General features: G+C 51.5%; 1 protein-coding gene and 1 pseudogene across 4 annotated transcripts; one reads left to right on the top strand and one right to left on the bottom strand.

The window, feature by feature from the left end:
• Positions 1 to 28,549: 28,549 nt before the first annotated feature.
• ESRRB (estrogen related receptor beta) lies at positions 28,550 to 132,003 on the bottom strand (the record flags this gene model as incomplete). 3 transcript variants are annotated; one of them, XM_079768664.1, is made up of 7 exons in its annotated part: positions 28,550 to 28,794; positions 34,933 to 35,202; positions 43,524 to 43,685; positions 44,204 to 44,314; positions 66,812 to 66,928; positions 83,235 to 83,644; positions 131,921 to 132,003. In XM_079768664.1, the coding sequence occupies 7 exons, from the start codon at positions 131,968 to 131,970 to the stop codon at positions 28,550 to 28,552; spliced, it is 1,365 nt and encodes a 454-aa protein (XP_079624790.1). The 3 variants fall into 3 exon arrangements, with proteins under 3 accessions (XP_079624790.1, XP_079624789.1, XP_079624788.1); XM_079768663.1 differs by lacking the exon at positions 131,921 to 132,003 and having other exon boundaries at positions 43,524 to 43,715; XM_079768662.1 differs by lacking the exons at positions 66,812 to 66,928; positions 131,921 to 132,003 and having other exon boundaries at positions 83,235 to 83,631.
• LOC307097568 (large ribosomal subunit protein uL11-like) lies at positions 76,262 to 79,508 on the top strand (annotated as a pseudogene). The gene is made up of 3 exons: positions 76,262 to 76,288; positions 76,721 to 77,160; positions 79,399 to 79,508. The product of its transcript is annotated as a large ribosomal subunit protein uL11-like (transcript).
• Positions 132,004 to 143,462: the final 11,459 nt, after the last annotated feature.

Raw genomic sequence — 143,462 nt, 5'->3', positions numbered from 1 at the left:
GCAGGGTCAGGAACTCAGTCCCACCTGCCAGTTGGCTTTTGCTTGCTGGCCTTGCATCACCACAAGCCATCTGTTTTGATCGGGTTTGAAACTACAGATTTCTATAGTTTGAAAACCCCCAAAGCGGGTTTCCAGCCAGTTTCATGATGGTCATTTAAATACAATTGTGTATGGGGTGTGGCTATATCAAAAGTCACCCAGAAGCCCAGGGTGGGGCAAGGGTGCTGCAAGCAGAGTATCTACAGGGCAACATTTAAAGAGGTCCTTCCTCTCAGGCCCAGACCTGCACTTGCACAATCCTGAGAGTGAGGGCCTCCTTAAATGCTGCCCCCCTGCCCATCCTGTTTGCCTCCCTCTGGGCCTGGCTCTGTAGAAGCCAGTGTTGTGTCTAAATCCTTGCAAGGCAGGGCGAAGTCAAGAGAAAGGACCAAAAGTTAACCGAACATCCAAGGGGAAAGGTACTATACCAGGTGTGTCCACACACATCATATCCTCTAGTTTCACAGAAGCCACAGTGGAGACATCATTAATTTCATTTTACACCCGAGGACTTCCAGGCCTGGCGAGGTTAAGGAACCTGCCCGATGAAAAGAAGGGAAGGAAGGAACTGGTGGATCTGGAATCTGAGCTCAGGACCATCGATGTTCTTTCTATTAAAGTGACTTCCTCTTTCTCACCAAGAGTTAGTTAAAATGGAATTGACTCCACACCACAGATGAGGCCAGCAAGACCCAGAGCCCTCATATTTTCTATGCATTTAGAAACCATGCATTGCCCAGATGACTTCAGTTCACTCGTATTCATTTGGAGCCCTCACTTCCATGCCCCCGTCAAACATGGCTGGGGAGGCATCCCCTCTGACACAGCAGAGAATCGCAGGCCTTCTTCTGGGGATCTTAGAAGCCAGTGGGGAGACCAAATGAGCTAGTGGTCATGAATGAGACTGAGGTAAGTAAAGAAAGGAGTGTCTCGTGTGTAATCAAGGGGAGAGTCACTTATATCAGTCACTTATATCAGTCACTTATATCAAGGGGAGAGTCACTTATAAAGAGGATTGTCAAAATTTCATAGAATTTAGCCCCGAACTTCCCTGGTAAATATGGCAGCTACTTCTAATCAATAAAAAGCACCCCCTAAAAAAAAAACACCCCTAAACTCTAAGCATAATTTATTGCTGAGAATCTTTTTAAGAGAGGCCCTGACAGCAGCAGAGCCAAGAATAATAATATAGTAGTAACAATAAAAATAATATCTACCACCCTGGCTCAGTTGGTTGGAGTGTCATCCTGTACATTGAAAGGGTTCAGGCTCCATCTGCATCATGGCGAATACTGAAAGGCAACTGATAGATGTTTTCCTCACCTCTGTGTTTCTCTCTCTCTCTCTTTCTCTCTACCTCTCTCTCTCTCTTTTTTTCTCTCTCTCTCCCTCCCTCCCTCCCTCTCTCCCATCCTTCCCCTCTCTTAAAATCAATAAGCATGTCCTCTGGTGAGGATTAAAAATAATAATAATAATAATAATAGCTACCATTTATTAAGTAGGCACTTTCAAATGTTACTTAACCCAGTCCTCACAATGATACCATGAAGCAAGTATTATTATAACCCTCCCTTTTCAGAGTGGAAAACCGAGACATCAGGCAACTTGGTCACAATCCTGAGGTGCCAAGGGCGGGTCTGATCAGGAGCAGGTTTCCCTAAGTGGTTTCTGTCCCCCCGCTGCTCCATCTGTAAGACCACAGCTGCTGGCCACAGGGCGAAATCACCTCTCACTACTGAAGGGACATTAAATAAGTGACACAGACGTTCAAGTTAATTAACTATCTTGCCCTCTGCCCTTTCATTTCATAATCGACCCTGTTGATCTGAGGCCAAATTTCCTAATGTTTCCTATTTTATTAAAGTCCTCTCTTCCTGCATGAACAAGGGGGGTGACACAGTAGAGAGAGACAGAGTATCGGGTGCCATCTGCATGATTGGGTGAGATGAGGGAGGCTGTCTAGAGCAGCGGTTCTCAAAGTGTGGTCCAGCAGCAGCAGCAGCTGGGAGCTTATTATCTAACTAGAGGCCCGGTGCACCCGTGAGGTCCCTTGGCCTGGCCTGCGCCCTCTCACAATCCAGGACCCCTTGGGGGATGTCAGGCTGCTGGTTTCGGCCCGATCCCCGAAGGCCAGGCCAAGGGACCCCAAGGGTGCATGAATCCGTGCACTGAGGCTCTAGTATGCATATAAGATCTTTGGTTAATCTCTTCCCGCCCTCCCCCCAACCCCATTCCCTCTAAGATTCATCAGTCTGTTCCATGTTTCCATGCCTGTGCATTAAGCGTCTGCCCCCTGGTGGTCAGTGCATGTCATAGCTACCGGTCCAACAGTCCAATGGTCTAATGGTCCAATGGTCCAATGGTCGCTTAGGATTTTATATATAGAGATAAGTAATTATCTAATAATGTAATTCCTTTTTTTTAAATATTTTTTATTGATTTTTTTTTTTTTTTTTTTTTTTTTTTTTTTTACAGAGAGGACGGGAGAGGGACAGAGAGTTAGAAACATCGATGAGAGAGAAATATCAATCAGCTGCCTCCTGCATACTCCCTACTGGGGATGTGCCCACAACCAAGGTACATGCCCTTGTCTGGAATCGAACCCGGGACCCTTCAGTCCGCAGGCCGACACTCTATCCACTGAGCCAAACCTGTCAGGGCTAATAATGTAATTCTTGGGCCTCATCCCAGACCTACTGAATTGGAAACTGGGGTGGGCCCAGCAGTTTGAGTGATTCTGACACCCACCAAGGCTTGGGGGCCACAGTTTAAGCCAGTAGTTTCTGACTATTGGGTGCACATTGTGTCACCCTGGAAGCTGTAAGAATGCCTGGGTCCTACCCAGCGAGATTCTGATTTAATGGGTCAGGAGGCTGAGTCCTTTATACGAGACCACGTACTAGGGAAAGTCAGACCGCTGACATCTTCCCAGTGCTTAGTGGGAGGAGGGAGAGCAGAGAAATATTAGGTGACACTTGTTACACACTCTCTTGCCCCCTTCTGTCCATTTTCAGGTCTGATGTCTAAGTTCAGGCTCTCATCACTTCTTGAATGAACTGTTCAATAGCCTTTATGGGTATCATCTCTCTGTTATATATTTACGAGTTCACCACAAGCCTAGTTTTATTCTACTGGCTTTACGTGTATTAACTCACTTAATCCTTACAGTTTTCCTTGAGGAATAAGTACTGTTATTATGCCTATATTATAGATGAGGAAACGGAGGCACAGAGAGATTAAATAACTTGCCTAGGATTTCAGACCTGGGCAAAGCAGAGATTCAAATTAGACTGTCTGGCTTTGGAGCTTAATTTTTTTTTTTTTAAGAAAGTTGTGGGTTTTTTTAAAAATATATTTTTATTGATTTCAGACAGGAAGGGAGAGGGAGATAGAAACATTAATTATGGGAGAGAATCATTGATTGGCTGCTTCCTATACGCCCTCTACTGGGGATTGAGCCCGCAACCTGGGCATGTGCCCTGACCAGGAATTGAACCGTGACCTCCTGGTCCATATAGGTCGATGCTCAACCACTGAGCCATGCCAGCAGAGTGGAGCTTAATTTTTAACCATTCTACCCAATCTCCTTCAACCAGCCTTTCATTTTCCCCACAGGCAACTTCCTGCAACACGCTTGGAATGGGGTGTGGCAGTCACTGAGAGCTGTCCACCTGGCATCTAGTCTCCATTTCTTCCTGGCTAATAGAATCCTGATTTCACTTAGGACTGCAACTTATTCCATTAAAAGGACTCATTTCCCCAGACTCCTTTGCAGCTAGAGTGGCCTGTTTCTGAGTAACGAGAAACAAACGACAAGATAGGGCTCCAGGAAGACTGTCTGTACCTGGAAGACTTCCAACAAGAGTCAGCTGGCACAAGCCTTTGCCCCTGGCTCTTTCCTCATTCTTTATGCCTGGAGCATGGAAGAGGACCATGCAATAGTATTCAGGTCTGTAACCATCCCCAAAGAGGCTCAGTGCTATGAACATAGAAGTTGCACAGAAAATAATGAATTACATGAGAACACCCCCAAAGCAAGTGTTTCCTGAGCACTTGCTATGTGCCAGGACCTCGTCCGCTTGCACCGTCTTGCTGAGTCCCACCAGGAGGTTTCAGCGCAGGCTCCACCATCTTCCTCCCACAGACGAGGAAACTGAGGCACAAGCAGTTGAAGTGACATCATGCCACTAAGTAGTGGTGCCGGCAGGACTTGAACCAGAGCCCACACATTTCCCCTGGCATCTACCTGCCTGTCAAGTGTCAACTCCAGACCTGTCAGGTCAGGGATAAAGAAATATTAGCGACAAAGGTAGATCCATATCTGAATGACTAGGAGGTGAGTGAAATTAATCAGGGTCCTTAAGTGGCTGAGAAATGAACTACCTGTTAAAACCTAAGAAAAATAAAGTTAGGAAATGGGTGCTAATAAAAAAACAGGTAAACGGTCACTTAGAAAAATTAAATGCTGGGGAGATACATAAATCAGGGGGTCCTGCCGCATCAAACTGACGGTCTGGCCAGAATTAGCTAATGAACTTAAGGAACTCTTGACATGTACTTTCAAAAAGTGAGGGTGAACTGCGGGAGATGGCATAGGGAGAAAAAAAACAACAACAACGTGGGTCTAAATTTGAGAAACAGGAAGAAACCGATTCCAGCAATTTCCCCCCAGGGAAGCCACGCGTCCCGTTTTGTAGGCAAGCCATAGAACAAATTTTATGATGAAAAATTTACGATAAATTTTACGAGTAGAAAATCCAGTAAGCAGCTGGAGGGCAACAGGGGCCTGAGCCATAAACCGAACTGGCAGGTTTACGCAGAAGTCATGTCGGGAAGCCGTAAGGCTTTTTTATTCTGACTAATTTGTAATATTAGTGGGAAGAGGGTCCACGGAAGATTTAGTGCTTTTTGATTTTCAGAAAAGCCTTTGATTCAGTGTCTCATGAAACCTGACTGGCAAAATTAATTTAAATTGGCATGGACAGGGACCATCCAGGGATGGGGCGCCGCTGCAAGGCTATAAACAAAGGTGTGATGAATGAGAGCCACAAACTGGAGGGGCGAGGGGGCGGGCCTGGGCCGCGGCTCTCAAGGGTGAGTTGAGCAGAAGCGGGTGCCTGATCACACTGACGGGCTCCATGAAGGTGAGGTTAATGACTGATCAATTAAATCTGCATGTATAATTTAGCCAGAGTGACACAGACAAGGGAGGGTAGGAAGCCTGAGAGACATAAAAAGGACAGAATTGCTCCCAGGGAGCAGTTTGTGCCGTGTGGCAGGTGCCTGAGAGCTGAAGAACCAAGGTCCCCCTGGCAGGAGAAATCTGAGTCCAGGTAAGTGTCTAGCAAAATCCTCAAGGGACAGGACATACACAGGTAGTCACAGCTGCAAGGGGGTGCAAGGAACAGAAAACCTGCCTCAAGCAACAGAGCAACTTATCTCACATACGGGCATTACAGAGGTAGGGTTCACTTCAGGAGCAGAATGATCAGGGGTGTGGCTTCACTGCTCTGCCACTTACTGGCTCCGCCCTCTCCCCCTTGTTAGTGTTGTCCTCCGGCTGGCTCTTTTCAAGATTGCAAGATGGGTATAGTGGGGGGAATGGTGGCTCCACAAGATATCCAGGCCCCGGAAACTGTGAATAGGATCTTATTTGGATAAAGGGTCTTTCGATGTAATTAAGTTAAGGATCTTGAGAAGAGATCATCCTGGACTGGCTCTGGGGGCTCTAAAGCCAATGACAAGTGTCCTTATACGAATCATAAGAGAAGACATAGAGGAGAAGGCCATGTGAAGACAGAGGCAGAGGTAGGAGCCATGAGGCCTCAAGCTGAGGGGTGCCTGGAGCCACCAGGAGCTGGAAGGAGCAAGCAAGGGTTCTCCCTAGAGCCTGCAGGGACAGCAGAGCCCTGCCAACACCTTGATGTTGGACTGTGGGCCTCCACACCATCAGAGAATAGGTATCTGTTCTTCTAAGCGACCCGTCTGTGGTGATTAGTTACCGAAGTCTCAGGGAACGGACGCAGTGCCTGTTAGGGAGCTGCGTGCTTCCTTGCTCTCCAGCAGATTAGCTTTGCGTGGCTCTCTGGTGAGAGTGAAGAAGTTACTTTCCCATCAGCCCCAAGCGAGCCTCTCTTCACATCCCATTGGCTAACATTAGTCCAGCCTTCCCTATCCCTGAACCAGTCCTGGGCAAGGCAGCTGAGACTATACTGCATGGCTTCCACTCATCACCTAGGTGACAACCACTGGCTACCTTCTAGGTCAGGGGTGGGGAACCTTTTTTCTGTCAAGGGCCATTTGGATATTAATGTCATCATTTGAGGGTTATAAAAATTATCAACTTAACAATTAGCCTGCTCTATTTGGTCAAACATTGAATTAACTCACCCCTAATGCCTTGGCAGGGCCAGACCAGATGATTTCTTGGGCCTTCTAGGCCCTGCAGGCTGGACATTCCCCAGCCCTGTTCTAGGTATTGGAGCCTTACAGCCTTCATCTCCTGTGAGGGTGGGCTGGAGCAGAGATGATCAGCCTCCATGATGAACATGTAACATGCGTGAGAAAGGACCCTTTCCTCTGTACCACTGAGGTCTGGGGCTATTTGTTACTGAGACCTACCTGACTAATACAGATAGGAAGATCATTGACATCATTTGGAAGGACTGGCAGGATTTTGACAGGAAGATATAGTCCAGACAGGCTGAATGCATGAGCAGGAGATGCAGGGACAATGTGTTCAGGGCAGTGGCTGTGAATGAAGAAACAAATGCTAAAAAGGAAGAGTAGGGTCCAGTCAGGGAGGGACAGAGGCTCCCCTGTACAGAGTTGGGATGTGAGGAAGAGGGATACAGGTGACAAGATAAATTTAGGAAGCTGCTGCCCAAATCCAAGCAAGAATGATGAGGACCTGACCCAAAGAGGAGTAATGAAAAGAATGATCATAGTAGCAGTACTAGTAAGTGACAGTATAGCTACCCTTTATTACAGCCTCATATGAGCCGGGGACTGCACTGAGCACTCTATCTTCATATCCTGTGGAAAGCAGGGTTAGGGCTAAGTCAGAAGGGCCAATGAAGGTCCAACACGGGTTAGCACCAAAAAGGCAGCCCAGTGCCCTGGCCTGGAGCACCTCTGCTTCGCCTCCGTAGCGCTCCCCTGCAAGCCCTGGCCTGCGGAGGAGAATTGCCCTGAACTCTGCTGAGCACGTTCCCTAGGCTGGTGACCCAGGATCACAATCCAGGGAGGTCAGCCCTGACCAGAGATGGACTGCTCAGAGGTGATGATGAAGGGCACGCTTCTCTCACAAGGGGGCTGAAGAGCCTGTCATGGTTTTGTGTACAGAGCCACCTTGGAAGTGGCAGACCTGGTGAGATAGCATGGGAAGCTCCTAGGTGTCCTTCAGAGAACATTATTTCCGTTGGGGTTTGAATGTATGGTTCCAATGAGAGGCACAACGTTATAAGCCAGCTAAGGGCTTTATTGGTTCATGTTACTGAGAGGTCCATGAGTAGGTGTGGCTTCAGGCTGAGCTGGAGTCTGGGTGCTTTGGGGATGTCAGGGATCTAGGGATAACCTGATAAAACCGAAGGTGTCATCCCTCCCAAAAGATTCAGACTAATAAAGGATGATGATAGAGCCAAGCAAGTACATCACTAATGGTAGAGTTTCAGGCTCCACAAGAGTTGTTCACAGGGGAGAGATTCTTGGGAAGAGGGAGTCATCCACTATGACTAATTAGATATAAGATGATGGGACTATAGCTAATAATAATCATTACTAATCTTGCTTGATCTTTCAATAATCTGTGAGGCAGGAAGAATAAACATCATCCCACTTTAGAGAAGAGAACACTGAGTCTCAAAGCGGTCACAGCTGAGCCAGACTCAAACCTGGCTTATCTGACTCCAATCAGAGTCCCCTGCTGCTGTCCTACCTGTGACACTGGCCGGAAAGTTCTTGCTTGTGAGATGTTGTCCCCTGAAACCAGGAGCACATTCCTTACAGACTTGCCCCATGGCCCCAAGCCTTCCCCAAATCCAGACCCTACACAGGGGCTGCTGTCTGCACGGCAAGGGGCAGAGTGGAAGGAAAGCATGGGGACCCCAGGAGCCAAGAGCAGAAGACTCCAAGAACACTATGTAATAATCATGGCAACCCAGTCACTAGGCAGGCAGGACAATGTCTCACGGAGTCTCTAAAAGTGTCCACGTATTGATTTTGTACTCACTTGATTGAGCACCTCTGCCCTATCTGTGCCCTCTTATAGATGCACAAGGCGGAGTTCCCACCTGTCCCAGAAAACAGGGCCTTTCTTGGTAACAGCTGCACCTCTGGGCCCTCATGGAAGAAAACTGTGCCCCGCCCTCAAACCTAAACAGCCCAATCAGTTCTCCAGCGTTGGTATTCAGAGAACAGACCACCTCAGTTAGAGAAAAGAAACACCCCCAGTCGTCTCATGTGCCTGTGGGTGTTGTAATGAGATCAGTGAACGTGGCTCCGTGGCCAGACTGTTTGAGCGTGAATCCTGGCCCAGGCGCTTCCAAAGTTTACAATCTTGTGCCTCTGTCTTCTCATCTGTAAAAAGCAGATAATAACAGTACCTACCTCTTGGACAGTTTTGAGGATTAAATGAATGAAAACATACAAAGTGCTTAAAACTGGCACCTGGGTATTCAGGAGATGCTAGCTATTTGGATTATCAATGAGTGACTATGTGAAAGTGGCCCCAAAAAGCATCATTAGACGAGAAGAGAGCTGCTATTCGCCGGAAGGGGGTCCCTTGAGGGTTTCTTCAGACGTCAGTTGTTTTTATTCCTGCACCATCAACATCTCGTCAGCTGACTGCAATGAAAGATCGTTTCCTTGCCGTTTTCCTGCCCCAGCTGTGGCTGAGAGACGCAGGCTGTGGAGTGCGCGTCTCGTGTAGAGAAGTTTTAGATCTGCTTAAACCTCACTGTTAAACGGAAGGAGGGTGGGCAGCCTCCTCTAGATCAGCTGGGTCATCAGGCAGAAAACAAGACAGCTGCTCCCTCACCTCCAAGAACTCAGTAAGAGGAAACGGCCCTGGGCGGAGGGCAGGACCTAGGTCAGCTATTGGATCAGGCACGTGTCCGGCTCTCCTTCCCTGAGAGTCTGGAAGATGAGCACGGAGGCCGCCTACCTGCCCGGGATTCAGCCAGCGACACCGCTGGGACTACCGCCCCTCCTGACCCTGCGCATCCTCCTCAATCCTGCTCGGCCTGTGTCCTTCCGGGGCAGAAGACGGATCTCACTGTTTTATTTGCTCCTCACACTGACCCTCATGAGGTAGGTACTCTTTTATCTCTTTTCTAGAGTTAAAGAAGCGAAAGCACCAAGAGGTTGAGTAACTTGCCCGAGGTCACACAGCGATTAAGTGGACAAGTCAGGCTGCAAACCCAGGGCTGAGCCCCGGGTTCCAGGGCCTCTGCTCTCAACTACTGCTAACCACGGCGAAGGGAGAACATCAGTGGCTCCCTCTCGGCCTTCAGTGGTCTGCGCAAGAGCCGTCAGGACGTGCGCAGCCTCGTTTAGATGCCGAACTCTTGGCCCTGCTGATTCTGCCCTCCCATCGATTGCTGTGCCACGCGCAATGCCCCGGGAGAGCGGAGCTCCGAGGTTCCTGAGTTTTGTTAATGAGAGAAGAGGTCTAGAGGTGGCCCAGAGCATTAGCAGGTGGGTGGCCCAGAGATGGTGGTGATGCCGTGGACGGGGGAATCAAAGGCAGGACGGGGAGGCCGAGCAAGAGAAGCAAACTTCCCACCAATTCTCAGTTTGCCAAAGACAGGCTCTCCCTGTCTGGCAAGTTCCTTCCCAGGTCCCCTTCCAGCCGCCCCAGCCCCCAGCCCCTGATCAGGATGCAGCATCACAATGGGCTGTTTTTAATCCTTGCTGGATCTCTTTTATTTTTTTTTTTCCTCCTTTGCTGGGCTTCCTGGGCTGTAATTTTTCCCTCTGTGTCATCCATCACAGACACAACGTGGCTTGTGCAAATTAAAATGCACCTCAGAATAATAAAAAAGGGGCCTTCTTTCCCCCCCCCCCCCCCCTCCCTTTCCTTCCCAGCAGCAACTCAACACAAAACATTCTTCTCTGGCCAAGAGCAGGAGCGTTAACCCAGTGTGTGCCATCATCAGGCCCATATCGCCCCCAAAGCCACGTGTGGCCTGTGAGCAGGGCCGGGGCGGCTGGACAACGGCAGAGAAATGAGCCTGGGACTCTCGACCTGACCTTGTGCTGATCCGTGCCAGACACTGCTCATGCCTTGGCTCTTCGGTCCTCTCTGCACCCTCATGGGGCAGGAGCTCTTATTGTCTTCATTCTACACATGCAGAACCTGAGTGGGGGGTGGGTAAGTGACTTGCCCAGCTAGTTGGTGCCTGAGCTGGGATTTGAACACTGTCTAAAGTCTGACTTTGCTACTCAAAGTGTGGTGCACGGGCCAGTAGCATCATGGGCATCACCTGGGAGCTTGTTGGACCTACAGAATCAGAACAAGATGCCCAGGTGATTCGTATGCACATTAAAGTTTAAGAAATGCTGCTCTAAACCACCACACTATGGCCACTCTCTCCTGCTCGCCACCTTGGTGTCCCTACCTAGACCTGCCGAAAAGGGCCTTTTCTGGGGGTGGGTTAGGAGCTCCAGCGGACTCAGCTCAAGCATCTCCTTCATGAAGCCAGGCCCAGGAGGGTCTGACCAGGCCTTCTTACTGGGCCCATTTCTGTCACAGCAAGTGTGACAAATAAGTATAATTGCTCTGATTTACCTGTGTGCCTGCTTCACCTCTCCACAAGATCCTCGAGGCTGGAGTTGTGCCTAAATGTGTTCTGTCCCTGCAGCCCCAGTACAGTGCCTGGCACCTAACCAAAGGCTGACACTGAGACACGATGTGCCTGTATCTAATGCTCCCCAAAACTCTCTCTCCCTCCCTCCCTCCCTCCCTTCTCTCTCTCCCTCTTTCTCTCTCTCTCTCTCCCTCACACACACACACACACACACACACACACACACACACACACACCTTTTTCTAATTATGAAAGGTATATAGTAGGACTTCTGTTTCTGGGAAGATGGAATAGACATACATTTCCCTATTACTTCCACTAAGTATAACTAGAGACCCTGGATATTACATATAAAACAATTGAAAAGTGGAGAGAAGTTTGGCTTAGTGGATAGAGCATCGGCCTGGGCACTGAAGGGTCCCGGGTTCGATTCCGCTCAAGGGCACATGCCTGGGTTGTAGGTTTGGTTCCCAGTAGGAAGCTTGCAGGGGGCAGCCAATCAATGATTCTCATCATTGATGTTTCTATCTCTCTCTCCCTCTTCCTTCCTCTCTGAAACCAATATATATACATTTAAGGTGGAGAGAAGAAGGCAGGCCAAATAGGAATGTTGAGACCCCCAAAATGACATAATGATGAGTTCAGCATGTTTTCTTTTTGCTTCATATCCCCCAGCCTTGAAGCTGAAGCAGTCAGCAACCTATAAATATCAATAAGCACAGATTTATTTTATTTTATTTTATATTATTAATCCTCACCTGAGGATATTTTTCCATTGATTTTTAGAGAGAGTGGAGGGGAAGAGACAGAGAAAGAGAAACTTCAATGTGAGAGTGGCACATCGATTGGTTGCCTCCCACAAAGGCAACCGAGACATGTGCCCCCCGACCGAAATCAAACCCAGGACCCTTCAGTCCATGGGCCGACACTCTATCTACTGAACCAAACCAGCCAGGGCAATAAGCACAGATTTTAAAAAGCCCAAAGTAATAGGGTTTTGGCATATGAATTTGGGTGTGGGGGACACAAACATTCAGTCCATAACAGCAACTATATACCATCTATAAGAAATTCACTTACATACTGTGAATATAGGGAGTTAGAAGTAAAAAGTTGGAAAAAGTATGTCTTGCAAATACCAATCTGGAGAAAACAGAAGTGTCTATATTAATGTAAGATAAAGTAATTTCAGAGCAAAGTAAATTGCCAGACACAAAGAGATACATTACGTCGTGATAAAAGGGTTAATCCATCAAGAAGACATAACAATCCTAAATGTGTACGCACCAAACAGCAAAGCTGTAATGTGTATAAAGCCGAGGCTGATGAAACTGAAAGGAGGAACAGGGAAATCCATAATTATGGTTGGAGACTTCAATGCCCTCCTCTCAATAATTAATAGAACTAAACAGAAAGCCAACAAGGATATAGAAGAACTCAACACCATAAACGAACAGAATATAATCAATATTTATGGAACACTCCACTCACATAGCAGAATACACATTCTTTTCAAGTGCCTATGGAACATATGCCAAGACAGATCATATCCTGGGTCATAAAATAAATCTCAACAAACTGAAAAGCGTTGGACCCATTCAGAGGGTGTGATCTGACAACAGTGAAATCAAACTAGAAATCAATAACAGAAACAGAAAATCTCCAACTATTTGAAAACAAAATAATACATTTTTATATAATCCATGGGTCAAAGGAGAAAGTCTTAAGGGAAACAAAAATAAATGAAATTGGATGAAAATGAAAGTAGAGCATATTAAAATTTGTGGTTTTGTAGTTAAAGACATGTTGAAAGGGAAATATGTAGCATTAAATGCTTATGCTAGAAAAGAGGAAAAGTCTTAAAACAACACTCTAAGTTCTCACCTCAAGATTTTAGAAACATAAAATTAAAAGAAATGCAAAGCACATAGAAGAAATAAGATTTAAAAAATCAGTGAAATTAATAACAGAAAAAAAATTAAATCAATGGGGGAAATAGTTGGTTCTTTGAAAAATATCAATAAAATAGACAAATCTCTAGCAAGACAAAGTAAAAAAGAAAAATGCAAATTACCAATATCAGGATGAAACAGGATATGACTATAGATGCTGCAAATATCAAAAGAATAATAAGAGAATACTACAAACAATTCTACACACATAATTTGACAACTTAGATTAAATGAACCCATTCCTCAAAAAACACCAATTAACTCACCCAATAAAAATAGGTAATTTGAATAGCTCTATATCTTTTGAGGAAATTAAATTTGTAACTTTAAAACTCCTCAAATGGAAATCTCCAGGCCCAAATAGTTTAATTGGAGAATTCCACCAAATGTTTAAGAAAGAACTAGCACCAATTCTAAAGTAATCAAAACTATAGAATTGGCAGATGAATAGACACTTAGATCAATAGAACAGAATAATAACAAAACAAACAGAAATAGACCTCCCACCAATATGCCCAACCATAATTCCCCATTGTTATGTAACCTAACATGTTCCAGGCTTCAAGAATTAGGACATGAATTACTATTCTGCCTACCACAAATATATCTAAAGAAATAAAAGTTTAAAAATAAGAGCAAGGAGCATGAGTATAAAGAACAACAAAAAGACGGAAATAAAACAAATGGAACATATAGAAATGGGAAACAATAAAGTCTCAATGGAAGGATTAAACAGAAAATTAGACACAACTGGAGAGAAAAATACTAATAATATGAAAAATAGATTCAAACATTTTCCAGAATTTAGTTCAAAGAGACAAATACATGGAAAATATGAAAGCGATGTTAAAGAGGCATGGCAGATAGAGTGAGAAAATCTTTTTAAAAAGCCTAATTAGAGTCCCAAAAGAAGAGAAGGAGAATGGAGAAGAACCAATATTTGAAGAGATTATTCCTTAGGATTTCCCAGAGTTGTTGATAGGCATCAGTACTCATATCCTGGATGTAATAACTTAAAAGAAATTCATTCCAAATACATCACAGAAAAATGACAAAACATCAAAGAAAAAGAGAGTTTTAAAACAACCCAAGAGAAAAGACAGATCACTTAAAAAACAATAGCAACAAAACCCTCCCAAAAAACTAAAGAGCAATTGGGTGATGGCTCACTCATCAATAGTAATAACAGAAACTAGAAGACAGTAATGATATTATCTTAAATATGCCAGCCTCAAATCTATACCCAGCAAAAGTATCTTTTAAGTTCTAAAGATTAGTAATACATAAATAAAGACTGAGTTTAGCCTGGCTGGCATGGCTTAGTGGTGGAACACCGACCTATGAAGCAGGAGGCCATGGTTCCAGGTTGCGGGCTTGATCCCCAGTAGGAGGTGTGCAGGAGGCAACTGATCAACGATTCTCTCTCATCATGATGTTTCTATATCTTTCTCTCTTTCCCTTTCTCTCTAAAAAAAAAAATAAAAATATATATATATATATATATATATATATATATATTCCTATTAATATTTTATTAAGTGTCTACTATATGCTAGGTACTCTATATGAACAATCACAGTCTGATGAGGTAAGCATGGTAATTCCCATTTTATATATAGAAAACTGAGGCTCAAAGAGGCTAAGAGACTTATCCAGATCCTTCTGATCCCAGAGTCCGTGCTTTTCACCCTACACCAAGGAGATGCATCTTAGATTGACAGTGGACTTTCCAGGATTCTTCTATTTCAAAGCTAGATTCAGGATGGATATTTTGAACATGGGAGGCTACCTATTTGAGGAGAGGGAGTTTCACACTCCCAGGTCTCAAGAGTTTACCACTTCCACCCAGCAAATGTGGATAGGACTGTGCAAACAAGAAGTCAGAGCTTGGGAGGGAGAGCTTTCTGTGTGGGATGATATCCATGTGATGCCGGGGAGTGGAGGTGGGGCTCTGAGAAGTACAGTCAAGTTTTATTCTTCTTCTCCTTTTCTCTCCTTTGCTTTGCCCTCTCATACCCACCTTGCAGGTCCGATATTCTCTAGCTTGGGCAGTCCTTCCATGATAGTTATTATATCATTTACCTTGCATGGTTGTCATGGAAACTAAGTGAGCAAATATCCAACAGAGCTCCCCACAATGTGTGTACCCCATCGAGATTATCCTCTTCCTCTCTATCCTGTCCCATCCCCATTGGCAACATTTGATACCATGTTCTGCAACTGGCACTGAGAATCCAGTGACAAAATGGCAAAATGGAATGACCATCATGGTCATCATTCAGCCAGCATCTTTCAAGTTCCAAGTGGAAGGAATACAATTAAGCAAAACAAACAAAAAACCATAAAGAAGCCAACATGTAGCTTTTCTGCAGGAGTGGAGAAAAAGGAGGTGGTGGGAAAGAGGGGAAAAGAAGTAGAAATCACCATTATTCTTAATCACACATGGCGCATTAGAATAATATGACTATTCGGTGGCATTCTAATTAGGCGTAATGAAGAGTAATGGGTGTGAGAGAAAGCCTGGAATATATATAGTTTTATATAATGTACTAGAGGCCCGGTGCATGAAATTCGTGCACAGGAGGGGGGGTCCCCTCAGCCCAGCCTACACCCTCTCCAATCCAGGACACCTCAGGGGATGTCTAACTGCCGGTTTTGGGCCGAAACTGGCAGTCGGACATCCCTCTCACAATCCTGAACTGCTGGCTCCTAATCGCTCACCTGCCTGCCTTCCTGGTCGCCCCCAACTGCCTCCCCCTGCCAGCCTGGTCGCCCCTCATGGGCCCCCCGCTGGCCTGGTTGCCCCACGCAGCCTGCTTGTTCAGTCGTTTGGTCGTCCCTCACTAACCCCCCTGCCGGTCTGGTCATAGGCAGCCATATTGTGAGGGCATGCAGGTTCATTTGCATATTACCTCTTTATTATATAGAATTTACTTTCCCCCTGGCATGGAAGCATAGGACCCCATATCAGCACCCTAGGGCTTGGAGGCTAGAATAAGATGCAACCTGGTGTCCAACCATAACTCTTGACAGATATGGTTGATAGGATTGGTATCTGGAGGACCAGGTTTACTCAGTGTGTTAAAGAACAGATAGCCTTTGGCAGGTGAAGGGTGGGGACAGGCAGAGGGATATTTTGTGAGCTGTGAGTGTTATGGACTCTTATTGTGGAAAGCAATCTCGGAGTTGCTGAGGTTATGTGATCCACCTGCTCAAGCATTATTCAGGTTACAGGTGTACCCATGCCTTGGCACAGGCCTGAGGAATCACTTGGTATGAAATGCAAAGCAACATTGATGTATATGCCATGCTCACAGGGGGATCCCCAGTTGCTCAGGAAGCAGACAGTGAAGCTCAACCAGGTCATTCCCTGTTTCTCTATTAAAAGTCTCCTCAGCTGGGAGGCAGCTTCATTGATAAGTAGACCTGTGTCATCTACAGTCACTTTCGGATTCAGGATTCTAACAGGGAATCATCAAGGTCATGAAGGGTAAGCACCTTGCATTAACCCTGAAGAAAAGGGGATTTTATTGGAGCAACACCGGAGAGTTTGCAGAACTAAGGAGGAGATGGACAGTCCAGCACAGGAAGGGCAGGAGCCTAGGCAGCTGGGTCGTGGAACCACAGCAGGTTTCTTCCGGAGCTGCCATCCTATAAGTTAGTCTCAGAGTCTGATGGGACAAACTCAGACCCTGGCCCCTCACCTCACTGAGGAGGACAGTATAATTGAAGCCTCACCAGGACCACATGGAAAGGGAAGAGAGAAGAGGGGGGCTGTTATCACAGAGAAAGGGATGGCAAGCTTGAGAGAACCAGGTGTCCACTGCCGAGTTGCACAGGAATAACAGAAGGAGGAAATGGGATGGTAACAGAGTTCATGTATTCCACCCAGCAAGTTAGGGACTAGGAGATCAAGACCCAGAGAGGTTAATTAACTTGCTTGGGGTCCCTAGCTCTTCTGTGGCAATGTGGGGTCCCCACTCCAGACAGGGTCCCTGAGTCTCGGGCAGGGCTCCTTCCACCTCACAGCTATCCATGGGCAAAGGAAGACAATGTGTGGCAGTTAAGTCTGTGGGATCTTCCCATCACCCCCCCCCCCCCCAAGCAGGTATGTTCCCATTTGCTTATTCTTAGAGCATCTTTACTTTGGAATTTTATGGAGCAGGATGAAGCTCCTAAAAGAGGATTGGGGTGGGGTGGGGGGGGAATCCCCACAACACAAATGGGAGCCAACACCATCTGGCTGACCCCAGACATGAAAGGGACCTGAGGGCCACAGGAGACCACTAGGAAGGGGACAGTGAGGAGGACAGCTGGCTCAGGTTGACTTTCCCCCATCTCACCAACCCCTGGATACCCATCTCCCCCCAGTTTCAGAAGACCCCCCAGGGAAGATGGATTGGGCTGCTGACTCTGAGCAGAAGGGGACTGAGAGCACATGCCTCTATTGAGCGCAAGGCACTGCCTGGTGCCCCGTCTTGGAGTGTGCCGGCTTCATCGCTCTGACAGCATGAAGGATGCTTGGTTTTGTTCCCAGCACTGTTATCATTTATCATCCCCTTGTAGGAGCTGGCACCCTCCTGTTCCCCCTTCTTCTCACTCTCCCAACCTCCACCTCCTATCCAACCTCCCCATCCTGTCTGTCCTCCTGCCACTGAGGGGAGCCCTCTCGTATTTACCCCAGATGAAGCTCTCCCATATTGGTTTCCAGCACCCCAAGAGACACCCCTATTGAATGACACATTTGCTCAGCAAGTCCTCAGCAGAGTAATGTGCTTGGGACTTTGGATGGTAAAACGTAAGTAAGACACGTCCCTGACTTCAAGGACCTTGTATTCTAGCAAGGAAATAACTACAAAGTCCTAGGCAGCAAAACACTTGCTCAGAGAGCAAGGTAGAAGCAGCTCATGTCTGGAAAGTCTGGGAAAGGCAGCGCTGATGGTCTTTGAAAGAACAGAGGCGGTTAGGTGTCGGATGGTGGGAGACAGAAGGCTTGGATAAATAGTGAGTGGTGAGGGAGACAATGAGAACATCAAATATCTTAGGCGGGGGGGGGGGGGGGGGGGAGGGAGGCCAAGAACACTAAGAAAGAGATGAAGTCATAGCTGGAAGAGAAGCCATCCTATTTAAGCTGGTTTGAAGATGAAAGAGGAGGAGCCAGTGGGATGGGAAGGTTGAAGGTAGAAGAGAGGAAATACTTGCTGGAAAAAGGCACAAAGGGGGCTGGTGAGGCAGTCAAGGCTGGGAAGGTCTGGCTGTGGAGGGAAGTCAGACATCTAATTTCAAGAACAAAGGCAAGAAAGAAATGGGTGTATGACTATGGGGGCGAACTTGGTGATAAAAGGAAGCTGTGTTGGCTTCATCTTCTTAGTGAGTCAGGAGGTGAGGTCACCTGCTAAAGATTGGAATTGGCTTGGGACCTTAAGAATACTGGAATTTGGAATATCCACTGAGGATAAAATAAAGGTATAAATTAAAATATAAAATAAAATTTCTGAGACATAAAAGAGCTGTCTAACATTAAGGCCCTGCTGAGATTCAGTTTCACCCAGGACCTTTGCTCATGTCAATTCCTCTATTTGCAGGGTTAGCATTTTCTCATCTTTCAGAACTTGGCTTAAATGTCACTTCTTCAGAGTGGCTCTCCCCAGAAATCCCAGCTACAGTAGGTTCCCTCCGCATCCCATGATTCCCCATCTCAGCTTCTTTATTCCTCACTTCTAATTACTTTATTAGTTGCTTCCTTTAAAAAAATATCTGTCTAGCCTGGCCAGAGTGGCTTAGTGGTTGAGTGTTGACCTATGAACCAGGAGGTCACAGTTCAATTCCCAGTCAGGGCACATGCCCAGGTTGTGGGCTTGACACTGGAGCATACAGGATGCAGCCAATCAATGATTCTGTCTTATCATTAAGGATTCTCTCCCACTTCCTTCCTCTCTGAAATCAATAAAAATATATATTAAAAAATACTAATAAATAAAATTAAAAAATAAAATAAATCTGTCTAAACCAACTAATATGTAAGCTCCAAGGGACCAAAGACCACACCTGTCTTTTTTTTAAATTTTTATTTATTTTTTTCTTTAAAAAAAATCTTTATTGTTGAGAGTATTACAGATGTCCCCCTCCCCCCCCTAATTGCCCCCCTCTACCTAGTTCCCACCCTGCCCCAGGCCTCTACCCCACTACTGTCTGTGTCCATAAGTAAGATCTTTGGTTAATCTCTTCCCCCTTCCCCTCCTCCCATCCCCTTCCCTCTGAGATTCATCAGTCTGTTTCAGGTTTCCATGCCTCTGATTCTATTTTATTCACCAGTTTATTTTGTTCATTAGATTTTTTAATTTTGATTTTTAGATTCAATTGTTGATATATATGTGTTTGTTGCCATTTTTTGTTCATATTTTTAATTTCTTCTTCTTCTTCCTCTGCCTATTCCACTTCCTCTTCCCCTACCTCTTCCTCTTCTTAAAGAATACCCTTCAACATTTCATGTAATACTGGTTTGGTGCTGATTAACTCTTTCAGCTTTTTCTTTTTTGTGAAGCTCTTTATCTGACCCTCAATTCTAAATCAGAGCTTTTCTGGGTAGAGTAATCTTGGTTATAGGTTTACTTTTCATCACTTTGAATATTTCTTGCCACTCCCTTCTAGCCTGCAAAGTTTCTGTTGAGAAATCAGCTGATAGTTGTATAGGCGCTTTCTTGTAGGTAACTAACTGCTTTTCTCTTGCTGCTTTTAAGATTCTCTCTTTGTCTTTAACCCTTGGCATTTTAATTATGATGTGTCTTGGTGTGGGCTTCTTTGGGTTCCTCTTGTTTGGGACTCTCTGTGCTTCCTGGACTTTTATGTCTAGTTCTTTCACCAGGTAGGGGAAGTTTTTTGTCATTATTTCTTCAAATAGGTTTTCAATATCTTTCTCTCTCTCATTTCCTTCTGGCACCCCCATAATGAGAATGTTGGTACACTTGAAGTTATCCCAGAGGCTCCTTATGCTCCCTTCATATTTTTTATTCTTTTTTCTTTTTGCTGTTCTGTTTGGGTGTTTTTTGCTTCCTCAAAAATCATTGATTTGATTCTTGGAATCTTCAACTCTACTGTTGAATCCCTGAAATTATTCTTTATTTCACTTAGTATATGCTTAATTTCTGACTGATCCTTTTTCATGTCTTTGACATTCTCACTAAAATCCTTGACAGTCTCACTAAATCCCTTGAAGCTCTCATGAAGATCCTTGAGTAACTTTATAAAGTTATAAAGTTATAACTTTATAACCCTGCAGAGGCTAAGATTGAATTGGGAGTGGGAGAATTTATTGGTGGTGGGAGGTAGGGGGTGACCTGTGAAAGGTAAGGAAGGAAGCAAAATCGTGGCCCAGAGGCAAAGCTAGGATAGAGGTGGGGTGGATAAAACTGGAAGGAAGACAGAGGTGGGCTCAATCCACAACAAAGTGATTAGATGTGTGAAAAAAAAAAAAAAAAAAAAAAAGGAATGGACTGCCCAGAGTGTAGGGTTGCCAGATTTAGCAAATAGGATTACAGGACACCAGTTAACTTTGAATTTCAGATAAATAACAACCCCCTACAATAGTTGGCACATGCTTATACTAATTATTCCTTGTTTATCTGAAATTCATATTTAACTGGGCATCTTGGATTTTATCTGGAAATCCTACCAAGATGTTAAGTTTTTGTTACTGAATGTATACAGGTTGAGTCTGGAACACCACCCTGAGGGCTATGGGATGGCGACTGACTGAGGTATCAGATGGAGGGCTTCAGTTTAAGAGCCCCACCCCACCTCCAACCAGGCTTTTGTTCTTGTTGTTGTTGTTTTGTTATCCTCACCTGAGGATTTTTCTCATTGATTTTTAGAGAGTGGAAGGGAGAAGGAGATACAGAACAGAGAGAAACATCCATGTGAGAGAGACACATCGATTGGTTGCCTCCTGCACACACCCTAACCAGGGCCAAAGAACCTGCATCCAAGGTATGTGCCCTTGACTGGAATCAAACCTGGGACCCTTTAGTCCATGGGTCGATGCTCTATCCACTGAGCCAAACCAGGTAGGGCCCAACCAGGCTTTCAATTTCCCATTTCCCTGGGGCAAGGGGCATCCTGCCTGCTCCCCAGGATTTAATTCACTGTCTGGAGCCAACAGCTGTGGTTCCTTGTTTAGAGCTCTGTCCCTCAGTGGCCTGCAGCAGCCACATCCCAGAGAAGCTAGCCTGTGTGTGTGTGGCGGGGTGCGGGGGTATAAGGGGTTAGTGCCAGGAGCTGAGTTCATCCCTACCTGGAGCAGATAGGGACCCAACAACCCAACCACCCAGGGCTGGGCTCCCTCCCCCACCAGCTTATCAAGCCCCTCTCCTGGGTGGCGAGCTGTCACCACCCAGGCGCTGTTCCCTTGGCTTGCCATCACACACACACTCGATTAGGGGGATCCATGTGACTTACAGGGGCTGCTCTTCCCCAGGGTCGGCATTTGCATAGGGTGATGGATGCTGAGATGTCATCTAAACACATCTGCACTTTGCATTTTAAACAAAGCAATTTCCAGAGGAACCTGGGGGAGCTTTGTCTCCTTTCAGGAACATTTCCTCTGAGTCAAATCCTCTCTCCTTTTGGCACTCCTCCCCGCCCCTTCCCCCCATCTGTCCCCATCCCTCTACTGGCCTCCTGCTCACTCCCCACCCCCATCCCACCGCCATGGTAGTGACCCCAGTTCGACCAAGGCCAGGCAGGGGTCAACCAGCCCCCTCCCCATGCTCACCCAGCAGGAGACCTGTGACTAGAGGGGAAGGTTAGCCAGAACCTGCCCCCTATGAGACATGGTTTGAGGGACACAGAAAACCTGCTTCAGACATCCCTGGCCCCTCCCCCTCCCAAGATATAAGCCAGGGGTCCCCTAGATCCTCAGCTTTGTCTGGGACATAGGAGTCTCCCAAGCTCTGACCTCTGATATCATAGAGCTGAGACCTTCCTCTTCATGAGTCTAAGAACCTGCCCCCAAGGGACCTCTAAGATGATAATAAAAATGTCACCATAATATTGGCTCATAATCTTAGGCTGATGTTTTTTTCTCTCCAAAGACAAGTAGGAAGGAATGAGGTAGGCAGTCCCTGAAATTTGGTTCCCAGTAGTGTGGTCTGAAGGCCAGTTGTGTTATCCCAGCTCAGATACTTGCAAGGGGCATGACTTTGGTTCAAGTCACTTCACCACCAAACCGGCCTAGCCAGCCCTCGCTTAGTGGATAGAGCGTAGGCCTGCAGGCTGAAGGATCCTGGGTCTGATTCTGGTCAAGGGCACATGCCCGGGTTGCAGGCTCCATCCCCAGTAGGGGGTGTGCAGGAAGCCAGTCAATGATTCTCTCTCATTATTAATGTTTCTATCTCCCTCTCCCTTCCTCTCTGAAATCAATAAAAATCCTATGTATAAATTGAATTTATACACTGGGGCCTCTAGTAGATTTTAAAAAACAACCAGCCAGGCAGATGGTCTTCTTCCAGCTTCTCGAGCAAGCCCAGAGCACATCAGCCTCGCTGTCTCTCCCTCTCTATTCCTCAGCAGCTCTCCCTCTCTCCCTCTCTCTCTCTCTCTCTCTCTCTCTCTCTCTCTCTCTCTCTGCCTGAGATTCCGCCCCCCGCCTCACCTGGCTTCTCCTCTCCTCCAGGTCGCAGCCTCCACCTGCTTCCTCAGGATGGTTTCCTTGTACAACCTTCCCTTGTATTAGCCTTAATACAAGGCTAATATGCAAATTGTTCCCTCGACCTGGAGTTTGACCGGGAGTTCGATCAGGGGGCTGGGCTGGCCGGCCAACTGCCTGTGGCCTCTTCCGCTGGCCGGCCCACCCGATTGGGCTGGCTGGACCCCACCTGTGCACGAATTTATACACTGGGGCCTCTAGTAGATTTTAAAAAACAACAACAACAACAACAACAAAAAAATTGGCCTAGTCGTGTATCCCCTCCAGAGGCCCCATTGCGACAGTGCATGTCAACTGCACTCTCACACGCTGTTCATGTTCCCTCCTCCTCCTGTCCAGCTGGAAATGCTATGAGCTGCTGGGATGGGCAACAAGCTGCCCCTGGCAGGGGTGAGGGCAGACGTCTGTGGCTGGGGTGGCGCCTGGGAGGCCATGTGGTTCTTGCAGTGGGAATAGGGTGGGGAAAGGAATGGACATTGTTAAGTGCCTGCCATGAGTCTGGCCCTGCAGCTGGCTAGTCGATACTGTGGCATGGCAGATAAGAGACTTTAATTGAATTCCTACAGATGTGGACTCAAATCTGGGCTCTGTGACCTTAAGCATGTTGATTAACCTTTCTGAGCTTTAGTCTTCCATAAAATGAAGGCAGTAGCATTTACATCAAACATACATTGTGAGGAATGAATGGAATAATATGGGTAGAATGTCTAGGATGTAGCCAGCAGCCCATGGATAGATCCTGTTAGCATCTTTTCCGGGTGTGGTCAGCTTCATGGTGCAGATGGGGAGGAAGGCGTCGGGCCCTTGGCCACACCGCCGGTGAGGCCAGAGCAGGGGTTTCTGAGCCTCAGCCAGGCTGGATCCAAAGCTCATGCCTCACCTTGGTTGCTGATCCACAGAGGACTGAAAGCTTGACCCGCTGTGTCTAAGTGGGAGAGGCAGATCTGACCATGTCCCTCCCCTGCTTAAAGCTCTGTCAGGGTTTCCCACTCGTCCTAGGATAGGCAACTGACCAAGCCCTGTACCATCTGGCCTCTCTGCTTTCCAGCCTCCTCGTCCTCCCCTCTGCCACCAACCAGCCAGGCAGGTGGTCTTCTTCCAGCTTCTCGAGCAAGCCCAGAGCACATCAGCCTCGCTGTCTCTCACTCTATTCCTCAGCAGCTCGCGCTCTCTCTCTCTCTCTCTCTCTCTCTCTCTCTCTCTCTCGCTCTCGCTCTCGCTCTCTCTCTGCCTGAGATGCCGACCCCAGCCTCACCTGGCTTCTCCTTTCCTCCAGGTTGCAGCCTCCACCTGCTTCCTCAGGATGGTTTCCTTGTACAACCTTCCCACCCAAAGGCCAGACTGGTTCCCCTTCCACACTCCCGTATGCTGCTGAAAGTCTCCTGTTTCAGATGCCCTCATAAACTGCTCTCTCTATCTTCTCTGCTCAACTGGGAGCCACCACCATGCCCCCAAATCTAGCCCCGTGCCAGGTGATGAGAGTCAAGAGGAACTGGTGTCAGCCAGGAAAACGAGGGCTGAGGCGCGAGAGCACACCCTGGGAAGAAAAGCTCTGCTTTTCTGGGTGTTTTCTAAAATAAGACTCAACTGCCCGCCTTTGAGGCTGGAGGTGGGTGCCTGGGAGGGTGCGTCCTGGATACAGTCCTTTGCACAACCAAGTGTCAAGGCCAGGTAAGGGACAGCTGTCTGGGATTCCAGGTGGTGGCTGTTCTTCGGGGGCAAGGTAAATTTGCAACAGAGGCAAAATGAAATATCTGAGGTGGTGAGGTTTGCTCCACCACCCCCACCCCACAGCCTTCGCTAGAGAAGGATTTGTTTACTGGATCAGCTTCTGACTCTAGCTTGTGTGGAAAGGTGGAAAGAAGCGAAGAGGCTGATCTGATCTAGATCAGCGGTCGCCAACCTTTCGGACCTCACGGACCACCAGTGGTCTGCGCACCACCGGTTGGCGACCGCTGACCTAGATAACAAAGGGCTGAATCCGGGCGCCCATGGAGGCCGAGTTAGGGAGAGCGGGGAGCATGTGGAGATGCCCAAGGGGTTTTCAGGAGCAACTGCTGTGAGGGAGAGAGGTTGTGAAGAAAGGTTTCTGGTGAAGTTTGGCTGCGCATTAACTGAACATCCCACTGGTGATGTTGACAACGCTCAGGGTAAAGACTTGGGTCACTTTAGTTTTGTGGTTTGCTGGACCGTTTCTTTGGAGTGAGTGGCTGGGCATTGAGCGTGGCCTTGGGGCTCTCGCAGGGGCACGCATTGAGTGAGGGGCTTTGAACATGGGGACAGGGTGCAAGCGCAATCAGGTGGCCTCACCATTAGCACTGAAAGTCTACAAAGCAGTAGACCTGGACCAGACTTCTCCACTTGCACCCCTGAGGTGGCTGCTGAACACACTTGACTGCCCAGAGAATTGAGGCTGAGCTGGCTCTCTCGCGGCCTCTCCTGGCATCAGCCTGAGACCCGAGAGCTGTGCCGTCCAGGAAACGGCAGCCCAAACATAAGGTGAAGAAATTTCCAATAGGCCGTTCCTTATTTATTAGATTCCAGATACACGGGGCCAGGACTGGAAGAATCCTAGGGGGTTGCATGTACAGAGGCGTCTTGGGGATAACACATACAGAGGAAATACCACAGGTGCCGATGCGATGAGGGATGCCATTTAAAAATATATATACATCTTAAGCCATTCCAGCCACATTAGCATTATTAGAAAATAAAATCATCTTTCCACATAGTGCTTTTCTTTGGTGCTGTCCCCTGGGCATGGGCCCCTCTGCTTGTCACCGGTTTGTCACCACTCCCCCGGCTCCCCCCTCCCCCCTCCCCCCTCTGCACAGGAGCTGGGGAGAGTGTGGAGAGGAGGGTGGCCCTGGCGTAGGGCTGCGTGCAGATTCAGCTCCTCTGAGGCCTTGCCACGGCCTCCCAGACCACACCCCACTCTGGTTCTGAGACCCGCCCACTGGGAAATAACTGGTTTAATGCATGCATAACCTGGGGTCACCATCCAGGGTCACGTATAACAAGACCAGCCAGAGGCTTTAGGAAGGGTGGGGACACGGGGACCAAACAAAACCCAGCCAATACCACCTTCTCCATGGTTGGATTTTTCCATTTTATTTCTTGTTCACGTCGATGACCTGAATCATGAGAATACAACTGAGAAGGGCTAGTTCCGCTTTACAGGGTTCCCAGGAACAGCAGGTTTGGGGTAAACTTGAATTCTGTCCTGTTTGGGGGCCTGGGTGTCCCTAAACGCTCCTCAACGCACCATCCCCCACTAAGACAGGGCCACCCCTTCCCAGGGAGGTCGGCTTCCCACCTAGAAGCCGCCCTAAAAGTGTGCTCTGAAGGCCCGTGGCTCCATCACGTGCACGCAGGGCCGCCCCTCTGAGCGGACTTCTGTTGCCCTAAGAGTTTGTGTTGAGAGCATCAGCAGCGGCACCTCATTGACACCCAGGGCCGCCACCCCGCTCTGCTGGAAAGGGGCGAGGGAGTTGCCCCGGGTACAGAACACTGCCCACTCCAAGCCAGTTGTGGTGCCCTTAGAGAGGCTTTTCCCAGGAGGGGGAGTGCAGATGCCAGCGGGACACAAGCCCCCCAGGCTGGCAGCACGGTCCTCACGCTCGAGCAGGAAGTGATACCGCATAGAGGTGGGAGCCCAGGTGAGGCGATGCCACCCTCCGCCCCACCTCCTCCAGCACTCGGCACAGTGAGGGGCACGCTCTCGCACCGGGAGTTCTCCAGTTCAGACCTCAGGGCACGACGGCTAATGGTTAAGTTAGACGTGGGCTTTGGTCCCTGTTCCTTGATACTGAGGAGGTGTCTGTGCGTCCATCCAGACCAGGGACAGCGGGGACCCACACAGAGCTAGGGAGGGAGTATAATCCAATGCGGACTGTCAAGTGGCCTTGGATTCCCCACAGCCACAGGGGAGGGGAGGGGCGCGTGTCCCTGGTCTGAGTCCCTTGGAACCCTTCATCTTTCCTATGGGGGCGGGGGGACATCAGCCAGCCCCCATGCCGCGGTGACTGGGTCCAGCCAGCCCTCCTGCCTGGGAAACGGGTCTGTGTGGAGAGATGGAGGGGAACCAGCAGCCGCGGTTGGCTGGTTTGCTTTAGAAAGACCACGAGGCTGTGGAAGAGGGCGCCTGGCCTCCTGGCCTCCTGGCCTCAGGTGGGTGGGGTCTGCCTGCCTCTCCAGGTGCCCGGAGGTTGGGTTAGAACGGGTGTGGATTCCCCAGAAAAGTGTCCCAGGTGGGGTGGCTCTGATGCCTGCGTCACAAGGCAGTCACAAGGCCTGGAAGGGCATTGTCCATCCTCGGGGCCCCTAAGCTGCCCTCAGCCACCTGTCATACCGTCCTGCCCCAAGGGGGCTACCACAGATTTTCGTGACCACTCGGGGGACCAACTGTCCCCATTTTCCCAGACGGAGGGATTTCCTGGGACACAGGTCTTTCGGTGTTCAAACCAGGAACATCCTGGGCAAGCTGGGGTGCTTGGTCACCTCTCACAGTAGCGTGGGGGCTGGGCCCTCCCAGTGCACCACACCTGCTTAGTCAGAGGGCGGCTGGAGCCACCCCCCACCCCATGGCACCTTCTCCCAGCCCTTGGGAATGCAGGCAGCGAGGGGTGACCTGGGGTCCACTGCCCAGAACCAGGACTATCAGAGAGGCTGGTGGCCTCCACTGACTCCCCGTCTTCAGGCTTCCCCTCCTATCTCTGCTTTGGGGCTTTTCTGTGCTCAGCAAACGTTGGTTTGGGCCTCTCTCCATCCTGCCTGGATCCTACCAGGACTGCCAGCCTAGAATCGGGGTGCCAAGGGCCCCAGGACTGCCAGCCTAGAATAGGGGTGCCCAGGGTCCCAGAACTGCCAGCCTTGACTCGGGGTGCCCAGGGCCCCAGGACTGCCAGCCTAGACTTGGGGTGCCGAGGATCTCAGGACTGCCAGCCTAGAATCGGGGTGCCCACGGTTCTAGGACGGCCAGCTTAGATTCGGGGTGCCCAGGATCCCAAGACAAAATCAGGGTGCCCAGGGCCCCAGGACTGCCAGCCTTGACTCAGGGTGCCCAGGGCCCCAGCACGACATCCTAGAATTGGAGTGCCCAGGGTCCCAGGACTGCCATCCTAGAATTGGGGTGCCCAGGGTCCCAGGACTGCCATCCTAGAATCGAGGTGCCCTAGGATGGGGCCAGGGTGCTGCACATCCCCCACTTCCCGCAGACCACCTGGTCTGGACTGCCCTGAAGGTTGGCCGAGGGAGGGTAAAGGCAAGGAGAAAGGGGGAGCTCTTCTGTGAGCCAGCACTGTTCCAGCTGTGGGCCCCCTTGGCTGGCTGAAGCAGGGCTCAGTGAGCTCTGAGGTAGGGGCAGGAGGCAGCAGGGGCTCCTGGGGGAGAAGAGGAGGAAGAGGATAGGCAGGTCCGGGGAGGCAGGACACCGAGGGCTGGAGCGCCCAGTCTAGCAGCTGCTCTCCTGATGGCGAGTCCCTGTGGGAGCTGGTGTGTGCGGAGCTGAGGGGAAGTGTGGAGGGAGGGGCCCGCTGGCCTGTGGGAGGCGGAGGGCCCCTTGAGGGACCTCTGGAACCCCAGAGTAGGAAGGGCCTCCGGGACGAGCACCTGCCCTCTGAGAAAAGAACTGCTCTAGGTGGTACCCACGTGAGTGTGCCAGAGTCCTGGGTGCTAGCACTGCCCACCAGGCCAGGGGGGAGGGGGTTGGGTGGGGCCGGGAAATGTCTGAGCTGCCTCTGGGTGGTTTGGTGGGGAGAGGGCCCTCCTCGGTGGTCTCCAGTCTCAGCACTGCCCATGGAGAAGGAAAAACATACCAAAGAAAAAGCCAGTTACAGATGAGCCCCACGCCCTGCCCTCCCATCCCCGTTCCCCGCCCCCCAGCACCCAGGACTCTGCACGCAGCTGGAGGCACGTAACCCCTTCTTCTGGGACTGCTCGTGGCCATGACACAGGCTTGCAGGTCGAGGCTGGTGGCTAAGGAGGTCTCTGCATCCGGCCGGCCGTTTGTCTGTCCACAGGCAGGAGTCCGTCCGAGTGCCGGGCCGTCAGACCTTGGCCTCCAGCATCTCCAGGAAGAGTTTGTGCATGGGCACCTTGCCCTGCAGTTTGACGCTGTAGAAGTGTTGCACGGCCTTGGCGGCCGTCTGCCGCAGCAGGGGCAGCGTCAGCAGCAGCTGGCCCGTCCTCCGCGGCTCCGCGTGGCGCTGGCTCAGCTCGTAGTCCTGCAGAGCCTCGTGCAGCAGATCCTGCAGCTTCTGGACCGCCTCCAGGTCCTCAATGTACATGGAATCTGTGGGCACAAGGGAGAGCGTCAGGGGCCCTGGGTGGAGAGCACCGTCATGGGGGATGGAGGCCTGCTTTGGAGCCACCCGAGTCCTCATTTTAGGGAGAGGAAAACCAAGGCTCAGAGAGGCTGGCTGCCAGTCTGAGGTCACAGAGGCCAATGGCAGAGCGAGGGTTGGACCCAGCAAGAGATCCTATCTATGGAGAACATTTCGAGAGACAGAAGCGGAGACCCCGAAGGACTTGAACTTGAACAGACCTGTAACTGCCTTGAGGAGCCGGGTGGACTCTGGAGCCAGACTGGTGGGGGTGGCACCCTGCGTCCCTCACTTGCTACCTGTGTGACTCTAGGCAAATTATTTAACTTCTCGGTGCCCCATTTTCTTCATTTGTGAAATGAGATAACAGCCATACCTACCTCAAGAGGTTAAATATGTTAATACAGGTCAAGGGCTTAAAACAGTACAAAGTAAGTGCCCAGCTAGTGGTATCACCACCACCACCACCATCACCGTCATCACCACCACCATCATCATCATCATCATCACACCCACCATCATCATTACCCTCACCACCATTACAACCACCACCACCACCATCATCATCATCGCTACCATTACACCATCATCACACCCACCACCATCATCACCCTCACCACCATTACAACCACCACCACCACCACCATCATCATCATCGCTATCATCACACCATCATCACACCCACCATCATCATCACCATCACCACCATTACAACCACCACCACCACCATTATCACTACCATCACACCATCATCACAACCACCACCACCATCATCATCATCATCGCTACCATCTCACCATCATCACACCCACCATCATCATCACCATCACCACCACCACCACCACCACCATCGTTATCATCATCGCTACCATCACACCGACCATCATCACCATCACCACCATTACAACCACCACCACCACCACCACTGCCACCACCATCATCATTGCTATCATCACACCATCATCACACCCACCATCATCATTACCATCACCACCATTACAACTACCACCACCACCACCATTATCGCTACCATCACACCATCATCACAACCACCACCACCATCATCATCACCATCATCACCAGCACTATCACCATCACCATCATCATAACCACTGCCATCATCACCACTATTACCACTATTACCATCATTACCACCATCACCATCAGCACCATCATTTCTGTTGCTGCTGCTGATACCAGACACTAGCTCAAGCCTTCAGTGCAATCGCTAACCTTACAAAATGCCGATTACAGAATACAGACACAGCTGAAGAGGCTACGCTCTGTCGGGGTGCCCTGTGGTAGGGAACATGGCGGGTACTGAGACACAAGGCTGGACACATGAGGCACAGTGATGAAGGTAGCTGTTGGGAGGGGCCCTTGCAATCTAAAACCCTGGGGAGTGTTTTGGTCTCAGGCCATGAATTGGGGGTTCAAACAAAATGTACCTCAATCTCAGCAGAGCAGGAGGTGCCTGCTGATAGTTGGGCTACAGTCAGGTCTGAGCTGAAGCAAAGGAAATCTCCTGGAACCCATTCCCTGACCCAGAGAAAATAACAGCCTTCTTCTGACGTTCCTTAAAGACCCAGAGCCGCCACCCTGAACTGCAGCGCCCAGGGCCTGCCCAAGGTGGGAGGGGAAGGGAGCATGTGCATCAGTGAGCTTGAAGCTCTGAGTGGGTATCCAGGAAGACTGGGCAAGTCTCCTGAACTACTCAAAAGAGCGGGCAATTCCCTTGCATGTTGGGTTGGTTTAGATACCAGACTGCCAAGGGCAGCTGCACCAGCCAGCTGACACCAGTGACCACCCCCTGACCTTCTGGGTCCACACTCAGCCTGTGCCTTCAAGGGTCCTGCCTCTTCCTCTTGGGAGGATGGCAGTAGGATGAGCTAGACAAGACTCCGGAGTCTTAGATGCTGCGTGGCTTTGGCCAAGTTACTTGGGCTCTCTGAGACTGTTTCCTGGTCTGTAAAATGGAGCACATAAGAGTGCATACCTCACAGAGTGGTGCTGAGGGTTAAATGAAATAGCATGTTACCAGGCACTTAGTAAGCACCTAGTACATGATACTAATCTCATTACTAGAGGCCCGGTGCACAAGATTTGTGCTCTGGGGGGTGGGGAGTGGGCGGGGAATTCCTCAGCCCAGCCTGCACTCTCTTGTAGTCCAGGAGCCCTCAAGGGATGTCCAACTGATGACTTAGGCCCAGGCGAGCCTAAGCCATCAGTCAAACATCCTTAGTGCTACTGCAGAGGCGGGAGAGGCTCCTGCCACCACCACTGTGCTCGCCAGCCATGAGCCTGGCTTCTGGCTGAGCAGCGCTCCCTCTGTGGGAGTGCACTGAACACCAGGGGGCAGCTCCTGCGTTGAGCATCTGCCCCCTGGTGGTCAGTGTGCATCATAGCGACCCGTCGTTCTGCCGTTCAGTCGATTTACATATTAGCCTTTTATTATATAGGACGGTGAGGACTCGAACAGGATGAGTGCCCTAGCAGAGCTGGGATGTCACTGCCCCCATACCCAAGGCCCCTCCACACTTCCTGCTCCTGATGCCAAGGCGGCGAGGACTCCTTTGCCGGTTGCAGAGGCAGCAGCGCTCCCCTCCTACCCTCCCAGCTGTTTACAGAGTGTGCCCTTCAGAAGCGCTAGGCCCTGTAGGCTGGGACCTGGCCCTCCAGACTCCCTGCCCCTGCCAGCCTCCCCTCCCCACCCCCACCTCCCCAAGGAGGCCAAAATTGGCAGCTGCCTTCGACCAAAAATGAAATAAAATAACATTGCAGGATTAATTTCTTTGCAATCCATCAGCACGTCTGTATCGATGGCATTGATAAACTGTTAATTACAAAATCAATGGCGATGATTTTTTTTCCTGCTGTCAGGGAGGCTTGGAGAGGCCGGGACACGGGGTGAACGTCGGCCAGCAGGCTCCCGAGGGACCCCGGTTTGGGGCTCAGCCTGTCTCTGATGTGCTTCGCCCTCCTGCCTAGTGTCAGCCGTCTGAGCCACTGAGAGGCCCTGTCCCGTCCACTCTACCTGAGCAGTGGCTCCCACAGTGGCCCGTGGGGCTGCCACCAGGATGACCTCCCGCCCAGGTCTCTCCTCCAGCTAACACACTCTGTCAGCCTGGGTGACTTGCCTACCTTGCTGCTGGGGACAGGCCAGTTCCTCTTCCCCTCCATCTTTCATGGCTCCCAGTCCCTTCACAGCTGGGAGCCTCTATGACCCCAAACTGCTTTCCTAGCCTAACCCCCCAAACGGCCTGTTCTTCCCCCGTTTCTGCCTGAAGCTGATTGCTCCACTGTGCAGCCAGGGCCTTGAGCATCACCAACTCCTTCTCTTCCGCCTTAGGCTTCCTGTCCCGGCACAGAAGCAGCAGGATAGCCCGATGGATGCCACCTGGGCAAGAAGTCCAGGCTCCTGGAACTTCGTCTCACATGACCCCGTGTGTATTTAGGCAAAGCTTGGTGCTCGCGGAAGCTCCCGATGGGCTCATGGCACTAAACCTCAGGTGGTGTGTGCATATCCGTGTGAGTGTATGTATATACTTGTGTGTGCATGTGTGAATATCTATAAGTGTGTGTGCGTGTCTGTATGTGTTGAGATCAAGGCGAGAGCCACTGGCCGGGCTAAAGAGCCTCCTGACAGTCCTTGCAGCGTGGTGTTGAGGCGGGGGGGGGCGGGGGCGCGGGAGAATGAAGGTGACAGTTGAGTGGCCTCCCCGCTTCTCTCTCTCCTCCCAGCTGGGATAAGCTTGAGCTCAGGTCTGCTGTGAAATGGTCAGGAGACTCCAAAATCGCCCTCCAAGGCCTGCCAGCCTGGCTGTCTCACTGTGGTGGCTCTGTGCCCTCTGATTTCACTGTGTCCCCTCCCTTCCTGTGCCCATCCACACGCCCAGCCCCTCCGCAGCGCTGCCTAAGAGCAGGTGGGCACAGGGGGTGGTGAGGGTGGTGACGCTACTCTGTAGGACATGTAAGGATTGAGATCTGTCCTTGTACATTTGTCAAAACCTCTAGACCTATACAACGCAGAGTGAAGACCATGGCAACTATGGACTTTAGTTAATAATAACGTATCAATATTGGCTCATTCATTGTAACAAGTTAGCACACCAATGCACGATGTTCCTAGTTGGGGGAAGTGTACAGGGGTATATGGAACTTACATACCACCCGCTTATCCTGTCAATGTAAAGTCACTAAAAACCCCCAACAGCACTGGCATTCTCCAACAAAACACACACTACAATAGGGGACTCTTAAGGCATAAATAGTCTCTATAGAAGCATGCAAATTTTAAATTATTATTTTGTATTGGTTTACTAATAAAAGGGATTTGAACTAAAAAAAAATAAAAAATGCTTCCCTCTTTGGATTAGGTCCGGTTCCCTAGAAGCAGGGGCTGAGAGAGGGGTTCAGACGCATGGGGTTCATAGAGGGCATGCTCTCAGGAGAAAGGAAGAGAGGGGCAGGGGGATGGGACAGGGCAGGAGCCTGCAAGGTAAGGACGCGGCCTTGGTTTAGCCTGACCCCACCCTGCCAGGAGTTCAACCTTTGGTTCCCCTGTGTGGGCCCACCATTGGCTGAAGGTGCCAAGGGGTGGGTGGGGTAGGTACCCCTCCTGGCAAGGCAGGTGAGGGTGAGTCTCTGACGAAGCGGGGGACTGTGAGCATCAGCAGCGAAACTCAGCAGCTGGGCCCACGTGCAGGGACCCAGGGAAGGGGGTCAGATGGGGCATCAGCAGTGTCCTCTGTGTTCTCTATGGAGCCATCTGTGAGGGGGACCCACTGACCCGGTTAGCCCGGGACTGAGGCTTCCTGGGATGTGGGACTTTCAGGAAAAGCACAACAATAGCAAGCAAACCAGTGGGTTGCCCTGTGTGTACTGTCTCCATCTGAGCCAGCTCTCCCTCTCCCGCATGCTGATAACGCTCTGTGTCCTCTAATATTAATAATAATGATAATAATTAATATTTATTGAACATTTCCTCCAGGCCAGGCACTGGGCTAAGTGCTTTATCTTCCGTCGAACATTTCATACACAAGTGCTTGGAGGAGGTACTGGGATATCCCCGGACACACAAGGACAGAGCTAGGAAGATTGCCAACGTGTCCAAGGTCACACTGCTACCAAGGAGCAGAGCTGGAATCTGAACTTGGGTCCATGTGACCCAGACTTGAGCAGGTAATTCAACGCACCATCCTGCAGCAGAATGACGCGTGCGCATGCTGACACTGTCTTTAGGACAGGGACCTCGCCTTTCCCTCCCTTCTGCATCCACATGGAACCCTGCACAGGTGGGTGCCACGTGCAGACACAGACTAGAATACGTTTAAGCTCATTCCCCTGTGTCAGCCCTTTTCCCCAGGAGCTGGTGGGAGTGAAGAAATAGAACGAGGCCTCCTTTGAACACCAGATTCAACAACACAGTTGGGAAGTTTTTTCTCTCTTAGACCCGAGCAATTTGATTGAGAGATTCAAAGAATGGGCATGAGCTCAGGTTGGTTTTGGAATCATAGGACCTTGGTTTGACTCCTAGCTCTGTATGACCCTGGACAATTTGTTTCACCTTTCTGAGCCTCAGTTTCCACATCTGTAAAATGGGGTTAAAATTAGAACTTTGCTCCCAGGGTTGTTTGTAAGCATGAAGTAAGTCCACAGCTAATTTATTTAACAGGGTGAGCACTTATTATGGGCCAGCTATGTTGTCAGTATAATTTTAATGACATACAAATAAATCATTTCCACAGTCTTGTGGGGTAGGGACTGCCTACTGTTCCCATTTTACTGATGAACAGGCGGAGGCACAGCGTAAAGCAGCCTGCCCAAGTGAAAGAAGCAAGACTTGCCTCTGAGTCACCTGGCTCTGAAATCTGTGTCCTTGACCAGTGTGCTGGCCTGGAGGTCAAGGGCCCAGCATAGTGTGCTGCAAGTCAGGGCTCAGGAAACACTCAGCCAATGCTGGCCTTCGTCGCCACCTTTTAACCCCAGACCGCCCCTTGCACAATCTTTGGGGGACAAGAACCTCCAGTATCTTCACAGCCACCCCCCTCACAGGCCTCAGAGGGGTGCTCCCCAGGCCTGAGAAGACGTCCCACACTCCCCGTTACCTGAATTGGCCAGGGCCAGGGCCTTGAGGGTGACAAACTCCTCCTTCTCCACCTTGAGCTTCTTGTACCTGCGCACGAGCTGCAGGATGGCCCGGTAGAGCTCCAGCAGCCCCGCCAGGCGGGAGTGCTCCTCGTCCATGATGTAGTCCTCGGCGTACGCCAGCTTGTCGTCATAGGGCAGCGAGCGGTACACGATGCCCAGGATGAGGATCTCCATCCAGGCGCTCTGCAGCAGGCTCATCTGGTCCCCCAGGGAGAGGTTCGAGAAGCCTGTGGGGAGAGGACGAAAGGAGGGCAGCCATGGTCAGGTGTGCGGGCCAGGGCCTCCCTGAGGCTGGCTGGAGGAGGGCCGGATGGGGCAGGGGTCCAGGCACTTCCGGATCCTGCCATTCCCCCATACCTTTGGGACTCATCGTCCTTTTGTTGGTGAATGAGTCAGACATGGATTTCATGGAAAAGACTTACCTAACGAGCTCAGTCAGCGTTGACACTTGTTATTATCATCATTACCGCTAGTTCTATGGTATTTTTCAAATGTCTGGAGAGGCTTTTTGATTAATGAAATGCATTTGTAATTTAAGGAGTTCGTGAATTCATAGAATTAGGGGGCGGCAGGACAGGGTCCCCGCGAGTCTGGGCAGTTTCCAGGCTCCCCAGTCTGCTCGAGCCCGGGAAGGCTTCAATGTGCTGAAGTGGTGCCTGCCCCTCAGTGCAGAGTCCCAGCTGCGCAGGACCCAGCTGTTCCTGGCCAGTGACCTCCGGTGACCTCCAGCCTGGGGCTACAAAATGCTCAGGGGCCCCCAGGGTCAGGGGGCACTTTGTCACAGGGCAGCCTGTCCTCCCAGGGGTCAGAACCCTGCTGCCCCGGCCATTCCTCTCCCTTTAACGATGACGCAGCGGTCCTGTGTCCTGTGAGCCTGGGCATAGGGATGGCTCCAGAATTGTGCCACTGTCTTGTCCAATGTGTTCTCAAGATTGCCTGAGCTTGCATCCCGACTCCCCATTTACTAGCTGTAGGCTGACCTCGGGAAAGCTGCGCAGCTTCTCCACGCCTCAGTTTCCTCATCTGTGAAATGGGTGTAACAGTAGTGCCCGCTGAAGAGCGCCGCTGTGAGGGCTAAGTGAGCCGATGGTTACAGAACACACAGCACAGTTGCGGGGCTTTTGCTATTATTATGAATGACAAGATGAAATTCGTCAGCAAAATGAGAATAATGTACTGGAATCACATTATATGGGCTTAACTGTGCAAAGTCAATTACCATCTTGATACACAAGACAGAGAGGTAGGAAGAAAGGAAACTGATTTTCAAACAGCTGGTCACTAAACACGGTGGTGGCTTCCGTGACTGGTTCCAACACGGACCACGCCCCAGATGTGCTGAAGAAAGCAGCAGTATCCACAAAGCCGCTGGCGCCAGGTGTCACGGCAACGGAAAGTCAGGGACTCCCAGGGGTAATTTGCTGGTGTAGGACTCCTCACTTCATTAGCAGACCTAGAACCTGACCCTGCCTGGATGCGCGGGCTGGGAGGATGAAGACGGTGAGTGGAAGCACCGAGCATCGCCCTGCACACAGTGGGTGCTTGTAAACCTGAGCTGAAGGGAGGGATGGCTATCATTGTTGCTACGAGTACCAATGTTGTTAGCGTGCTAATGGCATGACTCTCTTCTCCCATTGGACTGGAGGCCTGGGGTGGCCCCAAGCTTCTGGATTGACCCCTCGCTCTGGGCTTCCGTGGTATCTGTCCCACCCTCCTCTGTCTCTAAAAAACACTGTCCTCCCACTTTTCCAACCTGAGCATGTGTGTTCCTCTGTAGGGGGCACCCCTGGGGCTGGAGCCCCCTTACCTGGCAGGCTGCCCTCTCCCCGTGAGCTCCCTCTTAGTCTATCATCACGGTTCTCAGGCCTGATCTGCACAACCCAGGCCCTGGGTGAGCACCTGGCTGCTGGCATCCGGAGTGACCGACAAAAGAGCCGGATCAATTACCTCAATTACCCTGCCGACTCGGGCGAGCCGGGATTGACGCGCCTTCTCAGGGGACGGGCTGCGGCACAGAGGGTCAGGGGCATTTGTGTTGTCCAGATCCCAGGGTGGGAGCCGGTGTGTGGCTCCCCATGGTGGCGGGGAGAGCCGGGAGGTAATAAAAGATAGATAGAAATGGACATCCAATTTCCCTTATCGGGCTTCTGAGCAAGAGAGGCCTTGGGCGACATTAATTAACAGATACCAATCAGCCAGCCCATGAGGGTGTGTGTGTGTAGGGAAGTGGGGGACGGCGCTGGGGTGGGGGCATCTGACAGCAGACAGAATGGGAGGAAAGAGGTAGGAGGTGGATGGGGAGAAATTAATAGACAGTTGAATTGGAAGGTGGCAGAGAGGGAGGGTGAGGTAAGATCTAGGCTCCTGGAAACGAAGGAGAAAAGCCCCCTGTGAGGCTAATCACGCAGGTGCGATCACGAGAAGAACGTGAATAGCATGCTTCTGCCCCTTCATTCATCCAACGAGCATTTATTGAACACCTACTAAGTGCCAGGCCCTGGGGACAGGATGGCCAGCTCAAACCGGAACTGGCACTGGCCCAGCCTTCAAGAGCTCGCAGTAAGGAGGGAAGGACACGCCGAGTACCGCATGTCACCGTGAAGTCATGACAGGAAGAAGAGCTATGAGGAGATGGAGGGCTCTGAGAACACACAGTGGGGGAGTGGCCCCAAGGAGAGCCTGGGAGGCTTCCCGGAGGAGGAGACTTGGGGGCTGAGCCCTGAAGGGTGACGAGGAGCTCTGACAGCACACACCTCGGTGTCTGTGTGCCCCATGCCCTGAGCTTCCTGTCATCTTCCCACCCACACCGCCAAGCTCCCATCCTGGTGCCAAGAAGGTGCCCAGCAAGTGTTCACGTCGGAGGAGAGAACGGACAAAGGTCACTGGGCCTTGACTCCCAGGTGATAAGAGATTGTGCCAAAAGGACGTGGTGAGCCCCTCTTAGCCCTTCAGACGTGAGGGGGGATGTAGCTGCCTTTGAGTCAGAGACAGGCCTGCCCTGTGGGGAGGGGGGCCGAGAGGCCGGGGAGGGAGGGAAACAGCTCCTGGGAGAGCCGTGTGCCCCCACTGGAGGATATGCCCCCGAGGCCCGTGGCCAGACCGCCCTGCTCGGCTGATCTGAGTGGACTCGGCCCCTGACTTCTCCCTTCCTCCTTGAGCCTCTTCAAAAGGAGCTGGATTCGCTTTGAAAATCCAAATGCCAAGTGCCGGGCACGCACACAGGCTTTTGTGCAAGGAAGGGGGAAATATCTGACCTTCTCTAATATTTGAGAAAAGAAACACTAGGAGGGAAAATGAAAAATAAAAACTGTTACCTCTAGGAGGAAGAAGGAGGAGGGGACAGGGATGGAGACCGGTTCTGTGAATACGTTTTTGCCTATTTGGGGCGTTGGAACCTGTCCCTGTTTAAGGTGTCCAAGGATAAAATTAAATCAAGTGCAAAAGGAAAGGTATGCTCCCGCTAACCCAGCGATTCCACAGCTGGGAACTCCTCCCAGAAAGAAAAGCATGCGTAAATACACCCAGCCACATGTGCAGAGGAGTTTGCTGGGTCCGTCTGAAATGGCCCAAAGCAGGAAACAACCCAGATAATACGTGCAATTATTACACAAATGTGCTTATTCGTTAAATGAACGGCACACACTAGAAGCCACTAGAAGAATGAGGTAGAATGTGTGTGGGTTCGGAAGATACTCAAGAGCATAAGGGAGGGGAAAGGGTGAAGGGCAGAGGCCAGAGCCGGAACGTGTATTAAAAGCCCAGCTGTGCTGACCACCGGCTGTCTAGCTCTCTGTGCCTCAGTTTCTTCATTAGTAAAGCAGGAATAATAACAGTCCTGACCTCAGGGGGCTGTTTGAATTAAATGAGCTAAGGTGCAGGACATTTAGAACACTGCTCAGCATATGGCAGGTGCTATACTACTGTTTATAATTAAATGGAAGAAGCAGGTACAGCAAGTTATAGTATGATCCGTGGAGGGGAGGAGAACACATGTGAGCGCGCGCACACACACACACACACGCACATGCACACACACACGCACACACACATGCACATGCACACAGTGGGTGTACGCTGGGTGGGTGTTCGGGTACAGGAAACTCCCAGAGGGATGCATTTGGAACTCCACCCCTCTGTCACATCCCCAACTTTACCAGAAGCACATATTCCTTCTTTTATTTAAACCCAAACAAAGGGGCTGAGCCATTCCTCCTTGCCCTTCAGCAAAGCACCCTCCATTTCCGCTTTTCTGCCTGGGCTCCTCTGCTCCTCCAAGTAATTAGCAATTCTGGGGCCCAGGGGGCCGCTGGAGAGGCTGGGTGTGGCCGTGCCCCAGGAGTGCAGCCGTCCCTGTGCCTGGCTGACCCCGAGGGCACTGGCCCCTTCGGGTTCTGCCCCAGCTGGCGGCCCGTGGGCCCTCTCTCCCGGGGTCTCCCACCTTGAGCTCTGCTGTCCCCAGAAAGTTGCTTTATCTGCACCAACTGATCTAATAATGTCAGGTTCTCCCCCATCCCCCATCCCCTTGTGACTTGACAGCAGGAGCTCCTAGAATTTAAAAAAAAAAAAAGAGAGAGAGAGCACATAATTTGTGGCAAGTGGAGTTCATAATCTGTTAATTTATTATCGTTTCTGTCGACCTGGAGGGCCATTAGCAGAGGTAATAAAGGGAGATGTAATTATAGGCTCTGAGGCCACTCCAGACACAGCTGCTGTCACTCGGCAGCCCATATTTCATCGGCCGCTGGCATCCTGCTCCCCGTGCGGGCCAGACGGTGGCTACCTGGGAGCAGGGCCGCTGAGGGGCCCTCTGTGGGGACGCCTCTGGGGTCCCCTGCAGAGGCCACCACATGTCAGCGGGCAGGGCTGGTGGGGACTCCCCGGGGGGCTGGCAGGAGAAAGTTCCGGCTGGGGCGGCCTCGAGGCTGCCTGGGCTTAAGAGAACCGGTTAATCACACCTGGAGGCTGCAATTCGTCAAGTTGTGCCCACCCCCTGGGAAAGGCCGGGGCTCTGCTTCTAACCTCTCGCTCACCGGGAGCAAGAGGTGGACACTCTGAAGGCTCGGGCTTGTCCCCTGGGCAGCCCAACACTTGGAAAGTCAGCATCTGGAGAAGGGAGACTTCGGCCTGACTCACACAAAAGAGCGGCTGTTACTCTGAGCAAATCCCAATCAGGCACGAGTTCCCCAGAGCCCACCCTGTGTGTTCAACACCGTGGTAAAGGAGGCGGGTGCTGGGAACGAGTTTGTGCTGAAACCAGCCTTCCTCTGGCTAAGCAGGTGGCTCAGTGCCGCGTGAGCACCAGCTTCTGTGTGCTGCGTGACTGTTCACAGCGTCTCATGCCCTTTTGGACTTTTCCTCCGTGGCCTCTGCCCAATCAAGTCTGAAGGCCTAACTCCGGTTCAGTGGCTAGAGCGTTGGCCTGCAGACCGAAGGATCCTGGGTTCGATTCCAGTTAAGGGCATGTACCTTGGTTGCAGGCTCCTCCCCAGCCTGGGCCCTGGTTGGGGCTCATGCAGGAGGCAAACCAATAGATGTGATGTGTTTCTCTCACATCGATGTTTCTCTTTGTCTTTCCCTCTCTCTCCCACTAAGGAAGGAAGGAAGGAAGGAAGGAAGGGAGGGAGAGAGGGAGGGAGGGAGGGAGGGAGGGAGGGAGGGGAAGCGAAAGAAAAGAAAAGAGAAAAGAAAAGAAAAGAAAAGAAAAGGCACCAAAAAGAGAGCAGGCCTAGTAGGAAGGATGCAGGCCTGGGCCCACCTGGGTGGTGGTGTCTGCTCCTGTCCATCTTGGTTCCTGGAGAGACCGGACTGGCTCCTTACGACCACTCAGGAATAGAGCGTTGAGGGGGAGCCGGGGCCTCTGTCCTTCACAAAGGGAACCACATCTCATGCCTCGGTATCCTCCAGCCTCCAGTCCAGAGCCCAGCACCCAGGGGTGCTGCATAGCTGCCTTTGCATGCATTTATTGAGCACTGACTGTATGTAGTAAGATCTCTTGCTAGGATTTGTGGCTGATACAAAGAATTAGATTAATTCCTGTCCCAAGGATCTCATTTGGGAATAAGAGGGATAATTTTTGTTGTTTGTTTTGTTAGTCCTCACCCAATAACATTTTCCCATTGATTCTTTAGAGAGAGTGGAAGGGAGGGGGGAGAGGGGGGAGAGGGAGGGAGGGAGGGAGGGAGGGAGGGGGAGAGAGAGAGAGAGAGAGAAACATCGACGTGAGAGACACACATTGATTGGTTGCCTCCTGCATGTGCCTTGACTGGGGCTGGGGATTGAGACTGCAACCAAGGTGAACACCCTTGACTGTAATCGAATCTGGGACCCTTCAGTCGATTGGCCAAAGAATGCAGATCCTTTAAATGTATCAGGCACTTGATGTGTCATCACCCTTAATATGAGGTTTGCATGCAGTGGCAGGAGGCTCTATTAATTAATTTTACCTTACTAGTAAACACTAGAAGGTCAGGCCCAAATAATTCAGCATGCAGATTTATGCAAAATAGGCAAATTAGCGTTTGAGGCAGATAAGTGAGCCCCTGTGTTTATTTTATTTTTTAATAAAAAAGAATTCAGCTGTGGACAAAGAGAAATGATGATGCGAAAGAGGGCTTTTAACACTATCAGCAATAATGTACTAGCAACAACGATGGCCGTGGTCTCTGCGGTGTGCGGGCCTGGGCCAAGTGTGCCATATCCTCCTAGCACCTGGGAAAGGGGCTCTATTCCGAGTCCCAGTTCACAGGAGAGGACACTGATGCTCAGGAAAAAATGAAATCTCTTGTAATACCAGAAAGGGCAGCTGGGCTCAGCACCCAGGTCTGCCTGAATCCAGGGTCTGTATCCCCAGGAACCACTCTGCTCTGACCACTGCCCTCTGGGTTGGGCACAGACAGGAGACGGAGCTGGGATGATAGGACGGACAGGGATGACCGGGTGCAGGGGAGACGGTGCTTCCGAGCTCCACCCTACCCTCTGGGAGGTGGTGCAGGGCTGGGTGGTAGGAAGGGGAAGCAATGGACCGGAGGACCACCAGGAGCCACTCCTGAGCCATCGCGTGGGTACTATATCTGCTCAACCCAGAGGAGGAGTGAGTGATGGGGAGGGGTGCAGGGGAGCTGTGCCCGATTTGGCCCTGGGTTAGTGGAGCAATCCAGGCTGAGGTGTCTTAAGCAGTGGCCTGACCCCACATCTGTGCTGAACCAGCACAGGGCAGATTCAAAACCACCGAGTGTGTAATCCCAAGAGGCTGAGCTGCTTAGTGAGGGCGCTCCAGTCCAGATCCCCAGCGCGCCCACCCCCGAGTCAAAATACCTCGGGCCACAGGGAGTCCCGAAGCGGGGATTCTAGGCATCCTGCCAGCTAAGTGGCACCGGCATCCCCTCTGAGCCGCACGGCTCCCCACCAGCCCCCGCCTGCGGGGAGGGACCTCCCTGTAAGCTGTGCACACGACTCACGAGAAGACCTTTCCACTCGCACCATCAACCGTGGGTCTTGGCATCTCAAGGACAGGACACCTTTGCTACATAAGCATGGAAGCCGTATTCATCATTCAGAGCTCGTGACAGGCAAACAGAAAAAGGACCTCAGACAAGACGCGGGGTCCCGTGCCGCATGGCGAGTGAGAATCCCAGTCCAGGAGAGCCAGTGCCAGAGGACAATGGGCTGTCCCCACTGCACTACGAGCCGAATGTGTTAGAACCTGAAAGGGATACGCTGCACAGACTTCAGCAAGGTCCCCGCTGTGTGGGTCATACAAAATATGTGGGTGCCAGTGTCTACAGAAACAAAATAAAAAATCAGCTCCCGCCGTTTATCCAGAGCAAGAAAAGCTAAACGAGGGGTCGGGGGCCGCACGCAATGAAGAAAAGTCTGTATTGTATGAAACATGTTTGTTACACGTACTTCCCATGCCAAAAACGATCGCAAAATCACAGAACCCAGACAAGGAGACAGGCCTCCCTGCTGGCAACAGTGAGCGTGCAGCTGACGTTAGCACGTGCCTCGTGCGCACATGCATGGCCACATGTCAGGCTCAAGGCACAGCCCACGAAGGAGGTAAGTCCCACAGAGAGAAGGGTGGAGCCGCCCAGGGTTACTCAGCTAGTAAGCTGCAGGCCCAGAATTTGAATCCCAATCTGAGTCCCAAGCCATGTTCTTAACCGTTCCACTCCACCGGCCCCTAACAGGGAGCTGGAGAGCGGATCCCTCTCCTGCATTGTTTTCCAGCATGTTTCCAACAGGGTCTACATGGATTCAAAGAACTTGCCCTTTGAACATCACCTCTTGTAGATGCGATCATAACCTCTTTAGAATGATAACCAGTTGTGAGGAGCCCCCAGAAGTTTAGGGACATTACGGAACCTTCCAAACACATGCTCACCTCCACTCCCACAGGGAGAGAAAAAGAAACCAGAGACAAACAGGCTTGCCACGGTGTCATGGGGCTCCTGAGGCCAGGCCCCCAGGCATCAGAACCGCGGCCGGCCCTGGGGAGAGCGGCCGGAGGCCCCTGCGAGCACTCTCTCCTTGGTTCTGTGAGACTCACCTGGGATGTGCTTGGCCCAGCCGATGATGACCACGAGCTCTTGGTCTGCCAGGTCACAGAGAGTGGTCAGGGCCTTGATGTCGCTCTCAGGCATGCCGGGGGGAGGCCTGGCATAGAGCTTGTTTGGCTCAGCCACCAGCAGGTAGGAGACGATCTTGGTCACTGCGGAGACCAAAGGAGGGAAGTAAATGGCTGGAATGAGGAACGGGGCTGGGGTGGAGGCCGGGATGGGTCGGGAAGGCAAGTCAGGTACTGAGGAGCCCAGGAAGGTCAAACTTGGCTGTAATCGTCCCTCTCTCCCTTCCTGACTCCACAGGGTTGCTGGCAGTGGCGATTCAGGTTGCCGAGAAATAGCCTCCAACAGAAGCTGCCAGGTGAATTCTCCCAAGAAGAACCCGCTGCGTGTGGGTGGCTAGAGGGGCATGTTCTGGATGCTGGAGCCCAGGCCTCTCGGGACCACACTGCATTTGGAACCACACTCTGGGGCATCCCATAGGGAAAGGCCTTCTGAATACAGGATCATCCTGAAGCACCTTATACCAATGCCAGGCACTGATGCCTCCTCCCCCAGATCCACATTATCCCATAACCCAGCACTGGGAAGACGGCATGTCCCCAAGGGATGTCAGATGTCCCAGTACAGAAGCTGGCAGAAGGGGCATGGACTGCCCTGCACTCACATGGCTTTTTAGCAGGCGGGGAAATCTGTAAGCTCAGGTACGGGCTGTTCTCCGCGTCCAGCCGTCGCTTGTATTTCTGGCGGCCTCCGCGCACTCGGTCAAGACGGACACCTGTTGGGAGGAAAGGCAGGGAGGCTCAGGAGCCGTTCGACATCCCCAGGGCTGTCGGCGCTGACTGGGATTTCAGCCCTGGCTGAGTCCCTCAGGGCCACACCCCGATGGCCTCTGACAGCTGCTGATGGCCAGCCTCAGGCCAGGTGGTTGGACCATCCCTAAACAATTTTCTACAGTAATGGCCCATTCCAGTTGCCCGGGCCAGGTCCTGCCTCTACGGGTTCAGCATCCTCTTGAAATCCACCCCAAGCAACCTTCAGCTCCTGAGTCTCTGTTTCTGAAAGGGAACGAGCAACAAAAGCACTCCTCCTCGTGCTGGGGAAAGAAGACGTGCCGTTTCAGGTCTGCTGTGAATCCGGAAAGGGGTGAGTCAGCTTGCCAAGCGAGGAAAGGGGTACCTGTCACTGGCAAGTACCTCTGAAGAGTTAAGACAAGGATTTTCAAACTTTTCACCTAAGCAGCATCGGGGTGGACCCTCCTTGCAGAAGTCAATTTCCGGGTCCCACCCTCAGAGATTCTAGGCCAGAGGTCTAGAGTCCGTCATCTACACAAAGTGCCCGCAGGATGCGGACGCAGGTGGCCCCGGCCACATCTGGAAAATCAGTGCCTCGAGCTATCTCAGCAGCAGGTGCAAAAGCAGCGTGGCCACTCACACGGGCACGCATTTCCAGGAGTGAGGCCCCATCCCGGAGAGATCGTGTTGTCACTGGGTCCCTGGTTTTTAGAAGAAACCCGCCCCTCCCCCAGCTCCTGCTGTCTAGACAGACACCTTGTACCATCTGACACCCTCACCAGCGAGCAGAGTGGGCAGGACCTGGAGAGGGCACCTCATCCAAGGGCACACAGCTCTGACTGGCCACCCCCCTGCGTGACGACCCACCACGTTAGCTCCAAGGTAGAAACGAACGCAGAAAACAGAAGGGCTGTCCTTCCCTTACCATGAAATGGGCCTTGACTAAAACACATGAGAAGTCGGGGGCCAGAGTCCTGAGAGGAAGAGAGCTCAGTGGCCTCCCCGCCTCTGATTTGACCCCCTAAGTTCAACTTTCCGTTCTTTCCCCAAAGGTCAAGCTTCACCCTCCCAGAGCCCCAGTCAGTCCAGATCTTCAGAGCCCTGTCCTCTCTCCCCCAGCACTTCCTCCATGGGTCCTGGCCCCTTCCATCCTCCCAGCCTGCAGTACCCGCAGGTCCTACCAGCCCAGGCCTCCCCTGGGGTGGGTGGGTGGCGGGGAGGGAAGAGGAAGGCAGGAATAATCCCAATTTAACAGAATGGAAATTTAGATCCCATTCAAGCTAGGGGTGATTTTCTGGCTGTTTCTTCTGTTGGGATGTACAGGAGAGGAAGTTTCCCAGAGCTTGAGAACAATTGAGAGTAACATTACTGTTTACCTAACGGGCAGGGGCCACCTCTTGAAATGCTAATGGCCCTAAAGGAACTTCCAGGCAGGACTGCCCATCCCACTGCTTCCAGTTAAGGGCTCTGAACACATCCACCTCCTGGAGGGCGAGGAGGCTGCCTTGAGCTCATTGAGCCTAGCAGACTGCCCCAGGAGACGTGTCTTTGGGGGCAGGGGGAAAGTTTGCGGGGGGGGGGCGGGTGGGCAGCAGGCAGTCACTGCTCAGCATTTTCATCAGTTGCCTCCTTTTCACCCTACAGCCCGGCAACTCAGCATCCCACCCTGCTTCCTGTATAAAGGAGGCAATCAATCCCCCGATTGTGGGTCTAGTCGGGGGGGGGGGGGGGGGGCCTGTGCCCACCCCCACTGTGGATATCAAAGTGGTCCTCTGGAGGTGGAAGCATGGATGGTGACACAGGCAGAGCCAATTGGCTTTGAATCAGGACCAAATGACACAAAGACAGAGGGGGCAGAGGTGTGGGCAGCCCTGGGCCAGACCCTCCTGGTCACTGGGTCCCCGGAATCTGGGCTCTCCGGGCTTCCCCGAGTCCTCAGCTGGTTTGGGGTGTGGTCCTTGAGCCTCCTGATAGGTTCCCAATGAACTCCCCTTTTGCTTCAGGGGCCAGAGTGGGTTGCAGCTGACCACCTCTGTAGGGGGTTCCCCAGGAGCAGACCTGAGACAAGGATGCACGCGCAGGCAGGCAGCTTATTTGGGGGGCCTGTCGGGAAGACAGGCAACAATGAGTGTGCTATCCTGGGGGCTACTGAGGACCCTGGGAGACCGCGTGGAACACGTTTCACCTACCCTGATGCAGAGAAGGGGCCGGGCATTGAGCCCCCTCTCACACAGTCAGTGGGCTTCCTAGGTCCAGGCTGAGCCGGCTCTGGTCGCCAGAGAAAGCCCTGGGCAGAGCTGCAGTCCCAAGGTGGCAGGTCAGCGCACCAGCAAGCGATAGTTGGCTGAGTACATGTGGCGGGGGCCGCCAAGGGCTGCCTTCCTTCCAAGTGTGGTCCAGGGCCAGCGGCATCAGCAGCATCCAGGAGCTCGTTAGAAATGCAAAAATCTCAGGCCTGGCCCCCAAGGAGTCCGAGTCAGCATTTTAACAAGGTGATTCACAGCACGCGAGAGTTTGGGAAGTGCCGCACTCCAGCATCCTAGCAGGTCTGCTGTCAATCAACTCCCATCCGTCCCTGGGACCTTGAAGGGACAGCTGAATCTTCTCTGGCACAAAACCTAGACACCTGTGCTGCTACTACTTCGGCCCACATTTGCTCCCTCCCCGCTCCCAGCCCCTTCAGAGAGGGCAGAAGGAGCAGGCGCACAAACACAGGAAGGACGGTTCTTCCCTTGAAGATTTTTGGGGAAAGTCCTCTGGCAGAGTTTTCCTGGCCCCATCCTGTGACACAGCCACACAGCAGCCCCCGCCTGCCTCCTACACCCAAGGGGCGTCAACCCTCCACCGGCTTGGCTTCCCCTCGGAGAGCGGGTAAGACCAGGTGTGAAAATGCCAAGCTTCATTCATGAAGGACGCGAGGACCCCCATTTCCTGGGCTCCTACTATGTGCCAGGGTCTGACATGGAGTCCAGGAGGAGCCCTTCCCCACATCACTGACTTTCTCTCTTTGAAGGTCGCCTCCTGAGCTCTCCCCTCCCACCCAGCCTGCCTGGCCCCAGACAGCTGTCAACAAGGGTGGACACTTCTCAACAAAAAGTAAAAAGTGGGACCTATCCCTTAGCAAGACAGGGGGAGGGGCAGTCGCCGCCACGTCTATCGCTGCCTCCATCTGGAATGTTCTCTGTCCTGGTACAGGACCTGACCCTTAGTGAGTGTTCAAGAAAGTCTTGATGAGTACAGAAATGGGGGTGCCTCCTTTCTCCCCACCCCACCCAGGCCGGGGGCCTCTTCCAGGAATCCAAAACAAACTGGGCCTCCCCCACCAACTAGGTGCCCCTTATGCCCAGAGAGACTCAATCCTACTGCAGGGTCTGCCATGGCACCCCATACGAGTGGATGCTTAAGAAACTGTAACTATTACCATCATCATCATCATCACCATCATCATCATTGTTTTTCTCACCCAGCACTGTGTACATCTCTCTGGAAAATCACATTAATAGTGATCATGTGAACAGCCTAATTTACAAAGGACTTTATGTATTGCCCTACTTAATTCACAGCATACAAAGCAGGTGCTATTATGCCTATTTTATTTCCTCCCCACTTTTTTCCCCCCAGAGATTTAGTAGTTTTCCCAATAAAAAAAAGCCAGCATCCAAGCTCTTTGCCATTCCAGGGTATGACCTCCCGGGGCACAAACGTGTAAACTCTCCTTTAAATTTTCTCCTCCAGATCTTTACAGCACAGTGGTCAATGTCTTCAATCAATAAATGTATCAATTACCAGGTCATTTTGTTGTATTTTTTTTAAATACCCTGTTGGTTTTGATTATGCACAAACCGACCCATGGTGAGATGCGTTTGCTCCCCTGCTTCCTGCCTGCTTCCCCTGTAATCGCCTCAGCCCAGGGGATCCGATGATCAAGGTCCCAGGCCCGTCTCTGCAGCCTTGGTTTCCTCATCACATACAGGGGAGGAGGCAATAGTAACACCAGCTCCATTCACTGAATATGGCTTTTGTGACGATCAAATGACATACTAATGGGGAAATGCTCGGTAAGTTGGGAAGTGGTTCCAGCAGGCAGGGGAGGCTGTCACCCCAGCGTCCTGTGCTTCAGCATTCACCTGGCACTTCTCCTGCCCCCCTCCTGCTTGCTTCCCTCTAGTCCCATCAGCTCTTCAAGTCAATGGGCTCTCTCTCAGAGGACGGTCGGCAGCATTTGCTGAGCACCCTGCCCCCACACCCTGCCCCACAGGCACGGTTTGCTAGCGATCATTTCCAGTAGAAGGGTCCTAGGGCAGAAACATGTGCTTCTCAGCCCAGGGACGCCTTCCCGTAGGCGGGGGTTGGGCAGAAGGGCACCCCTTTAGGGAAGTGCCCTTATCCCACCTGCCCACACTCTTCCCAAAGGCAATTCACATCCTGCATGTCTGAAGGCCCAGTTCAAGCATTCTCTCTCCTGACTCTCTTCCTGGGCTCCCTTTGCTCATCCTCTCTAACAGTCACTGCGGTTAAAACAACTCTTCACAATTCACCGCACACCCCTCTCCCGGGTGGACTGTGGGCACCTCCTGGGCAAGGACTTCCGTTCGTCTTTGTTGCTCGATCCAGTGTCCGAGTAAAATGGTGTGCCCCGCTGAAATGAAGCCCCCCAGACTTAGGAAGCAGAAGAATCTCAGAGTCTGATCTTTTCTCCAGTTTCCATTTGTCCCTCCAGAAATCCACTCCCTCAAGACGGGCCATTCATTCCTCAGGAAATTTCCTCCTTGTGTTGAGCTACATTCTGTCTCTGAATCAGTTCCTACCCTTCACCCCATCCAATCCAACAAGACGATACCCGTCCACAAGGCAACCCTTTATGGACTTGAACGTCCCTGGGCACCCTCCTTCCATGGCCAAGCACTCTTTATTTTCTATACTAGAGGCCTGGTGCATGAAATTCATGCACGGGGGTGGTGTCCCTCAGCCCAGCCTGCACCCTCTCCAATCTGGGACCCCTTGAGGGATGTCCGACCACCCGTTTAGGCCCGATCCCAACACCCTCTCACAATCCAGGACTGCTGGCTCCCAACCGCTCACCTGCCTCTGCCTGATTGCCCCTAACCACTTCTGCCTGCCAGCTTGATCACCCCCTAACCACTCCCCTGCCAACCTGATCGATGCCTTACTGCTCCCCGGCCAGCCCAATTGCCCCTAACTGCCCTCCCCTGCTGTCCTGGTCATCCCTAACTGCCCTCCCCTGCCAGTCTGGTCACCCCTAACTGTCCTCCCCTACAGGCCTGGATCCCCCCCCCAACTGTCCTCCCCTGCAGGCCTGGTTCCCTACCCCCAACTGCTCTCCCCTGCAGGCCTGGTCCCCACAACTGTCCTCCACTGCAGGCCTAGTTTCCCCCCCCCCCCCCAACTTTCCCCCCACTGCAGGCCTGGTCCCCCACCCCCCAACTCCCATCCCCTGCAGGCCTGGTCCCCCCAACTGCTCTCCCCTGCAGGCCTGCCCCTCCCAACTGCCCTCCCCTGCAGTACTGGTCTCCCCCCAACTGCCCTCCTCTGCTGGCCTGGTCACTCCTAACTGCCCTCCCTGCTTGCCTGATCACCCAGAACTGCCCTCCCCTGCAGGCCTGGGTCCCCCCCCAACTGCCCTCCCTTGCTGGCCTGGTCTCCCCCAACTGCCCTCCTCTGCTGGCCTGGTCACCCCTAACTGCCCACAACTGCCCTCCCCTGCAGGCCATCTTATGGCGGCCATCTTGTGTTCACATGGGGCAGCCATCTTTGACCACATGGGGGCATCCATCTTGTGTCTTGGAGTGATGGTCAATTTGCATATTACTCTTTTATTAGATAGGATGTCCCCATATCCTACCCCTTTTGCCCATCTCTACCCAGTCCCAACTCCCTTCCCTTCAGCCATCACCACACTTGTTTGTGTCTATGGGTTATGTATATACTAGAGGCCTGGTGCAATGGGTAGGGTCCCTAGGCCTGGCTGGTGATCAGGGCCAATTGGGGCCTTCCGGCTGCCGGCTGGGGCCTTCCTTCATTCTGCACCGCCCCCTGATGGTCAGTGCATGTCATAGTGAGCAATCGGTCTCCCGGTCTAACTTCCGTGGGGACAATATGCATATCAGTCTTTTATATATATAGATTTGTACAGTGTTTGCAGGCCAATCCCCTCCCTGCCTCGTATGCATGTGTCTTTATTGATGCAATCTGCTCTGCACTGCGAAGGGTCAGCTCCACAAGGGCACAGAGGTCTGAATTCCTCTGCATTCTACCTAAACGGACATTGCTCAACGGTGCTTAGACTTTTATCAGCCAGTGTGTTTATCCTTCATAATAAAAAGGCAATATGCAAATAACCATCACTCCGCTACGCCCACGATTGGGCGGTGGGAGGCTGGGGGGCAGGACTCGGGGTGGCATATCCGGCCATTGAGAGGCGGGGGACTCCCGCGCCCCCCCCCCCCCCCGCCTCTCAACGGCTGGATTGGCGGCCGCTGAGGGGGGCTGCCTCGGACACCCTGGACACCCAGCTCCGCTGCCATCGGAGGCGGGGAGCCGGTTGTCCGCACCCGGATCCCCTGCCGTGCTCCCCTTCGTCAGCGCCTCAAGCCCCAGCGGCAGCGGCAGCGGCAGCGGCTGAGGATGAGCTGGTGATCCCAACAGCCTGGCAGCTCAGTGGCGGCGGCGGAGGCAGCATTGGGCCTGGGGACTGGCGAACAGGCAGAAGATGGCCCTGATCGCAGGAGGCTAGGCCTAGGGACCCTACCCGCACGATTGAATCGTGCACTGGGCCTCTAGTATATATATATTTTTTTAGTTTGCCACTCATAATTTTAGTAAACAAGAAGCCCCTCCTCCAGAGGTATGGACGGGGTTTTCATCCTGAGAGCAAGATGTCGGATCGTGAAACCTTGAGAAGCAGATCACCCACTTCTCACAGCTGGGCCTGGCAGACATCACTAGCTGTCTACCCAGTTTTCATCCCATTTCCCCCTCTTCCGTACTAACAGAACCGGGGTTTTGTTTGTGAAGACAACGTGCCCTAGTCCCAACCATCCCGTTCCCCACTTTCCCAGTTAACAAGGGCTGGACATATGACTTGGTTCTGGCCAATGGGATAGAAGGGACATTCCATGCTGGGGGCTTTCTGGGAATGGTTTTGCCTTTCTGATAAGAGAGTCACACAAGCTGATGCAGCTACTGTTGCCTTTCTCCTACCCGGACCTGGAAGGTGAAGCCCAGAGCTGTGACAGCCACCTTGCAACCGAGAGGCCGCCATGTGAGGACAGCAAAGAGCCCGAAGAAAGAGCCTGAGCACTTGATGCTGTGTCTGAGCAGCCTGTGCAAGGCAGCAACCGCCCGACCCCACGCTTCCTGTTAGAGGGGAAACCCGTCTCCTTTGTCAGTGCTGAAGCCAGCAGTCAAGTTCTCCGCAACTTGCAGCAGAGAGCAATTTCCACCGACACGATGGGCAGTTACTTTTCAATTAGGATGTTGAAGTCTAACAAACACCAAACTGAAAAAAAAGGAGACTTGAGCTTGAAATGGGAGTTGCCTTATTGTTTGTGTCCTTATCTTTAACAAAATAGCTAAAAAGTAGGCTCAGGGAGCATATCAAAATACTAATTAATTCACAATTCCTGCCTGGGATTATTAGATTGATTGTATCGTCTTATTGGTACTTTCTGAATTTAAACAAGCATTAATAATACTCATGTGGCCTAGCCCCGCGGTTGGCAAACTGCGGCTCGTGAGCCACATGTGGCTCTTTGGCCCCTTGAGTGTGACTCTTCCACAAAATACCACGGCCTGGGTGAGTCTATTTTGAAGAAGTGGCGTTAGAAGAAGTTTAAGTTTAAAAAATTTGGCTCTCAAAAGAAATTCCAATCGTTGTACTGTTGATATTTGGCTCTGTTGACTAATGAGTTTGCCGACCACTGCCCTAGCCAGTTTGGCTCAGTGGATAGAGCATCGGCCAGTGGACTCAAAGGTCCTGGGTTCGATTCTGGTCAAGGGCACATGCCTCGGTTGCGGGCTCAAACCCCAGTAGGGGGCATGCAGGAGGCAGCCAGTCAATTATTCTCTCTCATCATTGATGTTTCCATCTCTCTCTCCCTCTCCCTTCCTCCCTGAAATCAATTTAAAAAATGTATTTCAAATAATAATAATAATAATAATAATACTCATGTGTAGAGTGTACCAGATCTCCAAGTACTGTAATAAACATGTCCTTGGTTTTAACCACTGTTCATCACGGTTTAATCTCTTCACACATGCAGGCCAAAATTTAAGTTTGTAAGTGCCACGAACACAAAAAAAGAGTGATAATCACTAAATACATGCACCTGTGCAGACCGACTCCTTTAGTTGAGCCCAAAACCAGATAAGGAATTGTCACCCTTCTTGGCAACAGGACAACCCCCCTAAATCTTGTGGACACAAGTATAAGCAGAAGCTCACATCTACTGACCAGTTGCTACCAGGTGTGGCCTGTGCTCTGAGCATCGTGTGGGTTTCACTCAGGAATCGCAGCAATCCTATGAGGGAACCGCTATTACTCTCCCATTTTACAGATGGGGAAAGCGAGGCTAAGAGGGGAGGAGTAACTTGCCAAGGCCACACAGGTAGGACTGGAGTCTGACTCCAGAGCCCAGGCTCTAACCTCTCTGGCACCCGGCATCTCTCAACGGGCCAAGGGTCTTCATGTTAGAAGACAAGCAGCAGAGAGACCCTGCCAGGACCACGTCGCACAGCTCCCGGGGCACCATTCACCTAGAATTCAGTCTGAATGGCACCCCCTGAGATGCCACAGAGCACGTGGAAGCCTGTGTGGCCTCAGCTGAGGACAGCCTCCCGCATCGCTGGTGGGCCGATCCTGCCCAGAGGCCGTACCACAGCGTATAATCCACAGAAGACCCGACTGTGGCATCCACGCTGTCAGAGGCAGAGGCGGCTCCCCCTGAGCTGGGTTTCCTTTGCTCCTCCAGTTCCACACTCTCCTCTCCTCCGCCCTGCTGTCTCCTGGGATCCCCTGTCCTCTGACTTCCTACCAGGTGTGCTTCCTGGAGGCGCCACAGGAGACGAGGGAATGGGGACCTTGGGGTGTTTATCCCCGACTCCCAACACTTCTGTCCCTTTCTGTTGGGCCAGGGTGGGGCCTAGACTTAGACCTCGAAATGCCACCCCAGTTCTCACATCTGCTCAGGCCCAACCCTGACCAAGACAGCAGGGAGGTGGGATGGACTTGGTCACCCTGGCAAGGAACAGGGGGCAGACAAGGTGAACAGAAGGAGTAACCTAGTCCATGCTGAGATGCTTCATCATCACACCTGGATGCAAGCGCCCAGTGGCCTTCCCTCTGTGGCTTCCTACGCCTACCTGGTGACTGTGTTTACTTTGAGAGCAGCAACTGTGTGGAGGCCTCTGGCGCAGAAGAAAAAAGCACTAGGCTCATGGTCAGCCCTGACGCTATCCCTTACTACTTCTTCACTTCTCTGTGCCTCAATTTCTGCACCTGTAAAATGGGGCTAATAATAGTACTTACCTTGTAGGATTGTTGTGAGGATTATGTGAGTTAACATATGTAAGGCACTGAAAATATTATAGATGGCACATAGGAAGTGCTAAAGAAATGTTAGCTACTATTATTAATATTAAAAATACTTCACCCTTGAAAATGTCCTATATCTTGGTTGATATAGTCAAGTCAATTGTCTGCTGAGATATTGTCCTATTGTTTTACAAGATGTTACCACTGGAGACCCTGGGTAACGGGCACATGGGATCTCCTGTATCATTTCTTACAGTTGCATGTGAATCTATAATGATCTCAAAATTAAAAGGTTAGTTAAAAAATTCTAACTACTTGTGGAAATATAAAATGATGTTGCCATTGTGAAAAACAGCTTAGTGGTTCCTCAAAAAGCTAAACAGAATTATCATATGACCAAGTATTTCCACTCCTGGGCATATATGCAAAAGAATTGAAATCAGGAATTCAGATACTTGCACACAAACGTTCATCGCAGCATTATTCACAACTAGAGGCCCAGTGCACGGATTCCTTGGCCTGGCCTGAGGGGACCGGGCCGAAACTGGCTCTCCGACATCCCCTGAAGAGTCCCAGATTATGAGAGGGCAGTTATTGGGTGATGCACCCCAGAATCAGGCTCCCTCCTCTCTGCGTCTGGGGTGCAGTGAAGCAGATTCGGGGCCAACAGTGCCCCAGCAGCAACCTAACCCATGGCCGGTTACGCGAGGAATGGGGCTCCCTCCTCTACTGGTTGGAGCGTCTGCCCCCTGGTGGTCACTGTGAATCATAGCTACCAGGCAAACAGTCAAACGGTAAGACGGTCTAGGCTTTTATATATATAGATAGCCAAAAGGTGAGGCAACCCAATTATATAATGACAGATGAAGGGATAAAGGCACTCTACACACTATACACACAAACAAATGTGGCACTATACTCAGTCATAAAGTTCTGATACATACTATGACATGGATGGACTTGGAAAACATACTAAGTGAAATAATCCAGACACAAAATGAGAAGTATTGTATGATTTCACTCATAAGAAATACCTAGAATAGACTGGAAGTAGATTGAGGGTTGCCAGGGGTTAGAGGGCAGGAAGGATGGGGAGTTATTGTTCAATGAATACAGTTTCTGTTTGAGATAATGAAAAGGTTTTGGAAATAGTAGTGATGGTTGCAAAACATTGTGAATGTATTTCATGTCACTAAATTGTACATTTAAAAATGGGTTTTAAAGTGGGAATCTTATTATATATATTTTTCCATAATTAAAAAAACGTTAATAATGTAATATACCTAAAAACCATTGATTTGCATACTTTAAAATGGGTGAATTTTATCTCAATAAAGCTGTGAAAAGATTTTTTACATGTTTCACCTTTCTCAGGTTAGAGGAATTAAAAAACATAAAATGTGTGAAACATGGCAAAGTGCTTGGTACACAGTAGGCACTTTTCAGTACTTTCTTTCCTTTCATCTGCTATTGAAGGTGGTAGGGTCTGGGCCTGAACTGCCCGCTTTCCCCTGGGAAGAAAGAGAAACACACCTCCTTCGCTATAACTGCCATGGGTCAGACGCGTTAAATGAAAACCTGGAAGAAACTGAGGTTCAGAGAGGTTGTGCCAGGGCACACAGCTCCAACACCGCGTTCTCCTGAATATGCGCCCAGGGCAGAGGACAGAGGCTCCGGCCTTGGCTGCAGTCCTGAGGCCCCCAACCCCCCCACAGTCTCATCACTGGACTGCTGTCTCCACGTCGGCAGTATCCAATCCCACCCCCCGGCTTAGGGCACAGGAAACAGCAAAGAAGCTGCAGGCCCCCTCTGGGGCAGAAACACCTTGGGAGGAGGGGAGCGGGGCTCCCCTAACCTCTCTGCAACCCAGGCCCCACCTGCTGACCTCTCCAACCCACTGCAGGCATGTCGGAGTGCCCAGAGCGCCCAGGGCTGGTGGCTGCCACATCCTGGATCGGATGTCCACTTGCTGACTGATAACATCGGGCTTCTGACTTTTTTTCTTAATGGAAGAAAAATAATTCCCAATTCTCCACCCCCACCCCGACCCTCCACCTTTCTTCTCGGTTTCCCTCCCTAAGCTGGACCAGAGCCCAGTCTTTCGGAAGTAAAAATAGCCGAGTGTGCAGGGCGGCAGCAGCGGGGGGCAGTTTAAATTTCTTTCATTTATACCCAGGCACTAAAAATAACCGGCAGAGCTCTGAAAAGCGTGGCCCTGCACCTGGCCCCGAGCCCGTCCCCGGCGCTGCCCCTGTCATGTTTCTCTCCCGGCAGGAAAGGCTCAGACAAGGCCTTGGAGCCCGTGTCCTTCTCCGGCCTCCTCTGCGGAGCTGCTGTCCACACGTAAGGGCGGGATCTCTCCTGACATGCAAAGTTTTCGTGGTCAAGACCCTTCTCCTCCCCTTACCCAGGAACCCCACTCCCTTCCTTTAAATCCAATGCCCTTGGCATATTAACGATGAAGCAGATTCACGGACATGCAATGAAATGCTTCACAGTTAATAGAGCTATTTCCATATCCCCGTTGATCTGAGGAACAGTGGGACAGGAGGTAGAAGACATTATTATTTTCCCACGTGGGAAGGGAGGCTCAGAAAGATCACGTGACTTGCTCATGGTCACACAACCAGGAAATGTCAGAGGGAGGAGCTGAACCGGGATCTCCAGTCCCATCTCCCTAGCCCTGAACTTGAGAGCGTCCGTCCTGTATCATCATAGAATGCCCTGGAAAGCCTTTGAGCTACACCGACTTGGAGGACTTACCCTGTGTCAGCGGCTCTGGGGTGACGTCCAGGAATGGGTAATTTTTCAAAGCTCTTCTAATGATTCTGACTATCTGCCAGGTCTGGGGAGCACTGCATCAACCCCCCCCCCTCTTTTTTTTTCCAATACTTTTATCTGACCCATGTTCTTCCCAAGGACCTTGGCAGTTGACTCTTTGCCTCTATGTCCTACCAACGCACAGCTGACCATCTCCAGGAAGAGGAGAAAACCACCCAAGGGTGATGATGTGGGTACCCTGGGCTCCTGCGGGCCCAGAGGCTGTGGGTCAGGGGGCATGTCGATGGGCGCCCCAGCAGAATGCCCTAACCACTCATCCACATCCCCTGCATATGTGGGACTGTGGGGGATTTCTGGATGACAGGTGAGCTCACCTTGAGATCTTGGAAAGGACGGCTATTGGGGGCTGCCTCTTACCCCGGTGCCATATCGTCATAGTGAAGAGTGCCTCACACGGGACTCAATGAAAGCCAAGAGGTGGAGAAGCACGCATGCCACCTGATATCCCGGCGCGGTGCCAACTGCTCCAGGGTGGGTACAGTGGTACTGAGGGATGAGCCTCTGGCCTCCTGCCTATTAGGAAAGTGTCCATCTGGCGCTGCTCTCTCCTGGGGATCCTTCTCACCCAGGGGATCATTTCCCCAACAACATTGGCAGCTGTGGCTGCATTCCCCGCTGCCAGGAAGTCCCAAAAAATATACACCTTCCAAGGAAAAATTATTTCAGTCCAACCTCCCCTTCCTTTCCCTTCTTCTTTTTTCCCTTTTGAGGAAGTACTATGGGCTTTGCTACTGGCCAAGCCATCTCCTTGAGTTGAAATGAGCTTCTTAGAAGGAAGTCTTACATAACCCAGGAGACTAGATTCCATCCAGCTTTGTTATTTACTAACTGTGTGGCCTTGGGCAAATCATTTAAATTCAGATGCACCAGGTCAGACATGGCAAATAGCTCTCGGCGATGCCACTGCCTTCCCTTTCCCAGTCTGTGGCAGACATTGCTAATCAATCATGGCACTCTTGCCTACTGACCCCATACACGGCCTAAGAAGCCTTTCAATCATGCACTCTAGGCAGCCACGCCTCACCCTAGAGGAGAGAGTCCAACTAAAGGCATTTGGCCATCCCAGGGTCCCGATGGTTCCTCAGCTCCTTTCTATTTCTAAAAGTCTGATTATGCAACGTCAGCTCTCAATCTGGCTTCAGGAACCTCTTAGTTCTGCGAAGCTCTTAGATTGTCAGCAAAATTTTATGTGCTGGTACTTGCGTATGTTTTATGATAGAGTTTCACTGGATTTTCAAAAGGATTTGTGAGTTCCTAAATCAAGAACAATTGTGTAAGAGGCTGTCAGAGTGAACAAGAATACAAACAAAAGAATAAATGAGATCATTTCAGACGGGGAGAGATTCATAGAAAGTACACAACGGGATACAATAGAAACGAAGTGGGAAGAAAGGCCTTTCCGAGGTGGCATTTACGTTGAGGAGCCAGACTGGGGAGAGCATTCGAGGCAGAGGAAACAGCCCGAGGACCCTGAGTGTCATGCGTGAGGATCACAAGTAAGCTGGCGAGGCTGCCACGGAGTGAGTAGATGTGAGGGGCAGGAAAGGAATGGTGCAAGATGCCACCGAAGAGGTGGGGAGGAACTAGATTGAGCAGGGTCTTGAAGACCAGAGTCAAGTGCTTAGATTTTATTCAAAGTGCAATAGAGCGTCCCTGAATAATGCAAAGCAAAGCAACAGAATCATATTAGGGTTTGAAAAGCCCACTCTAGCTGCTGTGGGGATGAATAGGACCAAGGGCGGAATCAGAAGTCCAGTTTGGAAACGTGCTTCCCTGGACCAGGGCCAGGCTCATAGAGAGGAAGATAAGTAGGCAGATCTGAAATGCATTTTGGACATTGACTCAGGAGGAGGAGCATCACACTGCTATGCAGACCAAAACCTATGGGTGGCTACTAGGTTTTGCTTGAGTGATGGTCATTCAGAGATGCCATTCCAGAAACAGGGAAGCCTGGAATGGTGGAGGGAGGGGAGGGAAAAATCTAGAGTTCCTCTCTAGATGTGTTGAATCTTTGATGCCTTGTAAGGGATCCAAGTGGAGATGCCACTAGGACAGTCAGTTTCTGGAGTCTTAAATGCAGGGAAGGAGCTAGAACTGGAGGTTAAGATTGAGGGTCGTCTGTACCTAGCCTCAGATCTAGATGAGATCACCTGCAGGGTGTAGGAGAAGAAGAGGGCCTGGTTCCACGTCCAGAATAACACCAAAATATACAGGTCAGGAGGAAAGAGGAGGAGCTTGCAAAGAAGACTAAAAAGCATGGTCAGAGGGGTAAGGCAAGCACGGTGTCAGAAAAGCAAAGAGAAAAAGGTCCAAGGAGGGCTGGAAACTTGTTTGAAATACTATTGCCGAGAGGCGGAGTAAGCAGAAGCTAGGTTTGGCAACTCAGGGGCTGTGGAGGGCAGGTCCTGTGTGGTCAGGAATGAAGCCCACTGGAGCAAACTGAAGGTGACCGGCTCATCGTACTCAAAACTCAACTCCAGCAGGACCAAAGACCCAAGTGGGTAAGGCAGATTAAGGAAACATCTTTACAAAGCAGGTTAGGAAAATATTCTTTAAATGACATAAACATGCAAGCCATAAAGGGAAAGATAGATAAATTCCATTTAATAAAATTACTAATTTCTGATCATCATGGGACCCCATAGAGAGGAGTGACAAATGAGGTTTTTACAACACTAACAACTGAAAAAGGCCTAACAAAATGACCAGAATATATAAAGATTTCTACAACTATTAATAAACAAACAAACAAACAGAAACTAGAAAAATAGGGAAAGGCTTGGACAAGCCCCTCACAGAAAAGGAATCCCAAGTGGCTAATAAACATGTAAAATATGCTTATCTCATAGTCGAGAAAATATGTATCAAAGCAGTAAGAAGACACCACTTTACACTCACCAGCAAAAATGTAAAAGAGGTGAGTATATGGAGCAACCAGAACATCTGAACGCATGTGGTAAATCAGTACAATCAAGTCAAAACCAGTTTAACGTCATCTCTTAAAGCTGCAGATGTGCATGTCTGGCCCTTCCACAGCCCGGCCTGTAAGTCCTTATGTATGTGCCACAGGAAGCATGGGCATAACGCTATTTGTAATAGGAAAAGCCCAGAAGCCCAAACATCCATCAACAGCAGAAAGCTAAACAAACCCCACTGAGCTCATGGCCTGTGAGCCAAACCCAGCCCTCTGCCTATTTTAACAGAACGCAGGCCCATCCGTTCATTTACATGTTATCTGTGGCTGCATTCACATTACAACGTCAGAGCTAAGTAGTCAAGACAGAGACCTCTTGGCCCACAAAGCCTAAAATATTCACTATCTGGTCAACATGAAAACAAATGAATTACAGCACCACGCAACAAGAAGCATTCATTTCAGAAATATTGACTAAAATATCAAGATGCAGAAGAGTATGTATTGGATAATTTCATTAAAACTAAAGAACTATCATGAGAGATATAGATATATGATAACACTATAAAGAAAGTCAAGGGGAAAACAATGCAAAAGTGGGATAATGGTTACCTCTAGGACAGTGGTCGGCAAACTCATTAGTCAACAGAGCCAAATATCAACAGTACAACGATTGGAATTTCTTTTGAGAGCCAAATTTTTTAAACTTAAACTTCTTCTAACGCCACTTCTTCAAAATAAACTCGCCCAGGTCGTGGTATTTTGTGGAAGAGTCACACTCAAGGGGCCAAAGAGCTGCATGTGGCTTGCAAGCCGCGGTTTGCCGACCACTGCTCTAGGGTAATGAAAATGAGGAATAACACAGAGAGAACCTCAAAAGCAAGAGTAATTGTCTTTTTCTTATTCTAGATGGAAGGTATCAATGTTCTTCATACGTCATGTATATTTTTGGCAATGTTATTCCCTCTTCCATATCAAGAATTTTAACTGGGCACATGGTATCCCAGTTAATGACTACAATTCCCAGAATTCCTTGCAGAGCACTATGACCATGTGACCAGATTCTCCAATGGATTGTGAATGAAAGGGCCATGTGCCACTTCTGGGTCCCACCCTTCGAATGATCTGGCTCTCTAGATGGAGGACTGGGTCCACACATGGAAGCCACTTGCTAAGGATGGCCAAGCTGCGAATCAATCCTGGAAAACCTCTGACTGTTGACTGTTGCATGAGAGATGAGAGAGAACTAAACTTTTAAACTTTAAGTTTCTGGTTTTTTATTTGTTCGTTTTGGTTTTTGAGGGAGGAAAGGAGTGCCTCTCTCTCAGAAGCTTAGCCTTACCCTCATACAATGTGCAGTACTAGAAATATTTTTCTGGATCTACTCAGTGTTTACTTTTTAAGGAAGTTTTTAAAAAAAGTGGATGGGGTAAGGAAGCAGATATAGTAAATCTGACAGCTCCGTTGCGGAAGTTCTGTTGAGAAGGGAGCAGAGTAATGGAGCAGTAGCTGGATGGAGATAAAGACTCAAAATACAGTTATGCATTTTAATTTTGTTTTCAAAATAGGAGAACCAAAGTATAGCAGTTAGTGTGCTGATGAAAATGAGCCACTCGCCCTAGCCGGTTTGGCTCTGCGGATAGAGCGTCAGCCTGTGGACTGAAGGTTCGACTCTGGTCAAGGGCACATGCCTGGGTTGTGGGCTCGATCCCCAGTAGGGGCCGTGCAGGAGGCAGCCAATCAATTATTCTCTCTCATCACTGATGTTTCTATCTCTCTCCCCCTCTCCCTTCCTCTCTGAAATCAATAAAATATATTTAAAAAGAGAAAAGGAGCCACTCGTGCGTGAGGCAGAGCGCGATGGTGCTGGAAGCAGAGGCGCTGCTCTAGGAGTGAAGTCCTCGATGAAGAAGAGGGATTCGGAGCACAGGTGGTGGACTGGCTTCTGATAGGAGCAGAGCTGGCTCTAACAGGAAGGAGCGAATACAGAAAACAAGCAGGTTGGTTTGTGGATTCAATAGCAGAAGGGTAAGAAATTCCCCATGTGACTGCTTCTAATTTATTTTATTTATTCAGGAAAATGCGAAGGAAGGTTATCATTCAAGGAGTGGGGAGAAAGGCTGTGAGAGAGTCAACAGTGCCTTCTGGATCACAGAGGAAAAGCAACTTTATAACAGGATGAAGGGTACCTATCTCAAATCAATGACCAACACCCTACTTGGTGTTGACTTGGTACAACTCTAGGGGCTGTCCTTGTAAAGTGGGAGCAAGATGAAAATGGCCATTATTATTCCCATTTTACAGAGGAGGAGAGGGAGGCTTAAAGAGTCATAAGTAAATTGCCCAACGAGCTGGCTGATAAGTGGTGATGCTGGGGTTTTCCTGAGTCTGTATGGCTCCTAATCCTGTTACCCAATGCTTGAAACAGAGAGCCTGAATGAGCAGTAATAAGGACTCAGCACAGATAAGATCATCCCCTGCACTCCTTTCCATCCACGCTTTCCTGGCCAGAGGTCACAGGTCATCGTGCCTGAGTGGCCCAGAGGCTTCAGGCCACGTGGGATGATCTTGTGAGCCATCAGACATATGTGTGTATGCACGCATGTGTGCATGTGAGTGTGTGTGTGTGTGTACGTAGGATGGAAAGTGGTCGGAGGATACAAACATATATCCAAGTTCTCCGGCTCCAGTTCAAAGCTAGTCTCTGAAATGCAGGAGAGGCGGTTTGTTTCAGAACACGAATGTATTTTGGAAAAGAAAAAGCATTTCTAAAGGTAAGCCATCTCGCATCCTCTTTCTTCATTCAAAGGGCCAGAAAAGTGGTATTTCTGGCATGGGCTAGAGGCAGAATACTCTATAAATACAAAGCCATTAAATCCAATGCAGCGGGAACCTGATCGGGGCCTCCTTTTAATTTCCTGACATGAGCTGGCCACTAACCCAATTACCCAGAATTCCCGGAGGAGCCCTCCGCCTTCCAACCAGCACAAAGGGTGAGAGCACATTGCATCGATGTCAGCCTAGCTTTCACTGAAATCAAATATCTTTTAGAAAACACTTGGGGAAAGGCAGGCAGGGGCTGATGGGAGGAGGAAATGGAGTGGGACTGGGGGGCTGGGGGCTGGAGGGAGAAGGGAGGTGAGGATAAGTTTGCAGAGACAAGCTGTCTAGGGAGGATTGCTGAAAGCCCAGAGCTGTACTAAGGACTTGGGGGACCCTCGGAAATGCAGCTAATATTTTTCCAAGTTCTACTGGCTTAGAGGCTGTCAGGCCACACCCTGGCCAGGCTGCGAAGCCTGCCTATGGGGGAGAGTCTGACTGGCTTCCTTAGACCCCAGACAGGAGGCCAACCCAAGACAGATGCCTCCTCTTAGAGTTTCCCCAGCCAATCCATGCAATGGGAGGGCCGCTGAAAAGTTGAATGCAAACGAGACTATCTTTGAGTCAAACACTATTACAACATGCCCAGAAAGCTGACATCTTAAAGCAATCCCACAATGCATTTCACCAAGGAGTTGTCCACGTGGTCCCCACCTTGACTTGCTGATGGGATGGCGAGCCAGATTCTTTTTCTTTTAATCCTCCCCTGAGGATATTTTTCCATTGATTTTTAGGGAGAGTGGAAGAGAGAGGGAAAGACACAGAGAAATATCGATGTAAGAGAAACATATCGATTGGTTGCCTCCTGCACGCACCCCAACCAGGGCCTGGGCTGGGGAGGAGCCTGCAACCAAGGTATGTGCCCTTGACCAGAATCAAACCTGGGACCCTTTGGTCCTCAGGACAACACTCTATCCACTGAGCCAAACTGGTTAGGGCTGGAGAGGCGGTTTCAACATCCCTGCTCTACAGGTGAAGAAATGGAGGCCCGGGAGCATGAGAATAATATGAACAGCAAGAATACCCCAGAGCCAGGAGGAGGACACAGTACCAACTCCTAACCCGGTACAGAGTCTGTATTCAATTATTTATAATGAGAATAATCACTTTTTTCCCATGAAAATACAGATTTTTATGTCCTGGGTTTGCTTAAAGCAAGACAGAACCCTGGACATCACCCACATTCCACTGTCATGGATTCCAGAGCCAACAGCAGCCTCCAGGTAGAGGCTGAACCAACGGAACCATGCCTGGCCTCTCCCAGCAGCTACTGCCCCACCCCCTTCATCTGCAGCCTCTCGGGTTATGCTACTTAAAGAGGGAAACCTGCTGCCCAGCCAGAGTGGCTCAATGGGTTGAGCGTTGTCCTGTGCACCAATGGGTTGCTGGTTCGATTAGATTCCCAGTCAGGGCACATGCAGGTTCCATTCCTGGTGGGGGCACGTGTTGGCGAGAAAGCTGGTCAATGTTTCTCACATCAATGCTTCTCTCTCTCTAAGCATATCCTCAAGTGAGGATTTTAAAAAAGAAAGGACCTAGCCAGCATGGCTCAGTGGTTGAGTGTCAGTCGACCTATGAGCCAGGAGGTCACGGTTCGATCCCCGGTCAGGGTGCATGCCTGGTTTGCAGGCTCAATCCCCAGTAGGGGGCGTGCAGGAGGCAGCCAATCAATGCTTCTCTATCATTGATGTTTCTATCTCCTCCCTTCCTCTCTGAAATCAATAAAAATATATTTTAAAGTAAATTAAAATGAAAAAAGAAAGGGAACCCTGTAAAAGGCATCCAGAGCTGCAGCATAGAGAGGGGAACAGGGTTCAGATGTGTAGGTGAGATGGGGAGGAAGGGGAGGCTGGCATCCATTCTCTTCCCCAGCCCCTCTCCCCCAAGACCCAGGACCCCAGCCCCTCACCACCCCCAAGCCCGAGGGGTGGGATCTTAGAGAGGGGAGCAGCCCCGGGAAGGCCGGCGCTTGCCTTTCAGAGTCAGGTCAGAGCCAGAGGGAAACAGGAGGAGGCAGGGGGTCTGGGCTCCTGCATACAAGGCGAGCGGGGTGGGGGTGGGGGTGGGGGGAACACACCCAAACAAAAGCAGGAGCAGGGCAGCTGCCAAGAGCCCCTGCCTGGCAAGGACTCAGGCTCCTCAGTGAGGCACACACCTCCTGAGGGGGCCGGTCCCCGTGGAGCTGCAGATCCCAGGATCTCGCCAAGGCTCTGCGCTGCGAGACAGGACAGAAAGGAAACAGTGGCGCCCGGCTTTGTCCGCACAGGGAGCCTCTGTGGCATCTCCCCCACTGGGCTTAGACCTGCCAGCGCTGGGGAGCGGTGGGGAGGGCAGTGCTCTGGTGGCGGCCTTCCTCCTCGGGCAGAGCTCCTGGAAGGGCCGCTCCAGGCTGGACCCAGGCGGTTGGCCTCTGCACACCTGCCCGCTCCTGCCAACAGCCTCCAATGCTCCGGGCTGCCACCTCTGTGTCCGGTTCCACGTCCTACGTACGGACGTCCTGGACCAACCACAGGGCTATTTACGGGGGGGGGGGGGGGGGTCTAATACAGCACATTTTTAATCTAGAAAGAGGGCTGTTTCTCCACTTGGCCTTCTCCATCTCAAAGGGGTTAAAAGAAGTGAGTAATGAGGACGGCAGTTAAAGGTGTAGGCCCAGGGCTGAGCTGGGGTGTGGAGGGGCCTCCAATTTCCACAACACAAGACGATCCAAGCCACCTCCTGGCAAAGCATCTTCCATTCGTGTCCTCTTCCCCAGAGTGGGGGAGAAGAAGCATGGGAGGGGTGCCCCTGGGGCTCTTAAAGGCTGGGCTGAGTTCCAGAAACCCCCTCCTAGGGAGGGAGTGCATTCCAGTCCTGCCCTCCCTTCTCCCTCCCAGCCCCTCCCCTTCCCCCTTTCATCAGCCCACACCTCTCTTCCTGCCCCTCCCGCTTCTGGAAGGATCCTGGGGGCCCCAAATCATAAAAGCTGGCCTGTAAGGATTTCCACTGGCTCCCCTTGAAAGCTAGGGAAGGGGAGACACACACACTACCCATCCCCCAAAAGTGGCACCCCACAGGGGTCGTCAATCTGAGCCAATCCCATCGACAGGGAAGGTGATGAGACCTGGACCAGCTGTCTGTCCAGATAACAAGAACCACATGTCCCCGTCCCTGTCCTAGCAGCCACACCAAAGAAGGCAACAAGGAGAATGTGACGTTCCTGTCCTAATATGCTTTTTTTAGCCCAGGGGTCGGCAAACGCATTAGTCAACAGAGCCAGATATCAACAGTACAACGATTGAAATTTCTTTGGAGAGCCAAATTTTTTAAACTTAAACTTCTTCTAACGCCACTTCTTCAAAATAGACTCGCCCAGGCCGTGGTATTTTGTGGAAGAGCCACCCTCAAGGGGCCAAAGAGCCGCATGTGGCTCACGAGCCGCAGTGTGCCGACCACGGGTTTAACCCAATGTACCCAAATGTGATCATCCCCAACATGCACTCATGGTTTAAAAATTGTCACTACGCTGTTTTACCCTCCTCTCATCATCCTCGTCACCTCTGAAGTCAGGCGTGTACTTGACACTCAGAACCGGCGGCTCCCGGTGCGCGGTGGACGGCACAGCTCCAGGGAAAGAGGGGCGGAGGGAAGGGAAAGAAGGGGAGTGAGAGGATGGGGAGGAGGGGACGGGAAAGGATCCTCGAGGTGACAGTTCTGTCCTGTCCGCCTGCCGGGAAGCAGAGGCTGTCCCTTTGCAGGTGACGAGTGCCTTAAAGTCACCCCAAGCCTTACTGTTGTGATCTCTGCACCCCCACACTCCATGGGCTCCTGGGAGGTGAAACAGCATCTCAAGCCTGCCCCTCCCAGGGGCCTTCTGCCCAGTGGCCACGCCAGTTCCCCAGGCCCACCTCAGAGCGGAAGGGAGAGGGAGAGGGAGAGAAACATCAATGATGAGAGAAAATCATTCATTGGCTGCCTCCCGCACACCCCCACTGGGGACTGAGCCCATAACCCAGACGTGTGCTCCAACTGGGAATCGAACCGCGACCTCCTGGCTCATAGGTCGATGCTCAACCACTGAGCCAGGTCTGGCCCGTCTCCTTTAGGAGAGCGAGGCGGGGGCTTTGAGCCTGCTGACAGGGAGTGTGACAAAGGATGGGCACTCCAGCGGGCAGGTCTTAACTTGGGACGCATAGAGGGATTTCTAGGGTCTGGGGACCCCTGGAACCGTGTGCATATGCGCTGGCCCGGGGCCATCCACAGCTTGCGGGTACCCTGGGACTCCCAGTGAGCCTCGGCGGGCGGGCCTCTTACCTTCCTTCAGCATCCCCACTTTGAGGCATTTCATGAAGCGGCAGGCCTGGCAGGACTTCCGCCTCCGCTTCGTGATCTCACACTCGTTGGTGGCCGGGCAGCTGTACTCGATGTTCCCTGTAAGCAGACACAGACAGGGTTGCCAGGTGCCGTGCGGGGCCCCCACCCACCGGCCAGAGACTGGATGGGGATTAACTGGCCAGACCTACCCTGCCCACCACACCGAGGGTCCCACAGGGCAGTGGTTCTCAAAGTAGGTGCTCTGAGGTACTTGCCAAAATGTTTCCAACTCTCTTAAATATGGACACCCCAGTTCCCGAGTCTGGGTGGGCCAGGCACCCACAGCTTTGAAGAACGGTCACCCACTGGGCTGGGACATGAGAACTCCCTGCGGGGTGTCCTCGGGCTTCAGTGTACCTCAGGCTCCCCAGTGGCATATGGAACTCATTTACTATCGGATTTTCTGAGAACACCCAGGAGCCAGGTTCCACCACCACAAAGTGCTTGGAAGTCATGAAACAATTGAATCCCAACGACAAAGTGCCTGACTGGGTATTGAGTGCTCACAGTGGCTTGGTGAGTGCTCTTAACCCCATTCAGAGGTGAGGAAACTGAGGCTCGAAGAGGTGGATTGGCCCCAGGGTAGCTTAAGACCTCAATCTCTCTCTCTCTCTCTCTCTCTCTCTCTCTCTCTCTCTCTCTCTCTCATCAGCCCACACTTCCACACCTTTCCCATCCCATTTCCTGCAGGGAGCGTGCTGTGATGGGAGAGGACAGGAAGGGAAGGAATTAAGATTCCATGTGCCCCTCTCCTCTGCTGCCTAAACCTTACCCATTTCTTAGGTCACTCTGGCTTCTTGGGAAATAATTTCAATATTTGATAAGATGGTAAAATTTAAAAGATAAACTCGATACTTAAACTAATTTACCCAAGTCTACCCAGGCTTAAAGCTCTGTAGAATCTGGCCCACCCACCCCTGTCTCCAGCCTCAACACCCTGCTGCTCTACATCGTTACCAGTTCCTGGAACTCAGTGATTCAGGCCTCTCTCTCTCTCTCTCTCTCTCTCTCTCTCTCTCTCTCTCTGTGTGTGTGTGTGTGTGTGTGTGTGTGTGTGTGAGAGAGAGAGAGAGAGAGAGAGAGGGGGGGGGGGGGGAGTTTTCTAACTTTATTTACTTTATTTATTTATTTTTGTTCCTTTCAATTTGTTTTATGGCCCCAGCGGCTGACTGCCAGCAAAGCCAGGCTGGTGGCCTTGTAATTTCTGTAAGTGCCTCCTCGATAAAGTGATGAGATTAATTCATTGGAATTCCTGTGGTCTCTTGAGGGCAGTCTAGGAGAGCTCCAGAGCAGGGAGAGGTCTCTCTCTCTCTCTCTCTCTCTCTTTCTCTCTCTCTCTCTCTCTCTCTCACACACACACACACACACACACACACACACACTCACACATACAAACGCACATCATCATCATCACCATCCCCTAAGCTCAGGTGTGACAGGTTTGGGGATGGACTCTCATAGGACAGGGTCATGGTCAATGGCATAAATTCAGGGTTCTCCCAAAGGACTTGTATGCATGCATATAAGCATAACCAATGGATACAGACAGCTTGGGGGCAAGGGCATGTGCTGGGGGGTGGGAGCGGTCGGGGAGAGGTCAGTGGGGAAAAAAGGAGACGTATGTCATACTTTCAACCACAAGGAATTTAAATTAAAAACAAACAAGCAAATAAAAAATTTTCAGGGTTCTAACTTGGAAGCGTGCCCACTATAGACATATGCAGACTCCACTGCAGGCAGGCAAGTCCCTTAACCTCTCCGGGCCTCAGTTTCCTCATCGGTTACACGGGCACAGGTTCCCATCTCATAAAATTGTGTGGATCCGGTGACAGCAAGCACGTAAAGGCTGAGTGACGCCTGCACACGGGCCGGCATGCGTTCAAGGTCACCAGGCTGTTTTACATCCCGGCAGGGCTGCCAGGGCGCGCACGGCCAGAGACTCTGGGGGAGTCTTTGCTCTGTGTCACCTGAAGCGAGCCACCCATTCTGACACCTGAGAACATTAAGACGGCCTCCCACAGCTGGACCTCAGAGCTGATGCCGCGTGCCTGTGGGAGGGAGGCAGGCAAGCCCAGAGCCTGACCTGGATTTCTGTGACCTTGAGGCAGAGGGGAAATTGCCACCATCAACTCTTTGATCCTGCTCCCCAGGAGCAGGAGAGCCAGGGCCATCCCCCACCAGCTTCTGTCCTTGAACAAGGGCAGGGCCAGCGGGTCCTCTCTTCGGGCTCAGGGACGGGGCTGTGGAGCTTAGGGAAATGGCTGTCGGGGACTGCGGGCTCAGGGAAGGGGATGCTGGCTAACCCCAGAGTCTGAACGGACGCATTTGAGCAGGCTGGGCTGGCAGGCGCTTGGTTCCACTCCCTTCTCCATCTCACTCCTGGGGGCCAGAGACCATCCCTTCCCCTCTGTGTGGTCCACTGTCCTCCGCTCTCCTCCCTCCCCTCCTCCCTCCCCCCAGGCTGCATGATCTCATTCCTGCCGGGAGCTGGTGAGGATGGGCAGCTAGACTCCCTGCCTGTGCTTCACACCCTACCCATCTACCTGCTGCTGATTTCCATCTGCAAGTCGCTTGGGCTCCTCACACTGCACCCATCCTCATCCAGCAAGAGAAAGATAGAAACATCTATGATGAGAGAGAATCATGGATCGACTGCCTCCCACACGCCCCACACTGGGGATCAAGCCCAGAACCCGGGCATGTGCCCTTGACTGGAATCGAACCAGGGACCCTTCAGTCTGCAGGCCGATGCTCAATCCATTGAAACAAACCGGGTAGGCCAAGGGACCTCTGGTTCTTCATGGCACACTGAAACTGTCTGTGGGCCCTCCCCAAAGCCCACTACAGGGCAGTACCTGAGTGAGAACTGTCACAGAAGAATGGAGGAAGTAGAAACCAAAGTCGCTAAGGAGGGGGATCCAGATAAGAACTAAGGCCCGGCCGGTGTGGCTCAGTGGTTGAGCGTCAACCTATGAACTGGGAGGTCACGGTTCAATTCCCAGTCAGGGCACATGCCCAGGTTGAGGGCTCGATCCCCCTTGCGGGGAGTGCAGGAGGCAGCCGATCAATGATTCTCTCTCATCATTGATGTTTCTATCTCTCTCTCCCTCTCCCTTCCTCTCTGAAATCAATAAAAATATATTTAAAAAAGAAAGAAAGAAAGAAAAAGAACTAAGCCCTTTGTCCTGCAGAACCTCAGAAAGCCTCGGATGTTGAAGACTTAAGACTCAGCAGCGAACCTCCTGGTGTGTGGGACAATGCTCAACCAGCTGAGCCATACCGGCCGGGCAAAAGAGAACTTTTCAATGGCTAACTCTGGATCATGGAGGGAGGAGGGAGAATGGCTAAGGCCAGGGACAGTTATTTTTCTTTTTTTTTCTTTTTCTTTTTTTTTAAATATATTTTATTGATTTATTACAGTGAGGAAGAGAGAGGGATAGAGAGTTAGAAACATCGATGAGAGAGAAACATCGACCAGCTGCCTCTTGCACATCCCCTACTGGGGATGTGCCCGCAACCAAGGTACATGCCCTTGACCGGAATCGAACCTGGGACCTTTCAGCCCGAAGGCCGATGCTCTATCCACTGAGCCAAACCGGTTTCGGCAAGGGACAGTTATTTTCATTGTCAAGTTTACACTGCCATTTCCTTCTTAAACTTGTGTGCATGCATTATTTTGACAAAAGTTAAAAATTAATTTAAAATTTACATTTAAGAAATTGTCCCACTGCTCCTCAAGAACGACATCTGACCCCCAGGGCAGAGCCTACCAGGCCCTTTGTGAACTGGCCACCTCTGACCAGTCCACCCTGATCTCCCCCTTCATAGGCCCCCAGTTTGGAGGCCCCCAGAAACCACATGGACCTCCCAGCCCTCACCCCTCCCTCTACCTGAAACTCCTCCTGGCAAACTCTTCTACATCCTTGCAAGCCTCAAGTCTCACACTTCATTCTTCCCTTCCCTCTTCCCAGGTAAGCTCACCTGCTCCTTCCGGTTTGCCCCTACGGGCCTCATCCATCACCCACCTCCCCCGCCACACACCTAACACAGCTAGCTTAGTGCCTCACAACCAGGGTTTCGCTTGTTGCCCTCCCTTCTGAACTGTGCGCTCACTGGAGAGAGAGGCCACTAGGTCTTTCCTGTTTGTATCCAAGTACAGTGGCCGGCACCTGGAAATGCCTGCCGATCAAAGCAAATGAACTGAAAGCAAAAACCCCACCCACAGAACCCTAGAATTCAAAGGCGACCTCCCAGGTGTCAAAGGCCATCCCTTGCCCTCGGTCCTCCCTGTCCTGGTCCTTCCTGAAGCCACGGACACCCCTCACACCGCTTCAAACCCACTCCTCTCTTAGACGCCACCTCGCTTCTCCCTGCGGGGCCTTGCAGCATCTCTGACCGCCTCTCTATTTATCACATCGAATCCAAGATGCTTTGGGTGATAAGACTGCAGCATTATTTTATGTATCACTAAGAAAGAAAGAAAAAACTGCCAATCAAACCAGGACTGTGCTTCCTTGCCACTGGCATTTTCATTTCTGATTAAAAGAGCTCTTTGAGATTTAGATACAAGTTTGATCATATAGCATGCTTGTGCTTACATGAAAGAGAAAATAGGGGAAAGAGAATCATTTTGTTGTTGTTGTTGTTGTTAATCCTCACCGGAGGACATTTTTTCCCATTGATTTTTCAGAGAGAGAGGGAGGAAGGGAGGGAGGGAGGGAGGGGAGAGAGAGAGACATCCGTGTGAGAAAGACACATTGATTGGTTGCTTCCCTTGAATGCCCCAACTAGGCCAGGGATGGAACCTGCAACCCATATAGATGCCCTTGACTGGGAATCAAACCTGAAACCCTTCAGTGCATGGACAGACGCTCTAACCACTGAGCTACCAGCCCGGGCTCTCTTGAATCATTTTTTATCAAAGCCATCATTTTCCTGTTTTCCTTCAGGATCGTCCTCTCTGCTAACGAGGGAGCTATGCTTCTAAAGCGTGTCCATTGCTGCCCCGGGGTTTCCTGCCAGGTCACTGGCCCCTTCCTGCAAGCTTTAATGTGCATGTGAGGGCAGTGACAACCACATACAGCTGTCACCTAGCAGACAGTACACAGCCGACTCAGAGAATGTGCATCTGATGAAATCTCTAGGTGGGATATAAAACTGAAACTCGTGAACACAAACAGCAGTGTGGGGGTTGCCAGAGCGAATGGGGTTGGGGGAGTAGGGGGTCCTAATAGAAGGTGACAGGAAAAGATTTGACTTTGGATGGTGGGCACATGCTACAACATATAGATCTTGTAACATAGAAACCCACCTGAAACCTATATGTTCATGTTGACCAATGTAAACCCAATAAATTTAACTAAAAAAAAAAAAAAGGAACTGATGAAATCTGGTACTTCTCAGTCTCCTTCAAGACTCCTATACCCCCCTCCCCTCCCCCTTCCTCTCACAGGGCCCCTCCTCCTACCCCACCCCACCCCCTTCCCCCCCTTCTTCTGAACAGCTTTCCCAGAAACAAGCTCTCCAAGAGGGCATGTTCCCCCCACCCCCACCCCCTCAGATTCAGCAGGTCTGGGAGGAGCCAGAAATTTGCATTTCTAACAGGGTCCCAAGTGAAGCCTGAGCTTGGGCCTGGGGACCAGGCTCTGAGAACCACGACCCCCCAAGAGCACATTAGGCCCCATTTCCAACTCTCCAGGGTTAAGTCCTGTGAACTGATCAAACTCAGCACGTGCCCAGCTTTATCCGTGGCCCCCGCCCCTTCCTCCCTGCCTGACCCCTTCCACCAGCAAAAGCTCCCTTTCTGGGTTCCTTTCCCGGATGGCCTCACTATCTCCCCAGGAGCCGAGATTAGGAATCTAGGAGCCAGTATTCTTTTGATCCTGACTCCACTGTCAAAAGTCTCTGGAGCCTGCCCTCCCCTTTAACCTTCGGCCACTGTCCCGCGTGGGGCCTTTCTGAGTGGACTGGGAGCCACATCTCTTCGCTGGACAGTTAAGTCGCCTCCTCACAGGTCTCTCTGCCTCCAGGCTCCCCCAAATCCAGACCATCTTCCCTATCACTGCCAGACCGTCTTGCTAAAAGGAGATTTGGGCCCAGCCGGTGTGGCCCAGTGGTTGAGTGTGAACCAGGAGGTCACCGGTTCAATTCCCAGTCAGGGTCCAGACACGTGCTGGATTGCGGGCTTGATCCTCAGTGAGGGGCGTGCAGGAGGCAGCCCACTGTTGGTGTTTTTCTCTCTCTCTCCCTCTCCCTTCCTCTCTCTAAAAGAAGTCAATAAATTGATTTTAAAAAAGGAGATTTGTTCCATTCCCTACTCAAAAACCTTCAGTGGCTTCCTGTTGCCAAGCATAAAAAACAAAAACAATTGCTATTCCTTTATTGGTTATCATACACCAGGCACAAGGCTAAACATTTTACAAGTGTGTCTCATTTGACGTCTGCAACAGCATTCTGGGAGCAGGAACTATTTATTAGCTCCATTCGCCCCGTTTTCTTGACAAGGACTTCAAGGCCCAGAGAAACTAAAGAACGCGCCCAAGTTAACACAACTAAGAGATTGTTCGGCTGGGATGCTGAGCCAGGTGAAGCGGCCCTCACACTGAAATATTACTCTATATTCTTCCTAATGCTATTGGAGAAACAGAGGCTCTTTCTCCGTTGCTCGTGGGCGTGGGGTTCTTGGGGTGCCGCTGGAATAAGCATTTCCAGAGGCCCCATGGGAGGACGAGTGGTCTTCATTTGCGTGGAATTATATTTTTGGATTTCCCAAGTCCCATTTCCCTTAATCCGGTCCTGGAAGGGGTGCAGCTGGGGAGTTAGCAGAGCTCAAAGCAAAGCCAGCAGCCAGAGAGTTTCCGTGTCCTGGGGGAGCTGGGCCCGATGCAGCATCAGGCCAGCTATGGCCCATGAGTGAGGTTTGCATGGCCGCGAGCCAGGTGGGCGAGTGCGTGCTTGACTCCCACAGGCCAGGAGTCAAGCAGAGCAAGTCAAGAGCAAGAGAGAGAGAACTCCTTTGTTTAGGAGATTAAATACACTGAGTGGCCAGATTATTACAATCTCTGAACGCATAATAATCTGGCCAGTCAGTGTATATCCTATATAATAAAAGGCTAATATGCAAATTGTCCCCTCGACCAGGAGTTCGACCAGCAGGCAGGCCGGCCAAGCGCCCATGCCCACCACCCCCCACCCCCGCCCTGGCCAGACTGGCCGGACCCCACCCATGCACGAATTCATGCACCGGGCCTCTAAGATACACACACACACACACACACACACACACACACACACACACTGAGTGGCCAGATTATTATGCATTCAGAGATCATAATAATAATCTGGCCACTCAGTGTATATTAAATCGTCCTGTGCTTGCAGTAGCCATGCCTACTCTGGCCAATGACCTGTTCCCAGGAGTCACTGATGGAAAGTACCTTCCCTATTTTACCAGACTTTACTGGGCATGTCTATAAATTTGGCCTGCCCTTTGCTCCTTTTCTGTGAAGACGGATCTCGAGAATTCTCGTGTTTTCATATTACACGGTATTTTACAAAGTCTCATACCTTAAAAAGATATTAGCTTGTAAGAACACGTAATAAATAACTCCAAAATGCAATGGGCATTTAATTTTAAGGGGTGCCTTTAACATTTATGTAAAACGTCTTTTGTACTCGTTCAATAGAAACTTATCTGGCCACTGGGTAAAGCTAGCAATAAAACTACTGGTCTGCAATGTGTTAATTAATAGCCTGGTTATTGCAACAGTAGCAGTAACACAGCCTAGGAAGCCCTTCTACATCCAGCCCGCACCGCTTTCCCAGCCCAGCATCTACCCCTGGGCACCCCTTCCTCAGCCAAGCACGTTCACCCTCTGGGCACTGCTCTGGCTGTTCTTTCGGCCACACAGGCTCACTTTCCCTCCTGCTTAAATGGCCCTTCCTCTGGGAAGCCCTCCAGGCCCTCTCTGACCTCTGTGTCTCCCCTGACTTGCAGGTGGCTGTGCCTCTGAAAAGAGGAATTGTGATCTGTTCTTCCTCTCATTCCTTCAGGGCCCTCCAGACAGCACCCAGAGTTTGTGGGTTTATTGACTCTCTTTGTATAGATGAGGAAACTGAGGCCAGAGGGCCCTAATCCTTGCCCAAGGTCAACCAGCTGGTGAGTGGTACCCCACTCCCAACTTTCACCCACTTCTGGCTTTGTCTCTGTTACAACCCCCCCCCCCCCCAATTGTCTTGTGTCCCCTGGGGTCCTCCAGCCTTATTCTCCAGGACAAAAGGCCTGGAGGTGGTCCAAGGCAGAATAACCCATCAATCATCGCCCTGCCCCTCTCCACAGGGAGTTTCCTTCTAAGCCTGCATCTGGGCCCCAGGTGAACAGAGGCAGCAGTGTGCCAGGGCCGCCGTCTCACTAGCTCCTCCACGTGTAAGTCACAGACCCCGGAGCTGCTCCAGGGGCCTCCCAGTGACCTGCGAAGTTGGCCACATGCCCTGGGAACCCGGGGAGGGTACAGGTTGGCTTTACCCTCTGACAGCCCCTTGCGGCCATGCATCCAGTGTCCATTTATTCATCAATTGCTTTCATTCCACCTGGAAGAAAATCCAAGGGTGGCACCCACATGGCCTGCGACTCCCTCCAGCCCCCTCTCCTTCCACTCTGCCCTCAGTCAGCCAGGCCGGCCGCACTGGCCTTCCTTCTGGTCCTGAAACGCACTGCTGTTTCCTCAGCCTGAACATGGTCCCAGGATTCTTTCCCATACCCCACCCTACCTTGAAAGTCACCTTCTTAGCACCTCTGCCCTAAATCTCCGTCTATGGGAGACCCCCTCTCTCAAATACCTTTCGTCTCTTTGGTTTTTCTCCTTGAAACACTTATCTCAGTCTGTCTTTGTGCTTCTTTTTTAAAAAATATATTTCTTTACTGATTTCAGAGAGGAAGGGAGAGGGAGAGAGATGGAAACATCAATGATAGGAGAAAATCATTGATCGGCTGCCTTCCGCACACCCCATACTGGGGATCGAGCCCGCAACCTGGGCATGTGCCTTTGGCCGGAATCGAACCTGGGACCCTTCAGCCCACAGGCCGACGCTTTATCCACTGAGCCAAACCAGCCAGGGCTGTGCTTCTTTATTTGTTAGCATGTTTACTGTCCGCCTTCCTCACTAGAACCCCAGCCCAGCAAGGTAGGGCCATTGCTCCATCTCAGCTCCCAGAACAATGGCTGGGACGGAACCTCTGCCGCATAAGCTCATGTGTAAGGCAGAAGCTTTCCCCACACCTTGTCCTTTAGGAAAGAAAGTTGCTTAACCCTTCATTCTTTAGGGGGACCCACATGGGAGGTGCTATGCCAACCGCTTTGTATTGAACAGCCCCCATTTGAGAAGACCGCAATGAGTGCCAGCCGCCCGAGGGAATCAGTAACGAAGGAAGGAAATTTTACACAAACTCAGTCCTGAGACTATGAGCTCGCAATTGCAGATGGTGTCAAAAGCAGTACAGACCTGATTGTGGAAATCATGACTGTAAACTGACCCAAATGAAAAAAAAAAACTGTACGTAAAATTTTCAGGGATAGCAGCTCAAGCAAGCTCGTAAGATCTCAAGTAACCGAAATGGGAGTGAAGAGAGCGCGCTCTAAGAGACTGGTTCAAAAGTAGCCCGAAAAAAAAAAAAAAGTAGCCCGAGAGAAGGCCACGGCCCTGCCGGCAAAGACTCCTGTGGCACGTTGGGTGAGCCTTGCTTTACAGTGCGCGGGTGGGGGAGGGTTAACAAGGGCGGTGGACTTCCGGCTCTCGGCTCGGAGGAGGCTCACGTGCAACTTTCTGGGGTCGTCCTGAATCTGGGTTCAGCCGGCACCAGCCGCCTCCACTACCCCGCCCCTGAAGTTCAACCCTAACGAAATCAAAGTCGTATACCTGAGGTGCACCGGTGGGGAAGTGGGTGCCCCGCCTGCCCTGACCCCCAAGATCGGCCCCCTGGGCCTGTCTCCAAAAAAAGGTGGGTGATGACATCGCCAAAGCAACCGAGGATCACAGTGAAACTGGCCATTCAGAACAGACAGGCCCAGATGGGAGTAGTGCCTTCTGCCTCTGCCCTGGTCCTCAAAGCCCTCAAAGACCCGCCAAGAGACAGAAAGAAGCGAACACACAGCCGATCGTTAGCTAGAGAGCTCTCTGGAGCCATTATAGAGATCCCGGGGACGGCCCGGGCTGCCGGCTGCAAGGTTGATGGCCGCCACCTCGTGACATCATAGATGGCATCAACAGTGGCGCAGTGGAATGTCCAGCTAGTTGGGAACCGCAAAGGGAAACGTTTTGATTCAAGATCACCTGACAACCAGAAAACGGGGAAAAATGGCGGTGGTGCCCGCAGAAGAACGACCCCGTGAGGACACAGTAAGGAAGCAGCCGGCTACAAGCCAGGAAGAGAGGCCTCCTGCCCTGGGAACTTGATCTTGAACTTACAGCCTCCAGGACTGTGAAAAAAACAAATGTCTATTGTTTCGATAAAAAATAAAAATGTGAGTAGGAAAGGTTTTCCAAAAAATTTATCGTTTTATACAGTGTGACTTAAACTATGCAATAGAGCAAAGGTTCCCATAGTGTGATGGATGCATAGACGTTTGACTATTTTATCTAGATCTCTAAAAGTTTATATATACAAACAGGCCAAACTTCTTCGGTGTGTCCTCATCGGGAAAATGGGGGGGATCACTTTGGGGATCGCCTTCTACTCAGACACATTGACAATTGCCTCTGTGCCAGGGACTGTGGGCGGGTGTGAGGCTCAGTGAAAAATCAAAGTACATATTAACGCTGTTCCTTAAAAGCATGCAACCTTCTTGGGCACTTGGACAAGAAATTGCAATAACCGTACAATGTGGTAAGTATTGCTGGGGTGCTGGGAGATTCCCAGGAGCAGCCAGGAGGGGCGCTACATATGTCAAATGAGCGGAGGAAGTCCGAGAAGGCTTCCTGGAGGAAATGCCAAAAGATCTAATGGACAAAAGGAAGGACTGGAGGTTGGGACAGGGAGCAAAGAAAAGCCTGGAAGATTATGTGCGAAGTCTAAGGCCGCAAGGTCAGCGTGGGGCAATCCCAAAGGGGATCCTCAGTCATGTGCTGGAGCTTTGATTTCACCCAAACAAGACAGAAGAGTGGCGTGTTCAGATGTGTGTTCAGAAAGGTCTCTCTGGCAGCACTGAAGATGACAGACTGGGAGGGGGGTGGGCCTGGCAGCTGAGAGAGCATTTCAGAAACCGTGGCAGTGGGTGATGGCCTGGGCAGAAGCAGGGGGGATGGAGAAGCTGTTGGGTTGGAAAGGTGGGGGGTGAGAGGGGAACTACAGGGAGCAGGAAGCAAAGTTAAAGGAAAGACCCATTTCTGGCTTAAACACTGGAAGAATGCATCGGTAATGACCTGGGAACACAAGGAGAAACACTTGATGGCAGAGACTTAGCTTCTGATTAGGACCTGTTGCATTTGGGGTGCGCTGGGACATCCCATGGAAACGTTCATTGATGCTAAAGGGCTGGAACTCAGGGAGAAGTTGAGGGCAAGAGCTATGGAATTGGAAGTCATCCCGATTCCAGAGGCAGTTGAATCCGTGGGCAGGAGGAGATATTAGGTGCATCAGCAGAGACTTATAAGGTGGGACAAGAAGTGAGGGGAGGCCCTGGCAGGTTTGGCTCAGTGGATGGAGCATCAGCCTGCGGACTGGAAGGTCCCAGGTTCGATTCGGGCCAAGGGCACATGCCTAGGTTGTGGGCTTGATCCCCGGTAGGGGGCGTGCAGGAGGCAGCTGGTCAATGATTCTTATCACTGATGTTTCTATCTCTCTCTCCCTCTCCCTTCCTCTCTGAAATAAATAAAAATATATTTTAAAAAAAAAAGAAGTGAGGGGAGGATATATTTAAATATATTTAAAAAAAAAGAAGTGAGGGGATACTGGAAACTGAAAGTTGAGGGGAGAGATATATTTTTTTCTAACTAGAGATACTAGGGGTATTTAAATGCTAATGGACAGAAAGAGAATGAAGAGTGTGCAAAGAAGATAAAAAGAGAGGAGATAATGGTAGGAGGGTCTCTGGAAAGAAGGGAGGAGACAGATTCAAAGGCTGGAAGGGTTGAGCCTGGGGGAGGAGACAGCTTCCAGCAGTGCATGGGTAGCTATAAATAACTATGCAAATCGTGAATGCAAGATACTGCAGATGTGGGAGTGTATAGGTTTGGTGGCAACCAGCTGAGCAGTTCCCCTCCCCGGCTTCTGGTTTCTCCACAGAGCAGGGGGCAGGGTCATTGCTGAGAATGAGAGACTGACAGGGTCCAAGGAGTGGGGCTTAGAAAAGACCCCGCGTGGCTCCTCCATGTTCCCCTCACCACGTCGGCACGCGTTACAAAGGCTTTCGTTACTGTGGGGTCCGTTTCACAGGCCAGATCTGGCGCTCAGCCCTACGGTCCAGAGGCTGACGGCCAGCCACAGGCAGGGGCTCCATCTCCAGGGGCAGACTCCCATTGCTCCAGTTCAGGAACCCGAGACAGCAGCGCACTCCAGTCCAAGGAGAAGCTGAGGGGCCTGGCCAGCAAGTTCACTCCGAGCGAGCAGAAGGCCTGCCGGAAACTACGTCAGACCCCCTGATGAGGTCAGACCACCGGAATGTTAGATCACCGCAGGCTGGCCCCAAGCTGACTCCCTTTCCCCAGGAGAGGTGCCTCAGCCAGGGCTGCCTGAGTCTATGCCCCCAGGGCTGCCTGAGTCTACGCCCCCAGGGTTGATCAAGCCTTTCGGTGGGAATTTACCCCTCCCTCTCCCCCCCCCCCCCCCCCCGTAATCCAATCAGGTGGGGGGTTCGCTCCTTTGGGTTCCTTCGGGAGGGTGCCCTTTTTGGCCCTCTCAGAGCTCATCTACTGTGGGTGTCACCAGCACCCCTAGCAGTGACAAGAAACTCCTTTTCATAGCAAAGAATCCACAGGGAACGTTGTAACAAACACTTCACCTCTAAGCCCCTTGAGGGTGTGGGGGACTGCATCTCCCCGGGTCAATGCCATGCTGCAAGGGAGTGCACCTTTTATCTGGGAAGGGCCAGATAGTAAATGATTTAGGCTCTGTGGCCTGAAGGTCTACATCGAAACTACTCAAATGTGGCTTATTGCCTCATCAAAGACTATATGTAAATAAACAGGTGTGGCTGGTCCCAATAAACTTGATTTACAAAAGCAGGTGACCAGCCCGCAGGCTGTATTTTGCCCACCTTCCCCCCTCCCACCTCACCCCCCACCCCTGCCGCAGCGCTAGCAACCTAGCACAACCAGGCACACAGTCAGTGTGTAGAGAAGGCATGACTGAGGCCTACCTCCCTAAATCTATCATGATAGCCTTACTTCTGCAAAATTTCTTTCCATATTCGTTAACCACTGTATTTGAGCAGATTAAAGTTACCTACAAGGGAGGTGGTAGGTGTGAGCCAGCAAGATTTTCAGAGCTTTCCGAGCATTCTGAGTATTTGTACATGGATCATTCTATGACAAGACGTTGAGCGTTTTAAAATACCCTTCTTGATTGGGTGGTTGCTTAGGAAACTGCCCAGGGCTATGCCTGCAGACGGAGACGCTCTAAGCAGGCATAACGGCTCTCTGCTTCCCCTGCAGTCCCATCCTCAGAGGGGGGACTCAATTAAAGCCCGCTCATTACAGGTCGTCTCTTCCCTCTTTTATACTTTCCTTAGTTTTTCCACAACCATTATGTTCAGAAACAACAAAATCAGAATCTTTGTTAGAACAAAGGCAAAGAGTTGAGAAAAGAGCCTTGGCGTTTACTTCTCCCTGTTCTAGATGGAAACCTGTTTCTGGTTATAAACGGGAAACTCGTCTCGTGAGAAAGAGGGGAGAGCCGTTCAGTTTTGATTACACTCAAAGGCTGCTGTTTGTCTTTGACTTCTCGGAAGAGATGGCTATCCTGTTCGTGGGAGCAAATAATTAAGACTGTTTGCGGATCCTTCTTGTGGATTTGCTAAGGACATTCCCAGTACCCGTCCTCTGTGGAGTGTAATAGGGTTTCTGAGTCCACACCAGCCTCTGCCTTCAGGACATCTGATGCAGAGCTCTCCAGCTCACTTAGGAACATGATAGAGAGAAGAAAATGCAATTGTCTCCTAAAAAGCAATTTTTCAAAAACTGACCTCCAAGAGTAGATCTTATATCAAGATCACTTCCCGATTTGGGAAGAAAAGAATGCTAGTTCAGAAACTTAAAATGGTTTCAACACCTTATGTTTGTTTGTCAAATATCTGTTGGTATCGATTAGCAATCAGACTGGAGGTTTCCAACCCTGGCTGAAGCAGGAGACTTAGAACCACCAGCCAAGGCTTTTCAAATCTAGAGATGCCAGGGCCCGCCCCGCCTAGACTTGGGGGTACAGAGCTGGCAGGGAGCAGATGCATTCATTCACTGTGCTGCAGACTGGCACAAGGCCTGATGGGAACGTGCTCCCAGTCAATATTTGCTAAAAGAAATTGTATCATGGCACCTTCTGGGGAAGGTTCAGGGAAACAGAGTCAGGAGTTTTCCCAAAATTTACTTTTGACTGTTTTACTCTTTTGCACTGTTTGAATTTTTACCATATTCATTTTTTAAAAAATATTTTTATTGATTTCAGAAAGGAAGGGAGAGGGAGAGAGAGATAGAAACATCCATGATGAGAGAGAATCACGGATCGGCTGCCTCCTGCACGCCCCCTACTGGGGATCAAGCCCGAAACCCTGGGCATGTGCCCTTGACCAGGAATCGAACCCAGGACCCTTCAGTCTGCAGGCCGACGCTCTATCCATTGAGCCAATCCGGCCAGGGCCATATTCATTTTTTTAAAGAGTTCCTTTTATTAAAAAAAAATACATGCTATCTAAAACTAAAATAGCTAAGATAATTTAAATCCTGTTAAGTCAAAGTAATTATAGTTTAAATATATGTAACTATAAAAGCTTGCTCTGTAAGGTAAAGCAAATTAATATGTCCTGCTGTCATAGTAACATATGTCTTCAGTGATACTGTAAAAGAGAAAATAATCCTCATAAACATTTATTTCGTGCTTACCAGGTGCCAGTGCGTAATCTAAGTGCTTGATATATATTAACTCACTTAATCCTGTTTTATCAGCTCTCTGTGAGGTCCGGACACTCTCCTCTCACTGAAGGTGAGAGAGGAACTGAGGCCCAAAGCATTCAGCCATAAGGCAATGAATGGAACCGTCTGACCCAGGCGCCCAGGTGGCTAGCCACTGCACCACACAGTATCAACTCATATGCAGAGTTGCAAACATGACCAAGCTTACTGCCCTCGATTGGTTTAATAAATAGGTTGTCATCTGAAGAGATCTCAACAAGTAAATACTTGTTGACTGAATCAACGGAGACTCATCCCAGGGAAGGCGGGCCTGCCTCTTCCAAAGGGGGAGTGGGGGGAAGGGCTCCCTCATCCAGGGCCAGGGACAGGACAGGGGCCCTGGTTCCCCCAGTCTGCTTTCAGTGTCTGTGCCAGCGGCCCGTTACCAGCCCATCTCAGTGACCGGCAGGAGCCGGCCTTTTTGTCCATCCTGCCGCCAGCACCTGGAACAGTGCTCAGAAGTTACCAGGTGGGGTGGATGAAGCAACTGCGCTACCACGGCCTGGTGCTCCCGTTTACCCCGCCGTCTCTCTGTGCTGGGCCTGGGCCTTGGACTTGATAACAGCCCATCATCATCCCCAGTTGAACTAGGGGTCGTTTTGCAGAGGGCACCCATCAGGGCTCTCGCACACCTTCACCAGAGTGGTTTGCTCCAGAACCCATGGAAAGAGGCAGCCTCCCCACCGCCACTGGGCTGTGACTCAGCTGATATGCAGATGCCCCAAAAAGCCTAGAAGACAGGCCACGCTGGGGCCCGGACCGGGGCACGTCTCCTTGCTCGGTCAGCCTGAGCCTTTCCCATGAAAACAGTCATATTTCACTTGTGAAATTAAAAAAAGAGAAACCCTTTATAGTTCAAGAGGCCTGCAACTGCAGGGTAAATAAGGCAATTTCCCCCCCAAATCAGCTTTTTTTGGGGGGCACACACTTGACATTGTTTCCCATCCCGGCGAAAGCACACCCGTGGTAAGACACCCTGTGGGGTTTGGGGGGTTCTGGGGCACCATCTCGGGGTGCATGCCATTTTAACAACAGTCCCCGAGTGAGAGTCCTTATCCAGACTCGTAGCATGAGGAAACCCCAAAGACAGAAAAGAACGCCCCCAAACCTCTGCTCCCAGCACTCAGCCCTGACCTGAGGGATCACCAGGCTTCCCGATGGGCCACAGGCCAGGCACCCCTCCCGCACCCCTCCGGCGCCCACGCACCTTGGATGGTCCTCTTGAAGAAGGCCTTGCAGGCCTCGCAGGAGGCCACGCCGTAGTGGTAGCCGGAGGCAATGTCCCCACACACGAGGCACAGGCGCTTGGGGATGGAGTTCAGCATGAACTCGCACTTGATGGCCTGGTCCTCCATGATGACACTGCCACAGTCCTCGTAGCTCTTGCGACACGGGGTGCCTCCCAGCCCGGCGCCTACAAACATGGGCGGGGAGTCCAGGCCGTTGGCTTGGGGGCCCAGGGCCAGGCCAAAGCCGCCGCTGGCGTCCGAGGAGCCGCTGGGGCTGTGGTGGCTGAGGGCATCGATGCCCGAGGACGGGCTGGACGGCTCGGTCTTGATGAAGGAGCCGCAGCTGGAGCTCAGGTGCCGGTCGTCCGCGGACATTCTGTTCAGCAGCCTGTGGACAGAGGCGGGGAGTCAGATCTGCGCACGGCCCGAGGTGCGACACGGCCCCAAGAATTAGCTCTGGGCTCCGGGCACCGTGGGTGGGGCGGCTGGGAGGGGCTCTATGCTAAGGCTTCAGGGAGATAAAATTGGAGAAGGTCAATTGGACCTGAAACCACATAGCCTAGAGCAAGTTTCCACCATGACACTCCCAATCCCTAGAACATTCTGAAAAAAAAAAAAAAAAACCCACGATTAATCAATTAGCTTCAGGTTAGGCACCCAGTCCTGGGCAAACTGCTGGCTTGAGGGTGACCAAAAAAGGTAACAACTTGGCTAAAGTATTTGGCCAAACTTTCTGCACAAGAATAAAACATGGTGGCTACCCTTGAAAGTGTGGGCATGCCAGGCCCGGGACCAGACACCCCCTTGGTAACCCACCTTGCCCGATCCCACTGGTGCTTCAGGTAAGTCCAAGCTTGGAGCTTCCCCGGCCCACCACCATCACCAGGATTGGAACCAGACCCCCGGCCAGGCCAAGAGGCAGGGCTTGTGGCCAAGGTCCCAGCTAGACTGGCTGCGCTCTGGGCTTTGCCACTGGCCCAGGGCACATGGGGAGGGTGGCTCCAGGCCCCTCTCCCATTGCCCTGCCTGGCACCCGAGCAGGCAGGCTCCCGCCCAGCCCCTCCCCCATGGACACTGTGCTTCCATCAGGCAGTAAAAGAGAACCTTCCAACCCCAACCCCATGCATCCTCAGCTGTTTTTAACTTTAGATTTCAACCCTTAAGTGCCCCTGCCTCACCGGTGGAGTCAGGGGAGCATTACCAACGTGACAGGAACATTAGGAAGCATCCAGTTTCCCATAAGGAGAGCCCCTCCTCTGAGACCCTGTGGGGGATGAGCCCCCTGCTGGGGGGGGGGGGTGAGGGGCCGGCCGGTGTGACCCTCCCGCAGCCCAGCTCCCAGGATGAGAGGAGGGGCCTCTGGATGGGCTGGAAAAGCTCACAGCGGGAGATGGCGTGCATTTAGGGAAGCTCAGCTGCAGCCCATGCTCAGGCCCTCAGGGCCAGGCAGGATCTGGAATCAGGAGGCTGGCAGGGTCCAGCTGGCCCTCGCCTGGCCTGGCCATGTGGAAGAAAAGAGGAGACCAAGGCTGATACCCGAGGAGCAGGTGGCAGGGAGGAGGGAGAGGTCCTAGAGATGGTAAAGGGCTGGAGAGGTCAGCAGTACAGCCCATGAGTGGCAAGATGGCTCCAGGTTGGGAGGGAAGGTCTCAGTGCTGGAGGGCCCACTGCGGGGGGCGGGGGGCAGCCACTCCCTCCAGTGTTGCTCAGAGGGAGCCCCTATTTTCTGAGCAGCCTACTAGGCAAGGGGCTGGTTACCATCTGGGGAAGGGGCCGCCTTCTCACCCCACAGAGCCCACCCCCACAACACCCACATCCCCAAATGCTATCTCCCGATGGGGAGGAGCCTTCATTGTCCCGGCGCTCTGAGTTCAGAGTTAACACACCTGCCAAGGGGCCGTCCCAGGCCTCTACACTTGAAGATGTCTGGAGATAGGGAAGCCATTGCCCTAGAGACCGTTCTAAACAGAAACTGGGCGCTGCAGGTACAAAGATAAACGGTTCCGACTCTTAAGAGGTTTATTGTTACTATTTTCAAACAGGTAGTGTTTGAAAATAGGGGCTCCCTGGTTTATTCCAAATAACCACTGAGTCCTCAAGTCCTTGGAGCCCCTCTCCTACAGGCCCCAGGTTTCCCTACATGGGCAGAGGGTGCCCCCATCCCTGGCTGGTGCCCTGGGCTCCCCACAGCCACCTGCTTCCCCTCCACCTCCAGCGGGTCCCGTTTGTCCTCAGGAAACGCCGTCAGCCTGGCAGGGTGTATAACCAGGCAGAACACCTGCCCGAGCAAACACAAGCACCCCTTTGGGTCCCTTCCCACAAGGCCCTTGCACAGGGCAGGCAGGGAGAGCTGACCAGGTGCCTGTCCTTCCTCACCCCCTCCTGCCCACCGCTGTAGGCTCTGCCATTCACGGGAGCATCCCAGGCCCACCGTTACCAACCCTGCTGGGTGAGGCAGCTCCCAGCCTAGCCCTCCACCCGCCCTCCCCTAGAGGCCCAGAGATCCAGGCGATACACTTGACGTAAACAGTAATTATGGCAACTACTACTTAGTGAGCATGAACTATGTGCCACCTGCTGCAGAACTGTCCTGGGGACGTACAAGAAGCATGTGCCTGAGGGAAGGCGGAGAGCCCTGCAGCCACTCCCAGCGGACAGCAGCCAGTGTCCCCGCTCTCGTCCCCCAGCCTCCTGGCTCAGGCAGCCCTGAAGGTGACCCAGGGCCGGCAGTCCCCTAAGCCTTGGTTTCCCCTCCTGACCCTCTCTTACTTTTTTTAATGTTGTTTTGTTTGTTTTTATTGATTTCTGAAAGAAAGGAGGGGGGGAGAGAGAGAGCGGGGGGGGGGGAGAGAAACATCAATGATGAGAGAGAATAATTGATTGGCTGCCTCCTGCACACTCTCCACTGGGGATCGAGACTGCAACCCCCGGGCATGTGCCCTCCCTGGGACTTGAACCATGACCTCCTGGTTCATAGGTCGATGCTCATCCACTGAGCCATGCTGGCCGCAGGTCGGGCCTGACCCTCTCCTTCTTGGTTCAAAGCTTCTGCCGTGGGCGGTGCAGCCCATACGCGCCCTGTAAAGACCCTGCCTCCAGACCCACATCAGAGACCCTGGGGCGGAGAAGGAAGCAAACTTGCCCAGCCAGGGTTGGCAAGGAAAGCTGTGCCAATGTGATGCTTGAGTCCCAGCCAAGGGGGACTCTAATGATTTCATCCTTTTTTTTTTTTTAAGCTATGTTTTTACTGATTTCAGAGAGAAGAAGGGAGAAGGAGAGATAGAAACATCCATGATGAGAGATCATCATCCATCGGCTGCCTCCTGCACGCCCCCTACTGGGGATCAAGCCCGCAACCTGGGCAGGTGCCCTGACTGGAAATCGAACCATGACCTTTCTGGTTCATAAGTCAACACACAACCACTGAGTCATACCAGCCAGGCTAACGATTTCATTCTTGCAACGTTCTCATATTTGTGATCATTCTTTGGGCTCCACTAGAATGTCTTTTCCAGAGACAGTCAACCTATATTTCAGGCACCTACTGTGTGCTAAGTGCTAGCCAGATAATGGGAACAGGATAGGCACACTCCTCGACCTCAGACACTCCCACGGAAGGACAGGCACTAAACAAACACAAATGTGCAGAATTCTAGGAAGGGGGGGTGGATACAACACCGACGGAGGCGGGGAGGGGGGCGGGTTCTGCGGCGCCCCACCAGTCTTGCTCCATTCATTCAGATCTGACCACTGAAACCTTCTCCACACATTACCAAATGTTCCAGGGGGCATGTGTGTGTGCAAAGTCACCCCAGTTGAGAACCACTGACTTAGATGTATGAGGGAAGAGGGTATAGAAACTGAGGGTTGGGCAAATGGATGGGGCTGTGATGTCAGAAATCGTGGACGTGGGAGAACCAGAGAGGTCTGAGTGTGGCGGCTTCCAGGGGGTGGAGGCTGAGGTTCGGGAGGAAAAAGAGCAAGAGAAAGGGAAGGAAGGGGGCTGGGTCAGGGAAGATTTCAGGGGCGGGACCAGGTGGCAGGCCCAGGAGGGTGTGGCTGCAGGAAGAGTGTAGCCTCAGGACTTGGGGGAGGTGGCTGACACTCGATCTGGGGAGGGGAGTCAATTTGGGCCCATCATCCACAGTCTGAGACCCAGTTCCCAGCAGGGTGGATGGCTATTGACTCCATGAGCGGGGACAGATGCCGCATCTCAGCAGCCTCTGGAAGAGCAGCGGTCCGTGGTTGAAGCCCCTCCAGGCATCGCTTTCCCTGCCATCCATCTCGGAACAGGACATAGCGCTGGCCTCGATTCCACCGCCTCTGATAGGACAGGGCCTCCTCCCGCCCCACCCCACCCTGCCCTGGCCCTCCTCATGCCAGTGCAGGGCCCTGGACCCAGAGGAGCCTGAGCTCCAGGGGTGCCTGAGCTGACTGGGGGGCTCTCTGCCTCTGCTGGACAGCAACGTGGGTTGAAGATTTTCCTAATGCAGAGACCTCAGAATCTTGGAAGATCTGCGTGAAACCCAAACTGCTGAGAGAGTCTCCCAGGGTCCCAGAGGAGGAGACATCCCAGGCTGTCACCACCAGACAACCATGAACTTCTAAGCTGTCATCCAGGGAACTAGGCCCCTCAAGGTGGCCTGCTGGCGGGCAGACAGCGGGAGAGAAGCTTCTGGAGAAAAGAGGGATGACCGGCCCGTGTCTGGCCTGCTCTCCTCTAAGGGGTAGTGTCCCCCCACCACATGCAGAGGGGCCCTCAGAGCCCTCTTTTTCGCTGGGGCTGCCCCTCTAAGAACAGCAACAAGCAGCTGAGCTCCTTACCGGTGATGAGCCTGCACTGTGGCATCAAACCAGCCAGTTCTATGACATGGTAGCTGTTCCCTTTGAGTCAACAGGTCACCCTCTCTGGGCCTCAGGGCCCACATCTGTAAAAGGGGCTCACACACAACACCTCCTTCATAGGGTTGGTCTGGGTGAGCATGAGCTAATGCAGGCAAAACGTATAGAGCGAGCTGGCGCCCAGCAAGCACTCGGAGGGCATTGGCTGCTGTTGTGGTTCTCCCAGGAAACCCTTTCCCAAAAAGCCGGCACCTGCAGGCCTGTGGCCAAACCCAGCAAAGCTCTTCCCTCAGCCAAGTCCCCAGATCTAGAATAGATATTTCCATAAGGACTTGCCATTTGCCGGGAGGGAAAGTGGTTGGCTAGGTAAATTAAGAGGATAAATGAGCCTGGCCGGTGTGGCTCCGCGGTTGAGCAGGTTGTGGGCTTGATCTCCAGTGTGGAGTGTGCAGGAGGCAGCCGATGGATGATTCTCTCTCCTCACTGATGTTTCAAACTGACTTTCCCCCTGAGTAGTCTGAATCACCTATTGTAATAAAGGGGGTTTTGTCACTACCGTGTGGTTGAAATCTTGCATGAGTAGACCCATTTCTCTGGACAGACACAGCAGCACAGCTGGAGGCGTGAACCTAAGTCCTCAGAGAATCTCCTGCCTGCCCTGGTGACTTTCAGATGAGGGGGGCTAAAGCCCCGAGAAGCTGTGACTCCCCCAAAGCTGCTAACTAGAGAGCCCGGCTGGTTGGGGGTTAGGGACACAGGGCGCTGGTGAGCTGCCCTGGAGAATGAGCTGGCTCAGGCGGCCCACCTGCCTGCCTCCATCTCGTGGTGGTTCTATTCCCTGGTCTCCTCAGTGAGACTTTCCCAACACTCTCTTCCTCTTTTCCTCTTGGGAGCCCCTCCAGGACCTGGGGCTGCCCAACGCCCCAATAGCAAACTGGCTTCAGTGACAACCTGCCTCCCCGCGTGCGCTGGAGCTCAGGCAAAAATCTGTAATTAAGCATCTTGTCGTTAGAAGGATTAGTCAAAACCGGGCTGGTCCCAGACAACTGATTGAAATCTCGTTCCACACAAATTACGGCACGGAAAATAATGATGGGTAATTAGTGCCTTTCAATCGGGGCTTTTTATCCATGATGTTCCAGGCTGCATCCATCATAATGAGGAGAGAGAGGCTCTGCCCAAGGAGGATGAGCTAACTGGACGCGGAGCGCCTGCCTCGGGACAGCGGGAGGGCCCACGATGGACGACCACAGTGGGCTCAGGCCCTGGCTCTGCGCCGTGAAAATCAGAAGACCTCCTCCACCCCCACCCCCTGGGGACACCTCGGTCCTCTCAGGGCCTTTATGCAGGACCCACAGGTACTTGGTGGCTCTCACTTTAGCCCTCTCAACCAACTCTGGGCTCTGACCACCCCAGAGGGTAGGTTGGGAGGAAGGACAGCATCACACACTCAGAAGATGCCCCAAACACACTTCTAGCATTCTTTCCTTCCGTAGCTATTGGAGAGCTGACATCTGTAAATTTATCTTAACTCTTCTTGAATCTGTTCTTATGCTCACCCTATACCAAGTACTGATATGCCATAAGAATCCCACCTCCTGTCATTGGTCCGATTCGGCAGTTTCCACATGGCATGTCATCCTCACAGTAGCCGTGCTGCTGGGCCTTGGAGCTTAGTGGTTGCACTTGGACTGACTGAGTTTGAATTCCAGTTCTGACCCTGAAAGTTATTTAACCTTTCGGTGCCTCAGTTTCCTCATCTGTAAAATGGGGGTAATAGTTACCATATTCATCTCATAGAGTGATTAGTGAGTCAATACAGAAAAGAGCTTGGAACAGTGCTTGGCATACAGGAAGCGCTCAATAAATAAATGTTAGCAGTTAGCAGTTCCTAGCACCCCTTTTTGGTAATGAGGAGATGGCTTCCATTCAGTCTCTAAAAATTCAATCCCATAGCAAGCAAGACTGTCTTACTCCCTCTCCTTCCATCATTCATCCATCCCTGCATCTACCTAGCTGCCCATTTAATCATACATTTGCATGCCTCTTTGCATGCTGGGACTTCCATCGAGAATGTCCCTTTTTAGGCAAAGAGACTCCTCATTCGGGCACTATATTAGAACCAACTATTAGAATTCACTAGCCCCTCTCCTAGAAGGTGAAATCCTACTCCAGCATTCTCTCTCTCTCTCTCTCTCTCTCTCTCTCTCTCTCTCTCTCTCACACACACACACACACACACACACACACACACACACACACAGCTCATACAGAAATCGCCACATTCTTATTCTTACAGATCTCCACCCACTGGCCCAGATGATGGACCCAGGGGTGTGCACCAGACCCAAGCAGGACCACTGAATCTCTCCCAGGATATCTGAGGTGTTAGGTCTGTCTCTCTAGGGACAGAGCAGTAAGATGGACAGCTCAAAGCGTGAGCAAGGTCATACTTCACACCTATGTGCAGCGAGGGAGAAGAACATGGAAGCTGGCAGCAGAGAAGGGCTGGCCAGGGGCAGAGTCCTGGGAGCAAGCCTTACCCATTGTTGGCAGGTGCTCACAAACCCCGCAGCACCTCTGCTCAGGTGAGTGGGAAGAGCCTGACTCCCTGACTCACACAGGGGGTCCTGATACGTAACCAGAAGAGCCACTCACACACCATCTCATTCATTTATGCCCTCCCTTCTTCCCTCCTCCTTTCATTGCCAGTTCTTGAATATCTGCTGTGTGGCAGACACTATTCTTCTCCTGCCCTCAAGGAGTGACAATTCCACATTTCATTGACTCTAAACTATACTATTTTTTTACATTTTAACATCTTATAATCAGAATTTATCTTGAATCAAAAGCATGCCAAAGCCCTAACTGGTTTGGCTGAGTGGATAGAGCGTCAGCCTGTGGACTCAAGGGTCCCAGGTTCGATTCCGGTCAAGGGCATGTACCTTGGTTGTGGGCACATACCCAGTAGGGAGTGTGCAGGAGGCAGCTGATCAATGTTTCTAACTCTCTATCCCTCTCCCTTCCTCTCTGTAAAAAAAAAAAAAAAATATATATATATATATATATATATATATATATATATATATATATATATTAAAAGCATGCCATAGTTTGATTTAATTTGTGGTTCCAAAAATAATAAGTGTCTTTAGCAATAGATGATGTCATAGATTCAATGAAATATAAAAAGTATAGATGAGACTGTAATGAGTTCACCAAGAGCAATTTCATTTTCTTCCTAGACATTAGAAATACTACATTTCCCAGTTTCCCTTTCTGTTAGCCCTGCCCAATAACTGGTCCTGGCCAATGGAATGTGGTCAAAGTGATATAAGCCACGCCCCCTTTCTGGCCCATAAAAATCTCCAATGGCACTCACTCGTGCACCCTACTCCCCATCTCCTTCTCTTTCTCCATTCTGCAGGCCACACAGGATCTGGGCAAAGGCTCCAGCTCCAAGGCCCTGGGGGATGGCAAAGCCACAAAATGGAAGGAGCCCGGGCCCCTGAACACCCTCACCAGAATGTTGAGTGGGCAAGATGTAAATTTACTTCTGCTGTGTTAAGCCACTGAAATACTGGGGTTGTGTGTAATAATAGCTAGTGGTACCCAAACAACCAAATAGTGCATACTGAGTGGCCAGATTATTATGATCTCTAAACGCATAATAATCTGGCCACTCAGTATATATATATATATATAAAAGGCCCGGTGCATGAATTCGTGCATGGGTGGGGTCCGGCCACCCTGGCCAGGGGGAGGGAACCTGCCTGCTGGTTGAACTCCTGGTCGAGGGGACAATTTGCATATTAGCCTTTTATTATATAGGATATACACTGAGTGGCCAGATTATTATTCGTTCAGAGATCATAATAATCTGGCCACTCAGTGTAGATTCAGTTAGTGAGGAGTGCTAAGGAAGGGGACAGATGACAGGTGAAGGAGTGTCCAGAGAAGGCCTCTCTGAGGGGGGACATGGAAGCAGAGGCCTGAAGAAAGAGAGGGAGGGAGGGAGGCACATGGGGAAAGTGCTGTGTGAGAGGAACAGCTGAGACCAGGGGAGGCAGGCAGGGCCCTCTTCCAGCCAGAGGCACTGAGACCAAAGGGCTTCTGGTGAGTCCCCATGGCCAGCTGGCCGCCTGCCTTTGGAGAAGACCCCAGCGATAGGGAGATCACTAATTCAGGAGGTAGCTTTTCCATCGTTAGGCCACTCAGATTGTTTAAAAAAAATAAATAAATAGCTCTTGTCAAGACCCCAAATATGTCTTCCCTCTGGAGCTTCCAGTATAATTTATACAGCTCTCCCCCTCCGGACCTACAGACCAATTCTGAGCCCTCTAGATTGGCGAAGATGCTCCCTGCTCCCTAGCAAGCCCTCTCCGCACCAGGATCCACACGTTCCCTCCTTTGAGAAGAATCCATCTGCTCCGCCTGTTCCTCCTAAAGAGCCTAAGAACCAAGCACAGCTCTTCCGGGGAGCTCTGACCAGCACAGAGCAGGACCGTGCTGACACCTCCCTCATCTTAGACACTATACTTCTGTTGATGCAACCCGAGATGGAATCGGTGTTTAAGGCCCTTGGCTCACACTGTCAACCTGCTCCTTGTGTGATCACGCCCTGGAGTCTCTTTCCTGTGTGCTGTTGGCGGGTCTTATTGCCACTTCCCCACGTGTGTTCCCACCGCCTGGCCATGGCAGTGGCCCTGTCTGTGTGGCCTATGCGCAGGAGAGATGACACAGGAAGCTTGAGGCTCCCAACATCCATTTCTCTTCCTGACTCAATTTTCCGGTCTTTGTGCTAATGGGCAACTGGGCAGATGACCAAGAGTCATAACTCGGTGGACAAGGTGGGAGCCTGGCACTGCAGCCACCTGGGACCTGCCTCTGACTCTGTAATGCTGATGACAGGGTGATGAGAAAGGCCTTCCGCTCTGCCGGGCACAGAACGATATGCATTCAGTCACCGGTTCCCTGCAACAACCTGTTGAAGTAGGTCCTTCAACATTTTCCCCATTTTGCAGATTAGGAAACTGAGGCTCAGAGGGTCTAACTATCTTGGCAGGGGTCACACAGCCAGAAGGTGCTGCAGTGGTTTACAAAGCAAAGAGCACTAAGTCACAACACTCGTTCTGCTCAAAAGAGTCTGGGGCTTCCCATCACACTCCCGGAAATCAGGAATCCTTACCTCAGCTGGGGAGGCCCCGGGGTCTGGTCCCACCACCTCTGTGATGCTATCCTCTGCCCGCACCCTCCCCCCCGCCCCCGACCACTGACCACCGTTGCTCTGTGCCAGCCACACTGGCCTCGGGGCTGTTTCTTGACATTATGCTTTCACCTTTGTACGTGAGATGTGGGCAGGGCCGTGTCCGCTTTCCTTTCCTCTGTTCTCCATGGTCTGGAACCCTTCCAGGCACACAATAGGTGCTCAGTAAATACCTGAACAAATGAATGAGGAGGCCTGAGAGCTGGGTGGGATATGAGTCCCCAAGGCCAACACCTGCTCAGGATATGACAGTCACGGACTGAGCCACAGGACAGGACCAGCGTCCGAGCAAGGGGGTCAGCCAGTGCTGACGGAGCAGAGCCAGAGGCCGAGTCCACCTCCCCACCAAAGGACTAAAGCCGTGGCAAACTGCAGCTCGCGAGCCACATGCGGCTCTTTGGCCCCTTGACTGTGGCTCTTCCACAAAATACCACGGCCTGGGCAAGTCTATTTTGAAGAAGTGGCGTTAGAAGAAGTTTAAGTTTAAAAAATTTGGCTCTCCAAAGAAATTTCAATCGTTGTACTGTTGGTATTTGGCTCTGTTGACTAATGAGTTTGCCGACCACTGACCTAAAGGATCGACCAGTTCCCACTGAATCCGGCTAATCCTGGTTTAAAGACTTTACAAAAGATGTATGGGGTTTTCCTTCTGTGTGCCCAAAACCATGGAATGTGTTTGGAAGCAATTTCTAGAGGCTAGAGTCTGAGGACCCACTTATCAAAAAAAAAAAAAAAGGCACACCTGGTTTCAAAATGTTAAAAAAGATACTTGAACACAAGAATCAATGTGATTTACGAAAACCTGTGAAAAGTGAGGTTGGAAAAACAGAGCCAGAACCGCGACTCCGTGTAAGTGAAAAGCACACTCCGCTGCTCCCCGCCCTCTAGAATCAGGACCGGAGAGGGGCCAGGCACGATGCCTGCTCACTAACGTGGCCTCTGGGCCCAGACCACCTGGGTTCGAATCCCATCCTTGTCTCTCACTGGCTGTACCACCAGTTGCTTCCCCGCGCCGCACCTCAGTGTCTCCATCTGCAACACGTGAAAAGTTGCCGACCTCAAGGAGTTTCTCTGAGGATTGAATGACACAATAAATGGGAAGCCCCCACAGCGGCGGCTGCACTCAGGAAGTACTCAATCGACATGAGCTGTTCACTGTGACTCCTCAGCTCTCCTGGGGCCGGTCCCTCCAGCCACGGCAAGGAGGGCCTGACAATTGGGTCTGCGTCTCCTCTATAAGCTGGCTGGAAGAAGAAAATGTGGGAAAGGGGAAGCAGAGGTATATATGTGTGGGGAGGGGCGGGGGGCAGTCCCTGGGGCCGTGGGGGGCGGGGCACTGGCTCACCAGGCTTGCCCTAGGAAGAGCTGTCACTTATCACAGCTGACTGCCCCAGACGGAGCATTTTGAATATTGATCTGATAAATAAACAGCCTGCTGGCTCGATCAAAATGTTATTTTGCATTTCAATTACTGCTCACTAATGCAACCTTCATCCCACCAAGATGCTGCTGGCAATGACACCAGCCCTGCCCCAGGCCTGAGAGGCAGAGCCTCCCAGGAAGACAGCCGCTCCCAGGGAGGTGAGGGAGGAGGAGGAGTGGAGAACGGAGGGGCCGGAGGGGCCGGGGCTGCTGCATACCCTTGTGGCTGCAGGTATGCCAGACTGGACACACCTAATCCAGCCAGTGGCCCCTGGGACCTCGGAGTCCGGCCTCGGCGAGCCCCCTGGTTTGCTGAGTGGCCTCGGTGTATCCCCACACTCCCCTGCATCTCAGCTGCTGACTGGTGAGCTGGACCCGAGAACAACCACCCTCCTTCTCTGGGCTGTGGTGAAGACACGGTGAGAAAACAGACATGGAAGCCCTTTGGAGGGAAAAAGACATGAATGCTGCTGTACCATTTAATGGAGTAAGACCATGAAATGTCCCTTCTTGCTAAGCACTTAACTATGTGCTTTTCACAGATAAGCCTTTTTGTTGTTGTTGTTGATGTTGTTAATCCTCACCCAAGGATATTTTCCCATTAACTCTTTGTTTAGAGAGAGTGGAAGGGAGGGGGAGAGAAACATCGATGTGAGAGAGACACGTCTTTTGGTTGCCTCTCATTGCCCCTGTCAAGTGTGCAACCAGAATCCCTTGACCAGAATCCCAGGACTCTTCAGTCCGTGGGCCTACGTTTTATCCACTGAGCCCAGCTGGCTAGGGCCATTATCAGCTTTTTGAATCCTCATGAAAACTCAGGATTTTCAATCCTGCTTTACAGATGGGAAAATCCATTGAGGCGCAAGGATGTTGAGTGTCACAGTCACACAGTGTCTCCGATACATTAAAGTATAAAGTTTTAAACTCCATTGTGACACCTATGTCTGGGGGTTCAGCCGCTCTGACTCACCCCCCTCTTCTTCCTCCAAGCTAAGATCAGGAACTGATTCTGACTCAGCCGGCGTGGCTCAGTGGTTGAGTGTCAACCTATGAATCAGGAGAGCGTGGCATATTCCCCAGTTTGCAGGCTCAATCCCCTAGAATTAATATGACTTCTGGCCCAGCTCTGAGGCTGTGTGTCCTTGAGATAGTCACTTGCCCTATCTGGTCTCAGCCATTCTACTTCCCTCTATGGAAATGGAGACAGCCCTTAGCCGTGTCCCAGAGAGGCCTGAAGACACATGACACAGGAGGTGACACAGTGGAAGGGACTGCTGGTCCCCAGGCTAACCTGGGAAGCTGGACACCAGTCACAAGCTCTGAGCTCATGCTGGTTTCACAGGAAACGTAAGGGTTAAAAATGAAATCACCTAAAGAAAAAAAAACCCACCACATTACAAAATGAAACACTCCCTGTAATACAATGGCCTGAGATCAATATGACGTGTACAGACTGGGAATCCATAACCCCCAGTCTCCCCCCCCCGATGTGCCTTTCCAGCCAAATGCCAGTCCTCCTGCCCCACACGACACCCCCTTCCCCAGCCCAGGATCACGGGAGCAGGGCTTCTCCACCCACGTCCACCCAGAGCCGCTGCCCCATCCTCCGGCCAGCTCAGGCCTGGCTACGCCGGGAGGAGTAGCCGCCCAACCCTAGGCTCTCCCAGTCCAGGGTCAAGTCTTGGCTTCTGCCCCTTCTTTCCTCCATGACCTTCCGCAGGTTCTTGACCTTCTCTGGGCCTCAGTTTCTTCATCTCTAAAACAGTGATAACCCATCTTGCTACCTTATGGAGTTACTGCAAGGATCAAATTAGGGTATTATTTTTCAAAAGCTTTGCAAAGTGTCAGCCTCCTGCCACATTGTCACATCTTCCCCATCCTCACTCACTCTGGCATTCACAACCCTGGCTCCTGGGTAGTGGGGGGAGAACAAGGTCTTCAGGGCCATCGGTCCCACTGGTCCTAGTGGGTGGCCACTCACAAATGAAACCAAAAGTGACCCCTGAGCTGATGAGCACTCACACGTCTGTCCAGTTAACCAAGGTGAGCAGCCTCCCACCACGGTCAGAGTGGAGGGACTGAGGATGGAAGGTATTCTCATTCAACGTCCCTTTGTGGGCTGGGGACAGAATCAGGATTTGAACCCAGGTCCCTCCAGCTCCTGAGTTCTGAGCTTGATCCCAGCATTCTGCAGCCTCTCAAGATCACAATTCCAAAGGGAAGTAGTTAAAAAATGCAGAGGCAAACTACCTGGCCAGCATGCCTCCAAAGGTTCAAGGTCATGACCTAAGGCAAGTCTGACAACCTGTCACAGACCAAAGGAAAATAAAGAGACTCGACAACTCAATGCTAGGTGGGACTGGGGGTCCTGGAGGAGAAAAAGGACATCGGTGGGAAAGCGAATGACATCTGGATAAAGTACAGGGTTTCGTTAATAGCAATGCACCCGCCTCAGTGCCTTCCTGTGACCAATGTGCCACAGTAAGAAGAGGTTAGCACGTGGGGAACACGGACAGCATCGTGCAGAACTGTTTGCATGATCTTTGCAATTTTTTCTGTAAATGCAAAACTAAGCTAATACAAAGTTGGGTGGGTGTTGTTGTTGTTTTTTGAAACTGGAAACCATGTTAAAGCCCCAACTTTGCCTCTTGAATTGAAGGTGAAGAGCCACGTGACTCACGTGCTGCCTCCTCAGGAGGCACCTACTCTCTGACCTCTGCTCCTCCTTCAGGCCAGAGGCCTCAGCAAGCCTGCTCTGCCTCGGCTCTGCGCCTTTGCACACACAGGGGTCCTGCCTGGAAGGCTCCTCTCTCCACCTGCAGTTACCTCGTGGCCTTACGGGTCTGGAGCCACACAGGTGACCAAACACTTCGAATCAGGAATCTCACTCCTATCGATTTAGCCTAACACAGCTCATCAGAAGCAACAGCCACATGCTTGAAATGTGACCTGAAGTGTTCACTTCAAACTCACACTCGTTCACACGCCCACGAGCGCACCAACACCGCTGAAAACAAACTTAATGTTGGATTTTAATGCCAAATCCACTGGGTTGAATTGTGGCATTGTTGAAACATTGGGAATTGGAAGAAAATGGAAAAACATGTTGGAAATAAGAGTCCCTTCCGTGGTCTGCAACGATGTTTGCAACCAGCTCTGGCTACCTTTCCCATTTTACCTTCTGCCCTTCCCCCCGTGTTCTGGGCAAATATGCCAAGAGCATTACTACCCCAGGGCCCTTGCACTGGCTGCATAGGTACACAATGTAAAAAGAGTATGTTTGGAAGATAATGTGCAAAAATGAAAAGAGAAGTGATCATTGCGGGAAGTAGCTGCACTTTTAAAAAGTGTTTTCTCAAATTATTTAATACTAGAGGCCCAGTGCATGATTAAATCATGCACATGTAGGGTCCCCTACATGCTTTCGATTTCGATCGCGGGGGAGCTGGGTGTCTGTCCACTGGTGCACCAGGCCTTTCAGAAGCCTCCGCTGCGCCAGAGGCTTCTGAAAGCCCTGGTGCCGGAGCAGACAGGCACCCAGCTCCCCCGCTTTTGATGGTCCGCGGCAGGATGTGAGCTCACTGCCCCAGAGGCCCCTTCTGTGCCGCAGCACAGCCATGGCGCAGACACTGAGCTCGCGCCGCCACTGGCGACGCAAGCTCAGCGTCCCGCCGGCTCAATCAGCCACCCCGGTCACCCCGAGTCCCGCCCCACCGGGCCTCCTGGCCAATCGTGGGCATAGCGAAGGTACGGTCAATTTGCATATTTGTCTATTATTAGGTAGGATTATAACCTGGTATGAACTTGCATAAAGAAGATGTGCTTGCGTATCGTTCAGACCTCATTTCAACATCTGCCTCTCCCACTCAGCCTCTCCAAGCTGCAGGTGGTTCTTCTGTAAAACTGGTACCACATTCCCATATTCAGAGGGCTGCTGGGAGGATGCAAGAGAAAATGAGAAGGAAGTGCTTAGTGCAGTACGTGGCATGCGGGGGGGGGGGGGGGGGGGCGGGGGGGGGCTCCGTAAAGGTCACTTCCCCCATCACAGTCTGTTCAGTTTTGTTTGTATTGTTTGTTTTTGTTTTGAACTAAACCCAAATGTCACTCCCTCTACAACTTCCCAAAATTAGGGGCCCTACTGTACTTATGACATAGGAAACTTATAAACCCTAGACCCATGGTCGGCAAACTGCGGCTCTCGAGCCACGTGCGGCTCTTTGGCCCCTTGACTGTGGCTCTTCTACAAAATACCACGGCCTGGGCGAGTCTATTTTGAAGAAGTGGTGTTAGAAGAAGTTTAAGTTTAAAAAATTTGGCTCTCAAAAGAAATTTCAATCGTTGTACTGTTGATATTTGGCTCTGTTGACTAATGAGTTTGCCGACCACTGCCCTAGACCTTTGCTGCTTGTCAGCCTCCTCCCCGCTAGCTCCAAGAAGGCAGGGGTCTTGTCTCGCTCACATCTGGATCCTACAACACCTGGCTAAGTGCTGGGCACAGAGCGGGCTCTCAGTGATGCTGAACAAATGAGTGATTCATTCACCAGCCAGGGAGGGCAGGGGAGCTTAGGTGAAGAGTTTTTGTAGACTTTCAGGGCTGGAAGAGATCAGAAGGTTCATTTAGTTCAACCCCCTTTTCACAGATGAAGACCTCAGGCTCAGAGAGAAGCAGGAAAGGGCCCCAGGTCACTCAGCCCGCACCTGGCTACCCGCTGCACCTCTGAACAGGAGGCCTGGACCCCAGCCGTCAGCCCCAGGCTCGCTGGGCAGGGGGAGGAGAGGGTTACAGAGCATCTCCTTCCAATCAGCGATTGTGCTAATCAATCAACTCAATTAAATCTAGAATGCTTAAAAACAAGTAATAAACAAAACAGCAGCAGCAGGTAATGACTAATAATCAAGTGAAATTGGATTATTACTGTGCTGACTGGTTGGGGTGGGTAGGGAAGTGAAAAAGTTCACCGGAGCGAGGGAAGAGAGACAAACAGCCAACTCAGCAACCTGGGGGCCTACGGGAGACACCGAGGGCCTGGGAGGGGACACTGGGGGGCTGGGAGGACCAGTGGGGGCAGTTCTAGGGCCCTCAAAAAACCCCCACTACCAAACACAAAACTATGTGCTGCTCTGTTCTAAGTGTGACACACATATTAACTCATTTCGTCTTCACAGCAACCCTAAGAGATCAGAGAACGGTAATGATCCCATTTTACAAATGGGGAAACTGAGGGGCAAACACATTTAGCCCCACAGCTGGGGTACAGCTAAGATTTATTTGGACTCCTGTCGTCTAACACCAGGATTTTGCCCTTAAAGGACATGCCATTTGCTGCCTGGGAGGTGGGGTGCTTGTGTGCCTGGGAAGAAAGCACATTTATCTCCTATAAAAGCAGTTATTACTCATTTGATTATTTAATTTCACGTACCACACATTTACTAAGTTCTACACAACAGGGGCTTGGCCCATAAGCACAGCAGCTCATGGCAGATACAAACAAGTGATCATCACAACAACGTGGCCAAAAGTGTGAAGATAGAGTCACACATGCATATTCACAGGAGCTCCTGAGGCAGAGAGAAGGGGTATCTAAGCCTCCTTGGGAGAAGCAGATCTGGGAAGGCTTCCTGGAGGAGGAGTCATCTGGGCTGTCTTGAGGGACAAGTAAGGTGTTAACCAGGCCAGTAAAGGGAGCGGGTGTGGAATGGTGTTGCAGGCAGCCAGGACCAGCATGCTCGAAGCACAGAGCTGCCCAACAGCATACACATCCAGGGAAGTGCAGGTACCTCGGGACACCTGGGACTAGAGGTGTGTGGCAGGGGGCAGGGCCAGGACTATGTCAGGTGAGGGCATGGCAGGAGACCCAATGAAGAGGTGGGTCAGGACCAGTTCCTGAAAATCCTTGGGTGCTAATTGTAGGGGTTTGGAACTGGAACCCCAGAGATCCTGGGGCCTGAGAGGGGCTGGCTGCAGCACACTGGCACCACGCTGGGCAGTCCACCCCACCTGGCGCACAAAGGCCCTGCAGTCAGAGCCGCCGCCACCACCTTAGATCTGCAGGGCAGAGGGTCACACGCAGCGTTCTCTGGGCGGGTAACGGGTAACGCTGGGACTGGGCAGGGAGCCGCTTTTCACTGTCCCCAACAAGGAAACTGAGGCCCCAAGAGGAAAACGACCGTCACACAGCTGGCTTAGAACTCCATCAGTCTGTTTCCCAGTCCTGCCCCACCCTCTTTCCCAACCACCTTTCTTTGCAATACAAATGTATTAGCAAAGCTAGCTATTTAAAGGAGCCCTGCAGCTAATAATCCTTGAGTAAACGGAAAATCTTTAAGCAAAGCTAATAATCGCCCATAATCCCGCTGATACATAATTCTGGGTTTTACGTACAGTACTGGGGCTGAGGGATTCTGGTCCATACAAAACCTTCCTTGTGGGGAGAGGATGGATAAAGAACTGTTGGAAAGGTGTAGCTTGTATGGGGAGGGGTGGTGGGGTCCTGGGTAGGAGGGCTGAAAGGAGGAGGGAAGGAGGTCCCCAGATCCGCAGTGTGTTCCTGCAGCCCTGAGAATGAGCCAACCCCAGCTTCCAGCAGTGGCCACAGAGGGAGTACAGGGTACTTGGTGATGGGGAGAGGTGGGTGGGAAGAAGAAAGGGCTAGGCCCTTCTGGCCTCCAGGAGACTTAAATCACATCAGCCAGGTTTTTCCACATCTTCCAAACACCAAGCAACAAAATGGAGGTAGCCCGACTCACAAGGGAAACGGAGGCACCAGAGAGTATTAAGTCATAAGTCTCTCCCTTTACCCTACCAGCACCCCCAACCCCCTCAGACAGCTTGGACTGCAAGTGATCCCCCTGTTCTAAGATGGCAGTGCCAGTAAACAGCAGGTGCTCAATAAATGTGTTGAGTGGGAATTAAAACTGGTTCACTTTACAGAAATTAAATTCAGAACGGGGATGAAAAAGAACCAAGATCTTGACTTAAAGTTGGTAAAGGGAAAGGAACAAAAATGAGAAATCACATATATTGAGCATCTCTTGTATGCCTCACGTTTCACTAATTCTATTTAAGACAATACTATTTTATTATGTAAATACAATTATATTTTAAATAATATTTTATATTAAAAATAGTATAATGTAAGAACAATATTATTCTTATATTCTGGTTAACCTAACTGGCACGGAGTGGATGAGTAATGTGTTAAAGTTTATCAGCTAGTAATACTAATAATTGCTAATATTAACTGAGAGCTTACCATGTACCATGACATCATAGCCTTCAGACCCCCCCAAGAACCTTATGAGGGTGGCACCATTATTACTGTAATGAAGCTCGGCCCTGACCCTAGGTTCTGATGCCACCCTTATTTTGCAACACGCACAGCCCCTGGCACCCTCCCCGCCCTCCACCCTCCACACCCTCAGGTGCCCGGTAGGGAAGAGGGCAGGAAGAGGCCACCTGCTAGAACCTGATAAAGCAGCCAAGGACTCAACTCCCTCTCACCAAGGGCTGTTGAACTGCAGGAGGCTCTGCACCAGGATGCCCGGGAAGTTTCCATTCTGTTGTGAGGATGCTTAGGTGTAAGTAGACAAGGCGATAGCCCGTGAACGGGCCCAAGGAAAGAGCTGGACAAGTAAGAATCCAGGTGCCTTGGTTCAGCTTTGAGCAGTGGTTACTCTGGGGAGTCTGTCCAGGGGATGAAGGCGTAGGGGAGAAAGAAAGAATAACGCACAGTCGTTGCCTACACTCTGGTACTGTGTGACCGTCATTGTACATGGGAATAGAACTTGCTTTGAGACTGAAAAATGAACAAGTACACCGATGGGCACTCAGTAAATGGCAGGCGATACAATAACAAGTCCCCTTAAAAGGGCTGCGTTCTCGCGGCCTGGGTAAAACCATCGGAAATGCACACCGTGGGTGACCTAGGGTACAGCTTCCACCCAGGCTCTATGCAGCAAGCACCCCTTCTTCCTTCCTCAGCCTTCCCCCCACCTCCTGCCCGCCCCCCTCCCCCCAAACTCACTCCCCAAAGGAGCCCCCTCAGCTTGTTTGGCTAATGTATTCGCAAACCAAATTAGGGGCCCTGGCTCCCTGGGAGGTCCCCGGCCTTCGGTAGATGCAGGGAATGAGATACCATCTAGTGTTCAAATCCGATTAGGTCCCACCCCCAGCCCACCCCCCATGCAAAAGCCCACTTTCTAATCAATTTTACAAAGGGCCCTCTGCAGATACACACTAATGGTATTGAGCTGAGATCTCTAAACCAAGTCTGCAAGAAGTCTGCAGAGATAAAGCGCACATACTGCATTAAGGAGGAAGCCTGTCGCCAGTGTCCTTCTCCTCAAAGAGAGCGCAGCGGAGCGCGGGGGCGTGCCCACGACAGACGAAGGCCATCTGGACCTCAGGAACACCAGCTTCACTTCTCCGTCCCCTTTCCGACTGAGCCCCCACCCAACTCCTCCCCCTAAACTTTCCTTGTCATTGAACCTTTCTGCACTAGCGGCCCAATAAGTGATCCAGGGACTCGATTGTTATTCTTTCTCCTCTAATCCTTAGTCCCCTAGACCAGTGGTCGGCAAACTGCGGCTCTTTGGCCCTTGAGTGTGGCTCTTCCACAAAATACCACGTGTGGGCACGCACGTACGGTGCGATTGAAACTTTGTGGCCCATGCGCAGAAGTCGGTTTTCGGCTCTCAAAAGAAATTTCAATCGTTGTACTGTTGATATTTGGCTCTGTTGACTAATGAGTTTCCGACCACTGCCCTAGACCGACTCCCCAAAGTAACCCAGTGTTTTTGTGACTCGTGTAATCTTTTCACAGATTTTCCACGTGCATTTATACACAGCTTACTTAATCCCTCCCAGAGACCTGCAAGGGAAGCCTGGGTGTCCCATTTCACAGATGGGGCAATGGAGGCTCAGATGGGTTAAGTGCCAGCTGGGGGGCGGTTTAACACCTAACACTGCCACTGCTACCTGCCTGGCCTGGAGCACTGATGTGACCTCTCCGGGCCTCAGGCTGTGCAACTGTCAGATGGGAGTGACAGCAATAGGGCTCATCTCAAAGGGTTAACGAGATGGGGTGTGGACTGTGCTCAGAGCATTGCCTGGCTAGAACCAAGGGCTCCATAAACATCAGCCCTTACTTCCTTCTCTTCTCTACATTGCCACTCACACCGAATGTTTCAAATGTTTCATCAGACTGCAAATATTTGATGACGTCACACCTTTTCTCTGGAATGCCTTCCCCTCTTCCTTCATGAAGAAGCCTGGCCAGGCCCTAACCGGTTTGACTCAGTGGATAGAGCATCGGCCTGTGGACTGAAGGGTCCCAGGTTCAATTCCGGTCAAGGGCATGTACCTTGGTTGCGGGCACATGCCCAGTGGGGGGTATGCAGGAGGCAGCTGATCGATGGTTCTTTCTCATCGATGTTTCTACCTCTCTATCCCTCTCCCTTCCTGTCTGTAAAAATCAATAAAAATATATTTTAAAAAATAAGCCTGGCCAGGCTCTCCTTGACGCTCCCCCAGCACTTGCTCTTTGGACAGATTGATGGAGCACCCGGGGGTGGTCGTTGCTCTCTGTGCTTCTTGTGCTTTGGGCATCATTTACCAGGAAAGTCCCTTGAGGACAGGGACCGTCTATTCATCTTGGTGCCCTCATAGAAGGTGCCTGATAATTTTTTGTGGAATGAACAAAAGAATGAATCAATGAGGGGGACCAGATGACCCCAGGCAAGGGCTAGCCCGGTTTTTTGCACTCTTTGGGGGCCAAGGCCTGATGGCTCCTCACACCTGCCTGGTGACTCAGGGTCCCGAGCCTGCTCTGAGCTGTAAGTGACTGCAGCCTGGTACCCTGTCCTCAAAGACTGTGCTGGTGTGTGTGTGACCTACACACCGTGGGCTGCTTGGTATTGTCAGAGGGCTGGGTAGCCAGGACCCATGGTCCAGCGTCAACAGTGACCTCCCCCAGGGGCCACGCCAGAGGAATTCACAGGCAGCTTGGCGGGAGCGGAGCAGGCCGGGAGGATCCAACCCGTTTGGGGGAAGTAGCAAACTGGCCGCCTCCATCCATGGTGGGCTCACTGGCTTTAGGCTGCCCAGCCTCCAATGCCAGCACCTCTGTGGCCTGTTCTAAGGTCATCAGGGGTGGTACCCCTGCCGCCTGGAGGCATCCAGACCCACTCCTGCCCATCGATGCTCAGCAACAAGGGCTTCAGGCTGAGTGTGAACCGGGCTGTATGGCCCTGCAGGACCCGACGTGTGCACTGAGCAGCCTGCGTGGCCCAAAGCTCCCAACCCCTCTGATCTAATAAAAAGAAATGGGGAAACCAGAACTCCGAGGGGTGCCAGAACCAGAGTCAAGGTGGCACTCAGCTCCATGCAGGCTCCGGGGCCCTCAAACACGAAGAAGGGCAGCCCCCAACCCCCACCCTTTCACCAGCTTTGGAACCACGGGCTCCTGGGTCACACTGCATTCCAGTTGAGATCGCCCATGGGCCCTAGGTTTCAGTCCTACCTGCCAAATGAAGTGCAAATCACTAGTTCTCGTGGGGGTTTCTCTCAGCACAGACTGGGGACCAGCAGCATCAGTACCAGCAGAGGGTTCATTAGGAATGATGCCCAGGCTCTGCCCCAGACCTGCCGGGTCAGAGCCTCTGGGGTCAACCTACTCTGTAAGATGCCAATGGGAGATTGAGAGCCGCGGTTCTGCGAGCCACGTAGTGAACATCCGGAAAGCCCTTCGCAAGCAGAAAATGTGTCCCGACTCCTGGGCCACCGGCATGTTGGTTTATCATTTGAAACATGCGTCTCTTTTCACCTGATTCTCCCAACAGCCTGTGGAGGCAGGTGAGTCAAGATCCATTCACTCACTCATTTATGGAGCCAGCAATTGTTCACCCTGTGGCAGGCACTATCCCTAAGTGCCAGGCACTGTCCAAGGTGCTGGAGACGGTGTGGCGAACAGAACACAATCCCAGCCCCCAGGAAGCGGGTCTAGACAGATCACAGGCAATTAGAGAAACTAGTGCCGGACAGGACACTCCCTACTTCACATGTTTATCTACAAACATCAAAAAAGCAAAATAAAACATTTTAACACTCGATTAAATGTCCACAAAGCATAACGTGTCAACGTGGTTCGTTTAGGCTGTATTCATAAACATTTCACCACATCGGAACATAACCTAGATTAGATTTTCTTAGTAGAAATTTCTGAGTTGCCTTGATGATTTCTAAGAAATCAGAGCCTATTTTAAACTCAATCCGTTACTTGCATCCGAAAGATTCCAAATAATTTTCACAAGGAAAGTTGTATGCATGGGGCGTATCATCTACATGCTCTGACACAGATTTGTGAAGATCGCAGGACAGGCTTGGCTGGGGCCTGCATGGCTCTAGGCTGAGCTGTGCGAGCAGAAGCAGGGGCAGCGGCTCCAAACCAGGCTCAGCACCCAGGGGCCCAGGATCAGGGCTCCTGGAGCTCAGGCAGGAAGTGGCAACGCAGCCCCAGAGCCAGGGCTATGGACAGAATGAGGAGCCCACCCAGCAAGGCTAATCCGTGAGGCAGGACATAGCCACTCTGCCCCACTCCACCTGCACTCCCAGGAGGGGCCAGCCCCTGCAGCCGCCACACCCTCTATCACAGGGGAAGGGCCCGCCTCCTGAACAGCTGCTCCCCAGGCAGGCACGGAGCACGGAGCACGGAGCACAGGGAGGAATAAGGTGCTTGCCGAAACCAGTTTGGCTCAGTGGATAGAGCGTCGGCCTGCAGACTGAAAGATCCCAGGTTCGATTCCGGTCAAGGGCATGTACCTTGGTTGCGGGCACATCCCCAGTAGGGGCTGTACAAGAGGCAGCTGATCGATGTTTCTCTCTCATCGATGTTTCTAACTCTCTATCCCTCTCTCTTCCTCTCTGTAAAAAATCAATAAAATATATATTTTTTAAAAAAGGTGCCATGAAGGGCAGGGCGGGGCCTGAGCACAGGGAGAGGGAATCGGAGTGTATGTGTGTGTGTTAGGGGGGTGGGGTCCCTGCCAAGGCCCCACAGTGACGCAGTGACACAGGAAAGCCTTGGCAGAGGACATTCCTAGGGGTGGTTTACCGACCTGACCACAGCAGGTGCTTGCAGATTCCAGGCTCTGTTTCGCTCTCTGATCTGTTGGGGGCACATTTACCGATGCCTCACCCCCAGGTTCACTAGGGAAAGCCGCCGGGCTCACTCCACCGTCTTCTGATCACACCCAGGGACTCAGAGTCCAAGGAGAAGCTCCCAAACTACCTCCCAAGGAAAACTAGAGGGCGGTTCATCCTACCCTCTGGGCACCGGGCCCTCTTCAAAAACTATTAATATTATTAGGATTCAAAGATATGTGTCTGATTACTACACCTCATTTATCATCTCTGGGTTAGTGACTAACTTGGCCAACAAACAAGCTCATACGCTTGGTTTCAAATGACTTTGTCTCTCAGGGGGGGAAAAAGTCAAAATCATCATTAAGGATATTCAAGAGGCTGGGCTGGAGCCAGAGATGACTCTGAGCGCAGTGCTAAGAGGGGAGAGGAGGGGATACCGAGTGAGCAGCAGGAGGGCGAGGAGGGACAGAGGACGGAGGGGAGAGGGAAGGGGAGGTGAAGGAGGCTGGGCTGGCAAACTGTAGTTTCCAGGAACTCTGCTGAAGGGGTGCAGTTCATATGCCGGTGTAAAATCCAGGGCACTTACGAAAAGGTCGTACCTCGTAGTCTGTCCATTCATGCTTTTACCCATAATATTTATTGGGTACGTCAATGCTCTGGACACTGCCTGACAGTGAAAACAAGGCCCTTGACCCTCCGGCAGTTTTTATTCTAGTGGGAGAGACAGAGGATTACCAAGGATATTATATCAAATCATAACATCATATATCATGTCATGTCATATCATATATATATAGATAGATAGATAATTATGTAATGTAAAAGCAGTTGAAAAGGGTGATGCAGGAATGCATTTCGGGTGGTACGTATGTACACCCACGTATGCAGACACGTTGCTCATGGGAACCTGTGTGGCAGGGGCTGAGCCCCACATAAGCACTGGCACTGAAGACAGACACAGTCGCCCACGTGGCACCCGGTGCTCTTCCTCTGTGGAACACCCTCCTGCAAAATAGGACGCAGCACCTCGCTCACTTAGCGGACAGGCCGACAGCACGCCAGGTATCTGAGAGTACCCGGACTTCTCCAAGTCACACCCGTTCCTGGAGCCAAGTCCTGCTCCCTCTGAGCAGGGTCTTGCTGCCTGTTATCACCTCCTTCCGTCTGGCGCTCTCAGGGACCACCTCCGAGGGCACCAGGCCATTTGGGCACCAAGTGAGATGCAGAGCTGGGCAGGGTCTGTCTGGCACCAGCAAGGGGGATGATGGCCCAGGACATCCTAAACCAATGTCCTGTTTTTGCCTTTCCCTCTGGAACGTGAGCACATTTAGCACAACATACGAAGTCTGTCTCCCCTCACTGGCTTCCTCCCATCCCCTAATCTCTCTGACTTTCTCTTTCCCCATCAAAAGGCATCTTGTCAGGTAAGGGCTTCCAGATAAACTGTTCGACTTCAAACTGCCCGCCTGGTGAGGCCTCTGCTTCCTTTGCTCCTGAAGGTTTCCCGGCCACACCGTGGTCACAGGCCTGGGTTCAAATCCTCTTCCCACCTGCTAGCAGGTCATGGGAACTCTCTGTGCCTATTTCTGGACCTGTAAAGTGAGACGCCAGTTCCCAACTCAAAGGGTGGTTGGAGAGATTAAGGAAGATAATGCATATAAAGAGCCTAGCACCCATCAAGCCAGCACTACTTGAGTAAGCACCAGTGAACACCGCCTAACAGAACTCTCAGAACGTTCTCTCCAGCCCTTTCACTTTGGGATGCAGTCTGACCCTGACAGCGTGTGGAGGCCCCAACATGCAGAATAGGGCCAATCCAGGACAGGCCGCCTCCTCCAGCCAGCCCGGCACAGCAGACAGCAGGGAGGAGGGGCCCAAGAAGCCAACATCAAGTATTTTCAGGGACGGGGGTTATGCCAGAGGACGTTCTGAGGACCAGTGAGGTCTCAGTCGTCGTCTCCGGGGCAGTGTTCTGCAGTGTGGTCCATAGAATCCAGCTCCACAGGATTTTAACAAGTAGCTTGCCCTTTCTCCCCTCCCTCTGCCAAAACGAAACAAAAAACCCACCAGTACCTTTGTCAAAACATAAGGAAAACACTTGGGTGAACAAAGTCAAAGAGGTTTCTCTATTGCAAAACTTCTCAGATCCATTAATACACTAACACACAGTGGAAGGTCGAAGAGCTGTAGCATACAGAACCTCCCAAGTTCATTTGACCGAGGTGAGGGTTAATTTTATGTGTCAACTTGACTGGGTCACCCAGTGCCCAGATTTTTGGTCAAACATTGTTCTGGCGTTTTAGAGATTAACATTTAAAGCAGATTGCCCTTCCTCACGTGGGTGGGCCTCATCCAATCAGTTGAAGGCTTGTTAACCCTTTTCCAAGTAACAGAGGGTTTCTCCTGCCTGACGGCTTTCACACCGGGACATCCGCGTTCACATCCGCGTTCTCCTGCCTTTGGACTCAGACTGGAACGTCAGCTCTTCCTGGGTCTCAAGCCTGCTGGCCTTTGGACTGGAGCTACACTACACTACCGGCTCTCCTGGTTCTCAGGCCTTTGGACTAGCTACCGCACCCTGCAGATCTTAGGGCTTACTTACAGCCATAATTGCATGAGTCAATTTATTTAAAAAATATAAATATTTTACATAAATATTTATAAATATTTTAACCCTACCAGACCTGAGGCCCTGAACCTAACTATACCTGGGCTCCTGAGCATTAAAGAGAAAAAATCAACATGATATAGAAAAATGTTAGTTACATGCAAACAAGTGGTTAGAATAAGATGGAACTTGGAGACATTGCAGAAAATAGGTCTAGGCAAAGTACCGAAAATTAGGAGTCACCAGAGATTCGGAAATTACCGAAAAATCGGTACAGCAGTCTGGTAGGGTTAATGTCCTGGCAGTGGGAGCCCTAAAAGTGGGCACTTAATTCCCCCTTTCTTGTATTATCATCCCCTGGCATTTTGCTTCAGAGAGAACATCTGGAGAAACCATATATATATATATATAAATATGTGTGGAGGTGAGGGGTACACACACACACACACACACACACACACACCCCTTATTTGTTGTTTCTCTGGAGAACCCTGACTAATACAACCACAGAAAGCTTCTTTCTCCACAAGGGCATCGTGCAGTCATTAAGTTCCATAAAGTCTTCCAGGAATGCTGCAGTCGAGGGTCAGAATCTAAGGGACCAGGGCCTCTGCTCTGGGGCTACCCGCAGCCTACACCCGGGGTGCCCTCTGAAGAATGCATCACTGTGGTCCTCATTCATCACCTTCTCTTGAATCCGAAGTCTCCAGGCTGAGAAGACCGGGAGGGGGTTAGGGAGGCCTGCCCTTTCATGAACGGCACCCCCCAGCCTGTTTCAGATTTCCCCTTTTTGCTCCCGTCTTTGACACACGCAGTTCAGCGCTCTTCTCCTCTCCGTCCTCCCACGTGAATGCCCAGGGCTGAGCTGGCCTCAGCAGCGGCCTGGCCCTGACGGCATTCAGACAAAGGGTGACAGGAGCCTTTCTTCTCAGACACATGCAACTCCCTGCAGGAGGCAGACCTCAGAGCTGACCCGGAGGGGAGGGCCGTGGCTCTCTCGGAGGTGCTCAGGCAGAGAACAAATCTCCTATGGCTGCCACTTCGAACCGGCGGCCCTGTGAGGAGCACAGAGCGCACGGGTCCAGGGACAAGGGGACGGAGCCCGACTCCCAGGAGCCTCCCAGCGAAGGGGAGCACGTGGGAACACCTGTTTCCCGTGTCTGCGCTCGCTGTCCTCGGGCTCCCTACAGAGCCCGCGGTCCCGCGTGAGGACACCTGGTTTCCGGTTCCCCGTTCTCCAGTCCATGGGCTAAACCCCATTCCACCAAATTTGGGAACCAATACGAGTTTGACTCTATTGTCAAGTGAGAACAATAAAGGAAAAAGAATCCGGTATAATGGTCATTTCACAAAAGCAAAGCCACTTTAATACCCCGCGAGGAAGGCCGCAATCTCAGAATACAGCACAGCCTTGCACTTGATGTGAGCGCGCTGGGAAAGCTGGCGGGGCGGCTCTGCCTTTCCCGTTTTGTCCTCATCTCTAACAGTCTGCATCTACCAAAGGGGCTACTCCAGGGCCTCGGACTCCACCCCAGGGAGCTTCCTGTTGGATTGGTCAAAGCACTCCATCTATTCAAACAAAGACGTGTGCACTGACTGTAGAAAACACCCAGGCAGTCAACACATCATCCGTCCCCTCTCCTTGCACGCAGCCACCTGGCCATTTCCTCCCAAAGGATCGGCGTCTGCTGTGTGGGCCCCTCGGGATATAAAGAGGGACACAGAGGGGCCGGTGGTAACTTCGTCCCCAACCTCTGACTTCAACAAGACACTCTCGGCTTCAGGTGTCCACCTGGAAAACGAGGACTGAAATAATCCCTTCCCACCTGGGCACCTGCGCCCTGTCCATCCCTCAACAAGACAGCGGAGGCGGAACTGTATGACATGCGGGTGGCGGTGGTGACATGGAGCTTAGGAGTCAAATGGGCCCTCGTTTGAATCGGACTCCGCTGTCCACTAGCTGCACGACCGGCACAGCCTCTCTGGGCCTCCGTTTCCACATTTGTACAACCAAGCGCAGGAGAGCCCCTGCCTCCGCGGGAGCCTCAAGTGAGGATTCGGTGAGCATGTGGCTCTGGTGCCTGATGAGCTGCTGCCACTGCTGGGCCAACCCCAATGAATGCCCCTGCTCCCTTATCACCTAGGGGGGTGGTTCCAACCCCTCCCCACCCCTGCCCCCTCCCACTCACTGGACCTGCCGGGGCAGGAAGCCAGCAGAGCAGGGACCACCCAGTTTCTCGGCTGCCTCTGAGCCCTGATGGCATAAATAAAGGAGAAGCAAACAATTTCCAACAAAGAGAGGACTGAATACAGGGGGGGGGGTCGCTTGTCATCCACAGGGGTGTCCAGCACGGTGGACTCTGGATGTGGACTTGGGGTTCAAGTCCCGGCTTTGCCTGTTATGAGCTCTGTGACTTTGGGGATGCTCCCCAACCTCTCTGGGGCCCCGTCTTCTCATCTGTAAAAGGAGGAAAACACATGTGCCTACGCCGCCGTACAATGGAGATTCGGAGACAAAAAGAAAACAGGTAAAAGCCGTGCTGTGCCTGGCACAGAGAAAACACGCATGTTAGCTATTAGGGTTAGGGAACCAGCTTTCTGACAAGTGCAGGCCGGCTCGGGAGGCACTGGCCCCACTGGAAAGACAAGCAAGGTGACGTAAAAATAAAAGTGAGGAGATGGCCAATGGGGCCTCGCCCAGGCCCACCCTCGGCTCCCCACCGATATCAAATGAAGAGGTTCATTCCAAAGGGGGTATTCTGACAGAGTGCTCAATCTCCTGCCCGTGGACGTAGCCTCTAGAACATTCCAAACCAGTCCCCTTGCCGCTTACATGCCTCTAGCGACGGAGGACTCACTGCTCAGAAGGAAGTCCACTTCTGAGCACTAAGCGTCCAGGTTCATCCAAGACCCTCTCGTCGACACAAACTGACGTTACACCAAATAATTCTATTTTGGGATTACTCTGAAGCCAGCAACCTCGCCATCTTAAAAGAAAATGCCGATCTGAGAGTAAAGCCGAGATTCCCAGGGCCAAGGTCAAACCACGCACATTTGCTGACACCCCAGATCGCGGACCCGGCGCGTTGGCTAGTTTGCGTGGGCGGAGTCAGACTGCAGGGGAGGAAATGCAGAGCCAGGACGTCCTGCTGCCTGGCCTGGCCCGGCAGGCCTGTCCGGCGCAGGGAGAGGGTCCTGCCCTTGGCGTGGTCCCCGGCCGCCCTCTACGAGCCCCCCTTCCAAGGCGTCCTAGGACGGAAGGCCCAGTCCCACAGGCAGCCTCTGGGAGCGGGAGTCTACCTGTGACCTTGAATCCGAAGGCCCTGCCAAAGGAGTAACAATGAGAACTGTCAGCAGACACGGCTCTCTGTGATGTGTCCCGACCTGGGGAAGGGGTGTCAGGAGACACACGGAAAAGCCAGATGGTATTTTCCAGGGTCACGGTCCACCGTGGAGAGAAGCCCAGGGTCCCTTTTCATGTCCTTCCCCGAGTCGGTCTGGGCCAGGGCGGCCGGGGTGGGAGCACGAGAGGCCGGGAGACACAAGATTAATGGCTTCCGAGGCAGGGGGCAGCCGCCCACTCGTCCAGTCACGATCCCCCAGCGACTCCCTCGGCCTGGCTCCGCGAGGCGTGACGTGTAGAAAGGAGCTGGTGAGAGGCCAACCCTCGCCAAGCCGGGCCGAGCCTGGCCGGCCTGCCGCGTCCGCTGTCAGCGCCGCCACTGGGAGCCCGGCCTGCGGGCTGAGCGCCCACCTGGTCTGTCTTTGTCGGGGCTGCTGGCAGAGGTCCCCCGGGCTGGTGAGAAGTGCACTGCGGGGAGGGGGGGGGGGGGCGGGAGCAGGTGCAGGAGCCGGGCAAGGACAGACCCTGCTTCTAGAAGTTGGTCTGTCTGCACACTGGCTTCTGGGTTGGTAGAAGGACCCTTCTTTATGTTGAAATGTTTTTTCTTAGGAGGTTTTGTGAGTTCGCGTTCATGCTTTGTCCTTAACTTTTACTTGAAAATGGGTTTCATTATAGAATACTGTACATACTTGCATACAATCAAAGGGTAAAATCAAAAGTAACAATCTCTCCCGATCCCAGGAATTTAAAGCAGATTCCCCGGAGGTGACTCAAATGACAGCCTTTGTGTTACACCTCCCAGAAGTTTCCCAAGCGAATGCCCAGCAATTGAAACTTAAAACCCATCAATGTGATTTTACTACGTAGAGCGTGGGGCAAAAGTAAGGTTACAGTTGTGAGTACACAAAACACGAAGTTTATTCTTGAATTATTAATTATTAGTTGTTGTGTTATTTTATTTTCCATACAAACAATGGTAAGCCTAATTTTGCCCACCTACTTTTTTCCACTTAGCTCTCTGCTGCCTGTATTTTGGTATCGATGGACCTGTGAGGGTCTCCTTTTAATGCCACAATATTTCTTGATCCCCTGTACCATAATCTCAGTACCTTTATTCTCCATTAGCTGGAAAAAACATAATAAACTCACAGTTCAGTAATACTTTAAAATGAATTTGCAAATGGCCACAGCAACATCTACAGAGAATGCTCAGGGCACGGCTGACTCCATGAAGTCCTGACAATACCCCTGTGTGAGCATTTAACAAGTGTTATTTTATTGAATCCTCCTGTAACCCTATAAGGGAAGGATTATTATTTCAATTTTTCAGATGAGGCCAGCGTGACACAGGGTGGTTAGGTGACTTGCCCAAGGTTGCACAGCAAAGGTGGGAGGCAGAGTTGCCAGGTGAATTCAGACCTGTCTGACTTCCAAGGTCCCACCTTCTCCACCACATCACACATGGGTGGCCTGTTCCCGCACGTCCGTCCATCTAGTGTGAGTCCTGAGTCAGAAAGGACCCCTCTCCTTCCTCCAAGGAGCCCTTCCTTAGCCTTGGCAGCTGGGACACAGGAACACTGCCAGAGCCTGAGGTTGACCTCAGACCAGGGATGGCCGGCTAGGTGCTGACCTTGGACATGGGCTGCAGTTAGCCAGGATGCTGCCTGGAAGTGCCCACGGCACTGGCAGCGGGGCCAGGCGTTCCTATTTTCATGCCAGCCGTGGGGCGAGGCACCAGGAAGGCCAATGTGAGCCAGGCAGAGTACGTGGTCTTTAGTGTCACGTGGCTTGTTTCTCCCATCGTCTCTTCCACATGCCCACGGGAAGAGGACCTTCTTACTGTGTCTCTCCTTTCGTCACCAAGAACAGAGAACAGCCTAAAGAGATGGCCTGGGGATGCCCTGGCTGGTGTGGCTCAGTTGGTTGAGTGTTGTCCCATGCAGAGAGGTCACAGGGTCAATTCCCTATCAGGGCATTAGGCCCAGGTTTTGGGCTGGATCCCCCACTAGGGGGCATGCAAGAGGCAGTCAATGGATGCTTCATTCTCATTGATGTTTCTCTCTCTCTCCCTCTCCCCTTCATCTCTCTCTAAAATCAATAAAAACATATATATATATATATATATATATATATATATATATATATATATATATATATATGTATGATGGCTGGGGGAGAGATGCATGAAGGGTTCAAGGGCCTGCATTGGGGGGCAACGGCAGAGGAACCCTGTGGAGGAGGCCTCCTTGCCAGGAAGATCCGCTCACCTTGCATCTTACCAGTTTCCATCTATTGAAACTCTTTCAATTCTTTGATTTAGTTTTTAAAAAATATTTTTATTAATTTCAGAGACGAAGGGAGAGGGAAATAAACACATCAATGATGAGACAGAATAATTAATCATCTACCTCCTGCACACCACCTACTGGGGATCAAGCCTGCAACCCAGGTATGTGCCCTAATTGGAATCAAACCGTGACCTCCTGGTTTATAGGTCGACACTCAACCACTGAGCCATGACGGGTGGGCTGATTTATTTTTTTGAATTGGGACTGTTTGCGTCAGTCTGTCCAGACCTCCTCTGGTTCTGTCTGGCTCCTGCAGTCTCCTTAGCTGTACTACTCGGCCCTGAGGCTCACGTTCAAGTCCTTCAGAGCACAAGGCCATGGGGGCTTCCTGAAGCTGAGGGCAGATGTAATGTACATGAGGAAAGACAGGCAGTGTGGGACAGAGTGCTGGCTGGGGTTCAGAGGCTGGAGCCTGGGCTTAGCTCTGCACCTGAGCTCCGGGGCTGTAGACAAGGCCCTCATCTGTTCAGGGCCTCAGTGCTCCCATTTGTGAAATGAGTGCTCAGCAGCTGATGAGCCTCTTGGGTCTTCCCCTGCCCCCACACATCCTGCCTTCTCCTGCTGGGAAGTAGGAAGTCCCAGACTCATCATGCAGGGCCCTCAGCGGGGGCTCATAGCAGGCATTCAGCAGATTTGTCACCAGCAACAGAAGAGAAAAATACAGTGACAAGCCTAAGATGACAGAGGCAGACATACAGGGCTGGTCTGATGGAGAGAAAGCAGAGAGCTGCAGAATCGGAGAGAAACTGACTGAGCTTGGAGTGGTCAAGTCCACCTGTCAAGGGCACAGTCTCTGGTCTCACCTGGGCGGCCAGGAGCTGAGATTACAGCATAAACAGAATCCAAAGTGTTGCCCCTGAGAAGACTGCAGCGATGGAGACCTCGCCTGCGCGCCCCTGCGCACCCAGGCCCCCCTGCCGCTGTGGAGAGGCCTCTGAGTCAGATCCTGCAGGTGCTGCTGTAGGTTGGAAACACTGGTTCAGGATGCCCACGGAGCAGGGGCAGGCAGGGATCCTGTGTTCCCAGACTCACCCACATGCAGCCCACACCTGGCCCACCCTTGGCATGGGCACTCCCCGCGGGCCCACCTCCTGGCCTGACCTCCGCTCTCCCTGTGGGCATGGGTTGGCTGTCAAGGGTCCCTATTTTCTTGGACTGCTCTGATCCCACCTAACTTTTTTCTTTGCAATAAAGATGTTTCATGCAACGTCGAGATGGCATAAAATGTGCAAATGTTTAGATAACCACATTTACAGACCTCGAAAAAGTGATCCATTGCCAGACTACGTGTAACTGTTTTTATTGCTGTTACCACAGGGAAGTGCCTGGCAGAGTGGAGGCTCAGGAGGTTTTGAGGGGTTGAGGGGATGAGTAAGGCTGATGGCCAGGAGCACACAGGGGGGCGTCTAATGGAGCCACGTTAGAGGCACTGCCCAGGGCGATGAGAGCCTTTTGTTGGGGGGAGGGGGATGCCTGTCCCTAGGGAGGGCAGGTCAGAGCCCCAAGTCAAACCTACAGGGTCTCCCCCTGGGACTGCTCGACTGGTGTGGAGCTGGGGGGAGGGGGGGAAGCTCAGGGAACCCACGGGAGATAAAGCCTCAAACACTAGCCGGGTCTGCTAGGGCCTGGCCACAGCCCCTATAACGTGCCCCTGCTGGCCAGGCCCCCAGTTTCCCCACACTCACACCCCACCTGCCACCTGAGTCTGGGAACACAGGGTCCCCGCCTGCCCCTGCTCCGTGGGCATCCTGAACCACCAGCAGCAGCAGGAGCGGGGCCTGCTGAGAGCTGCGGGAGCCGCGAAGACTGCAGCGAGTCTTCCGGATGAAGACTTACAGAGCTCCCCGTTCAGGATGCAGGGACGGTGCTGGGCAAACAGAAACACGGTGGCTTCAGAGAGCCAGGGCACATTCAGCCAGGGGCTGCTGCAGTGTCGGAGCCGGGGCCTGACCCTCAGCCCCCCTCTAGGCCCTGAACCCCTTGCTGCCATGGATGCCTTAACGTGAATTAGAAAAACTAAGCTCAGACCTCACTCCCCCTCAACCAGCCACTTTGGTCAGTCAACCTGTGCAACTGTGCAGGCAGCCAACTGGCAGTTCAGCCACTGGCAGTTCAGCCATTGGCAGGGCAGCCCAGTGCACACATTTTCTCAAAATGTACCCCAGTTTCCCCCTCATATTTACTGAAGGCTCCTCCAGGCCCAGCACTGTGCTGCAGCTTCACAACGAATCAGACCCAGGCCCTGGAGGGGCTCAGGGTAAAGGAACGACTCATGGAGAGGCGGGAGGGATGGTTTCATTGTCAAGGCTGCCTCCTCCTTGGCAAGGCCATGTCCAAGGGCATTTCTCTACAGACCAGGGATTCAAAGGATGGAACGAGGCCCCAGCGCTGAGATTCAATTCCCGGATTGTAAAGCCAACCCGGCCAGTCCCCTGTGCCTGCAGGCTTGCAGTTCGCTTATCACGGAAAGGGGCTGGGCTGGGCTGCGTGTAAACTACTGAGCTGGGCCTCCTGATGCCCAAGGTCTGAGCTCGAACCAATTCCCAGTGACCTGCGCGAACTCCCTGCCAGGGCGAAGACATGTCCAGGTTGGCTGGGAGCTGAGGCACCTGCTGAGGAAGAGCCGGGAGGGCCCTGGCGCATTCTGGCAACTCCCGGGCCGATGCCGTCCTGGGAGCTGCAGACAGATGCTCTCCGGTGGCTCCCCAGCCACTGCAGCTCAGCCCGTGCAGCCCCAGCTCAAGCTGTGGACAGCACGTGCGCTAACTTGGGGAGTGGTCTGGAATATTCCTCATCTCCCAAAGCCAGAGGGGCCCTTGCTTTCGTGGACGTGGCCGCACTCCTCCCCCTCGGCCGCCCTCCCCGCCCCAGCATTTTCAGGGCGAGGAGCTGCATGGCCTTAGGGATCCACCATAGCCACCCACAGAGCCTCCCTTCGCCCTGAAGCTTGGCTATTCTTAGCATCTGCTCTGACCCCACCTGTGTCAGCCTCACGGGTTGGGTTGGGTTGGCTGCTGCTGCGGTCCCAATTCCTCACAGGGCCTGAGGCACAATCCTCCCCCCCCCCCCCTCTGGAGGACTGAGCACACCTCCCCACCTTTCCCCTTGGAAAACTAGTGTCTCCTGCTTCCTGCTTTTAGCTACTACAGTTACACCAAGAGCCCAGCAGGGAAAAGCAATAACCTTACACCTTAGCATAAAACGCACATTCCACCTGGGAAGGTCATTTGTTCTGATAGAATTTGGATAGGGACGTGCCTGGAGCCATGAGGAAGAAATCCTAAAAAGAGCCAAACCAGTCTCTGCTTTAAGTTCTTTATGTGGATCAATGGTGAATCTTTTTTATTTATTTTACCTTTTGTTGTTGATCGTATTATAGATATCTCCCCTCCCTCCTCCCAGCCCCTAGCCCTCCCTCCCTAGATCTTCACTATCCTATTGCATGTAAGTATATCAGTTCTGTGCTTTATCTCTTCTCGTCCCCCCCTCCTGCGACCCCACATCGAGGTATGTCAGTCTGTCCCATGCCTCCCTGCTTCAGGTCTTATTTTGCTGGTCAATTCATTTTGTTCATTTGATTCCACAAATAAGGGAGGTCAGGTGGTATTTGTCTTTCTCAGTTCGGCTTATTTCACTTAGCATAATATTTTCCAGGTCCACCCATGATTGGTTAATCGTTGTAACAACCAGGGGGTCACTGCCGACGGGAATCTGAGGCACAGAGAGTTTAAGTCACTCGTCCAGGGTCACGGAGCTGGGACGTCACACGGCCAGGCAGTGGGTGGGGGTCAAGGTGTAACAACTGGCTAGAAGAGGGGGGCAGGTGGAAGCATTTGCCAATCTCCATGGGGTAGATGCTCCCGTCGTGGCCAGTTTCCAGCTTCTACTGTGACATCACTGGCTGTGCACTGTGAAGCCCCGGGCCCCCCTAACCAACCTTCATATCGTATTCCCACCAAGCAGATCCGTGAGAAGCAAACTGACCTCAAGCATGTAAAGCTAAAGGTAGTAAAATACTGGGAAGTCATGAGTTTTGAGTACTTATTATCATTGCTTCTAATACAATCTATTTACTTGTAAGTGTATATAATTTCATTTTTAATGTTTGTATTTAACCATCAGCTCACAAAATTCCTGAAAATGTAACTATCAGCTCTCCCAAGCCAGTCTGAGCTGGTTCCAGCACACCACCGGGGCCAGGCTTTATACTCAGTCCTAACCACTACACTATACGGCCCCCGAGAAGGATGAGGACGCCCACCTAGCCAGCCAGTTTTGCCCCTGTCGATCAACAAGGCAACAGACTCTGCAGAACCAGGTCCCTCCTGGACACTTTTTCCATGGCTTTGACCTCCCTCTGTGCCCTTGGAATTCCCCTTTAACCACTTCCTGTCTCCCTAGGTTAACACCACCAATATGCATTAAGCACCAACTCTGTGCTACGTGCTGTTCTAGGCACTGGGGACACAGAGATGAGTTTCTATTCGTGGGGTTCATAATCTGGTGAGAAAAGGTAAGCATATATTCAAGTCCAACAGATGATAACCAGTCAAGGGGATGGGCCAGATTGTAGCTGCAAAGAGAGAGAGATCGTTTCCCCTCGGGAGGGGTCAGGGGTGGCTTCCCTCATAGGTGAGAAGGGTTTTAAAGGATAAATAGGTGTTTGCCAGGCAGACTTGGGGTCAGCAATAGTACAAAAAGAAAGGATAAGGTCTGAGGTGTATACTTAGATAAAAGTTGCCCAGATTAAGGAGGCGATTGGACAATGAAGAGAGAGAAGAATAAGATACCCTCCACGTCTTGGCTGGGGTCCCTGCATCAAAGGAGGGAGAGATGAGGAAGGCCTGGGAGAAGCAGGGCTGGAGAGCGAGGCTGCAATTCCATGTTGCATGTGCTGGTGTGAGGCATCCTGAGTCGTCACCAGAGTGAGGCGCTGAGATTCAGTCACAGGGGTCATTGAGGGCAGGTGGTGAGAGAATAAGGAGGGGCATGGGATGGGGGAAATCCCCGGCTCAGAAGAGAGGGGCCCGCCTCCAAATATGTTGATGCCAGACTGAAGGGAGGCACGGAGCAGGCAGAGCATCAGGGTGCCCCCGGAGGAGGATGTCGGGCAGTCCGAACCTCCCCTGTGCAACCACACAGGCTGAGGGGGAGGAGAGGCCGCGCACGCTGTGGCAATTCTTCCATCTGCCATTTTAGAAACGAGACATGGGCCCCATTTCCCCTCCCACCTCCGCACTAAACTTGACCTCTGTGTCCAGCCCACGCAGCCAAGAAGGGGTGTTCTGAGAGCGGAGTTAGCTGGAATTCCAGACACAACGAGTGACATTTCACCTGGTAGTTAGGAGAGCAGGCTGGCAGCCAGACTAGACTGGCCCTGAGCAAACCCCAGCTGTGTGACCTTGGACAAGTGCCTTAATGTCTCTGTGCCTCAGTTTCCTTGCCTGTCAAATGGGTATGGTAATAGGACCTACTTCATGGGATGGTTGTGAGGAAGAAATAAGTTAATACATGAAATGTTCTTAGGACAAAGCCCGGCACATAGTAAGTGCTCAATAAACGTGCTCAGACGATTACTATGATTACAACTGCCCGCCTCTGACACCACAGAATCTAAATGCAAGTTCTGGGCTCTGAAAACGCTGCTGGCTGCACTCTGGCTGCGCTGCTTCGACAAATCCAGCAGCTGGATGGCTTTCCTCCGATGGAATGAGGCCTGAGCACTTTCCAGCCTGGAGGTCAGACAAGCCATGGAGACTGAGTATGTGGTGAGTGTGTGTGTGTGTGACTCTGGAAGGCGGTTCTCAAACCAGACCAGCTTTCTGGAGCAGGAGTCGAGCATCCACTCCTCCAGGATCCTGCGTTTCTGCAGGCTCACCCAGTGGGGTCCTCCACACTCCTTCCCACCCTGGGAAGGCTCCGTAGTGGCCCATGAGGTGTAGTGCCATCGAAGGCCTGTAGGGGGCTCTAGAGCTCTTCCATTCCCCATACTCTGGGCTGTGAAGGGACCACGCTTAAAACAATGGTGTGCTTACCCAGGCTGTGTGACTCTGCTGCTCAAAGAGGCAGTGAAGAGAAGCTGGGGTTTGCTGGTGCCCTATTAGTGAGCCCCCGTGCATCCACGCTCCCAAGTGGCTGTTGCAGATTTAGCCCCTTGTCCCCCGTACCCCACCGTCTAACACTGATTGGGGCAGTTTCTCCACAGCCACCTAGGGGATGCCACCAAAGGGCAGCCTCCTGTCCTTGTGCGGGAAGGCAGGCAGAGGCCACTGCTTTGGCTTCCACGGTGCAGCAAGGGTAGCTTCCAATTGCCGGGGTCTCAGGGTCTAGCAGTCCAGCCCCCAACCTGCTTGTTAGGGAAACATCACGCAGAGACAGCTTCCTGAAAAGACCTGGCTTACCCTGTTCCTCCCTAAGGCAAAACTAAACAGCTTTGGGTCCTGGGTGTGGAGACCGCATTCGGCAGATTTACTTACCTGATTGCAATTCTATCGATGTGTCTGGATGACAGAAGTCACTAGCACCCACTAACTTCTAAGGACATGCTCAACCGAATAAGTTAATATTGGCAAAAAGTTAAAGATAGTCATTAAAAAAAAAACAAAACACAACAATTTGAAAACACTAAACACGTAATAATTATTTTGGGCTCCAAAAACAGAAAAAATAAGGGAACTGTGTTTCTTAATCAAAACAACTTTTAAAAAAACAGCCATGGGTAGGGTTGTCAGATTTAGCAAATATTGCCTGGGACATGCTTATCCTAAAAAATTAGTCATAGTTTACCTAAAATCCAAATTTAACTGGGTGTCCTCTATTTTATTGGGCAACTCTGCCCACAGGACTGAGAATATAGAGATTCATTCAGAGGAAATATCCTATTCACACACCCCTATCCCTGTCCCAAATCATAATTCCTTCTCTAATCCCCTGTGTTACGTAGGGAAACCCAAGCTACGTTGATCGCATTAAACAAGGTAATGGGTCCAAGCACCCCAATCTTACTGCTGAGGACGCTCATTGTGAGGTTATGTCAAAGGGAGGAAAAGTAACTTCCAAAAGATAACATCAAGAAATTAGCAAGAGCGAGGAACACTTAATGAACACCCCATACGACCTGGCCCCTGTGAATTAACGAGGTTTACTCTTCACAACAACCCTGGGAGGTAGACACTGTTAGTGGAAACTAAACAGAATATCTACAGGTCTTGTTTCTGTAGTTCTTGCAAAGGCACCTACATTTCTGGTCAATTACTTCCCGGGGAAAGAACGAGGAAGGCAACCAAGACGGACTCCATCCCACCGACAAACCGGCGTATTCCTAATGCAGCCCCAGGTCTGCCGCTGTTTGGTTCTGTGCCCCTTACACAGGAAACCGTCTGAATTTCAATAAACCATCACTGGCGTGGGGTGCGGGATTGTGGGGGAGAGGCGGGTGGGAAACCCATAACAGTCTTCAGTAAGTTGGCCTTACAACCGGGGGAGGTGTGTTACACCCCGGGATAATAAACAGCTCATTTGCTGTGAATAAAGGCACGCTCGAGCCATCCCACCACTCGGGGACAATGACATGCAGATTCCAAATGTTCTCTGTAAGAAAAAAACACCCTTTCTCCTAATCCCTCTTAAACTCAACAAGAGTGATTGGTTTTTATTATTCATGAATTAATTTTTTACTCGGGGTCCAACAAGGGAATTGAAGCTATCACGTTTCTCACCGATTGAGGGGGAAAAAGCAGATCTCGCTCAACCTGCGCAGCACGGCCACTCTGGCTGGGATCCTTGGGGGCAGGCCGTTTTGTTTGTTAAATCGGTTAATAATCAATTAAAAGCCCAAAGCTTTGGGTTGTTTTTCTTTTAGAAAAAAAAATAAATAAATAAGAACATAAGTAAAAAATTAAAGTAGAAAAAAAAGACAGACAGCTGAGGGACCCTGGTATCTGAGGTGCCCCCTATATACTAGGCTGGTGTGTGTTATTAGGCTGCCTCCTATTTTCAAGGCACATACAAAAAAGGGGGTGGGGGTGAGGAATGGGAGGAAATAACAAAGGCAGCTCCGATTTCAAAAGTAACGCCCAGATTTGCAGTCTGCGCGGGGAGCAGGTCTGAGCCTGGAAGTCAGCATGAGGAGTCGCAGGAGGGGTCACGGGACCCAGAGGGCCGGCTCCCCGGTGGCCTCCCTCTAATCTCTGCCTCCAGAGGGCAGGTGGCGGTACCCAGGAGCAGGGAACAAACAGCCTCAGAGAAGCTGGATGGCCAAGAAGGCAATCAAGGGTGGCGAGGTGACTTTGCCTCTTTCTTCACACAGTTCTTTTCCCAGCTATTCACATGCGCCAAGTCAGAGCCCCCCCGCCCCGCCCCCCCCATTCCGTCCTCTGTGTGCCTTTGGTCTGCAAACCGCTCCTGAGATCGCAGCCAGAGGAACCCAGGGACTCGGGGAGATCTAGAGGCAGAGCATGGGCCTCAGACGCTCGTGGCAGTGGTCAGACCCGACGCAGCATCCTTCTACAAGACACCTGTCTCCCCTCCTAATTCAAAGGCAACACACCCAGCCTTTCTCAGGGTGGGGCCCGTGGCTGACTACCCGTGTGTCCATTATTTCAGAGACCAGGCAGTTGTCGCTCCTGGATGGATTTAGACATGCATGGTTATGTTTGCAGGAAAACATTTATGTTCGGGGGGTTACCACGAGAAACTGGTTAGGAGAATTGCTTTGTGCTTTTGGGGAAGAAAAAGCTGCAAGCTGTTATTACCGTTATCCTAATTATTACAACCATCGCATTATTGCTGTTATTTCTGGAAAAGCGGCGTCCTTTCTGCCAAAGCGTGTTAAGCTTGATTGCCTAGGTAGACAATGTCAACACACCCTGGAGACAAATGACAAGGATGGAGGCTAAAAGGAGAGGATAAGGACCGCGCTCTGCATGTGTGCTGAAGGGGTGTTGCGCCATCAGAAGGGGATGTGTTCTGCCGATCGATGCAAAAAAACAACAAAAGGATGCGCCAGCTCATTCACTCTGCGTGGCCAAGGTCCCAGACAAGAGCTCCAAGTGCCAGGAAGTGAGGCGAGAGGAGAGATTTAAATATTGCTTTTGAATAAAGTTTCGTGCTTCCTGATATTCTCGCCCACACCGTCGTTCTCAGATAACAGGCACCGCAAACCTGGCATCTGCCTGTAACCAGGAGGCTTTTGCCTCCCTGTTCCCACCAATGCACGTGAGCCGACCCCTGACAGTGTGTATCAGACACTGGAGGCTGCATCAGGACAGGCTGGCCACCGAGGGCATACTGCTTTGGGACTTCACCCCGCTAATCCTGCTCGGCCCCTCAAAACAGCTGGAACACACCCACACACTCATACAGGCACATACACACGCACACACTCAGGTAGACCCCCCCCCCCCCACACACACACACACACAGACCCACACACCCTATCTTCCTTCCTCCAAAACAGAAAATCAAAGAGGGAGAAAAAGACAAGGGCAAACTAGAGCAACTTGGAATACAAATAGAGGGGGAAATAAGTAAGGACAAAGGAAAATGTTAAGTTGTAAGACACGAGAGAAATCTCATCTAAAACATCACCCTTCACACCCCCCACCTTCCTGCAGCATTTCTTTACAGACTGTATTTCCTTGTTCTTTGCCCTTCAGAAACCAAGAAAACATGAAAAGGCCAGGGACGCTCAAAAACCATTTTCCAGGTATCTTTAAAAAAAAAAAAATACACACACACCAGGTAAAAAAAAATACCAAAACCATAAATATAATAAAATCCTAAAAAATTAACAAGGAGAATAAAACACAAACCTAACTTATAAATTCAAGTGAATTCAAGCAATTTTTTAAAAAAGAGCACCAAGTTAAACTAACACCTGGGCTGGGGTTGGGAAACTCCTAGTTCCCTGGGTGGAAAGGCTTGCCTCTCATTGGCACTTTGCATCCGTAAGGTCTTTCCCAAACACCGACGTCCCGGGTGAGGCTGGCTGCTGCTGTGATTGGCAGGAGAGGACCCTGATATCGTTTCAAATGAAAATTGATCACATTTAAAACCAGAAGATAAAAAACAAAACCTTGTCGGAGTTTGTTTGACTGCCTATTGACCTCTGGATGAAATGACATTGAGAAATAAAAGAACATTGTCCAGAAAACCATTCCCAGAAAAGGTTCAATCCCAGAGATGCAGAACAACAGTACTGAATAGAATATTTTAAAGTCCTAAGGAAGAGAGAGAGAGAGAGAGAGAGAGAGAGAGAGAGAGAACACTTCTCTGGGACTAAAATGTGTATAGGTTAAAAAGATGGGGGAAAATTATATCTCTAACCCCCAGGAAAACTTTTGTTTGGGGTTTATTTTGATCCGAGTTCATACACATTTGAATTTAAGCCATTCAACCAATAGGGGTGTTTTCTGCCTTGTCCAATTCCATACGGAAAGCTCCACGGGCAGGTTAACTGGTATGGTTGTCCTCGATTTAAGCAAACATTTGACCCTTTCAGCTATAGATGCTCAATGGCTACATCCAGGGAGAGAAGGGGAAGCCAGGAACCTGGACCAGAACTGCCCACCTGCTCCTGTGAGTGTGGCCAGGGCTGCCCGCTCCTGTCCTCCGGGCTCTGCCCAGCCCAGCCCAGCCCTGCCCAGGCCAGCACACTGGAGAGGCCCTTAAGAAAGACCGAAGTCGGCTGCAGGGACAGCCTGCCCTCGGCTCCCTCCGTGCTCCCTCTCGCACCATGGAAAAACCCCAGGCTGCACAGCTCCCACTGGAATGTGGCCACAGCCTGACCTCGGCCCAGGCCCGGGTTCCGCAGGCAGCAGGGGCTGCGTTTAAATAGCAGAGCCCCTTGCCCCCTCTTTCTCCCATCCTGAAGGGGAACAGTCCATAACACACACACGCGCGCACACACAAACACACACACACACCCTTCAGGTAGGAATTCTCCCAGGAATGGATGCAGCTTTCCATGTTTCGGGGTTCAGAGAAATCCCCGCCAACAGGGGCGTTGACAGCAATAAGAAAGGGCTTGACACTCCCTTAAGCCACTGCTTATAAATAAAGGCGCTGTAGGATCCTTTCTATTCTAATCCTGATCAGTACAGAAAGATGCTCTAGATAGGCAGGTCCGGGTGCACTCACAGGAGAGGGGAGACCACGTGGCTCCGTGGCTCCCCACTTGTCCAGGTGGCTGGTTGGGGGGCTCTCTGCTCCCAAGGACAAATGGAGCCACTGCTCTCCTAGGGCCGAGCCCCTCCCTGAGTGGGACCCCCCAGGCTGTCCAGCTCTGCAGAACCCAGGAGCCAGCAGGCAGGCCCTTCCCCCTGCCCGCTGAGCCTCAGGAGTGCTCGCTGGAAGTTAAGATGTGTCCCCTCTAGAGCCTGCCTTTCTCCCAGAAGGCCCTGAGGGCTACAGACCAGCATGGGCCCAAAGTCACATCCTGGCAGCGTGCTGGGGAAGAGAGGGAGGGAATGCCCCCGAGCAGCCTGCCACACAGGGTCACACTGTTACAGGAGGCGAGGGTCACTTGTCCAGTGGCCTAGGGAAGAAACAACGCACCTCTCCCAGACACTGCCCCGACATCCCCTCTGAGGACGGGGGCTGGCCCGGCCACCCGTTACCAGGACAGCTCTGCCATTATCAGTGAAAGGTCAGTGGCCGCACCAGAGGCAGGAGGCAGGCTGGCCCGGTGAGAGTTAATCTGCCCGGCCTGCCATGGCAGGGTCACCGTGATGTGCAGAGAAGTTGAGCATCCCCGACCCCCAGAGCTGGTCTGCTAATTACATTTGCAATTATAACTACCACCACCTCCCTGCCCAGGGACCAGGCCACACCAGCCACGCCAGGGGACACCGGGACCAGAGGAAGCCTACGGGCCCCCTCTCCGAAGAATGACCACGCCCATGCTCCTGGAGGCCCGGGACTGCTGGGGCTGAGAAAGGGAAGCTCACCAGAGACGAAGCCCAGTCAGGGGTCACCAGCATTTACGGTCTTTGATTGATCCGGAGAAATCAGCAAAAGGCCTCAGGGGCAAACAGGCAGGATGTCTGGTTCCAGCCCCTCCCCAAGTGCCTGGCATGCTGAGTGGACCCTCTACTTGAAACCCCTTCCTGGGCCCACGCGCCCTCTAAGAACTAAGTGCCCGTGGAGGACATCAGAGGTTGAGCACGAAGGGTCCCTATGGGAACATTCGGTCAAGAGTCACCAGACTCTAAGACAGAGGCTCCTAGCAGAGCCGGAGGGAGTTCTGGCTGATTCTGGGCAGACCTCCTGGTCAGGCTGGGCCAGCACTTGGGGGCCTCACTTTCCGGAGAGGTGGAAAGAGCCGCAGGAGGGCCCACAGGTGTGGGAAGGCATCAGCATGGGGTGTTCAGGGTGTGGGTCAGAGTTCACTTTGAAGGAATAGCTTATGGTCTAAATATTTGCTAAGCCTCCCCCTTAAATTAGAACCACAAATAATTGGAATCATGTTGAGGTAGTCCTAGAGCATCTGGGAAGACAAGTTCCAGAGAAGGGCACTGTAGAACCATCAAAAGCATCTGTTTCTTGTCCCTTTGTCTTCTACTGGTAAAATTCTCTCTCCTTTTGCATCCTGCCCATTCACACACCAATGCCATCGCCACCCCCAATGCACATGCGTTCTCAGTGTCTCTCTCACACCCTCTCCTTCGGCCTGCTAAACTTGCGCAGACCCCTCCAGTTCCAAGCGCTCCAAAGAAACAAGGCATTTTGCAAAGGACTGAGGAAGGAGGCAAACTTCTTCATTGAGTTTATATTATCTTTAAAAACCATTTGGGCCCAGCCAGCATGGCTCAGTGGTCGAGCATCGACCTGTGAACCAGGAGGTCACGGTTCAATTCCCGATCAAGGCACATGCCCGGGTTGCAGGCTCGATCCCCAGTGTGGGGCGTGAAGGAGGCAGCCGATAAGTGGTTCTCTCTTATCATTGATGTTTCTATCTCTCCCCTCTCCCTTCCTCTCTGAAATCAGTAAAAACATATTTTAAAAAACCAATTATGAGGAACATGAATCCAGACAAAGATACAAGGACCCCCTGAGCTTGGGCCGGGGGCACTCTGAGACTGAGACGGCGGGGTTGTGACATGAATTCTCTATCACAGCCACTTCCCTCGAAAAGTCCCCTCTGTCCCTCTCTCTTGGACTAAATGGGATACTTAATTGTGGGACAGGTTGCTTCTATAAATATATATATATATGAAACATCTTTTCATATATCCCCATTACTGGTAAAATAGAGGATTGCTTCTAAAATGAAGGGGACTGGGGAAATAATAAGCCCCGGGAGGAAATTTCCAGTTGATGTCAGGCTCTCACTGAGCTGGAAAGGGCCTTCCCGGGACTGGGCCTTCCTCACTGACCTCCTGTTTCCCCCTAGTTTATCGCCCTTGGGCCTGAACAAGTCCAGCCCCCATCACCCATCCTCTGCCACGGCCGCCTGCCTTTCCAGAAGGGTGGCAGGCACACAGGCTTATTTCCTAGAGCCCCTCCCTTGGAAAACCAAGGCTAATGTCCTCACTGTGATTTATTTTTAAATGTACCATTAAAAATTAATTTCCCCCTTTGTTTTTCTCTGGGTCACTGATTCTGAATTACCATGTGGCATTTTTCCTACGTGTGAAGCCACATATTTTACCTTCAGGACAATTTGTTCTTTGTTTCTTTAATAGCAACAAAGTGGTCACTGGCAGCCCCCCCGCCACCCCCCAGTTTTTATGCTGAGGGTCTCCGGCCCGGTGGCTCACGGATACATTTCTACACAGGCACACGCAGGCCAGCACACTCACTCCCACTCCAGCTGATTATATATGTACATAAAATATTGATTAGAAATGGTAATGGAGTCACCTACAGGATTGGCTACAGGAAAATGAAAATGAAGGATAGAAAGGTATGAAGGTACGTGTGTGTGCGCGCGCGTGCACATGTATGTGTGTGTGGCGGGGGGGGGGGGAGAATTTCTCACCTGGGAAAGTGAGAATAACACTAAAGCCTTGAAAAATGCTCTCTGAATGCTAGCAGGTGAGGAGGGCTGAACCGTGGTCCCTGTGCCCCTGCGTTTTCTCAAGTCCAGGAATGTGGACTAAGCCACATGGGTAGAAACCGTGTGTACAGAGCACATGCACCCACTCATGTATATGGTCCCGGAGAAACATCAGCACTGAAATGAATGGATTCGTCCTACTGTCCTTCCAGCCAACCACAAAATGCTACCGAGGGCCCTGAAGCTACTTGTCATGAAGCACAGGGGTTGAGGTCAGAAAGCTGCCTCCCCCTACCCCAGCCTCTGCCCGCCCAGCCTGGCCCTTGGAGACTTGGCACCTGAACTACAGCAGACCTAAACCTCGCCAGGAGGCTCGCCTCTGTGCAGGGGGCCAGCTCCCCAATGTGCCGGGCATCGCACAGGGTTGCTTCGTTCCTCGGGGGCAACAGCGGGTATATTTATGGGTTTTCCTGTGCCCCGTGGAGTGAGAAGCTAATTCTTTGCAAAGAAACCAGGAAGGGTGGGGAGTCCAAACCACGGTCAGGCTCCCTCCATCAATGACTCACTCCCACATCAAACCTCCCAGACACCCAGGACCTCGGCTCCCTCACTCCCCTTGGCTGCTTCCCCCGACATTCCCTCTTTGCCCATATTTCTCCTCAAACTCAAGCCAGGGTTGCCGTCAACTCGATGAATTACTCAGCTGCTAAACCCTCCACCGCCCCTCTCCTTGCTTTCTGAACATAGTCAAAGGCCGTATGTCCCCCATTCGAATTTTCATATTTATTGTCTAAAGACGTGAGCCAGGGACACATACACAGATATTTCCAGCTCACCTAAAGGAGTCACCTCTGGAGAGAGGGAGCCTAAATAATTTAAATATCAAATATTTGTCGCACTTGGTAGTGTTATGTGAGAAAATGCCCCACAAGCATCCAACATTGTCCTCAGCCTCACCTACCCACCCCGAGGTTTCTTTCCAGCTCCCACTAGCTTTGAGGAGGGAGCATCTCATGGCACCATCCCACCCGCCACCCCACCGGCCATTCAAGCTGGGATCATCGGTGTAACCTATAAACAGAATGAAGAGCCACTTTCCAAAGCCGAGGGAAATCTGAATCCATTATAATTAAGGGTTCCCCTCATCTCCCAACCCACGCACCACCTTCTGACACTCTCGTCTAAGTTCTAGCGGCACCAAAAGGTCCCTCACCCAAGGAACTCCTAAAACTGGGACCGAAAAGGTCAGCGCAGAGGCTGAGCAGTCTCATCGTTGACAGGAGACGCTGCTGTGAAGTTGCCTCGGCTCTCGCGTGCGTGGTCCACCCGGGATGGAGGTGGTCTGTGCAGCGAGGGGGCGGTTGAACACTCCCTGGAACCCCACATTCACTATCCAGAGTGTTTATTTTAGGGATGTACTGCGTCTTGGGAGGAGGGGTACAAAAATGAAAGGACGGTGGAACGAGCAGCGACTCTGATAGTTTAGTTAGCTTCAGAAAAAAAGAGGAAGAAAAGCACGAAGTTGAGCAGGTCCGCGAGAACCTAGAGTTTTCATTTTATTATTATTTTCTAAGAACCTAGAGTTTTCCTTTTATTATTATTTTTTAAGCATTCCGAGGACCACTCTGCGGGCTCCCACACCCAGATGCCTGGGCACCTGCCCGGAAGCGGAGGGACACGGAGCGCCAGAAGGGAGACCCTGGCAGAGACCCGGACAGGTGGCCCTGGGAGGGAAACTGCCGGCGGCCAGAGCCTGACTCCGCGGAGCCCAGGGTTGGATGCTCGGGTCAGCCCCCCGCCGCTCAGGGGGATCAGTTCTCCCTCCACTTTCCACTCCGCGCGCGCGCGCGTGCGCGGCGCGCTGCCCAAGCCCGGGGACCCGCGGTTCCTGGGAGTCCAGTTCCGTAGCCCCCCGCCGCCACCGACGCCCACGCTGCTTGGACCACCCCAGGTTCCCTCCAGGTGAGTGCAAAGCCGCCCCGGGGCACGGAAATCTCGCCTGTCTGTTCCGCAGGGCGCAGCCTCCTCCAAAGCCTGGAACCAACTTTGCCGGTGCCGCAGCGCCGGGCCGTGTCCCGACTCCCGGCTGGTGCGGGCTTCCCTCGCAGGGCGTGCGGGGCGCAGTGCGTCCCGGTCCGGCCGTGCCGTCCGCACCCCTGGGGAGCCTGGACTCCGGGAACCGCGCTGCGTGCGCGCCCTCGGGGCTCCCCACTCGGACAGCTGGGCGAGGCGGCGCTGCCCGCCCGCTGTTTCCAAACGCGCGCACCACCTAGGATTTCGCTTCCTTGCCCACCATTTTTGACCCCCAGTATCGAAATAAATGTTCAAGTCAAAGGGAGGCTTTCTCACACAGGACGAGACATCTTTGCGACTTTCCCGCACCTGTTCTGGGCTTGCTCCTCCCCATTCCACAGAAACTCAAATATGTTCTCTCCAGGAGAGGAAGAAAGAGGGAATGAGAAACCGCTGCTCTAAGAGTCAAGAGTTTGTAAAGGGGATGCGGGAAAAGTTAGATGCAGGCCACCCCCCGAGAAGGAAACCCAAGAAGTGTGCGGCTTTCCCCCTCCGACACTCCCCAAGTGCACCCGGGGTCCCGGCCACTTCGAGAATGCCGAGAAGAAGAACTGCGACACCCAGGACGGAGACAGCCCCACCGGCAGAAGGACAGACCGACCGACCCACGGAGGCACCTACTGGTTGTGGTAGCCGAGGGGGTCCGGGATGCAGAGTTCTGACACGTCCATCAGGCCCGGTTTAGCATTCCCAATTGGTAGAGAAAGACGGCGGGGAAATCACGCGGAAGAGCGAGTGAAGGGCACTGGCGAGGTGCGAGTCCGGCCGGGCACCGCGAGCTGGAGGAGGCAGGGCGGGAGGAAGCGCCGTGGCGGGGCGAGGGGGAGGCGGGGAGCGGTGCGCGCACAGCCCGGCGCACCGGCTCCTGCACACCCTCCGAGCGGGCAGAGGGGACGGGGCGCCGTGGAGGAGGCTCGGGCACAGGAGACTTGGAGCCCACTAACCCTACTGTAGCTTTAAGGCTGGGAGACTGATGTATGGTTTGGCTCCTATTGGCTACCTCTCAGGGGCTGGACTTAAAGTGACAGAATCAAGCTGGGGTGGGGGGAGGGGGGAGCCAGAGAGACTTCAATGGAATCAGACGCGACAGCGAGGTCCCCACCTCCTGAGGAGCAGGGGGACTGGGCAATGGAGCCACAAAGCCTGACCGCTCACCGTTAAAGAAAAAAACAGTTTTTGTCCAACTGGCTCGTGGGACTGGGGGGTTGAAAGATTTGCTGCCTATATACCCTTCAACCTCCGTCCTATCTTTTTAACTGGCAGGTCTAGCAAACTCACCTCTCAGCCTTTTGGAATGGGTCTGTTTTCCAGATTAAAAATGAGTCCCATTTCTCCACTCGCACACCAAGGAGAAGAGGCGCCCTAGACATTTGCAGCCTCAAACCCTGTGTTTGGTGTGCAGAAGTGCAAAGGGTCAGGCCAGCAGGTGAGGCAGAAAGAGAGAGAGAGAGAGAGAGAGAGAGAGAGAGAGAGAGAGAGAGAGAGAGAAAGAGAAGACAAACAATTCCCTGCCCAGCGCCCCTCACCTGGGCCAGTTGGTTCTGAACCGCTTTCACATGGCTCCATACCCAAGGTGTGCATCTGTAAAATGCTCTCTAGATGCATACAATGACGCTCTCTTCATTGGCAACTCTCAGAAATGTACCCAGGACACAGACACAGGCAAATAAATTCTAGTCCGCTTCGGAAAATACAATAGTGGTTAACACAACCAGTCTCCCTGCCACATCCACTTTGAGGCACACAGTAGACACTTCCACACACACACACCTGAATCCCCAGCTACGAACACACCTGCATTCCTGTCTGCTGCTCCCTCCATGAACCCGAATGTTACGGGCTGCCACTGAACCAAAAGCAAGCTGTGAGCCATGCCCCAATTCTTCTTCTGGGGCTTGTCATCTTCTGAGATGTGCCAGCCACGGGGATAATAATCAATTTGATGATTCAAATGAGTGTGGGGAGGGAGGTAGGCATAGAATTATTTAAAAGGGGAAGAAAAGCCCTCAGGAGAGACCACCACCTTGTTCTCCTAGATTCTACACAAGACAATGAGCAGTAGTGGGGGTGGGGGGGGGAGAGACATAATTTTATCATCAAAATAACGTCTAAATGGAGTGTAACTCCAGGCAGTGTTCAAGCACTTCAGGAATAAAAGCAGGAGGGTTGTGAGAAACCCCAGGAGGGGCCAGCCGCTGGGAGGGGTGGGGACTGGGCAGCAAGGCTGCAGATGATTCTTGACTTGGATAAATGAAAGCGCGCAGACTGGGACGCAGCTGAGATCTTTCATAAGCGCTGAAGTGGAGGAACGCGGGATTCTCCGCGCAGGGGCTCGGGCAGGTATCTCACAGCGAGATGGATGAAGATGTCTGCTCTGTCAGCAGAACCCCAGCAGCCCCGGGGTTTTTGGTGTTTTGTTGTAACCGCATAAGGACTTGGTGACATTAGAGAAGGAAAGGGTGCAGAGACACTTTCCTTGAGCTGCTACACAACCACCCTATCTTGCCAAGACCTCAGTGCTGGTTTCTCTGCATCCTGTCTGGCTCCGGAAGTCCCTTCTCCAAGCACACAGCAGTCAGGGAGCGCTTTGTAAATGCACGTCCGATGCGCCCTTGTCACAATTCAAAAAGAGACCCCAGTTCTTCCCGTGGCCTACAAGGAAGGCCCCACACGACAGGCTCCTGCGTGTCCCTCGGCACCCCTCCTCGGCCCAGGCCACGCTCCCCTCAGTCCTTGCGTCTGTCACCTAGAACACCCCACCTTCCAGACCACACCAGAACCTTCTGCTAGTCACTTTGCTTCGGGTAATTTACCAGTTTGCAATTACATATATGTATATCGGTACGAGCAATCACACACACACACACACACACACACACACACACACTAGATTGTAAGCTCTGTGAAGGCAAGGACCATGCCTATTTTGCTTCCCTGGGGAACCTCGTGGCACTTAGAAGTTGCTTGATAAAGATTTTGTGAATGAATTTGTAAACGGTAGCCGTCTGGGGTGGGGTGCCGGAGCCTGCTGCCCCAGGAGGGGGTGAAGCCCTGGCAGGTTGCATGGGATCAGCTGACTGCACTGTGTTTAACTGGAGAACACTCGGTGGAGCATGAAAAGAAAACTTCACAGCCTAGAGCCGTGGGTGCAAAGCCACTGGCAGCCAATGAGGGACATGAGGAGGTCTGTGCTGGTTAGGAAGCTAGCCTAGCGCTGGCGCACAAGCACTGTCTGTCTCACCTCATTTCTGGGCATTAGCTGGTTGTCCTCCCTAGAAGGAGGTACTTGAGACCTCAGACTCCCCAGCCTCGGGGCAGAGTTTTTTCTCCTTTGCCTCCCTGGCAAGCGTGAGCCTGCAGACCCTGCTACAGGAGAGATGAGGGCCTGCCGGCAGGGACGCCCTGCGAATCCGATCCAGCCTGGCAGGCCAGGCCACCATGGCCAGGTTACACAGTGTTCATGAGGCCAGCCCACTCTGTCTGCAGCCAGCTCACAGGGGACAGGATTTCTCCCCAGAGCCAGGGTCCGTTTCCACGGAGCTGGAGAGGTGTGGGGGGGGGGGGGGGGAGGGAAATGGGGCGGTGAGTGCAGAGGACTCCTGGATCCATGTGACCTTGCCAAAGTCATCTGTTCTCCAGAAAACCAAGATGGCACAGGGGGCAAATGGGCGGGGCTCTTGGATTCCTTCAAACCGGAAATTCACCCAACCAATCAATCATCACTTCATACCTCCACTGCTCACCCAGAGAAGGGGCTATGTGTAATCCACCTCTCACAAAAAGCTCTAGGCCACCCCTTCACTGTCCTATGTCCCAATACTGGCATCCCCAACCGGGCAAGCCAGCCCAAAGGAAATGGGACAAACGGTATTGGACACAGTAATTGCAGAGCGTGTGAGGGGACCGCAGCTCATTTTGCTTTCGTGTCAGACCCCCTTAAATAGATATGTATCCCATTCACAGAACCTTGCAGGTAAGAAGGCTCAGGGATCATTTAGAACCGTCATCAGAATTTATAATTAAGGAAGTTGGCGAATTTCGCTGTGTGGTGAAGTGACCTACCCAAGGTCACACAGCAAGTAACTAGCAAAGCATGCCATCTGTGGACTTCTTCTTATCCAGCTCCTGAATCTTCGTCCTCAAGTCTCTTCGCTTTCTCTCCTCTCTCCTCCCCCAAGTTCAAGCTCTTTCCTAGGGAATCTGAAGCCAAACTGAGCAGTGCCACTGGCAGCACACACCCCGGCTTCTGTGTCCACACCCTCCCCAGGTGGTTTCCTGGGAGGTGGTGCCTGGAGGCAGATGCCCAGGAAAACATCCCCAGACGCAGTCCTGCCCTCTCTGTTCCCCAAACCTGTGTTTTTCCGGGTACGAAAATCTCCAACTGAGTGGTGGGTTGTGGGACACAGGTCCACGCTACCCACCCCACTTTCCCGTCCCAGTCTGGCTAAGTCCTTAGAATGGGCTGTCCTATTGCCTGCACCTGGATCTCAAGGGTCACCGAGTGGCCTTGCTGGGATCCAAGCGGCGGACCTCAGCACAGCACCCCTTGCCACAGGTGGTGAAAACCCCGCCGCTCTCAGAGTCTCGTCTTGGTGTGCATCTTCCCTCGCCTGAGGCAGCCTCCCTGACACCAGTCATTTCTGCACACCAGGCAGCAGCAAGCAGGTTATCTTGGGTTCTTGGATCCCCTCCTTAGGTGATGCTCACAGCCCAATAAGAAGAGGCAGGTTTTTTTTCCCTCACTTTTCAAGCCAGGCAACTTAGTAGGAGCTGGTGAACTCAACCTGGGCCCCAGGAAGGCAAAGGACTCGATGGCTTCCCCATTCAAAGAGAGGAGCCACCGGGAAGTTTTGAAGACTCCGCCGCATGTCCCTAAGCCCAGTGAATGTGGACCCTAATTGACTTGTGACACCATCCCTGACCCTCATCCTCACCCATATTCCCTGAACCCACGTTTCCCGGTGAGAAAGGTGCCTTGCGAAACACCCGAGGTGCTCAGCCACTTCTTACCACCAGCCCAGGACGGAGAGGAGCCTCCGTGGAACCCACTGTCTGAATCACACTCCAAGCTTGTTTCTCTTCCGCCCCGGGGTCAGCGCTGGCGGAGGCGGGTCCATTGACAGTCCGTGAGGAGTAAGGAGGGCCTGGCCTGGACAGCAAGCCTAACCGGCGCATCCCCGGCCACAGTGCCCATCAGGCCGGGGCGCCATGGGCTCCAGGCTAGGGAGAACGTCGCTGGCCCCACACATCTGCGGTCCCACTCACTCTTGCCTCCCCTACTTGAATCGGGGGGTATGGAGTTATATCCCCGAGTGGTGGTCAGCAGACTGGCAGCCCATTGGCTGGCACGCATCCCAAGGATCATAATTAACTGATAACACTAATACAATGTGAGTTTGTACTCCCATAATAGTCTCCTGCTGACAGATAAATGCTGCGGAAGCACGATGGCTTTTCCTGGTGCTGTGATGGGCCATTATTGGGGCAAGAAGGCTCATGTCCTGTTAGCACTGCCACCATGACACCAAAGACAAAATATGAAGGGGACGACGTCTTGAGGTGGAGAAATGCTTGGGTCCCTCCCACCAATCACCGTCATCCCTTTCATTATCTGAAAGCCCTACCAGGAGTCTTGGAATGCATTCCAGGCATTTCAAAGATCCATTATGACTTTTTTTTCTGAGTCTCAAAGTCCTCTTCTCATCAACATGGCTGAATAGGGTATCAGAGTTCTCTGTTTGCCAAAAAGACCCCTTCTTCCGGGCAGTGAGCAAGGGGGCAACTGCCAACCAGGCAGGTGGGGGTCAGGCGCACAACACATGTCTCTCAATAGAAACAAAGACCTTTCTCCCTCCCAATCACCAGGAGGATAGAAGCACATGAAGACATGATAGCTTTGCCCCTGCCAAATTTCTGGGGTGTGTGTGTTGGGGGAGGGGGGGTTGAGATGGGAAGAAGTGTAAAGAGGGAGGAGGAAGTGGAAGGAGGGGAGGAGGGGAGGAGAAAGGAGCCTGTGCCTTGATAGTACCTGGTGCCCAAGAGGCATCGAACAACGGGCTATTGACTAAATGAGTGATCTGTCTGATTAAATATTTTCCATGAGCGTGGATTATGGTTTTCTTCCCTTATAACAAAGAAATTTGACCTTATTTTCATCCTGTGTCACATATAATTAATCTATCATCCCATTTCTTATCATTTCTGCATCCACTGAAGAATAAGCCAGAGTTGGTTTCAAGCAGCCATACCATGTGCTTCTCGGGTCTCATCATGGGTAAAAGGAAAGCCTCTCTCTGGTGGGAAAACAGCTGTGAACATCTCATGGTCAGCACTGGCCACAGAGTTAACGGTTTGCTTTGCAAACTCACAGATTATGCCTCCGTGTACGTTCCTGTTCTCAAGGATAATTACCTCAGAGAAACCTCAAAGTACACGGAACGTTTGGAAAATGAATTCAAAGGGACCACACACATGTAAGGTGTTGCTATTGAGTGGGAACAAAGGAACATGTTGGCCGAGCCTGTCTCCCTGGCATCAATGACAGGGGATTCAAAGCTGGGAACATTCAGACGCGCCTTCGTTTCCTAATGGCTCGACGAAGGTAGACATTCTTATTTCATTCTTTTTCAGAATAAAATGCTTTTTTTGGTGTTTGTTTCACTCTAATAAAGTGTTTTATGGAGAAGAAAAAAACAAAAACAGCAAATGCTTTTAGGTTTTAGGAACAATCCAATGTGGTTTGTAAACTGTCAAGTGCCGTCCCTGCATAAACATGATCAAGGTGATACCTTCTGACGGTGTTCCTCCAGGAGCAAACTGCTGGCCAAGCGCGACCTTCACAATGTATATCACAGCGAAACCAGCCCCGCTGTGAACTGCCCACCGCTCGGGACCACGGGATCGGGAGCGGTCAGTACCAATTCCAGGTGCAGTCTTGGGCTGTCGCAGGGCCATCCCTCACATCTTTATTCTTCACAAACAATTGGGAGCATGGGGCTTCAGGAAGATTCCTGACTTAGAAGGGTTTGTCTTTCCTGGAAGGACGAGACAAGGCAGGAAGGGAAACCACAGAACCCACGAGAGCTTAGAAAAAATGGGTGGAAGGCAGTCAGTGATACAAGATTTAATATGGATAAACACCGGTAATACACTTGTCAGCAATGACCCTAGAAGGAGCGGACGGTGGCAGAGCCGGTGGGAGAGCAGCGATGCAGAGAGACATCTGGGGTCAGAACAGATAGCACATTAAGCATGGGCCTCCAGCTCAATGGCATGATAAACACTGCTTTGGGGTAATTCTACAAAACCCAGCCGAGCAAGGAGCAGCAATAATTTCTCTTTACTCTCCCTTACAAAAGGCACAGATGGAATTTTATGCTCAGCCCCGAGGAGCTTGCTTCGAAAGCAGACCGGAAGGGTGAGGAGGCAAGGTCTTGAAGAGAGGTGGAGACGGTGCCCACGGCCTCCTGGAGGTGTTTGAGCCCCGCCAGGAGAGGGACAACGTGGAGCAAGGTGGGATGGGTTGTTCCTGCACACGGATGGATAAATACTTGGGTCCCAGCGCTGTGTCACACACACAGTAGGTGTCATCTCAAGTTCCTGTGACTGCCTCCTTTTTCTGTCTCTTGTTCAGCCCCCCATTCAGGCCAAGTCTCACCTCCACTTCCAGTGCTTGGGTCTGGCTTAGCGAGGGGCCAGATGATGTACCCCAGACGTGAAGGAGGGTAGCTCCCCAAATTCCTCCTTTTCTGCCCTCTGGGTACTGTTTTGTGGTGATTTTTTTTTTTTTAAGAAAACTTCCAGAAAAGACACGCATGCCAAAGCCACCTGCAAGTGTCTTAGGCGCTGCATGGGAAGTGGTGGCCAGCACCACAGCATATCATGTCAGACTGCGTGGCATCTGTCCTCACCTCAATCCTCGTTTTTCTCACCCTGGATTCCCTGGCCTTACACCTCCCAAATGAAGTGTCAGCATTTTCCATGCCTGCCTCAGGCTCTCCGTTGTAGGGGACCAGGGCTAATATACAGGCTGAATGAGCAAACAACGAAGGTCCACTGACTTGCTCCCACTTGAAACTATTTTATTATTTACTACCCCTCCCTTGATTAGGGGAGGCGAGCATAATGAGGACAGTGATTGATGGATTATGATGGGTGGTCACTGCATGAGTTACAGACTCACTGTTTTACAAAGACCCCACCCTACCCACCCACTCACCCATCCACTTGGACACTCTGATTCTATCAGCAAGAAGTTCAGCTCAGTGCTGTCATCTGAAGCCAGCTGATGGGACCATCTGGCCCAGTATCCCTTCTCCACTCTTCTTTTTCCTTCACCCAACATACCCAGAAGGCCAAGCGCATACAACAGACTCTTGAACAACAAGGGTTTAAACTACACAGGTCCACTTATACCTGGACTTTTCCCTCAATAAATACTGTGAATGTATTTTTTCTTCCTTATGATTTTTCTTAATAACAGTTTCTTTTCTCCAGCTTACTTTATTGCGACAATATAGTATGTAATACATGTAACATACAAAATACATGGTATTCCACTATGTTATTGGTAAGGCTTCCTGTCAACAGTAGGCTATTAATAGTAAAGTTTTGGGGAGCCAGAGGTTAGTGGATTTCTGACTGCGAAAGGTTGTTCATGGGTCACCTGTACTGTATGCTCCCTTTTCCCTGTTCTTCCCGCACCCACACCCACCCAACAATACCTCAAAGCTGCTTTTGGGCTTAAGGCCCAGGAGAGTCCAGTGGCTTCAGGAGTAGAAGTCTGTGGCCTCACACGGCAGACATCTAAGCAGCAAGTAGTTTCAACTTTCTTGTCTACCGTCCTTGGTACACTGGCTGTCACATCCACCTTGTCCCCCGTGATTGAAGGATGGCTCTCGTGGCCTAGACACCACTGCCTCCCCCAGCTGCGCCCAAATCCAGGAAGGGGGTGTCTGCAGATGTGCATTTATGTTGGGGGAAATGTTGCTCCTTATGACTCTAGTTTATCATTTGTTTGTTTTGATTTGATTTTAGTCGAGAGGAAATTCTTCCCCAGAATTTCCCCATCCCCATCCCAGCAGGCTTATCCTCACATCTTCTTGGCCAGAATCCAGTCACATACTCAATCCAAACCAATCACTGTCAAGGAGAAATGGATCACCATGATTGGTTTAAAATATGTTTACTCCCAAAAGCGAGTCTCCCCGTTCCTGAGTGTACCAACGTTCAATGGCAAACAAATCCGCTTCTGTTAGAGCAGAGGTGGGAATGGCTGTGGGTCAGCACCCTACAGTGTTGCCCAGTGGTTGACTGTCAACCCATGAATCAGGAGGTCATGGTTCCATTCCCAGTCAGGGCACACGCCCAGGTTGTGGGCTCGATCCCCAGCAGGGGGCATGCAGGAGGTAGCCAATGGATGTTGATGTTTCTCTCTCATTGAGATTTCTATCTCTCCCTCTTCCTTTCTCTCTCTCTAAAAAATCAATAAAAACTTATTTTTAAAAAAACAAGAAGAAAACAACAGTGAGGGCACAGTGACTCTCGAGACAGAGGAAGAACCGGACGTGCTCCAGTCATGCTCTTGTATGCTCTTGTCATTTCTGTTTGCATTTAAACTTTAAAACTGTGGCTCAGGGCAGAACTGTGAGATGTGATAAGTTCAAATATTAGTTCCTACATGACAAATTCTATTGAACTTGAATATATTTTAGCATAGACATTTACTCTTCATTTTGAATTGTTTATGGTTTTTAAGTTAATCAACAAATCAGGAAAATCATTTTAATTATTTTCATTATTAATTATGATCATTATTAATTATGGCACGATTATTACTAAGTATAACTTTGTTGTACAGAGGAGGGCAGATCCAGGTGTCAAATACTCAAGGTTTTCCCATCTTCCCTCCTCTTTCCCAGTTGTTCTCTTTATCTTCCCACCCCGAGCTGGGCTAGTGGTCCTCAAAACCAGAAAGGCGACTGTCCATATTCCCCTAAGATATATTTTTAAAAATATTTTTTTATTGATTTCAGAGACAGGAAGGGAGAGAGAGAAACATTAATGATGAGAGAGAATCATCAATTGGCTGCCTCCTGCAGGCCCCCTACTGGGGATGGAGCCCAAATTCCTGACCGGGAATGGAACTGTGACCTCCTGGTTCATGGGTCGACGTTCAACCTCTGAGCCACACCAGCGGGCATCCTCTAAGATATATTTAAGGGAACTCATCTCCAGACAGATCAGTAGTAACCAGTCTAAGCCTAAAAGTGTTTAAAAATCCCCTCAGCATCTTTATCATGTCTCCCTTTAATTGAATAATTCTGCCCTTTACCAAATGCCATCAATAAAGACAGAAACTCTATTTCTTATTCATGATATGGTTAATTCTCTGTTTTCATTTTCTCTTCTTTTTGCATTGTTCATTGGAGAACACTAACACTAGTGTGACTCTTCAGACTCAATGACGAGGGTGGAGAGGGGTGGGGAGGACGTACCACTTCCTGAGCACCCACTTTGTGCTGGGCACCCACAGTGCTCTGCCAGTTAGCCCTGGCACAGGGTAATCAAGCCCAGCCTCCATCTGAGGTGGCTATGATCACCCTCATTGTGTCTATTGAGGAGAAAATCGAAGCAGTGAGGGTAAGTGGCCCAAGGCCAGAAGACAACCTGAAACTTAACCCCACTTCTAGCTTGCCCCAAATGCCTGTCCATTCCACCAGGTCACGTCAATGGAGTCCACACCGCACTACATCTATGACTAAGGAAGAGACTCTTGTGAGCTAGTGTGGGAACCTTACTTAGCATCATAGGGAGCTGGGAAAATAAGAGCTCAGGTACAAGCAACCAATTTATGCGAGGACTTTAGGAACATAGCCTCTGGGAAGTCAGCAAGAACCAGACCTATCCCCATTGTACATGCATTTAGCAAGACATGTTCATTCCGAATAAAGGCGTTGTTTAAAATCAGAGTGAGGTGTGCTCTCAGCACGAAAGGGAGAAAATGAGAAAAGGAGTGTAACGTTGGGGAAGAAACTGACTGACTTCATGGAATGATGCCAAGGGGTAAATTTTAACTTTCTGTGACTTGGAGAAAGTGAAGGGCAACCGGAAGAAGAAGGAGGAGGCGATGAAAAGGAAGATGATCTGCTGCCAAGCAAAATTTCCCCATTTGGGCCAATTTGCTTGGTTGGAGCAGGTTCAAATGGGCAGACATTCTGAGACAGCTGGGTGTGCTTGAATGGTTTCTGTAAACACACCCAGGAAATTAGGAGGTCCCCTCTGGAGATAGAGTGAATTCCTTAATAAAATAAGGAGGGCTCATTACCTCATAGTCTTTCTCCTTCTAGTTTGAAAGGCCACCACAAGACCAAATACATGGTTTCTCCCTCCTCCCCTATTTCTTCCAACATCAACCAATGCACATTTCCCTTTGTTTCTTGGATCCTAACTTACCTACCCATTCAACTAAGGAGATTCACTTTCAGCTTCACTATCAGAGGATGGGCTAGAAGATGGGTCTCTACAGAGACTTAGTTCCTTAACACTCGTCAGTGACAGCCAACCAGATGGTCCACAGGAGACAGACTCTCCCACAATGATTTTTACCTATGGGATTGCAAAAGCATAATTTTAAAGCAATGATTTCTAATTTTTTAAAGAGTCTTCAGATAGAACTGTACCTAGAACTCTGGTATACAGAGCAGCAAAAAAGTAGCTGTCCTGGTTTGGACAAGTGGGTCCCACTCTCGGTCCTTCCCTCCCACCCCCAGGGAGACCCCAAGCCACCTCTATAGAACCCTAGGTCCCCCGGGAGCACACCATGAAAATCAACATGGTATCTCTAAAATCAGTGTTCTCTAAATAGCGTCGACTCAATCAACCAATAAAAATAAAATAAGAAGCATCGCTACTATAAATCGGACCCATGCCTAGAACGGCATCCCTTTGGAGGCCTGGGGGCCATGCTAGCAGAGGCCATGGTTAAAAGGTTAGAAAACCAAGATGGCGGCATAGGTTAAACACCTAACCTACAGCCTGGCACAACAATTTCAAAAATACAACTAAAAGGTTAGTAACCTGCCCAAACATCATGCTTTTTGTATCACTGTCCTTTGCCATTCAGAATGAGGCCAACCCCATTTAGGTGGCTGGTCTTACAGCA

This window comes from Cnephaeus nilssonii, assembly GCF_951640355.1.
Source record: "Cnephaeus nilssonii genome assembly, chromosome: 4".
Classification (NCBI taxonomy): Eukaryota; Metazoa; Chordata; class Mammalia; order Chiroptera; family Vespertilionidae; genus Cnephaeus; species Cnephaeus nilssonii.
This window is presented reverse-complemented; position numbering and strand designations above follow the sequence as displayed.